The 115,624-nt window shown below is 42.8% G+C and overlaps 2 protein-coding genes across 2 annotated transcripts; one reads left to right on the forward strand and one right to left on the reverse strand.

Annotated features, from left to right (window-relative positions):
* Positions 1-15,061: 15,061 nt before the first annotated feature.
* Positions 15,062-53,491, reverse strand: LOC110497511 (neuromedin-K receptor). The gene is made up of 5 exons (XM_021573648.2): positions 52,750-53,491; positions 47,166-47,354; positions 46,075-46,225; positions 17,289-17,485; positions 15,062-15,844 (listed from the first exon to the last, which is right to left on the reverse strand). Exons 1-5 carry the CDS (start codon positions 53,121-53,123, stop codon positions 15,544-15,546), a joined length of 1,212 nt encoding a protein of 403 aa, XP_021429323.2. The 5' UTR covers positions 53,124-53,491; the 3' UTR covers positions 15,062-15,543.
* A 58,396-nt stretch (positions 53,492-111,887) lies between these two features.
* On the forward strand, positions 111,888-115,063 carry LOC110497510 (secreted frizzled-related protein 2). Its single transcript, XM_021573647.2, has 3 exons — positions 111,888-112,528; positions 113,176-113,256; positions 113,422-115,063. Exons 1-3 carry the CDS (start codon positions 112,033-112,035, stop codon positions 113,724-113,726), a joined length of 882 nt encoding a protein of 293 aa, XP_021429322.2. The 5' UTR covers positions 111,888-112,032; the 3' UTR covers positions 113,727-115,063.
* Positions 115,064-115,624: the final 561 nt, after the last annotated feature.

Here is a 115,624-nt window from a genome sequence, read left to right on the forward strand (position 1 = left end):
ATTTGTGTGTATAAGGTAGTTGGTCTGAAATTGTTAGATTACTTGTTAGATATTACTGCATGGTCGGAACTAGAAGCACAAGCATTTCGTACACACACATTGACATCTGCTTACCATGTATATGTGACCAGTAACATTTGATTTGATTTGATGTGCACACTGGGGAATAGAGAGATGGAATAAGCCAATGCATCTGCTCCACAAAACAAGTCTCCCTTCAACTTATATATTCTGATCAACCTCATTGGTATCATTTATCCAACTAGAAAAGGTACATTTCCTGAAGAAAATATGTGTGCTTGCGTCATCTTTTAGTTGTCTTAGATGTATAGTCTAGCTGGAAGTGTACTTGATATAATTGGTATAGATCGACAATCTAGTTGGTCGACATCTTCTCCATTAAAAGTAGTTACAAGCACTATATCAAACTGGCTGACATGGACTGAGAGATCTTGCATATCTGTTGCATCTAATCCTACCACCACCACCACCATACCCATATCGCTATAACCCTCTACCATGCTCACCCAAGGGCTACTTTCAAAAGATCCTCTACCTACGTCAGGAAGTCTTATTGTGGGAGTGGTGGAGCACAAAGCACAGTGGGGAAGCTGTTATCTGTCCCATAGCAGCACACACACACACACACACACACACACTCAGAAACACACAAATGCAGGAAGTGCAGCTTAAGGACATCTTCTACTAGGGACACTCCTGTAGTCGCTAGGGACATTCATACTCATGTAGGAACATGCTGTGAACACATGGTGAGGTGTGTGAGTGAGGGAATATGAATTTCCCCAAGCATTTGATGCAATAGACCTACAGTTGAAGACGGAAGCATACATACACCTTAGCCAAATACATTTCAACTCAGTTTTACACAATTAGGTCAGTTAGGATCACCACTTTATTTTTAGAATGTGAAATGTCAGAATAATAGTACAGAGAATGATTTATTTCAGATTTTTATTTCTTTCATCACATTCCCAGTGGGTCAGAAGTTTACATAAACTCAATTAGTATTTGGTGGAATTGCCTTCAAATTGTTTAACTTGGGTCAAACATTTTGGGTAGCCTTCCACAAGCTTCCCACAATAAGTTGGGTGAATATTGGCCCATTCCTCCTGACAGAGCTGGTGTAACTGAGTCAGGTTTGTAGGCCTCCTTGCTCACACATGCTTTTTCAGTTCTGCCCACAAATGTTCTATAGGATTGAGGTCAGGGCTTTGTGATGGCCACTCCAATACCTTGACTTTGTTGTCCTTAAGCCATTTTGCCACAACATCGGAAGTATGTTTGGGGTCATTGTCCATTTGGAAGACCCATTTGCGACCAAGCTTTAACTTCCTGACTGATGTCTTGAGATGTTGTTTCAATATATCCGCATAATGTTCCTTCCTCATGAGCCATCTATTTTGTGAAGTGCACCAGTCCCTCCTGCAGCAAAGCACCCCCACAACATGATGCTGCCACCCTGTGCTTCACGGTTGGGATGGTGTTCTTCGGGCTTGCAAGCCTCTCCCTTTTTCCTCCAAACATAATGATGGTCATTATGGCCAAACAGTTCTATTGTTGTTTCATCAGACCAGAGGACATTTCTCAAAAAAGTACGATCTTTGTCCCCTCTGCAGTTGCAAACCGTAATCTGGCTTTTTTTATGGCGGTTTTGGAGCAGTGGCTTCTTCCTTGCTGAGCGGCCTTTCAGGTTATGTCGATAGATACTTTTGTACCCGTTTCATCCAGCATCTTCACAAGGTCCTTTGCTGTTGTTCTGGGATTTATTTGCACTTTTCGCACCAAAGTACTTTAATCTCTAGGAGACAGAACGCATCTCCTTCCTGAGCGGTATGACGGCTGCGTGGTTCCGTGGTGTTTATACTTGCGTACTATTGTTTGTACAGATGAACGTGGTACCTTCAGGCGTTTGGAAATTGCTCCCAAGGATGAAGCAGACTTGTGGAGGTCAACAATTTTTTTTCTGAGGTCTTGGCTGATTTCTTTTGATTTTCCCATGATGTCAAGCAAAGAGGCACTGGGTTTGAAGGTAGGCCTTGAAATACATCCACAGGTACACCTCCAATTGACTCAAATTATGTCAATTAGGCTATCAGAAGCTTCTAAAGCCATGACATTATTTTCTGGAATTTTCCAAGCTGCTTAAAGGCACAGGCAACTTGGTGTATGTAAACTTCTGACCCACTGGAATTGTGATACAGTGAATTATAAGTGAAATAATCTGTCTGTAAACAATTGTTGGAAAAATTACTTGTGTCAGTTTCGGTATTCCATGGTGACCTCACCATGCGGTAAATTGGTTAATAGACCAAAAACAGAGTTCCAAACCTCTCTGCCAAATATCAGCTAGTTTTCAGTTTTCCCCTCCCCACTCAAACCACTCCCAGAGAGTACTAGCTAAATAATTGCTTGAGAAATTGCATTAAAGTAATACTCCCACTAGTGTATCAGCTGTGGTAAACAGACATGGGCTTTAAAAAGACACCAAATATGCGCAAATCTCAACAGTCAGACTCCAAAGAGAGGGGATAGGATTGAGCTACTTTGCCAGAAATCTAATTGATGAAAATTAAGGCATAAATACATATATACAACTTATGTAAATCACTTGGTAACCTTTCGATCAAAAAAGGGGAGAGATGACAGCCTACATAATATACCTTTATCAAAGCCTCATTGCAGTGTAATACCGCCCATCAATACATCCTGTGACAAAGACACACAGTAGTGTATGTTGAAAGATATGCAAATTAGAATAGATATTTGGATAGCAGGCAAGGGAGATGAATGCATATGATGGAAGTGCTGGTATTGTATTGACGATCGAGAGTACATTCGCAACGAGAAACACATCTAAGAAATGGTGTGTGTGTTGCGTGTGTGGGGCGATCTTTCCCATGGACTTGTGAAAGTAAATGGAGGGAATTCTGCGTTATAGACTCATCTATAATTCATAGGAATCATCATCATCATAAAGGCATCAAGCGGTTTCACCATTTCTGTTTATTTGAAAAAGAGAGGTTGTCGCTTTTTTGAGGTCTCGAGTCCCTGCCTTGATAAAAGTCCACAGAATGCATTTTACATAATCAAAATCCGAAGGAAGAGGCCCAGCTCAGAATCAACGTACACAGATATCAGATATGGTGTCTCGAGTGTAAACCTCTCTCTGGGATTATCCACCTTACACTCTGACGTGTATAAAGACTCAGCATATATATTTCACATAATGAACACGCTTTCAGAGAAAGCTTTAAACTTGTAATGTACTATGGAGCGAATATGAAAGCAATCTCTTTTGGAATGCAGGTAGCAATGTCAAGACGCGCTGTATGGAATACTGTATAAGACAAGTTTATGACGTGACTAGTAAGATGAACGATCTGTATGCTTGACTCTGAATTCGTAATACACATGTGAAGGTGTGCAGGGTTGCAAGTGCAGTTGATAAAAGAATACGAGGGGGCCATAACATTTAATACACATCTTAATGATTGTGTGATGTGTCGAATTCTATTCCTCTTTCAAGAAAAAAAGTACACCAAATCTTTATGAAACCACAAATACTGTGTTTATGAACCCATGGCATTTGATTGAAAAATTCCCCTTCAGATTCTTTTAAGAATGAACAATAGGGGAATGGAATTAAGACAACACAGGCTCTTTTTGATCTGGATTAAACATTTTGAAAAACTGACCCCTGAATATAGGATAAATAGGATCCTTGAGAGACTAATGGAACTAACTGTCTTTCAAGACAGGAACGAGTTAATTCCATTGTCTGGGCTTAAGTATTCAGAGCCTTTACTCAGTACTTTGTTGAAGCACCTTTGGCAGCGATTACATCCTCAAGTTTTCTTGGGTATGACGCTACAACCTTGGCACACCTGTATTTGGGGAGTTTCTCCCATTCTTCTCTGCAGATCCTCTCAAGCTCTGTTTCAAGTATCTCCAGAGATGTTCGATAGGTTTCATGTCCGGGCTCTGGCTTTGCCACTCAAGGACTATCAGAGGCTTGTCCCAAAGCCACTCCTCTGTTGTCTTGCATGTGTGCTTCGGGTCCTGTTGGAAGGTGAACCTTCGCCAAGTCTGTAGGTCCTGAGCATTCTGGAGCATGTTTTCATCAACGGAACGGAGCAAAGTACATTTTTACCTCGATTCGGACTAGTCCCTGCTGCTGAAAATCATCCCCACAGCATGATGCTGCCACCACTATGCTTTACCATAGGGACGGTGCCAGGTTTCCTCCAGACATGACGCTTGGCATTCAAGCCAAAGAGTTCAATCTTGGTTTCATTGGAACAGAGAATCTTGTTTCTCATGGTCTGAGAGTCCTTTGGATGCCTTTTGGCAAACTCCAAAGCAAACTCGGTGTCTTTTACTGAGGAGTGGCTTCCGTCTGGGCACTCTACCATAAAGGCCTGGTTGGTGAAGTGCTGCAGAGATGGTTGTCCTTCTGGAAGGTTCTCCCATCTCCCAAAAGGAAGTCTGTCTATTGGTTCTTGGTCACCTCCCTGACCAAGGTCCTTCCCCCCCGATTGCTCAGTTTGGCCGTGCGGCCAGCTCTAGGAAGAGTCTTGGTGGTTCCAAACTTCTTCTATTTAAGAATGATGGAGGCCACTGTGTTCTGGGGGACCTTCAATGCTGCAGACATTTTTTGGTACCCTTCCCCAGAACTGTGCCTTGACACAATCCTGTCTTGGAGCTCTATGGAAAATTCCTTTGACCACATGGCTTGGTTTTTGCTCTGGCATGCAGTGTCAACTGTGGGACCTTATATAGACAGGTGTGTGCCTTTCCAAATCATGTCCAATCAATTGAGTGTACCACAGGTGGACTCCAAAGAAGTTGTAGAAACATCTCAAGGATGATCAATGGAAACAGGATGCACCGGAGCTCAATTTCGAGTCTCATAGCAAAGGGTCTGAATAAAACTTTGTTTTTCATTTTTTATACATTTGCTAAAACCTGTTTTCACTCTGCCATTATGGTGTACTGTGTAAAACATTTAATTTAATCAATTTTAGAATAAATCTGTAACGTAACAAAATGTGGAAAAAGGGAAAGGGTCTGAACACTTTGCGAATGCACCGTACCTTACTACTTAACCTGACAAGAGCACTGACACAGAGCAGCCACAAACTGTCCGCACGCACACGCTGCTCTACCATGTGATACGTAGGTGGTAGGATATATTGCTTGACTGCTACAGCAACAGTTCTCTCAGAAGAGCCTCTGCGTGCCAATTGCCTTATTTAGTGGTGTGATTCCAACCATGACTGGTGTGAGTTTGAAAAAAAAAAACACTTCCATGGAATCACAGTAGCTGCTATCCAAAATGGCATCAGGGCCGTATCCACAAAGCTGCTCAGAGTAGGAGTGATGATCTAGGATCAGTGGCCCTTTTTAAATCAAAATTAATACGATTATATGGACAGATGGGGACCTGATCCTAGATCAGCACTCCCACTCTGAGACACTATATGGATACGAGCCCAGATCACTGAATTACTCAATCAGTGGTGGGAAAAAGTACCCAATTGTCAAAGTTGAGTAAAAGTAAAGATACCTTAATAGAAAATGACTCAAGTAAAAGTCACCCAGTAAAATACTACTTGAGTAAAAGCCAAAGTATTTGGATTTAAATATACTTAAGAATCAAAAGTAAAAGTGTAAATAATTTCAAATTCCTTATATAAAGTAAACCAGATGGAATCATTTTCTTGTTTTGTTAATTTACGGACAGCCAGGGCCATGCTCCAACAATCAGACAAAATGTACAAACTAAGCATGTGTTTAATGAGTCTACCAGATCAGAGGCAGTAGGGATGTTCTCTTGATAAGTGTGTGAATTAGACAATATTCCTGTTCTGCTAAGCACAAAAAATGTAACTAGTACTTTTGGGTGGAGCGAAAAGTACCACATTTTCTTTAGGAATGTAGTGAAGTAGATTTAAAAGTTGTCAACAATATAAATAGTAAAGTACATATACCACAAACACCACTTTAGTACTTTTAATTATTTTTACTTAAGTACTTCACACCACTGCATTCAAATTAGAAGAAAATGTGTTTCTTATTTTGTTTTCTTTTTTCTCTCGCTACCCAAGAAGATATGACCTCTGAAATACACATTTAATTTCGAGGGAAATGTTGTCTTTTTTGGGTCTATCTACATTTTGGAGTAAGTTTAGGGTCAAAAATATACTTTTTAATTAATTCCACGTCGTAAAAAACAAGAAAATGGGGGGAAAAGTCCAAGGGTGGCTAATAATTCCTGTAGACACTAATGTATAGTGCTCAAATGAAACATTAATTTAACCAAGAACATACTCAAGCTAGAGCACACGCTGGGTGGTGAAGTGTGGGAAGATGAGAGCAAATGGAAGAACAGAGAAATAGGTTTATTGTGCTTCATTACTTCTGCAATAACAACAGATTCAACGACAGCAAGACATAAACAAGATGGCCTTAGTACAATACATATCTTCGCTACATTAGTAACCATGTCACTTTAGACTGCACTAATGTAATGAGCAACGCCATCAACCCTGCATCATCCCATGGCTTCATTCTGCCCTCTTCAGGGAATCACCACACAGAGGAATATTAAAATGATGATGTTTGAGGACAATGATACTATCAATGCTAAAGCATCTAGAACTGAAAGGGGAAGAAAACATCCGATTACCTCAAAATGTAATAATGTCAGAGGAAATTGTATATAAGGAGGTAAAGTAAGTAGAAAAATCATAATGATATCTTGTTCCAACCTTTTTCTGTGTCGTTAACTTGCTTTCAAAAAATAATTCAACACAAACGCTTTCACCTCAGCTAATGAACAGTGAACACCTAGCTTATACCAAGTGAGGCATGCCTAAAAATTCAGTCTGTCAATTGACCTACTTCAATGTCCTAAAAGTAAAGGATGCCTGGGTGGTAATAATACACGTTGATACAAATATGTGGGCAATTAGCGTAAAGTCTTGTCAGTCTGTCTTTCGGTCGGGCAATCTTTTCTTGAGGATCTTGTAAATAGCTCTCTAAGTTAAGACAATCGAATAAAGAAGCTTATAGTCTGAGGAAGAGGCTGTGTCTGATGTGGCACCCTATTCCTATATAATGCACTATTTTTGACCAGAGCCCTATGGGCCCTAGTCATAAGTAGGGCACTTAAGTAATAGGGTGCCATTTGAGATACAGACAGGGTTTGAAGCGAGTGGCGTTTATGACGGAGTTAGTTCTGATTTCATTTGGAGTGCAAGCAGGTGAATTATCGGTATTGTCTTGTGAGGGCTGCGAGCCAAGGCAAGTCATGGTCTTGGTTCTGATTCTTGAATATCAATACACATTCACAAGTCTCTGAACTAAGGGGTAGACAGTAACAGCACAACAGTAGCCTAACTCTTTTTTCTCTCAAATAATGTACTTTAACTGACTCTGTTTGGGGTGCCAGCTAGGCGGGATTTGCACTTTTGGAACTATTTAATTGGTTCTACTGTGCCTGGCAAGCTCAAAAGTATTTAGAAGAAAGTAATCTACTACAGTCAAAACGTTTCCTCCACAGCTCGTCCGCTGTCCTTCCATAGAGCTGCATAAAGGGTGCACATGGAAGATGCAGAGATGAGCCCAATTCTACGCCTCCTTGCAAATCCATAGAGGAATGCCTGTCCCAAAAATGTTCACATGGGAGTTGAATTCAAATCAAATTGCATTGGTCACATACACATGGTTAGCAGATGTTAATGTGAGTGTCGCGAAATGCTCGTGCTTCTAGATTCAGACCATGCAGTAATATCTAACAAGTAATCTAACAATTTCACAACAACTACCTTATTCAAGCCTTACACTTGTGAGTATAAGAGAATACAGTAGATGCAGTAGATGGTATAGAGTACAGTATATACATATGAGATGAGTAATGTAGGGTATGCAAACATTATAAAGTGACTAGTGATACATTTATTACATCCAATTTTTTATTAAAGTGGCTAGAGATTTGAGTCAGTATGTTGGCAGCAGCCACTCAATGTTAGTGAAGGCTGTTTAACAGTCTGATGGCCTTGAGATAGAAGCTGTTTTTCAGTCTCTAGGTCCCAGCTTTGATGCACCTGTACTGACCTCGCCTTCTGGATGAACAGGCAGTGGCTCAGGTGGTTGTTGTGCTTGATGATCTTTTTGGCCTTCCTGTGACATCGGGTGTGTAGGTGTCTTGGAGGGCAGGTAGTTTGCCCCCAGTGATGCGTTGTGCAGACCTCACGACCCTCTGGAGAGCCTTGCGGTTGTGGGGGGAGCAGTTGCCGTACCAGGCGGTGATGCAGCCCGACAGGATGCTCTCGATTGTGCATCTGTCAAAGTTTGAGAGTGTTTTTGGTGACAAGGCACATTTCTTCAGCCTCCTGAGGTTGAGGCGCTTTGCTGTTGCACCTTCTTCACCACTCTGTCTGTGTGGGTGGACCATTTCAGTTTGTCCGTGATGTGTACGCCGAGGAACTTAAAAAAACTTTCCACCTTCTCCACTACTGTCCCGTCGATGTGGATAGGGGGGGTGCTCCCTCTGCTGTTTCCTGAAGTCCACGATCATCTGGTTGAGTTGGAGTATTAGTCACGTCTGAGTGAGTTCCGATTGGGTGAGCGATTGACTAATATCCCCTTCCACGACCATATGCACGGTTGATTCCTAGTAGGAAAGCATCAGTTTGACTTTAGTTGAGGATAATTGGTTAGATATCCGCTTTGTTTTGACAGTCCCCCACGCCACTTTAACAATTAGTTTAGATTCAAGGGAAACCACAATGGCTAAATTCTGCAACATCATGATCATGTAAATACTGTACCACAGAATGTTGACAGAGCATCCACAAGGGATGCCAAAACGTGGTGGGGTGAACACGTTGTTGTTTGAATCCCAGACAACCCTTGAAGCACTTTTCTTTGTAGGAAAACTGCAGTAGCTAAATTCCACAACACAATGGCAGTGATGTGAAGTACTAAAGTAAAAAAATACTTTAAAGTACTACTTAAGTAGTTTTTGGGGCTATCGGTTCACTACATTCCTAAAGAAAATAACGTACTTTTTCATCCATACATTATCCCTGACAATGAAAAGTACTTGTTACATTTTCAATTCTAAGCAGGACAAGAAAATGGTCCAATATACACTTATCAAGAAAACATTACGGACACTGATCTGGCGGACACACTATGTAGTAGGATGTCCCTTGGGGGTATCCGCACCTATATATGACATGCGAGGGTTAGGTTAGTAAACATGCTGGAGCTAGAACCTCGTTGTCGCGCATCCTTATTTTAGATAATACTATATGGTGTCAGAAGTGGTTTTAGAATTGACATAAACGTGAGGGACGTACCAAGTAAATCATACATTCAGGCCGTTTCAAAGCAGGGAGGGCACAGTGTTGGAGATAAAACAGCGCATATCATTATTTTGCTAGCTAACGAGCAAGGACTAAGTTACTGCTAAGCAACATGTTGCAAGAGGAAGAAGCTGGCGGGATTTCAGGGTTTGCGACTTCAAGTTCAACGGGCACTGGCGCAAACACGGACAGGCCAGTGGCTAGTGCTGACAGATTTCGCATTAGTCCCCTGCAGAATATGACTTCACACGTGACCAGTAGCCCCTACCATGCACAGAGTAATGGTGAGGCAGAGAGAGCTGTGAAAACAGTCAAGGGACTGCTGAAAAAGAACAAGGATCCATACAGGGCTCTGTTACCTTACAGAGTTACACCACTACATCATGGGCCGTCGCCTGCCGAGCTCCTGATGGGCAGGAGACTGCGTTCCCCATTTCCTGCCTCGCCGGCTCAGCTTAAACCCCGATGGCCTAACAGGAAGGCCTTCGCTGAGAGGGACAAACGGCAGAAAAAAACGCAAACTAGAGACTTCAATCGGAGACACCGTGCTATGGAGAAGCCAGAGCTGACCGAAGGTCAACGCGTGTGGATTACAAACTCAAAGACACTAGCAATAGTGCTGAGGAAAGCGGATGCCCCACGCTCCTATGTGGTGGACACAGGCTCAGAAGAGGTACGAAGGAACAAAACACACCTCAGAGCTCTACCAGCCACACAGACTGAGACCACAGAAAATGCACAAAAAGATGGTGATGGAGAGAGAATGCTCACAGAGCCACAAACGTGCCCAAAAAGGGATGTGAAGCCACCAGAGTGGCTGAAAGACTGTTACGTGAAGAGAAAACATACTGTGGGGGACCATACACAGCAAAAAGAGACTGTAGCTAAGTTAATGTTCATACTGTGTGATTTAATGCTTTCATACTGTTGCAGGATGGGAAGTAGCATGTTAGAGAATAATACTGGTTTCCAAATTTAATTTCAGTTATGCTTCAGTGGTTATGCATGTTGAGTTCTTGTTCATGGGAGAGAGGAAGATGTAGTAGGATGTCCCTTGGGGGTACCCGTACCTATGTATGACATGCGAGGGTTAGGTTAGTAAACATGCTGGAGCTAGAACCTAGTTGTCATTTGTCCTTATTTTAGATAATACTACACTAAACACAAATGCTTCATTTGTAAATAATGGAGTCCTGGAGTATGCCTTAAAAAAAAAAAAAAATGCCATCTGGATTGCCTAATATAAGGAATTTGAAAGGATTTATACTTTTACTTTCGATACTTAAGTATATTTTAGCAATTACATTTACTTTTGATACTTAAGTATATTTAAAACCAAATCCTTTTAGACTTTTAGTCAAGTAGTATTTTAGTGGGTGACTTTCACTTCCACAACTACACAATGGTCATGTAAATACCACAGAATGTCGACACAGCATCCACAAGAATAATTAGTAGGGACACCTAATAAAGAACAACACTATTTTATTTACAGGATCACGTTAAGCCAAACACGTTACATCAACATTGACAAAGTCCACGTTGTGACGAAAGTCAACCAAAACTCCACCAGTAGGTCATAAATAGCTAACGCAAAAGTGTTCACAATGTACAGAATTGAATGGATTGATTTATGATTACAAGTCTTAAATTGGTAAGCCCTGTGTTACTGTTATCACTGTGAAACACTGCAAGTTATACACATGCTACTGGTCACTGTTCATATGGCGCTTGTAAATGTACATGTGCAGAACTCCATAAAACACTTTTCAATCTGAGCAAACAGGATTCTCCACGTGTACGTTTCGTCAATTTGGAATGTATTACAATAAAGTCAGTTCAATTCAATATTTTGGGTTGTGTAGATGTAAGCATTCGTGATAAGAGCATAGACAGAACCTTGACATTAAGCTTAAACAATACGGTTTAGTACAGGCTGGGTTCACATACCCAGACTAAGCCTATTCAAAGGAACATCTGATCCCATGAATAAACTTCATCTGGGTCCATGAAACTGGCCCATTAAAATCAAACTTTAGAAGTTATGCAGAAATACTTTGTACCGCATGCATAAGCATCACATGAAAACTTTATAAGCACGACATGAACATTCATAATATCTTACGCCAATGTTACATCACTACACAGCTTATGTCAACTGGGAGTTTGTTGCATACCGTATGCTGCCTTTAGCACGGAGTGTTTGTGAAGCTGTTGTGACTGATTGCACTGTGGTATATCCTTATCCAGGGCCCTTTGCAATTAAGTCTTGTCACATCAGTTAATCTGGACAACTGCGAAGCAAAAAGACCTACCATTTGATAGAGGCACTATTAGTTATACATTAAACGTAAAACACCGTCTTCAGTAACATGACTGACAATCGCAACAGTTTTTTTTTCTTTCCGTATTTTCTTGATGTATCAAACCATATCTTCACGAATAACACTATCAACAAAAAAAATGGGATTGAATGATAAATACAAGGAGCTAAGACGCATCATGACAACAGGTGATGAAATACATGACGCAAATATAGGATTTCTTTACATTCTTTCATAAAGGCTTAGAACATTCTGTTGGCATACTCCAGCAAACACCACACCAGACATACCTCATTAGAAATATGTCAGAATGTTGACACGTTATAGGACAACATGTCCCTAAATCTTAGACAATACGCCATTATAATGACATAAGAGTAATATGTCATCTTAAGTGATATCCAAGTAACAAATCAGATTAGGTGACACATAACTACAATGGTTGAATACATCATTATAGTGACGTAAGTAATGTCACTAAGTGATATACATCGAAAATTAAATGGTATATAACTACAGTGGTTTTAACGTCACTATCTTTACATATTCTGGTAAGACCATGTTGACTTCACGTCTGGGGTAAGGAAACATTGGAGATATCCTCACAGAATGGCAATATTAAACTGAATCCAGCCTGATTTCACTGTAATATATGCATTTACATCACTATCAAATCAACTGGTCACATTAGCTCATTTCAAAACAAACAAAAGTGCGTGTCATGAAAAAAACATCTAGAAATGTCTTTGATCAAAGTTATAATGCTCTTATCATCTTTTGATTAACCAACTCATTGGCGTTTGGTATCATGCTCAAGGATTAAACTAAAGAACTACATTTTCATCACTTGTGATGCCACCTGTCACAGCGATGCAACCCCATTGATATATGAACGCTATCGAACGTGACTTGTTGTGTATACAGTTTGTTACCTTAACACCGGCAAAAAGCAGGATGATTTTTTTTCTTCTCCCCCCCCCCCTTCACACAGCTGTGATTTTCATGTTATCTTTAAGTCAAGCTGAGGGCCACAGGTGGGTAGTCTGTCATCTGGACAGAGAAAAAAATAATACAACACTTCACCGTCTACAAGGGCCTTGGGGGGGGCCAAGGTGAGACCGGTGCCTCAGGCTTTGAATTATCTTTGCCCCCTGAGGGAGTTTGCAGGAGACCCCCTATCAGACAGTCGTGGAACCTGAGCTATGGCACGTATTGTCATTATACTGCACTTGGCTGTTGGGTATAACACGGCTCGCTCTCATTGGTCAGGGGAAGAAATACCCTAAACCAAACATGGTTGTTCTCTTGGCGTGTCGAGCCAAACAAGACAAAGGCTGAAGAGAAGCCTAGTGCTAGTGCCAGCACTTGATTTAAACCCTGAAGGATCACACGCATACACATACATATATATAGTAGGGGCACGCAAGCACACACACACACTCAGGGAAGAAATACTACCCCTTACTGGAAGTGATGGGATGGCAACCCTCTTTCACTATGGCATCCATCTAATTGTTGGCCCAAAGTTTTACCTAACATCTAGATTCTAAACACTGTGGTCATATAAACCCTGCACTGTGGATGCACACACACACACACTGTGATCATGAAAACTCTGCTCCGTGGGCACACGCACGCACAAGATCATCTAAACACCTCCTTGTGGGTATTTTGTTCAAAGCTACAGTACTATATGTAAGTACAATGCAGGAGGTGACGCACTTCTCAATGGGAATATGAAGGCAAAAGAAAAGTAGTAGTAAAAACTGTCTGCTATTTTAATTCCATTCCGCAACAGTTTTTCCTGCAATTGTTTTCTTATTTGAAAGCGTGCATAACCACAAAGCTACTCAAACATAGAAAAATATGGATACTGCTTTAAAACATTAGCAGCAAAAAAGATTTACGCTGTACTAAGCATTCAGATTCAGATCAATGACCGCCGCTTTAAATAAACAATTAGCTAGTTATTTATGTGCAAATTTGTGTAATCATTAAGTTTGCTTTTTTGCTAATGGTGACCTAACGTTGACCATGTAGGAGGAAAAACACTAACACTTAACACGGAAATCACTAAGTTGCTATAGAGGTTACAATTGGGGCATAATGGAGGTATCAGGTATGAAGGTAAGATCCAGATGCAGACCACTTCGAATAAACAATAGTTTAATATTCCAACAGGGGCAGACAATAGACAGGTCGGCAGGCAGGCAGGGGTCAGTAAATCGGAGGTGGGGCAACGGTACCGAGTGGCAGGCAGAATCAGGGTAAGGCAGAGGTCGGTAATCCAGAGGGGGGCAAAGGTACAGGTCGGCAGGCAGAGTGGTCAGGCAGGCGGGCTCGGAGTCAGGACAGGCAAGGGTCAAAAGCAGGAGGGCGAGAAAAGAGAGACTGGAAAAAGCAGGATCTGAGACACAAAATGCCGGTTGACTTAAACAAACAAGACAAACTGGCAACAGACAGAGAACACAGGTATAAATACACAGGGGATAGTGGGGAAGATATGCGACACCTGGAGGACGGTGGCGACAATCACAAAGACAGGTGAAACAGATCAGGGTGTGACAGGAGGGATAGATGGGATACTTTGGTCATTCTATACATGATGTAACTACATGACATAAGACTTTGTAGAATTTGTAGTGGTTATGAAGACTATATGTATGCCATATGAAGCCTTTATAAATTGTAGTTTGTTTAAACTGGGACCAGTCATTCTATACGTTACGTAAGACTACAGCTAAAAACCACTGCTACAAATGGTAACTATGGACACACTACCTAAAGATATAGGTCGCTCCCCAAAATGTATTCTCTCTGGTATCTAGCAGGCATATATCTAAAAGTGCTGTAATTTCTAAATGGTTCACTCGATAGGGACGAATGTACCCTCACATTAAAGCTGACAGTCTGCACGTCCAAAGTGCTGGTGTACATAGCCAAAAACAACAAAATTGTCACTGTCCCAATACATTTGGAGCTGAGTGTACAAAACATCCAGAACACCTTCCTAACATCCCTGTAAAATGTGTTCGACACCTTGAGACACTAGGTGTCGAACGCATTATACAGGGATGCTGGCCCATGTTGTCTCCAATGCTTCAAGTTGGCTGGATGTCCTTTGGGTGGTGGACCGTTCTTGATACACACAGAAAACGTTGAGCATGAAAAACCCAGCAGCGTTGCAGTTCTTGACACAAACCAGTGCGCCTGATAGCAACAATCATACCCCGTTCAAAGGCACTTAAATCTTTTGTCTTGCCCATTCACCCTCGGAATGGCACACATACACAATCCATGTATCAATTGTCTCAAGGCTTAAACATCCTTCTTTAACCGGTCTCCTCCCCTTCATCTACACTGATTGAAGTGGATTTAATATGGGATCATAGCTTTCAACTGGATTCACCTGGTCAGTCTATATCATGGAAAGAGCAGGTGTTCATGATGTTTTGAACACTCAGTAGCCTTTACATTCAGGATGTTACTTGGCCAAGCATTTTTTGTATATTTTTTCGTATGCATGTTTTTATATACAGTGCACTCAGTATTACAGACCATACAACAATATGTTATCTGATGGTTATATTTGACAATTAATTCCTGCTTCTCATCTAAAATGTGTTTTCTGCCATCTTCTCTGAACTCTGAAAAGTGTGTGTTTGCATGTGTGTGTATTGACAGGGACAGCATGTCTTGTATGCATGTTTGCAATGTCTACCTGTTTTTGCATGTACTGTACACAGCATAAGTTACCACTCTATACATGCCTGCGTGTGTGAACACATGCCAGTGTGTTTGTCTGCTTTCTCGTATGCCCTCCTTTAGGAGAAGTCCTCAGCCTCAGCATTGGGGGCGCTGCCTGCCTTGGCCCCGTTCCTATTGCAACCAAGCCCGTTTTCCACTCTAGGGTTGACGTAGCTCTTCTTCCTGGCCTGGTTCTGGTTGTTTGTTCTGTCTACAGGGTCATACACCACTACCACGGCGGTATCCATGCGAGACAAGGTGTACATGCTGCTCTGGCGGGCCGGGTGGAGGCGCGTGGCCCTCAGCTCCAGCTCGTCATAGCTGGACACCTGGACAAAGGGGCACCAGCGGAAGACCTGCTTGAAGCCGGCCCGGAACCTGGGGGGGGGGGGGAAGAAGGGGTGAATAGAGAGGGGGGCAGGGGTGTGAATGACATGTGATTTTACAAACGGGGTGGTGTTCAAGGGCACGCTGTTGTGAAATGTTTTCCAACGGAAAAGGAAAATCTGTGTTCCTATTGGAAGAGTTAAAGTAGCACAGTACCCATGCCACCACGTTTCCAAAACATTTTCCACCTACTGAACACAATCCAGGTTTTCATATGGCAGGAGTAAACAAATTACATACCAATGTATACAGTGCAGGGAGGTTGAAGAGAGAGTTGTATAATGACATAAATCATCAACCGAAAGCACACAAGCTGCTTCACCTCGACCGAAACAGGCTCCTGCCCTATTGGCCATTTTGGCTCAGACAAGGCTTACTTAATAATAGCCAAGAAAGATTTAAATGTTGTTTTTATATATACACATCATAAAGGGGGCAAAGCAACCACACAGCACATCCTTCATGAATAGCCTGATTGTGTTGATGGTAAGAGTGCTATATATGTGCTTTAGATAATTGCCTGCGTGTACCTAAGTGCACTGGGGAGCTTCATTCACAAGCTAGCATTCATCAACGCTCAGACTCTGCATTCAGAGCACTGAAGCTCCTTCAAGGGAGTTCTTGCTCTGTATTTAATTTGGTTATGAGATTTCTGAGGCCGGGCAAAGGAAAGACTAAGGCACAGAGCTTGTCTCGATGGATATACAATTGCCATGCTCTTTTCATGGCATTAGGATTAATTGACCATGGAAATACAGCTACGTGTGTATAGGTTTGTGTGAGTGAGTGTGTGTGTGTGTGTGTGTGTGTGTGTGTGTGTGAGTGTGTGTGTGTGTGTGTGTGTGTGTGTACACGAGGTGACGCTGAGAGGGTCTTATAGGACTACACCTGACGTCATACCTCCAGGTTCTGTACCTGCATTGTTCCTGTTTGCAGAAAGAATGAGTCACACAGGCACTGAGTGGTTTAAAGAACAATGTTCAAAAAGCATACAAAGGTAACCAATTTCAAACCATGCTTTGATTTCCAGGTCTCGTCAGCATTCCTTAACGATGTCGTCGAAGTTGTTTTTTTGCATTTTCAAGAGTGCATGAAATTCACAAAAGGACATGTTATCAGGATTGCCATGCCCTGGACCTTTGTTGAAGCACATGTCTCTCGTGCAGTGTATTACCGGATGTTCAAAGCTTCGACATTCTAATGCACCTTAGTTGTTTTTCAAGGATTGTTATGAACCTATACAGAGGCAGGCCAAAAGCATACATATCATTTCCATGCCCTTTCCAACCATCGACCATGAAAATATAGCTATATGGGTGTGTGTGTGTGCGCACATGTACCTACGTTTGCACGCACACGTGGGTGTATGTACCTCTGCCCGTGCCTGCTCCCATTTCTGCTTGCCTGCCTGTGTGCACGTGTGTATTCTCCTTACCTGCTGTTGAGGCAGCAGTAGATGATGGGGTTGTACATGGTAGAGCTCATGGCCAGCCACAGCACTGACAGGTAGACCTGCTGGATGGACTTCCACCTCATCAGAGCCTTGTTGAGGCCCGTCGCGATGAAGTAGACGTGGTACGGCAGCCAGCAGAGGGCGAAGGTCACCACCACGATGATCATCATCTTGACCACCTGGAGGTGAGGGAGGGAGATGCGAGGTGTGAGGTAACATTAGTTCAATTCTCGTTCAACCCCGTGAGGCGAGCTGTCTGGACACTGGGTGGCATCTTCTGATAAACAGACACATTCTCCTGCCACTCGATCAGCCAGACAAATTAAGCTAATTAGCCTGTAAAGTGCACTCTGCGGTTATTATTCTGTGGAGAGCAGAGAGAGCGCTGTCTCTCCTTCATTTGGAGAAGGGAAATGAAGCTTTAGTCTGCGGTTTCCTTCTTCCAGTGTGTGTGTGTGTGTGTGTGTGCTTTAATGAGCCAGGTAGGAGCTCTGACTAGCTGGAGTGTATATGAGTAAACTTACAGGCTACAATGATCAAAGATAATAGGCCAGGGTTAGGGAAGAAGTGCATCAGAGTGAAAAAGCCCTGTCTGTGTGTCTGCTCTTTGCACTTTTCAAAACTAAAATGTATGCTACTGTAGATATAGATATATAAATAAAGTGGTGGTTAGATATCTTGCTTAAAAAAAAGAAAACACCCCAGTTCACTGGCCTTTTTAAACCTCAATTTTCTTCAGGGAGAAAATGGTGACAAAAACACAGTTTCTGAAAGACACAACAACACGGTTGAAATGGGAAGAAGTGAACTCCAGCTTTCAGTTTCCTATCACCAGTTGGTGGTATTCTGTAGTCTGCACCACAATCCCAGAAGTATTTCAGAGACTGAAGACGTTTCTCAGGGTCGATACTCTTCACACTAAGGGGTGATCTTTTCTCCAGGTGGGCGTCAGATCCGACAGGCAGGAGATAATAACAGAGCTTCTTTATGCGAGTGTGTGTGCACCGCGCATGCGTTTGTGTCCACTGCGGAAAGACTGCTATGATTGCACATCTCTATTCTCCTCCTCAAAAAGGACCTGTGGCCTCGAAGATTAAAGAAACAGAAGCTGACCATTCAGCCTACCGAGAGACTGGCAGGAAAGATCTTAGCCCCCCTTTGAATCCCCAGGACATGGCTTCTCTTCTGAAGAGAGAGCTTGGATTTGTCCCAAATGGCACCACATTCCCTATATAGTGCGCTACTTTTGACCAGAGCCCTATGGGTTAGGTTAAATAGGTAGCAATTTGGGACAAAGCCCTTAGCTTTGTGTAGGTACACTGCACAATGGTGTGGTTGCTAGATGGTGGTAGGAGTTGTTATCGCAAACGTAAAATATGGTCATGCTCAAGGTTGAATGGACTTGTTCAAAAACTGATGAACATCAAGGAAAATTTACACCTAAAGACTTACTGGATCAGTAAGTGTACGGTACAAAAGAAGCAATGTCACTGTCAAATTAAAAATAATACTGAAAACGGTTGAATATTGAAAGATGGGTAGATTTCCTGAATAAAGCCATCTTCCCATGTCCTGTAGCATTGTGGATACAGGTAGCGTACACAGTGGCAGGTGTGGTCTGTCTGTCTTTGGACGAGCATGGGAAAAGAGTTGGCTGTCTTCAACAGAAGGACTTTTCATAAAAGCTCAGAAAAGCAAAGTTCAGAGTGCGCCACACGACTGAGCCCAGACAGGCAGAGAGCAAAAAAATGAAGGAAAACCACCCGGAGAGAACTAAAATACAATACAAATGTTCCTCATCTCTATTTCTGGCAGCCAATATGGAGTGACAGAAGTTCACGGATGCCTGCACAATAATTGAAACAAGGCAAGATAATCTTATATTTCTCATGTCCATGACGTGAAATAGTACTTGTTTTCTTTCTGTCCTTGATTGAGCTTGTGTGGCTTGATGGAGCCATTGGAACCAATGCAAACGCTACCCAACCTGGCACTCCCGGCAACGCCAAACTAAACTCTCAAAGTATTTCAGTGAAAACAAATACTATTCAAACCCAGGTCTGGCTGGCTCATCAATGGTATTGTACCTAAGGACAGTACATTAAATGTGTTGTTTTCAGTGTTTCTTGGAAGGATAAGGAAGCAATACTAGCATACCTAGTAAAATGCCAGTCACTGCCCGTGGCTACATGTGGTCATGTCTTATAATAACCAATAGAAACAACGGTCATGTAGTCAACATGTCACAGACAAATGTGGTGTCCCAAATGGCACCCTATTTCCTTTAAAGTGCACTACTTCTGACCAGTTGAGGACAGCAAATGAGACAGTTGATAAGTCAGGGTTTTTAAGTGTTAGTAAGATAAGCGGACAACAGCCATTTTCAAATCAATGGAAAATAATCACATCAGATTTTTCCAGGACAATCGTTTTTTGTAATCTGAAAGAAATGTTACTCCTAGCAAATAACAGCAACACACACCTTAAAGAAGTGTTTACACTTTTCCATGTCAGTAAGCGGAGATAAAAATGGAGGATGGTTGTTCTCTGACAAGGAGAAAGGACATTTACTTGCTAGAGGACACTTGTGGCTAAAATGAGCGGACAGCTCAACAAAACAAAAGCCTGTGGCGTGGGAGAAAACTAGAGAGGTCACAGAATGTGTTAGTAACACTACTGCTGGGCTGGTTAGCGGGAGCAATATGGATTCTGTCTATGTTAAGTGGGTTTGGTTCCCTGTTAATAATCTGTACGCTATGAAGATAAAGAGCTAGGGGATGTATCGACCACTGGGTAAAAGAATACAGACACAGTCCCAGCAACAAACACATGCGAGCGCACACTCACAAACACATAAGAATGCATACTAATGTGCACGCACGTGGACACACACACACACACACACACAGCAGCGCAAAACTAAATGTAAAGTACAGTGTAACCCAGAACCAGAAAATGAACTGGCATCTCGTGCAACACTCGAGCACACACATTGAAGAGCAGGGGAGCTAGAGGCTCAAAAACAAGTGAGGATAAATACAACCTAAAAGCCTGCGGAGCTATCAAGAATGGATCAGGTATGCATTCATTCAAAGGGAGAGGAGTGGGACATATTTACTCATAAGTGCCACTCGCCGTAGGGTGGCAGGGAAAGAGTGATGGGTGCCGCAGAAAGAGTAACTGTCTGATTAGGTAGGTGATGAGGTGGGTTGATTATACCTCATTTTTGCACTCCCCATTTACGCAATCTGAAGCAACCGCCTTCTGTCAGCAATCATTAGTCTTGGTGGTGACTCGGTTACCCATGACCCCTTGCAGGCACGCGCACACACATTCACTCCCCCATACAGGGTTTTGACGATCTGGTGGTTTTGTTTTTTTTCTCTGCTAGACCTGGGTTGAAATAGTATTTGTTTACTTTCAAATAGAGCATTTCAAGTGTACTTGTTTGGGCTTGAGCCTTGCTCAAGGGAACCAATGAAGTAGTCCCAACCACCGCCCATCTCATGGCACTCCAACTATGATTCAACCAGTACGTGCCCAGTGGGTTTCTTCCAATGGCCTCTCGCTGCCTCCGGAACTCCGGTGAAAATGTTCGGAAATAAGTGTTTAATGGTCCGTTTTCCATGCAATTCTCTGAAAAAAAAAAGACTTTGGTTTTAGGGTCCACTGATTGCGAGGTAAAACAAACACCAACCTCATCACTGTAAGCTGGGTAAGTTAAAGGGTGTTTTTAAACCTCAAAATGAGTCTCTGTTGAGATGAGCACTTTCCAGGCCATCTGTTATGTAGAGTTTAGAATCCTCTCTTAAGAGTTATGTTCAGTGCAGTCCATTTTCATGTTTTTATTTCCTTTGCATATAAGAACTAAGATAGTGGTTATTAAATGCAATTAAGAAAATAAAATGGCCGATTTTGTCTTTTTGGTTTAAAAGGCTCATTTGTTCAAAAAAATAAAAATAAAAATGCTCTTTCAAACACATATATGCAACTGATGTAAAAGACTGTACAGTACTTTCTGCTCTTTGAGAGACGTTGTGACAGACATTTATGAATGTGGCAAAAAAAAAGCATAGTTTAGAAACACATACTGTATGTCAAACAAATGTACTGTTTTTAATGTGGGATCCATTCATTTCCAAGACAAGTCCTGGTGAGGACATGAAATCCTTCAAAAGCCCAAAACAAATACTGAATATTTAATTCACCCTGGCTCAAACCAAAGAAGCTACAAATCCATGGAATTCAGTCCTACGGAACACCTACTGATTTGAATATACAGTCTACTCAAATAACCAGAGAGTATATGAATACATATTTATACACCCAGAAGCTACACTAAATAAAAGTGTTGATCCTTAAAAAAAATGTAAAGATTCCTGTGTTAGTTTAAATCGACAGATGTTTTTTTTTTTTTTTTTCCGTTTGCTTTTTAAAAAATCTGCTTCCAAGTGGTTATTGTGAAATGTGAGGTCTTGAGGGCATAATATTGACAATAATAGGAATCTTTTCATTTTTTTTAAGGATCAACACTTTTATTTAGAGAAACCTTGTGCTATAAATACTGAATGTTAATGATCATTTACATTTGTATAATGGTCATTGAATTATTCAGTAAGCGAGCTGAATGGTCTTGGTTAGACTAAAGGAAAACCGGAGTATGTAGAGCAACTGACAAGGAGAGAGAAATAGCGAGAGAGAAAGAGAGATGCAGAAAGAGCATTTAAAAGTTTTGTGGTGGAAGCATCATTCGATGGGTATGCTTATCACCGGCAAAGTGAGTTTTAGGATCAAAAGAAAAATGAAAGGAGCAAAGCCCAGGGAAACAGTTAGAGGAAACCCTGCCTCAGACTTCTGAATACCTCATCCTGGAGCAGTTGTATTTTTCAGTGGAACAATTACATACATTTTAATGCCAAAAACACACCAGAATGGCTTTCCAAGAGGTGTTGAGTGTTCCTAAATGATCCAGCCTCAATCCTGACTTAAATCTGCCCAAAAATCTGAGACAAGGCTAGACTATTGCTGTCCATTTTTTATTTATTCAACCTTTATTTAACTAGGCAAGTCAGTTATGATTCCCAACCACATGTACTGAGCAATGTTAACAAAACAATCGATATAAGTAGGGTTGCCCATTTTGGGGAATATTCAGAGGTGGAAGCTTTCCGTGGGAATATATGGGAATTAACACAAATGTGTAAATTAATATTAATACCATTTAAATATAGATGTTTTTTTGCATTGGATATACAGTATTTACCATATATGTAGATAGAAACCTAAACCTTTTACTTTATCATAAGTGGACATCATTGCAAATGATTAAATCCTTCCAATAGAAATGTTTAAAAAAAATAGTTATTGCATCTCCATCCCAAAGCCCTTACTTGAAATAGTACTTTGCGAGACTACCAAGAATCTTGCCCTCATCCAGGCCAAGGTGGCAAGACACGGTAGTGATGACACCATAGGCCTTGTTGATCTCTGCACCAGACAGGATGCTCTTGCCAGTATACTTGGGGTCCAATGTACGCTTGCGGCGTGTATGGGCTTCAGGCAGAAGTCTTCACGCTTTTTGTATTTCAGAACTGCAGTTTCCTCTGCTTGGAGCAACAGTGAAGTGGGCAGTACGGATTTCTTCTCTTCCATCTGCAAGCAGAGTCTGAACATCAGACATGATAGCATTGTCCCCCTCAATTCGTGCAATGGCTACTGCTATAGGATTCAGGCGTTTCAGGCTGCTTACCACTCTCCCAAAATACATCATCCAGAAGGATCCTCTTGATGGGGCTGACCATATCGGCAGGCTGTGATTTGGCCATTTCTGGAGACTCCTGGAGACTCCTTCCCCTCCAGGAGACTGTCAAACACGATGACAACACCACCCCAACTTTGCTTGGTGAGGTAGATTGCTGCTATAACTTGATGACCCTACACAAACCTAACCATTTCCTTGGCTCTCTTGTAGAGTGCATCCATTGTTTTCAGTGCCATGATGTCCTTGAGGAGCAGATTCAATGCATGAGCAGCACAGCAAATGGGTGTGATGTGAGGGTAGGACTCCTCCACTTTAGACCAAGCAGCCTTCATGTTCGCAGCATTGTCTGTCACCAGTGCAAATACCTTCTGTGGTCAAGGTCATTGATGACTGCCTTCAGTTCATCTGCAATGTAGAGACCGGTGTGTCTGTTGTCCCTTGTGTCTGTGCTATTGTAGAATACTGGTTGAGGGGTGGAGATGTTGTTCATTATTCCTTGCCCACGAACATTCGACCACCCATCAGAGATGATTGAACAGCAGTCTGCTTTCTCTTTGATTTGCTTGACCTTCACTTGAACACTGTATCCAGCAAATGAGTAGATCAAGCATGTCTGGTTGAAGGGGTGTATGCTGGGCGAAGAACATTCAGAAATCTTTTACAATACACATTGCCTGTGAGCGTCAGAGGTGAACCAGTTGCATACACAGCCTCGACATTTATCAGCATTTCTCTGACTACGTTCCTCCATTGAGTCATAAACACTTCTGATTCCAGGAGGACCATGAGCTGTTGCTATCGATAAGGTGTCTGATTCATTAATTTCACCTTGAATATTAGTAGAGGGACTTTTGTCAGAGGTTGCTTGTTGTGAGTGCTGAGGGAACTTTATGCACTTGTTCAGATGATTCTGCATCTTTGTTGCATTCTTTACATATGATTTGGTACAGTATTTGCAAATGTACACAGCTTTCCCTTCTACATTAGCTGCAGTGAAATGTCTCCACACATCAGATAGTGTGGACATCATTTTCCTGTAAAGATGAGGAAAAAAGGGGGAAAAAACAAACAATTCCATGTACAGATAAGTAGTTAAGCAGTTAGATTAAACAACTCATTTGAAAGATAAAATCAAACATGTAATGGAAACAGGTGAATTAACACTCCTCAGTTAACAGGCTCAAGCAAGCTAAAACCCACATGGTAGCAAAAACTAACTAGTAGAAATCATTAACAAGTTAGAAATTATTTAAACACACTTTGCTGTAGGCTACTAGAAGGCATGTAGTCCTTGGCTCAGACAGTGTAGTAATGTGGGCTCAATAGCATCTCATTAGTGTGCAAGATCTTGAGAATCAGCTGTACATGTGATGGAAGAGTGCACTGCACATGTGATGGAAGACTGAACTGTGCATGCAGAGGGTTGCAATTCCATTCAATTGGGGATAGTTTAACCAAAATATGCCACAAGACCTAGAGTTGCCATGTGTATCCCACAAAAAATGTTCACTGTTATAAGCTAACTTTTTTGATGAATTTAAGCAAAATTCCCCAAATTCCCAGGCTTAACTTCCCATTGAAATATTCTGGAAAAATTCCAGAAACTTACCGGACGGTTTCCGACTCTTTACAACACTAGATATATGTTGTGCAAAGTCGGTAGAAAGGCAGCAAAATGTAAAGACTGTGCAACGGGTGTTTAGACTTTCGCTTGGCACATTATATAGGGAATAAGGTGCCATTTGGAATGCAGAAACAGTCAAGACTAGGAGGATTACTCCTCATGCTCCTGCCCTCTTATCTGCCCAGTTTAGAAGGAGCCTGTGTACCATGGGGATTAACAAACAGTCTTATTGGATTTTTAAAAAAAGGCAAAAAATCCAGGTCTCCCCAGGTAATCCATCTATCCACCACCCACAAGTCAACAGCAACATGCATCCAACCTCTTTCAAATTCTGCTTCGCTGCCAGACACAATCGATGATGGTTCGAGCGACTCCACTCTATACCCAGATGGGGTAATGGATTCACAGGTGTCATTACGAGGCATTTCTCCAAAGCCTAATGTAATATTTCCTAGACTTTGTGTGTATGCCACCAGACAGGGAACAAATATAACCTGGAGTACCAGGACTGGTCTGCACAGCGGAGGTTCAAGCAACAAAAGGAAATGCGAGCCTCCTCCGACATCATTTCAGTTGAATGGAGATAATAATAATGAATGTCAGGGAATTATGGCTTTTATAGCTATTCAATGCTTCCTGACACACTTCCGACCTGATCATTTTAACCGTGATTGAGTTATACTGCCTATACATTATCAAATAAATGTAGGCTAATTAAGTTTTCAAATGGCATATATTATATTATTTTGCCATTTAAGGTGAAAAGTTTGAATGAAATGTAGGCCTACTTTAAAAATGAAATACTCCAATAAATTGTTACATTCAGCAGCCTTACAGTTTCCGATGAGCCTGATAGGTCGACATTTCATTGGGGGCAGGAGTAGAGAACGTAGATGCAGCTATCTGGTATCATATTCACTTGACACGGTAACAACGAGATATCAACTTTTTTGATGGTTTATTTTTGTGGGTTTTTGGTAGCAAGCAAGTTTGCTTTAACACGCAGGTGCATATAATCTCCCATTAGTAGCATTTTAAGAAACACAGGGCCAGCGGTATTGCTTAGCACAGTGCTGCATACTGCCTGTTGGTTGCAATGCAGCCACTCTGGTTTAGATGTTCTAGTTCAATAAAAAGTTGTGTTGGAGCTTGATTCATAGCTTCAGCACAGCTGAAGTAAATGTGCTGAATATTAAGCTGCAATACTATACATTTACATGGGGTATGTGGATCAGGGTTTCAGATGTTGTGAAGGGGGGGTGCTGTGGGATTATTTAAGATACTCTTTGAAGAGGTAGGGTTTCAGATGTTTTCAGATGATGGACAGGGACTCTGCTGTCCTAGCTTCAGGTGGAAGCTGGTTCCCCCATTGGGGTGCCAGGACAGAAGAGCTTGGACTGGGCTGAGCTGCCCTCCCGTTGGGGTGAGAGGACCAAGCGACCAGAGGTGGCAGAATGGAACTCAGGTTGGGGTGTAGGGTTTGAGCATAGCCTGAAGGTACGGAGGGGCAGTTCCTCTTGCTGCTTCATAGGCAAGTACAATGGTCTTGTAGTGGATGCGAGCTTCGACTGGAAGCCAATGGCGTGTGCTGAGGAGTGGGGTGACATAGGAGAATTTGGGAAGGCGGGCTGCAGTGTTCTGGATAAGTTGCAGGTGTTTGATGGCACAAGTGGGGAGCCCAGACAACAGCAAGTTGCAGTTGTCCAGACTAGAGATGACAAGCACATGGATTAGGACGGGGCGTTGTCAACCGTGATGGAAAAGTCTTGGAGCGGACAGGTCTTCCCCAGGAAGAAGAGCAGATCCTTCTTGTCGAGGTTGAGCTTGAGGTGGTGGGCCGACATCCAAGTGGATACAGTGCATTCGGAACGCTTTCAGACTCCTTGACTTTTTCCACATTTTGTTACGTTACAGCCTTACTCTAAAATGGATTACATTTAAAAAAGTCTTCAATCTACACACAATACCCCATAATGATAAAGCGAAAACAGGTTGATTAAAAATAAACTGATTAAAAATAAAACAGAAATACCGTATTCAGACCCTTGGCTATGAGACTCGAAATTGAGCTCAGGTGCATTCTGCTTCCAATGATCATCCTTGAGATGTTTCTACAACTTGCTTGATTGGAGTCCACCTGTGGTACATTACATTGATTGGACATAATTTGGAAAGGTTCACACCTGTCTATATAAGGTCCCAGAGCTCACAGTGCATGTCAGAGCAAAAACCAAGCTACGAGGTAAAGGAATTGTCCGTAGAGCGCTGAGATAGGATTGTGTCGAGGCACAGATCTGGGGGAAGGTTACCAAAAAATGGCTGCAATATTGAAGGTCCCCAAGAACACTGTGACCTCCATCATTCCTAAAATGAAAGAAATTTGGAACCACCAGGAGGACTATTCCTAGAGCTGGCAGCCTGGCAAAAAGGAGCAATCGGGGGAGAAGGGCCTTGATCAATGAGGTGACCAAGAACCTGATGGTCAATCTGACAGAGCTCCAGGGTTCCTCTGTGGAGATGGGAGAACCTTCCAGAAGCACAACCATCTCTGCAGCACTCCACCACCTTTATGGTAGAGTGGCCAGACGGAAGCCACTCCTCAGTTGAAGGCACATGACAGCCCGCTTGGAGTTTGCCAAAATGCACCTAAAGGACTCTCAGACCATGAGAAACAAGAATCTATGGTCTGATGAAACCAAGCTTGTAGCGTCATACCCAAGAAGACTCAAGGCTGTAATCGCTGCCAAAGGTGCTTCAACAAAGTACTGATTAAAAGGGTCTGAATACTAACGTAAATGTGATATTTTAGTTTTCAGATTTGATAAATGTCCTAAAAATCAGCCACCTGGGTGCCAGAAGGGGGAAGGAGAAAAGTAGTGGAGTGGCTTCTGCATACCAATGATAGGAGAGACCGTGTGAGGATATGACGGACGCAAGTGACTTGGAGTTGAAAGAGAAAAGGAGAGAGCCTAGACCCGGGCTCTGGGGGACACCAGTAGTGAGAGTACATGATGCAGAAACATATTTTCTCCACGTCACCAGGTAGGATGCAATTCAAGAGTGTGCAGAGCCTGAGACACCCAGCCCTCAGAGTGCGGAGAGGAGGATCTGATGGTTTATGGTGTTGAAGGCAGGGGATAGATCTAGGAGGATGAGAACATTCGAGAGAGAGTCAGCTTTAGCAGTGTGGAAAGCCTCCGTGACACAGAGAAGAGCAGTCTCAGTTGAGTGACCCATCTTGAAGCCTGACTGGTGTAGTCAAGAAGAGCGTTGGTCAGAGACAGCATGCTCAATTGTTTTGCAAAGAAAAAAGGTCTATAGTTGTTGACATCAAAGGAATGGAGTGTGTTTCTTTAGGAGGGGAGTGAATCGGGCCATTTGAAAGTACAGGGGGACGCAGCCAGTGGTCAAAGATGAGCTGATAGGGAAATGAGGAATGGGAGAAGGTCTCCAACAATGATCTAGAGAAGAGAGGAGGATATGGGGAGGATTTCATGTGGAAAGAGAGGGGAGAAAGACGTCAAGGCTTCGGGTAGTACTGTGTGAGTGGGACCAGTGGACTAAATAGGCTGGGTGAATGAAGAACTGATGTCGTCAACCTTCTTTTCAAAGTGGTTGACAAAGTTGTCCGCAGAAAGGGAGGAGAAGGGGGTGGGGGATTAAGGAGAAGGTGGTAAATAGTTTCCTAGGGTTAGAGGCAGAAGCTTGACATGTAGAGTGATAGAAAATAGCGTTAGCAGTGGATACAGGAGGAGGAGAAGGTAGAGAGGAGGGAGTGAAAAGTTGATAGGTCCTCCGGAAGTTTTGTTTTCCTCCATTTTCGCTCAGCTGCCCACAGCCCTGTTCTGTAAACTCGCAATGAGTCACTTAGCCACAGAGCAGGAGGGGAGGGCTGAACAGCCTCTAGTAAAGATGAAGTCAACCGTATTATGTGCCTTGTGAATGGGAAGGGACTGGGAAAGGATGAGGTCAGAAGAGACAAGGAAGAGAAAGAGAAAGAAATTAATCGAAGGCAAATGTCAGGAGGTTGAAGTCGCCAAGTACAAAGAGCTGTGAGCCATTGCCAGGAAATTAGTTCATCAAGGTGTCAAGCTCATTGATGAAGGTATGTAAGGACACTTGGTGGGCGATAGATGATCACAATGTTAATCTTGAGTGCACAAGTGACAGTGACAGCATGGCATTCAAATGAGGAGATAGTCAGGTGAGCGAGGGAGAAAAGAGAAAACCTTCACTTAGGAGAAATTATTAGCCTTGTGCCACCACCGCACTGAACAGACGCTTTCAGACTATGAGAAAACGTAGATGAAGAAAGAGCATTTGGAGCAGTGTTCTCTGTGGGGATCCATGTCTCCGTCATGGCCAAAATGTCAAGGGACTGAAGGGCAGCATAGGCTGAGAAACTGCATTTTTGACTGCAGATCGGCAGATACCAGGAATTCCACATGGGTTGTGCACACAGGGTACACTAAATTAGAAGGTTTGCAGCCAAGGTGTGGGGAGCATCTGTAAAGCTTACAGTGAGAGGAGCGAATAGGTATTTAAAAAAAAACACAGTTGCCAAAAGTTACAAAAGAGAAAAATGAGATCTGAAAGGAACTAGGTAAGATAAGGGAGTGGTGTGGAGCCTTCCTCTCTTTCCTACCTCGAATAACTCTGCAGAACCGTCTTTGTGTTGCGACGAAATCGCCGGTTTTAGCCGTCGCTGCGAAAACTTAAGTACTAATACTGATTGCTAATTGCCTTGCCAAGAGGAAGAGCACACCTGGTCGGTACTAATTGCCTAGGAGAGGAGAAATCACACCCCCCTCCAATACAGCCATTGATTACCAAAACAACAACAGTCACAAGTTCGAGAGTGATACTGTGGACCACAAGGAGCAGAAGGTATATTTCTGGAGAGATAGCCGGAGACAGCCAATTTGTCCCAACATCACAGGCCAATGACTTTGATACAGTTTCAAAAGTTTTTCTGCAGTTTGAGATTGACTGAGTTTTTTGGTAATGGGGTTCCAATGCACATGCCAATGTTAATCTATTGAACGATATTAGTAACCAGACAGGAAATAGTGCTAATGTTTTTCACATTGATAACCTGAATGACAATTAACCTGACTCTCGCCCTGAGGACATGACTCCCCAAAGGGCCCTACTAATCAATTAAAGTCTCTGATCCTTGGTAAATTGTCTACATTTTTGAATGAAGGGGAAATTACAATTACAGAATATGAGTTTATGAAAGTTGACTGCCCAACCACACCTGTCTTATACGCTCTATCCAAAATTCACAAGAGCATGACACCACCTATACCAGGCAGGCCCGTTGTGAGTAATAACAGATCTCTGACAGAGAATATCTCTCTCTACCTTTGTAGACCATTTTGTGAAACCCTGGGCGATCTCTCTCTCCCCTCATATACTAGAGACTCTATTGATTTTATAAAAATTATATTCTGTGTACTTTTGTTACCAGTCTATATACTAACATCCCCCATCAGAACAGCCTAGAGGCCCTCAAGTTCTACCTCAATGAATGTCCCCCTAATGCTCTTCCCAGCACTAATTGTATTGTGGACTTGGTACTGGTACTAACCTCCAACTATTTTCTCTTCAGAGGACACTTTTTCCTCCAGACCAAAGGGACAGCGATGGGGAGCACTATGGCTCCTAATTATGCTAACCTATATCTAGGAATGTTTGGAAAAACAGGTGGTGCTGAATCCAGACCCTAACCTGTTTCTCTCCAATATTCTCCTAATTCTGAGATATTTGGATTACATTTTCGTGATCTATACAGGGACCCAGTAAGAACTTTTGTAATTCCATGCGTATCTAAACTTCATGAATGAACACATTCACATCACCATTAACTATGACCCATCACAAAATCAGTTCTTGATGTGATGGTTATTAAGGACAAAACCTCCCTCTCTACAGATCTCTATAGGAACCTATGGACAGGAATACCCTCAGAGGTGACAGCTTTATTCCACGTCCACTCATTTAAAAAAAAGTATCAGGATATCAGGATGTACTGGTACATTATTGATACTGACCCACAATTGAAAGCCATTTTAAATATCCCCATGTATGGTCTTTAAACAGACCCCCAAACGTGAGAGATATTGTGGTTAAATCTGGGAAAAGGGAAACTTACTTGGACAAGGTTCCGGAGGGTAATTACATATATGGCCAATGTACTCAACACAGCTCATTTACTCACCCCGCATAGGACAAAGATTTAAGTTCAAGGGCCTGATTACCTTCATGTCCACAATGTTATTTACATGTTGAAATGTCCTTGTGGTCTGTCTTACATAGGGAAAACCCACAGAAGCCTTAAGACACGGATCAGTGAGCACCACAGCAATATACGGACAGGTGAAGAAAAAACATATATATATATATATATATATATATATATATATATATATATATATATTTTTTTTTTTAAATTGGTTTACTGATCATTTTGTACAAGCTGGACATCCTATTAGTTCTCTGAGATACATTGGAATAGAAATGGTCAAGATGTCACACAGGGGAGGGGACATTGAGAGGAAACTTCTTCAAAGGGAATCTTTCTGGATCCACAGGCTAACACACTGTCTCCTCTTGGCCTTATCGAAGAGTTTATCGAACGCTGCACACTGCTGCTCATGTGTATACACAGTATATCACAGGTAGCCACTGGAGTCCTCTTCCACTCCTACATGACGACATCACAGAGCTGGTGGATGTTAGAGACCTTGCACTCCTCCACCTTCTGTTTGAGGATGCCCTACAGATGCTCAATAGGGTTTAGGTCTGGAGACATGCTTGGCCAGTCCATCACCTTTACCCTCAGTCTCCGAGGGGAGGGGAGGGGAGGGGATCATGCTCTGCTTCAGTATGTCACAGTGCATTTTGACATTCATGGTTCCCTCAATGAACTGTAGCTCTCCAGTGCCGGCAGCACTCATGCAGCCCCAGATGACACTCCCACCACCATGCTTGATTGTAGGCAAGACACACTTGTCTTTGTACTCCTCACCTGGTTGCCACCACACACGCTTGACACCATCTGAACCAAATAAGTTTCTTGGTCTCATCAGACCACGGGACATGGTTCCAGTAATCCATGTCCTTAGTCTGCTTGTCTTCAGCAAACTGTTTGCGGGCTTTCTTGTGCATCATCTTAAGAAGAAGCTTCCTTCTGGGACGACAGCCATGCAGACCAATTTGATGCAGTGTACGGCTTATGGTCTGAGCACTGACAGGCTGACCCCCCATCCCTTCAACTTCTGCAGCAATGCTGGCAGCACTCATACGTCTATTTCCCAAAGACAACCTCTGGATATGACGCTGAGCACGTGCACTCAACTTCTTTGGTCGACCATGGCGAGGCCTGTTCTGAGTGGAACCTGTCCAGTTAAACTGCTGTATGGTCTTGGCCACTGTGCTGCAGCTCAGTTTCAGGGTCTTGGCAATCTTCTTATAGCCCAGGACATCTTTATGTAGAGCAACAATTATTTTTTTCAGATCCTCAAGAGAGTTCTTTGCCATGATGAACTTCCAGTGACCAGTCAGTATGAGGGAGAGTGAGAGCGATGACACCAAATTTAACACACTTGCTCCCCATTCACACCTGCGACCTTGTAACACTAACGAGTCACATGACACCGGGGAGGGAAAATGGCTAATTGGGCCCAATTTGGACATTTTCACTTAGGGGTGTACTCACTTTTGTTGCCAGCGGTTTAGACATTAATGGCTGTGTGTTGAGTTATTTTGAGGGGACAGCAAATTTACACTGTTATACAAGCTGTACACTGTAGCAAAGTGTCATTTCTTCAGTGTTGTCACATGAAAAGATATACTCCAATATTTACAAAAATGTGAGGGGTGTACTCACTTTTGTGATATACTGTATATATACACATGAGCAGCAGTGTGCAGCGTTTTCCTTTCTGTTTTCCATGAGTTTGCCTGCAACTCCAGCACCTGTAGAAAGTGCCTGGATGTTCTTCAGCTTTTGTACAGTCAGTAGTTCACTCACCAAGTAGGCTGATGGGAAGACAGGCAGCACTTAAAGTAGATGGCCCTATCTAGCAAAAAGACAGTACCAGACAACAATATATAAAGACAAAAATTATACTTATCAATCCTGAAGATACCAGGAGTCCCCTAGCTAGAGAATTACACAGAATAGAGGAATAGAGGGAGACTTTCAGAGGGCGCCAGTTCAATTCAAGAAATGTTTTAATCCAAAGAACATCCACAGTCCCTATTGATCACCACCATGGGTACACCCACAATTTTTCATTTCTCAGGCATTTGCCTTACAGTACCTTAAGCTTGTAAAGATAATAGTCTGTACGCATCAAAATAATTCAGATTATGACAATACAATGCTCTCAACTCCTCAAGCAAATGTTATTTTATTTTGGAAAACAGGATAATAAGAAACTTAGAGGAAAACAGTGATGTCGCTAAGCTAGGCTCAGTGTGGGCTGACAGAGCAGAACAGTGCCTGAGGCCACCAACTCCATACTCAGACTGTCTGAGCACCTAACCTTATCTGAACCCCATTCACCTGGGCCTGTATTTATAAAGCGCCTCAGAGTAGAAGTGCTGATCTTATACTTTTTTAAAAAACGCTCAAACCGGTGTGATTATAATGCTTATTTACAACGTCCAGTTTCGATTGACGCAACAATCAGCGTTAAAGCTGGCCACACTATTTTCCAAACATTTTACACAAACACAGTCCTTACAAAGTTATGTCCTGAATGTGACCAGTTTATTTTTGGATGCAATGTTCAGGAGTAGTAATCGAAAGTAATCCAACAGTGGGTAGTTTGTGTGAGCCGACCAGATAAGAGGAGACAAGATGAGCTTGGTGAAACAAATGGCGCCGAAGGAGATGGCTGCCGTTTTATGGGCTCTTAACCTATTGTGCGATTGTATGTTTTTTCACGTTCTGTGTTATGACGTGCCCTGGGGGGAGGATCATGGCCCTCTCTCTACAGTTTTATGACTTAACGACAAGTTGTAAATTCCTGGAAGGGACCCTCTCTCCCACTTTGTTCTCTCTCAATACTGCATGTCCAAAAGGACTTCACTTGGCCAAACTCCTAAATCCCCAAAACGGGGGAGAATTAAACAATATTTATACTTTTGAGAATGTTGGAATGGTCTGTGGACACTTTAAGGGACAGTTATGACAAGTGTGTTTAATTTGATGATCTCACGAAGGACAGGAAACACACATAGCAGTATCTCTTAACTTCTTATGGCTGCAATCCCGTTAACAGGATAATTGTCATCAACAACCGCTGAATTGCATGGCGCAACATTCAAATAATATTACTAAAAATATTTATATTCATGAAATCACAAGTGCTATATAGCAAAACACAGCTTAGCCATAAACTAGTTAATCCACCTGTCGTGTCAGATTTTGAAAACATGCTTTACAGCGAAAGCAATCCAAGCGTTTGTGTAAGTTTATCAATCGCTCAACAAAACATTATGAACACCTAGCATCAAAGTAGCTTGGTCACGAAAACCAGAAAAGCAATCAAATTAATCGTTTACCTTTGATGATCTTCGGATGTTTTCACTCACGAGACTCCCAGTTACAAAATAAATGTTCCTTTTGTTCCATAAAGATTATTTTTATATCCAAAATAACGCGCCAAACAAACGGAGGTATGTTCAGAAATCCACAGGAAAGAGCGGTCACGACAACGCAGACAAATTCCAAATAGTATCCGTAATGTCCACAGAAACATGTCAAACGTTTTTTATAATCAATCCTCAGGTTGTTTTTAAAATATATAATCGATAAAATATCAACCGCAACTGTCTTTTTCAGTAGGAGAGGGAAAGGCAATGGCTGCCCAAACTCTGTTGCGCATACAAAACGCTGCTGGCACCCGGCCATACAATGACGCGATGTTATCTTTCTTGCTCATTTTTCAAAATAAAAGCCTGAAACTATGTCTAAAGCCTGTTGACACCTTGAGGAAGCGATAAGAAAGGGGATCTGGTTGATATCCCTTTAAATGGAGCAATGGGAGGCTATGGAACATGGAGTTTTCAAAATAGAAGCCACTTCCTGGTTTGATTTTTCTCAGGGTTTCGCCTGCAATATCAGTTCTGTTATACTCACAGACAATATTTTGACAGCTTTGGAAACTTTAGAGTGTTTTCTATCATAATCTGTCAATTATATGCATATTCTAGCATCTGTTCCTGAGAAATAGGCCGTTTACTTTGGGAACGTTACTTTTCCAAACATAAAAATAGTGCCCCCTAGCTTCAAGAGGTTAACGACCGTTCCACAGGTGCATGTTCATTAATTGTTCATGGTTCATTGAACAAGCTTCAGAAACAGTGTTAAAACCCATTACAATGAAGATCTGTGAAGTTATTTGCATTTTTACGAATTATCTTTGAATGACAGGGTCCTGAAAAAGGGACGTTTCTTTTTTTGCTGAGTTGATTTGTGAAAAGATGTGATGTTAACCTTCTAAATAAAGTTAACCAAGTATTTTATGAAGTTTGGAATGGCACTAATAAGGTGAAGACTAATTGATCAGATATTAAAATATCTGAAGAGTTATATTTGGAAAATTATAACTTTGCAATCAACATTTTCCGTAGTGCCCCGACTTCCTAGTTAAAGGTTACATGGTTAGTTTAATCACATAATTATTATTATGATTATTATTATTACACATAGAATTGATTTGATAAATAACAATCTTCACATTTAATAATAGTCCAGACTATCTATTTGACGCCTTGTGCAATGAATCTAAAATAGAATGAGGTTTTCATGATTGAATTAAGTATATACAGGGTGGCAGGTAACCTACTGGTTAGAGCGTTGGACTAGTAACTGAAAGGTCGCAAGATCGAATCCCCGAGCTGACAAGGTAAAAAAATCAGTCTTCTGCCCCTGGACAAGGCGGTTAACTCATTGTTCCTAGGCCGTCATTGAAAATAAGAACTTGTTCTTAACTGACTTGCCTAGTTAAATAAAGTTAAAATAATAAAATATATATATATATTAGTTGTGCAAACAGATTACTGTACAAACAGACTGCGTTAGATACGAATAGAGCCGTGTGGTGTGTGTGTTGCCCATAAGAAGTTGTCTCGGTTTCGCGTATCTGGTGACGTCAGTGTCTTGAGTTAACACTGTCAAACAAGCTCAGAATGAACACCCACAAGCTTACTATCATAGTCTTCGTTCAGCTTACTTTGTCCTACTCACTGAAACAAGAATGGAAGAGCTGTTACCATTCAAACAAATGTTTCTGTTGAACGTGTCCCACCTTCATTACCTACTTGGGCACTACAGTCCACGTTGGCTTGCCTATCTTACAACTCTGAGAGCTTGCAAGCACAGCTTTTGAGGCATCAAAAGCTTGCAATGCTAAGAGCCTTGACCACTCGGTTTTGAAGTTTGACCAGGAGCACTCACTCCAGTTAGAGGGTGCATTATCAGGTATTGAAGCATTGTGAGCTGACGCACAACAAAGGTTTCTACCACAAAACCAAGATTCTAATGACCTCCACGGTCTAAATAACTGTAAAGTACGTGGCCATCGAAACGACTTCCGCTACAATAGACCTGTTCTCTACGTTCCTGCACACAACCCACACAAAGTGTCAGAGCACAAGGGTAACAAAGGGTTAAAGGACAATCAAAATGTAGACCAATGATCCCTAGAAGTTCCACTATGTGAAGAACTAAAGCAAACAAAATTGAGAGAAGGGTCAGATATAAGTCACAAGGACTAGACGGGGAATTGCCGGACACCAGGTTCGCAGGAATTAACACCCCTAGCAAGGAAGTTAAAAATCGAATTTCTCCCACTCTCACTTGAGACCCTATCCAGGGCCCACTTGATCAAGAAACAAGCCCACAGGCTTTGTCTATCGACTCTGATACGAAGGTTGCGAAGAAAAAAGGTCAAAAGCTAAGCTAAATCAAAGCCCACTCAAAATCAGTAAAGTTTTTTTTCACCATGAACAGAAATGGCACATCACGTCGATGCGAACAACTACTCCACTTTGTGGGGAATTTGTCCACTAAACGTGAATCTAAACAGACATAACTGGAAGCAGTCCTGGAGGACTACACTTTGAGGTTTCACTCCGACTACCTCGCCTCTCACATTGAGAGTCATGCTGGAACTACACTTCCAGGACGTATCGCTCGTTCCCCCTGTGCATGTTACCAGCCTCGAATCTGAACCCCTGCTACTCGGAGCAGACTTGATGGATCGGTTACTCCCACTGATGGATTAGAAAACCAACCATGTAAGGTCACAGGCCACAGTGCCTTCTCCACTGACCACACTGTCTTCCCCTAACGCTAGCTGAAATGCAGTCATCCACAAGGGGAATATGTCGAAAGCACCCCTTGGGAAAATGACGTTTCGAAACCGATCCAAGGAGATATTATGATATCGACACATCCCATCAGCAAACCTTATTGACCATTGTTTTCATGATTTCGAGCCAGCAGTCTCTGTGAATGAGCAACTTCCCTCCTCCTTGAAGTCGTGCAATACTGTAGTTGAGATGAACTTCTCTTGCCCGTCGGGCACTGGGGCCATCTCAGGAATTAAAGCATTGATGCGCAGAGTGTACTCTGCTTCCGATGATACATCTTACACTTTGTGAGGGAGTGTCACCCCTTACAATGACACTAATGGCGTCAGTCCAGCAACTGACCAGATGACTCCCACTCGTGAAACCCTTTGCGATATCACAGACCGATATCCTCGTCTCAGTTCGCAGGTGCTGAAGAGATTGCCACATGCAGACGCGGTGTTGTCTGACAGGCCTCGACAGCCACTGAGCGTTTTGAAGCACAAACACCAGGAGATTTGGTTGAAAGGTCACAGACATTCTCATAACAATGCAGCCGCTGACACCTCGCACATAGGGTCCAACCTTTTCGTTTGTGCCTCGGATACCAACACCAACCGCTGGGGGGGGGGGCATCCCGAGCCACAAAGGGGGGGAATAGTAGCCCAGACCCATGATGAGGCCGGTGGGGGTCGAGACTACGTGCAACACCGTACTGGGCCGCCAGAGCAGAAAACAAATCCAGTTGTAAACGCCCCTATGAGAACAGTGAGGAGCAGACATTATCCCCGTCTAGGGGCCTCTTAGAACACATCTAAGATATTATTGGCGTGTACCACACTGGTCGTAAAAGAAGTCCAGTGGACTTCCACCTCCAAAACAAATGTCAAAAATAGTCATGCCTTGACATGTGTAGGTTCAACTACAATACAACTAGTAAAATGCTCTTAATCATGTGTTCGAGTAGGATAACATTTCATAATAAATAAATACATATCATAAATATGCAAATTGCAATTTCTTTTCGAATGAGCGGTCGTTCATGTAAAGTATTAATTTCTATGAGCGTAGTTATCAGCTATGAGTTTCCCGCTCTTGAGCAGTCCACAACCCCTTCCCTGTCTACCAAGCCGTCATACCGGCTTAGCCCACTAGGGACTTTCCTATCATTGTTAACAAACAAACAGTAGATATTGGTTACTATGTATTTCTGTGATTATTTAGTTAGTAAATAAATAATTAAGCCAATTTGTGTATTGCTGATTCATTATGGAAACTAGGGTTCGTGCAGATAACCAATCATTTTTACAACGTCTGGAATGAGACTAATGAAGTAACAATTAATAATTCATTAAATAGAAGACGATTTCATCAGATATTAAAATATCTGAATAGTTATATTTGGAAAATTCTAACTTTGCAATCAACATTTTCCGTGGTGCTCCGACTTCCTAGTTAATAGTCCAGACACAAAATTTGTAACTTATTTTGCACATAATGTTTCTGCCACCAACTCTTATGACCGAAAAGAGATTCTGGATATCAGGACAGTGGTTACGCACCTCTTATTGGACAGAGATTTTCTCTTTAAAGAGTCGGACACAAATTATTTACTTCAGACACCTAACAAGGCCGTCACTCGCAGGAAAAAGAGACCTCATCCAGAGGTAGCGCTCCTAGTTGCCAGGGACTTTAATGCAGTGAAACTACCTCATTCCTACCAGCATGTTAAACGTGCAACCAGAGGATACAAAATACAAATAAAAACTCTAGACCACCATTACTTCACACACAAAGCTCTCTCTCACCCTCCATTTGGCCAATCTGACCATAATTATATCCTACTGATTCCTGCTTACAAGCAAAAACTAAAGCAGGAAGCACCAGTGAATCAGTCAATAAAGAAGTGGTCAGATGACGCAGATGCTAAGCAACAGGACTGTATTGCTAGCACAGACCAGAAGAATCCCAAAACATATTCCAATGGCATTGAGGACCACACCATTGATGACGTCGTCCCAACAGTGACCGTACGTACATACCCCAACCAGAAGCCATGGATTATAGGCAAAATCCGCACTGAGCTAAAGGGTAAAGCTGCCGCTTTCAAGGAGCAGGAAGCTTATAATAAATCCCTCTATGCCCTCCGACGAACCATCAAACAGGTAAAGCGTCAATACAGGACTAAGATTGAATCGTACTACACCGGCTCCGACGCTCGTCGGATGTGGCAGTGCTTGCAAACTATTGTCCAGTGGCACAAGCTTACCAGACAAGCTAAATTACTTCTATGCTCACTTCGAGGCAAGAAACACTGAAGCATGCATGAGAGCGTCAGCTGTTCCAGATGACTGTGTGGTCATGCTCTCCTTAGCAAATGTGAGTAAGACCTTTTAACAGGTCAACATTCACAAGGCCGCGGGGCCATACGGGTTACCAGGATGTGTACTCCAAGCATGCGCTTACCAACTGGCAAGTGTCTTCACTGACATTTTTAACCTCTTCCTGACTGAGTCTGTAATACCAACATGTTTCAAGCAGACCACCATAGTCTCTCTACTAGGGGTTGACCGATTATGATTTTTCAACTATTTATTATTTAAATGAAACCGATTATTGGAGGACCAAAAAAAAGCTGATACCGATTAATTGGCCATTTTTAAAAAAATGTATTTGTAATAATGACAATTACAACAATACTGAATGAATACTTATTTTCACTTAATATAATACATCAATAAAAATCAATTTAGCCTCAAATAAATAATGAAACATGTTCAATTTGGTTTAAATAATGCAAAAACAAAGTGTTGGAGAAGTAAAAGTACCATGTAAAAAAGCAAACGTTTGAGTTCCATGCTCAGAACCGGGTATTCCTTTTAACATGAGACTTCAATATTCAAAGGTAAGAGGTTTTAGGTTGTAGTTAATATAGTATTTATAGGACAATTTTTATTTAATTTTTTACCTTTATTTAACTAGGCAAGTCAGTTAAGAACAAATTCTTATTTTCAATGACGGCCTAGGAACAGTGGGTTAACTGCCTGTTCAGGGGCAGAACAACAGATTTGTACCTTGTCAGCTCGGGGGTTTGAACTTGCAAACTTCCGGTTACTAGTCCAACGCTCTAACCACTAGGCTACCCTGCCGCTCTATACCATTTGTATTTCATATACCTTTGACTATTGGCACTATAGTATTGCCAGTGTAACAGTATAGCTTCCGTCCCTCTCCTCGCCCCTACCTGGGCTCGAACCAGGAACACATCGACAACAGCTACACTCGAAGCAGCGTTACTCATCGCTCCACAAAATACGTGGCCCTTCAAGGGGAATTACTACTCCAAGTCTCAGAGTGAGTGACGTTTGAAACACTTTTAGCGCGCAGACGTGTCCCCCTGCTTAAGCCAGTACATGTCCAGGCCTGTCTGAAGTTTGCTAGAGAGCATTTGGATGATCCAGAAGAAGATTGTGAGAATGTCATATGGTCAGATGAAACCAAAATATAACTTTTTGGTAAAAACTCAACTCGTCGTGCTTGGAGGACAAAGAATGCTGAGTTGCATCCAAAGAACACCATACCTACTGTGAAGCATGGGGGTGGAAACATCATGCTTTGGGGCTGTTTTTCTGCAAAGGGACCAGGACGACTGATCCGTGTAAAGGAAAGAATGAATGGGGCCATGCATTGTGAGATTTTGAGTGAAAACCTCCTTCCATCAGCAAGGGCATTGAAGATGAAACGTGGCTGGGTCTTTCAGCATGACAATGATCCCAAACACACCGCCCGGGCAACAAAGGAGTGGCTTCGTAAGAAGTATTTCAAGGTCCTGGAGTGGCCTAGCCAGTCTCCAGATCTCAACCCCATAAAAAATCTTTGGAGGGATTTGAAAGTCCGTGTTGCCCAGCAACAGCCCCAAAACATCACAATGTGATTTTCTGGATTTTTTTCTCTCATTTTGTCTGTCATAGTTGAAGTGTACCTATGATGAAAATTACAGGCCTTACTCATCTTTTTAAGTGGGAGAACTTGCACAATTGGTGGCTGACTAAATACTTTTTTGCCCCACTGTATATAAAAAAAAAAATATATATATAAAAAAAATAATAATAATAATTAAAAATAATAATAAAAATAATTTAAAAAACGATTTCTGATTGTTATGAAAACTTGAAATCGGCCCTAATTAATCGGCCATTCCGATTAATCGGTCGACCTCTAATCTGTACCCAAGAACACTAAATGTAACCTGCCAAAATGACTACCAACCCGTAGCACTCATACAGTGCTTTGAAAGGCTGGTCATGGCTCACGTCAACACCATTATCCCAGAAACCCTAGACCCACTCCAATTTGCATACTGCCCCAACAGATCCACAGATGATGGAATCTCTATTGCACTGCCCTTTCCCACCTGGAAAAAAGGAACACCTACATGAGAATGCTATTCAGTGACTACAGCTCAGAGTTCAACACCATAGTGCCATCAAAGCTCATCAGTAAGCTAAGGACCCTGGGACTAAACATTTCCCTCTGCAACTGGATCCTGGACTTCTAGATGGGCTGCCCCCAGATGGTAAGTGTAGGCAACAACACATCTGCCACACTGATCCTCAACACGGGGGCCCCTCAGGGGTGCGTGCACAGTCCCCTCCTGTACTCCCTGTTCACCCATGACTGCATGGCCAGGCACGACTCCAACACCATTACTACGTTTCAGATGACACAATGAACAGCTAATCAAATGGCTACCCAGACTATTTGAATTGTCGTCGTCCCCGCACCCCCACACACCCCCTCTTTTACACTGCTGCTACTCTCTGGTTATTATCTATGTATAGTCACTTTAACTCTACCTACATGTACATATTACCTCAATGTACAGGTACCCCCTGTATATAGCCTCGCTACTGTTATTTTACTGCTGCTCTTTAACTATTTATTTGCATGTTTTACTTAACACGTATTTTTCTTGAAACTGCATTGTTGGTTAAGTAAGCATTTCACTGTAAGGTCTACTACATCTGTTTTATTCGGCACATATGACAAATACAATTTGATGCTCCCAGTATGCATGTTGAAGGGGGTGTGTCATCTACGATCATTCACTTCCCTTCAATTAAATTCCTGATGTTTACTCGAAAGATGAGAGAACCATTCCTTCACCTCAAATGTCTCCATACTTGATCTGCGGAAACACTAAGGAAGTGCTTGGGCTCCCATCGAAGAGAGAAGTTTGTCTGGCTCAGTAAAACCTAACAAATTGTTCGCAACACTTAAATGGGCAGAACACACCTCAATTCACACTACTGTTAGAAAATAAAACATGTTAGAAAATAATTTGAAATTGGCAAGTAACAAGTGACACACTGTTCTGTTGCATAACAATCACATTTTGGAACAGTAAGTGCATTCTGACAGTAAGTGGAGAAAACAACTCACGCTGGGGCGACCATTAGAGATGTTTGAAACTCACATGTGAAAAGGTTAAAGTTAACTTTTTGTCTTCAACATTCTAAAGGCCCCATTGTGACATCACTTCCAATATTCTATTTTATTGACTGTAAAATTGACCTCTTTGTCAACCACTTAGGCAAAAAGTTAGAGCATATGCAATCTTACTCCAATTCTCTACTATTGAAATCGGAACAAAAATATCTGTTGACAATCAAAAGTTACAGCAGTTTGTCGGAGTATAAAGTGATGAAAAGTAGCTAGCTAACGTCAGCGAACAGCTCTGTCTCTTCACTGAGCTCCCAAACAGAGCCATTGCTATGGATCCTCTCACACACAGAGGAGCACATGGGTCAGTGAAGGCAAAAAGTATTAGGAGAGTGAAGAGGGTGATTGAATTTAGAACGTACTGACGATGAAGAATTGTGAACACCAAGAAAGAAGCTACTTCCTTCTCAGGATCATACATCATGCTCTAAATAACTTAACTGGCTAGTTTTCCTGTCTGTCAAGAGACGGGTGGGTTGTACATTGGTCCAGCTACCCTGATTGGATAGGGCGAAGCCGTCTCCGTTCACTCGCTTCATATTTCACCTAATCACTTCTGATCGCATGTTTCCGTCTAATCATTTAGATTACTGCGGCCTCCTGTCAGCCTGCTACTATGATAAATCATCAGGCGAGGAACGTTTGCTAGCAGCTATCAATGTGAATTATATCCAACATATATTATGTTTTGAGTACAAGTCACACACACACCTCTGCACACTGCTCCTAATCTGCAGCTTTTTTGTTCTATAAATCTGCAGATAGATGTTGGCAAAATACCTATTTAGGCATTATAAAACACTTTTTTTCCCCCCATTCACGAATATCAACTGTCAGTTTATGGATACGATTACGAATAAGAGTATAGCCAGGTTGTCACACCCCTAACAACAACACACTAGAATCTGATACGTAGGGTAAAGGGAAACTTTCTAGTTTTTAAATTGCGTGTGAAAACATCTTTGTTTTTACACGCATCAACATAGAGATTTTATTATGAAGGAGAGTTGTGTAGCCTATTCAGTTCAGTCAGTCAGCATCAGTGATTTTTTTTTTTTTTTTCTGAAACGGCACAGGACTGTCACGGTCTGTGTGCAGTGTGCGTGTAGGTCTACACTTTGTGTAGCCGTTAGCGATGATGCTAATGATAAACTACTTCTGGTGGAGATGGAGAGGCTTTCCCAATAACCTTCTCAATTAAATGCTAACTACGAAGTGGCCCATGCATACCTGGTAGAATGATATGATTATTTAAATCGATCTAAATGGCCATTTGTTTTGCAAACTCATGCAAAACACACCCAAAACCTACATTTCTATTTTTCCCCAGACCTCAAAAGGGGCCCCTGATGTAGGTTTAAGCATTGTTGTGGATTTTATAGGGCCCTATGTATGCTATGCTCAGTTAACTTGTGTGTGTGTGTGTGTGTGTCCCTTGGGTTTAAAGGTGCTCAGAGGGAAGGGGTTCTCCTTTTCCCGCCAGTGGGTCCCTCTTCTCACTGATCTCCCTCCAGCCCAGACAGGACATTTTTGTTTATTTACATAAAAACTTAAACAATGCCTCATTGTCTTCTGTGCTCTATTATTACAGTTTAGATATACTGTCGTATTCTAGAAGCAGAGTGTATACAAGTGTAGTAGTCAGAGTGTAGTTATTTCTGATTAAATGTGTGATCTAACTGCCTCACAGTCAAAATTAATGTTTAATAAAAAAAAATATTTCACTAGGCAAGTCAGTTAAGAACAAATTATTATTTACAATGACAGCCTACAGAGGCCAAACACGGACGACGCTGGGCCAATTGTGCACCGCCCTATGGGACCCCCAATCACGGCCGATTGTGATACAGCCTAATAAAGGTTGATATAGTAGTACATCAAAGTAAATCAGACCAATAATTTTTCTACATTTACCTTTGACTATATGTACAGTAACTCCTTTGTTTTACATAGTCAAGTACCACAAAAATACTTTCAAAGAGCTAAAGCAAGTCCCACAACTTTACTTCATGTAAAGTTACCATCTAGTTCAATGTGATCTTAAAGGCAAAACTGATCCTAGATCAGTACTCCTACTCTGAGATGCTTCATGAATATGTGTCAGAGGGGGGGTGGAGGTGACCTTCTTACTATTGAAACTCTATGGTTTATGCAGAGGTATTGTTCTGATACATAGAAAGGTCTCTTCACATACAATAGCCTAGCCTGGTGCTCCAGTCCGTTCGTGTTTTAGCCAACTTCACACTCCATCTCTCTTGTCTCTGTGGTCTTTAGAGTGTGGACACTCTAGTGCCTCCAGTCCAATCCTTATCACTCATTAATTCCCAGTGGAGGTGCATCTCTCATATTTCCTGTCGGCTTAAGGTCATTTACCCAGCAGTGCTCCCACTTTAAAGGGGCAATCTGGAATTAGTACATACATGTTTTAACTCAATTGGATGGCCAGTTCTTAGCTGTTTAGCAAAAAAGTGTCAGGGAGTCAGCTTTGTTGTTGTTTGAATCTCAGATTGCCCCTTTAGGGAGCCTCTTAGGCTTAGTGCCAGAATGGACAGGGCCTGACCCACCCACTGTGGTCGATACTGAATCGTATTGGCACAGCTTCTTAGGGACAAAATGGGTCACAATCCAAAGCAAAATGTAATCTGTTATATGGAGTGTGTACCGAAATGTTGGACCAGTTTTCAATTAACTCTGCCTATTTCCTGTTTCCGTTTAACACAACTATTTTCTTAGGAAGCACGTTTTATTCTCAAAACCAGAAAAACACACTGACAAGTCACCTGTTCTGACAGTCTGAGTATGCCTGTGACTCACAAAGTAGACAGTCCGGAGAGTATATCCAAGTGTTGACTTTTGACATCGGGACGAGATGGAGGGCCAAGCTCACAGTGCCTCGGGACACCATTAGCATTCAGAGCTAGCGCTGCATGTCAAAAAGCCACTATGTCAAAGAAACAGGGTCGATGGAGGAACGGTGACCACAAGTCAGAAAAAACGAACGTCTCAAATTCATTTTTCATAGACTTAAAGGTCTGTGCTGTGTTGATAGGTTTTTGTCTGTGGAGATTGACCAATGTGCTGGATTAGGTGACCCAGACTGTAACGTAATAGTTACTGTGAAAGTCGAAACACAAAGACACAGTAAATCCTCCATTATCTTGCTATAAACGCACTCCGAGTTTGTACCCATAGTACAGTATGTGTGTAGTATGTGTGTTTTGATTAATTATATGTCCCCGTAGTACACTAACCCTCAACCACCTCAATTTAGTGATTTTTTGGCACTTTGAAGATAGTCAAAAAGCCAGTACACAATAATCAATCTATCTGTGAAAATCCTAGTGGATGGCTTATATGGCATTGCTACTGCCTTAAAGTTCCTGAGACCTGAAGCACTGTCACCCCAGAAACAAAGATACCTTTTCTTGGTCAGTGGTACTGACAGAGCATCGTAAGTACGTTGTGTTGTTGTGTTGTGGGTTATAATCCCGGGTCAGCTCTGGATTTACCTTCCTCTTGGCCCGGAGCTGGCCGTGGTAGTTGTCAGATGAATCCCCTGGGATCTCTCCCCCCCACAGAGTCACCCCGACGATGGTGTAGGTGATTCCCATTACCATTAGGGGCAGCAGGTAGACCAGTACCATCACAATGATATGAAACCTGGGCATGACAGGGAGAAAAACAGAATGTAAACAAAGATGAAACAACAATGAGCAAAATGGCACTGGCCCATTTTTTAAGTGGATATGCAGGCAGAGAAGTAACAGATGAGAGGAAGGAGGAAAATAAGAGTGAGGTAAACTAGACAGGCATGATAAAAAGAGCCGTTCAAATCTCAGAGAGAGAGGAGAGGACCAGTGTGCACTTCCAGAAAGGAGAAAAGCAGAAGGGAAGAGAGAAGAGTGCTAGTCAGCTGACGTGTTTATACTGTAACACAACAAAAAGGGGTGAGGTGAGATAACACATTGAGTTGTAGAGAGAAGAGTGAAAAGGGCTATGCTAAGCTAGCCCAGAGCAGGCAAGCTAATCATCTCTCTCTCAACTGGTACAGTCACATGTTTCCATTGTCGCAGCCAATGTGCGATGAGCGCTCTGGCACAATATGGCTGCCATAATGCATCATAATGCTGCCATAATACAACCCTAAAGAAGGCCATGAGCTGAAATATCAATAAATTCACTTTTCTATCAACTTCCACTGTCCTCCAAGAGTTGCTGAATATGCGCCTCAATTCATGCACCTTGGTTGGAGAGCGAGTTAGCGGCAGTGTTCCCATAATACATAAGCTGCCATAAAGTGTAACCATGTAAAACGGAGTGAAATTAAGAGGCTTATGATGATAAAAGAGGCTTAGGGTGATAAACATGTCTCATATGAAGTAGTCGTATAGAAGTCTAGAATGAGGTGGCCTGGTGCGATGTACCGCTGCCCGCATAGGTTCAGATCTGGCCTACTGCTCTTTCAGCACTCTCCTACCTTTCACCTCTATCCAAATAAAAAAATTAAATACTTCAAAGATATATAATGTATACTTTTTTAAAGGCGTGAATGAGGCTAGTCTACAAAAGAGGCTACAGGGCTAAAGGTGTTGTGACTCACATGAAGGGGTCGTCCTCCTTGCGGGGCCAGGCCACGTAGCAGATGGTTCGGCGGGGCAGGATGCGGATGGTGGAGTAGAAGCAGAGTGGGAAGGCCAGCACCACGGCCAGCGCCCAGATACACATGATCACCACCTTGGTGGCTGTAGCCGACAACCGGGGCTTCAGAGGGTGGATGATGGCCATGTACCTGCAGGGGTCAAGACGTTGAAATCAAATCAAATGTATTTATATAGCCCTTTGTACATCAGCTGATATCTCAAAGTGCTGTACAGAAACCCAGCCTAAAACCCCAAACAGCAAGCTATGCAGGTGTAGAAGCACGGTGGCTAGGAAAAACCTCTTAGAAAGGCCTAAACCTAGAAAGAAACCTAGAGAGGAACCAGGCTTTGATGGATGGCCAGTCTTCTTCTGGCTGTGCCGGGTGGAGATTGTAACAGAACATGCCCAAGATGTTCAAATGTTCAGAAATGACCAGCATGGTCAAATAATAATAATCACAGTAGTTGTCGAGGGTGCAACAAGTCAGCACCTCAGGAGTAAATGTCAGTTGGCTTTTAATAGCCAATCATTAAGAGTATCTCTACCGCTTCTGCTATATCTAGAGAGTTGAAAACAGCAGGTCTGGGACAGGTAGCACGTCCGGTGAACAGGTCAGGGTTCCATAGCCGCAGGCAGAACAGTTGAAACTGGAGCAGCAGCACGGCAGGTGGACTGGGGACAGCAAGGAGTCATCATGCCAGGTAGTCCTGAGGCATGGTCCTAGTGGGGTCAAAGGTCAAACATAAGGTAAGGGACAGGGGGATAGGTAGTCAGTTGTACAACGGAATGCATACAACTGAAATGTGTCTTCCGCATTTAATCCAACCCCTCTGAATCAGAGGAAGTCCTCTCTTTCAGGGTTTGTGGAGTCTTGGAAGTCCCATACATTAATTTTGTTTTTGTAGTGGCAAATTACATAAATGAATGTGTGAATGTTATTTTACATTTTTGACATGCAATTTGAATTATTTAATTCAATTCCTGTACTGAATTGAGAAGGAATTGACTGCATCCTTGCTCCCGTCTTTGTCTCTAGTGTTTCCAAAACACAAAGACATTCAGAAATCCACTTGTGGTCTGGCAGTTTCTATTGTAACGTCGATTCATTAAAATCAAACAAAAGGCTTTGGGGCAAAGCCACGGACAAAGCTGAAACAATGGATCGTCCAAATTAGTAGGAGAATACTCTGAACACACTGTAAGCCTGGGGACACATTTTATTATGCTGCTGCGTCCTCTTGTTTGCCTCACTTTATGACGGTCCATTACTGAGAGCCACGGCATGTTGATGCTAATTAGCATCTCCTTTCCTTGAATGAAGCACCTCGGACTCTGTTTCTGATAACTTTCAGAGCCCTGGCTGCCATCTCAATCACGGTTGGAAAACTTCCAAAGGGCCAGAGAGCAGTCCCTCAACTCGTCTGTAATCAATTGGTATTTAGTCTGAGTGCACTTGGGCCCTGGTATTGAGATGAGAGGAATTCAGAATTAATCAATTACACTACAGTAGCAGTGTCTGTGCAGTGCAGTGCCACGCAGGGGGCTGCTCTTTCAGGGCTTCAATGTATTTCATCACAGAAATCTCATTATGGTGTTTTCCTGAGGTCTTAGGTTTGCATCACAAAATTAGCAATTAAAGAATTTGAGCGTTTCATTCATTAAAAGCCCAGTGCAGTCAAAAACGTGTGTGTGTTATAGATATATATATATCCACACTATGAGGTTGGAATAATACTGTGAAAATTATAATGACTTTTAAGTGAAAGAGCTGTTTGAAAAGACCGCCTGAAATCAGCCTGTTTGGCGGGATGGAGTTTTGGCCTGCCTGGTGACACCACCTCTCTGCCAATAACAGCTAACTTGCTCTTTATTAAGAAGCTATTCTTGTTTCTTTTTTACAATTTTAGTTGAAAATATTCACAATAAAATGTACTTAATTGTTACCCAGAAATTATTTGATACTGAGATAAATACATCTGCATTGGATCTTTAATGATTTTCAGAGTTGTAACTTGCATAGTCTCAGCCATTAACATCAGTTAGAGGCTACTGCGCCTAACATGACCATCTAAGAATAACGAAGAACACTGAAGTCGGAGACTTGCTTGAAGAGTGTCAACTACCAACAATGGTAAATCAGTCCCATCTCAAAAAATACACTCGCTGACAGACTGGCACCTCGTCACACTCTTCCCTCCAAACGAGTGTGTGAGGATGTCTTGACGTTTTTAATCAAAGGTGTGTATAGGAGTCTTATCCGAGGTACTGTTCACACAGCAAATGCATTTCACTTCCACAGGAAATAGGGATGGAGGGGTGGCACATGTACGGATGGCCACCACATTGCAACCCGGTGCCATTTCCAAGGCGACACACTGTCTGGATAGCGCTGCGCATCAGTTCAGCCATGAAACAAGTAGGACTGGAGGTTGTGTGTTTCAATCTGGGTCAAATCTATGTTCTCTTTATCGCTGGCATTGGGTGATGAAATCGAAGGGACACTTAAAAAGATGGAATTTGTCTGCCTCGGCTGCAGGAAGGTCATTGGGAGCAGAGCCTAAAGGGTGCGCCTTTTGTGTTGTCGCCAGAGCTGCAGGAGATACCAGTGCCTCACACTCACTACTTCTCCTCCATTATCACACCATAGCTCTAGAGTATGATGTAACATGGGGATATTCATCAATATCGAATCAGCCAGAGTCCCATTTGATATGATAATCTCATTAAGTGACACCACAGAAGAGGAAGAGTCATTGAGGGATGTATGTGTTTTGTGTGTGCCAAGCCACTTGTGTTTGATGCAAGGGTATGTGGATGCCTTTGATGGAAGTGTGTGCGTATATGTGTGTGTATTCAGTGCAAGCATGTGTGTGTGTTTTTTATTTTTACAAGCCCCGTCTGGCATCTGGCTGTGGCTAGGGTATAAACAACCCTTTAGGCTTGTGGAGTTAGGAAACAATTCCTGTCTTGTCTGTCTCATCTCTTTAGCAGACCATCGGAGAATGGTGTCAACAGAAGGACAGCAACTCATAGTGTTTGACTGACACCCCATTGAGTGAATACTATTCAGTTAAAATGCCAATTCCAATCAATCTGCTGTAAAATGAGTGAATCATTTAAATTCACGGCAACCAATCAACCACAGAGATGATTCTGTGTATACCATGCATACGCTGTATATCAATGCACTTCATACACCAGATCCATTTGTGCTACAGCCAGCTCCTATGATCATAATCAAGCCATGTTTGACATGACAAGGTGTAACCGGTGTGAAATGGCTAGCTAGTTAGCGGGGTGCGTGCAAATAGCGTTTCAAATTGGCGACGTCACTTGCTCTGAGACCTTGAAGTGGTTGTTTCCCTTGCCCTGCAAGGGACGGCTTTTGTGGAGCGATGGGTAACGATGCTTCATGGGAGGCAGTTGTTGATGTGTGCAGAGGGTGCCTGGTTTGAGCCCAGGTAGGGGCGAGGAGAGGGACGGAAGCAAAACTGTTACATTGGTGCTGTGACCCGAATCACTGGTTGCTGCGGAAAAGGAGGGTGAGTGTAACCGGTGTGAAATGGCTAGCTAGTTAGCGGGGTGGGCGCTAATAGCATTTCAATCAGTAACGTCACTCGCTCTGAGACTTCGAAGCACCATTACCCATCACTCCACAAAAGCAGTCCCTTGCAGAGCAAAGGAAACAACCAGTTCAATGTCTCAGAGCGAGTGGCGTCACGGATTGAAACGCTGTTAGCGCGCACCCTGCTAACTAGCTAGCCATTTCACACTGGTTACAAAGACATAACAATGGCCATAGGAATTGACAAGACAGCACAGATCCAAGCATACTATAAATATTTAACTACACACAATTATCTAAGAGGTAGTGTTTCTCTGCATGGTCAACTGATGTGAAGTGGAGGCACAATAACACAACCCTCTGAGGCACCTCCATTACTGGAATGGATGTGTGTAGGCTTCCCCAGTAACACCCCCTGAAGATGCCATTAATAAGTTATTTGCGTCTGAAAATGAGCAATAATAGTGCGGGCTTGCGCCTATTTGTCAAACGACTGATTAGTTATTTCCAAGCTGTCTTGGCGGGGCATTTTCCAAATGTAGGTTTTGGTTTCCTTGAGTATAAGTAAAGTAAAATGGATACTGGTGTTTGTGTTGATAAATGTATTTTTCCCTTTTGGTCGTATGAGTGTATACCTACACACACGCGCAAGCGTGTACACACACACACACACACACACACACACACTGCCACCCCCTACACAGATGCAAGCATTTGCTCGCACGTGCACAAAATACTCTGCCACCCCACATGCAAGCTTGCCATCAGTGTCGTGTCAATGTGACGTTCTACTTGCTACACAGAGCGTGTTGTTTTCAGAGTGGAGGAGCAGAAGGGAAAAGCGTCCGTATTCTATTTTTCCCCAGTGTACCATATTCATTGATTATGCGTAAATGCAATAGCTTTAGTCCAGTTTTTCGCAAGTACTCATTAACTTGTTGCTAGTGGTTGTACTAAATGATCCTCTAATTGCACAAGATTCTTTTGTATACAATGTGAAAATAATCTATGTAGCTAGATAGCTAGAGTTTCTTCTCACTACTATTTCCTTGGCTTCATAAATCTTAGTATGTGGATGCGAGCACAACATGGACAATATAGCAGCTTTCATTGATTTCAAAGGAATCATTCGCTCAGTGGCTGACGGCAACGCCAGATACCCGATGGCTATAGTGTAGCAGGGCCATAATGATGACAAACCAACAATTACTGATATGCCAGAACATGCTACAGAAGCCTGACACCAGCGTTGTCTAGATTTACAGTTTGAATCACAAGGATGTTTCCAACACACAACCTGTAATATAGCTGTGCTCTGGATTGATGTCAGCAGTCTGGATATTCCATGTCTATTGATATGACTGCCAAGGTAAGTTCAGATGGAATATCATATTTTTTACCTCCCCTGACTTCCGTGAATAAGATGAAAAGGATTACTAAGTTCACAGTTACTAATAGTTTTAATCTTTTCATTATCTTCTGTGGTCGGTGCTGCTTTGAACCTCTCGACTGCCTCACACACACAAAAAAGGTATAAATGTGCGCACATGCGTGTACGCAGGCTTCCACATACACAAATTCATGATTACACATGCAATATACTGCCTTCCCCAGCAGACACACAATATCCCAGCAGACACACAATATATAACCCCCCCCCCCCCCCCACACACACACACACACACACACTACTGCCTGGATAGAATAAACAATGAAATGCACATTTCCTTAAACAGGAAAAAATGTAACCATGGTGTGTGATCTCAATTCAATAACAATTTAAGGGAGATGGAGGGATACCAATTCCCTACAACCTCATCAGCATCACCATGTAGAGTGAATCCTGATTTATTTTACTGGTAGAAAATGCTTGTAAAGAATCATGAGACGTGTTGAATAATAACGTTTATAGATCATCATAATTAATAAATACCGTTAGTGATTTAAAAAGTAGGCATGATCAGCATCAGTTGCCTACCTATCCACGGCAATTGCAGTCATCGAATAGATGCTTGCGAACACGGAGGTGACGGGGAAAAAGTTTTGAAACCTGCAATAAGCCTCTCCGAAGTACCAGTCTCCGTGGGCAGCGTATATGAAATTAATTAAAGTGTTGAAGGCGGCCATAGATGCGTCCGAAAATGCTAAGTTCAAAAGGAAATAGTTGGTGACTGTCCGCATTCGTTTGTGGGCGAGAATTATCCATATGACAATGAGGTTTCCGAACACAGCCACCGCCAAAACGGAGCTATAGGCGACCGACCACAGGGCAATGCGCCAAGGCGGCTGAACAAACTGATTCGTAAAGTTCCCCGTAGTTATGTTCGATCCATTGAGTGCCACAGCTGCCATTCTGACTTCTATGTTCACTTCCTACTGTGGAACAAGTCTTTTTTTCTGTCTGTGTCCTTGAAATGTTTGGAGAAACAGAGTAGATAGCCGCACCACTGCGCGCAACTCACCTCTCCGCAAAACGCCAGTATAAATATTCTCAACTTTGAATAAAACGACCGGTCAACTTCGACTACACCGCAGTCGACTGACCACATCCCATTTAGATTTTTTCTTTTGAATGCACGCCACTATTTCGGTAAAGATGGCAAGATGCGAAGTATAGTTCCCATTCGCATCCTGTTGAATGTGAGCGCGATGGCACGGCGGAGCCCCCAAGCCTCTGCAGTATAAACTGTGCGCGCACATAATGACGTACCCCAGTTTCAGCTGGCACAAATAGGCTAGAAAGCTCGATTGATTCTGGCACTGCTGGTTTTAAACTCGGTGAAGGACAAATAGGTCAGATCAGGCGTCTGCCTACGCTCAGTGAACCTAAAAAAACACAATCCCGAGTGACAACATGTTTGGGAATCACTCCACAATCATTAAAATATCAGACAGCAAATCCATATTGTTTTATCTTCTTACTACATTTGATTAATTCTGTCAAACAACTAGGTCTTCGATTTGTTACTGATATTTTTGCAAATATTTACTTTGGAGAGATATATGGATGTTTAACCGTTCTAATCTAAGTGCAAACAGTAGCCTGTTATATACCATAAATGTTTCCACCATGGCATGCATCTCCTGTTAGGTTGATGCAGCTTCAGGCCCAGAGTATATATTACAAAAAAATAAACTTCAACAAAATCACTTGACACCTAAATGCATATTAAGGTCCAAACATTTAAGTCACCCTCGCCATTGTTGGGGGCCGGTCCAAATGATAAACCAAGCGGTCGGTTTTGCGAGTGTACCATTATGTTTACCTGAGTACCTGAAACTCCCCATAATTCAATTCGCGACGATTGTACATCCGCAAAGAAAAGTCCGCGAAAACTTCAAAACAACATCAATGGAGAAGTCAACACACAAGTGTAAGTAAAAACGAATGCAAATCATTCCGAAATTGTGCTACTAATGCACAAACACCTCTCGTAAAAGTAAATATGTTTTTGTTTGGTTATCTTTTTGAAATTGTAGAAATAAAACATTTTCTTTCTTCAGAAGTTCCAGCTAGGCAGCCTAACTTTAGTTAGCTAATTCATTTGCTAGTTATCATACAGTAGGCGTATATTAATAATTATATATTTAATATAAGTAGACATGCACTCACAATTGACTCTGGCGCATATAAAGCCACCGCTGGCAGAAAACACAATCATCGCAGGATGAAGGAGTGATGAGTTTCCGGCCAAGGGTGGTACATTTAAAAAACAATTACTTCTTCCCTCTTCTTTTATTTTTATTTTTAATTAACAACAAATCAATACAGAAAGTACATGAGGGAACACAAGTATATATAGATTATATACAATGGACAATCGAGCTAGGGGGTACAATATCACATTACAATTACACAAGGACCTTAGGGGACATACATACACTTATAATTCTAACAGCTTTTTTGTGAGTAGAGTATTTAATTGTCTTAAAATACAGTTCAAATTATGTTTGTTAGGTAAGAAAATGTGTTTTTTTGTTTGTAAATTTACATTTGTGTATATGAAATTTGGCCAAAAGAATAATGAAATTAATTACATAAAAATGTTTCAGCTTATTTATATCCTATGTAAAGAATCCAAGCAGTACATCTCTCCACAATAGTGCAAAATCTTTATAAATGTGTTCAATTAGAAATCTACTGATGTCTTGCCACAGTTTTCTTACATGAATACAATGTCAAAAAAGATGCAACACTGTTTCTGGGTGGTCATTACAAAAGGAGCAATTTGAGTTGATGTTTTCCTTAAACTTCTTCATATAGTGGTTGGCAGGATAATATTTATGAATAATTTTAAAGGAAACTTCCTTAATTTTGATAACAAGTAGGAATGTTTGTGGCAACATCCAAACTTTTTTCCAACAGATATTATCAATAAATCCATTCCCATAAGGCATGACTTACAACATCCTGCTGAAACAAGGTTCGTATCGCTCTGTTGTTGAATGGACAAAAAGAGAAACACATCTTTCCTACTGATGAGTCAACAGGGTCAATAGAAGGTAGGCTCTGAGGGTCAGGTATTGACATGTTCCTGAATAACAGCCAACACAATGGTTTGAAAAAGGTATGAATAGAATTATTAAAATAATGGAAATAATCGGGGAGATTATATTATATTTATTTATATGATAATCAAGGCAATGATTAGGGCTGCGATTTTAAGTTTTGAAATGTGTTACTCAGGCCTGAATTCCGGGTAGTTTTGAATATTATGGACTCACAAAGTCTCATGTAGAGTATCTGGTAAAGTGCTACCAATAATTTTTTACCATTGGAACAGAGGATTTTTGGTTGTCAGCATTCGTAACCTCACTCCCCAGCTTGAAATGACTCCACCTGTGCTATGGAATTGTTCATTTTTTGGTGGCGCAGCTGGCTAGTGGTTAAGACGTTGTGAAGTGGGCAGTCACATGTGTTTGCAAGACAGAGGATGCGAAATCAAGGACAAGTGCAGGCATCCCCAAACTATAACCAGCATGTTGGTATCTGTTTTTTTTTTCTTTGTATTTTTTACCCCTTTTTCGGCGGGGTTGTGTTTCGGAGGACGCATGGCTCTCAACCTTCACCTCTCCCGAGTCCGTACGGGAGTGGCAGCGATGGGACAAGACCATAACTACCAATTGGGGATGAGTAGTTATGGTCTTGTCCCATCGCTGCCACTCCCGTACGGACTCTGGAGAGGTGAAGGTTGAGAGCCATGCGTCCTCCGAAACACAACCCCGCCGAGCCACACTGCTTCTTGACACACTGCTCGCTTAACCCTGAAGCTAGCCGCACCAATGTGTCAGAGGAAACACGGTACAGCTGGCAAGCGAAAGACAGCGTGCATGCGCCCAGCCGCCACATAGAGTTGCTAGAGCACGATGGGACGTCCTTGTCCCAGCCGGCCAAACCCTCACCTAATACGGACGAAGCTGGACCAATTGTGCGCCACCTCATGGGTCTCCTGGTCGCAGTCAGCTGTGACACAGGCCAGGATTGAACCCGGATCTGTAGTAACGCCTCTTGCACTGCGATGGTGTACCTTAGACCGCTGCGCCACTCGGGAGGCCTTGTCCAGGTCATGAGGTAGTAAAGCATCCCCAAACCATCACACTACCACCACCATGCTTGACTGTTGTTACTGTGGAATGCAGTGTTTGGTTTTCGCCAGGCATAATGGGACCCATGATGTCCCAAAAGTTATACTTTTTACTCATCTGTCCATAGAACATTTTTTTTTGTAAAACTTGAGTCAACTTTTTGGACAAAATTGGTCCCATTATGCCTGGCTAAAACCAAACAGTGATTTCCACAGTAAGAACCTCATACCAACAGTCAAGCATGGTGGTGGTAGTGTGATGGTTTGGGGATGCTTTACTACCTCATGATCTGGACAACTTTCCTTAATAGAAAGAACCAGGAAATCTACTCCGTATCAGAGAATCCAACAGGAGAATTTCAGGCCACCTGTCTGTGAGCTGAAGCGCAGCTGGGTCATGCAGCAAGACAATGACTCAAAACAATCAATCAAGTCTTCATGAAAATGGTTAAAAACCAACTATTTGAACCAGTTATTAAGTATAAGCGGGCAAATACCTGGCCAAGAGAGTCAACGTGTAGTCCATAAAGGACCAGGTGGCATGGAAGAAGCCATGCTGTACTTGCATATAGCAGGGACAATACAATAATCTGATAAGAATCTGTTATTTTTTCTACAGTCTGAACAGCCAAAAAGCACATGGAATCAGATATTTCAAGCCACATTTCAAACCACCTTAGTAGGTGGTTTTAAATCAGATACAAATCTAATTCCTGGCCATGTGACTTGTCTGAACAGTCAAATCTGAATTATTTGCTCTCAAGTGGTTTTTGGCATATCTTGTTTCCTATTTACTCTGTTGACAGTTTTGACAAGAACATATGGTAGCTAAACTAGCTTGTTAATTGTTTACAAACAAATAAGTGAATGTGCTAGAAAGCGAAACAGCTATCTAGATAGCTAGGTGACTGCTGTGGCTAGTCAAAAATGACTTTTTAGCAAAAGTTGGATCATCTTAGCCTTTGAGGCTTTATTAAAAGTGTTTTTACACTAGGATTTTGAACATACAAAGCTACTGGGAAACGTCCATGGCAGGCATTGTTGTCACCTAACTTCTGTATGATAGGAAGCATGAGTACCACCACCAATCAGCCTACAGCACTGCACACACCCGTTGTTACTATGACAACTAGTCTAGCCATGTCAACAAATGGCTGCTGTCTGAACACACAAGTCCGATTTGGTCACTTGTAATTTGCTGTTTGGACAGTCAGTATTCCAAAATGGTTTTGAAAAACAAAACTGATTTGAGCATTAAGGTCTGCAGTGTGAACAAGGCCTGGTCTTGAGATGCCATCAAAACTACAGGTCTTGCACCCCACTACAAAGATCAGATTTTCAGTTCACTTCCCAAATGCTACGGTCATGTTATATTCATTCAATACATTTAAGACCGATGCCAATCCCAAGGCCATATTGTGCAGCGGTGTGTTAACTATGGTTTTCTCACAGATATTCCTCAATGGATATTGGATACATGGTGTTAAATACTGTATTAGCTCAAAGATAATTGCCAATAGTGTGGTACTTCTCTAGACCCAACACCCTCTCAAAACCAAATCATATCCATACTGTAGGAGAACGCAATTTGGTCTCCTTTGGGAAATCACCTTGTATATACCATTTTATCCTATCCACACTCTAGAGAAGCCATGATTCACTCACCATGGTTTAAATCGATTCTGGTCTACAGGGGCATTTCTCTATTAACAACACAAAGGCTACTGTTCCTTTCCACAAGCAATGTGTGAATGAAACATTGTTAGCTAACTAACCAACACACAAAATGATTTAAAGGGTTTGGGTCCTTTGCATCAAGGCAGGATTATATGGATGAAAAAAAAAAGTTGTTTAGTGTGATGAGAATAAAGGGCCGAAAAATAGGCTAGAACAGAGCCAACTAATGACCTCTTTCTATATTGTGTGTACTGTATGTGGGCATGTATACTGTATAGCCCAGTTGTAGGACTACATACAGTATCTATGATAGCCTTGGCCTTATTAAAGAGGTAGTCAAGCATAAGGGTTGTGTTCATCAGGCATCAAACAGAAGAAAGCGGACTGAAATAGGGAGGGACTACCTGGACTAAGAAATTGTTTTTGTTCTTAAAAGGTTTTACTACGGTATGCATTACTGAACACTACCCTTTTTCCAGTGGAGGCATATGGGTCTTCCAGGAACCACATACACTCAATCTAAGGGTGGCCTCCAAATGAACTCTTTTTCAAGGGATCATATGAATGTTAATGTTGAGCCTGAAAGGGAAAAAGACAAAGGTCTGCATAATGCATGCGTCAACTTTACAGAGATCAGAGCAGGTCAGGTCTTAATGCAGCATTGAGCTTAAAAATAATGAAGTATAACGACACAGGCATCCAATCCATGCAGATAAGGTTGAAGCGTTGTTTAAATGTCTTTTCTTGTTAACAAAAATATAATTTGGACACAAAAGAAAAGACAGATGAAGTATTAGCCTGGTCTGAGATAACAACTCTTCCTTCAAAATACAGTTAATACAAATGACAAGCTACTGTAATCCACATGGGTATGGCACCTCAGAGAACTATATGAACCGCACTTGGCCCCAACTGAAACCTGCCACTGATCGTAAGACTCCCTTCTAGGCTGCTTGTCATTTTGTGCTGCTGTGGTTATTACTGTGTCTCAAATGACCCCAAAACGATACATTTGTGGAATGAAATGAGTGTCCCTGTGTGGGCTCCTTCGCCTGTCTGTTTCATTATCTCACCTTTAGCCTAGACTAGCCTACTTCTCATTATGTGACATTGTGGTTAGTTATTAGGCTTATTGTGGCTCAGTTAGGAAGCTAAAATGCTACATTGGTGAGTGGAAATTGTGTATGCTCCCTTTAGAGTCCGTCTCCTGTCTGTATCATTACAGGGTATGAGATATTTCTTGGCAAGAGCTAATATCTGTTTGGCGCTGCTATCACCAGTCTGATTGATGAAGAGGGACTCTGTTGGTGGAGTCTCACTTGGAGCTGCCGAGAAATCAGGGATGACTGTCCAAATAGGCTGTTAAATGGAATAGGCGTTCTTTCTCTCATAGTCGATGCTCAGCTGCACTCACGTAGGCTAACGTTATCTATACTGAACAAAATTATGAATGCAACATGCAACAATTTCATAGATTTTACTGAGTTACAGTTCATCAAATCAGTCAATTTAAATACATTAATTAGGCCCTAATCTATGGATTTCACAGATACCTTAAAAAAAATGTAGGTCATCAGGAAACCAGTCAGTATCTGGTGTGACCACTATTTCCCTCATGCATCTCGTTCACATAGAGTTGATCAGCCTGTTGATTGTGGCCTGCGGAATGTTGTCCCACTCATCTTCAATGGCTATGTGAAGATGCTGGATATTGGCAGGAACTGGAACATGCTGTTGTACACTTCGATCCAGAGCATCCCAAATATGAGTGACATGTCCGATGAGTATGCAGACCATGGAAGAACTGGGCCATTTTTAGCTTCCAGGAATTGTGTACAGATCCTTGCAACATGCATTATCATGCTGAAACATGAGATGATGGCGGTGGATGAATGGCATGACTTAGGCCTCAGGATCTCGTCACGGTTACTTTGTGCATTCAAATGACCATAGATAAAATGCAATTGTGTTTGTTGTCCGCAGCTTATGCCTGCTCATACCATAACAACACCGCCACCATGGGGCACAACGTTGACATCACGTACTGCCAAATTCTCTAAAACGACATTGGAGGCAGCTTATGGTAGGGAAATTAACATTCAATTCTCTGGCAACAGCTCTGGTGGACATTCCCACAGTCAGCATGCACGCTTTCTCAAAGCTTGAAACTCTGGCGTTATGTTTTGTGACAAAACTTCACATTTTAGAGTGACCTTTTATTGTCCCCAGGACAAGGTGCACCTGTGTAATGATCATGCTGTTTAAAATTATTCAGCTTCTTGATATGCCACACCTGTCAGGTGGATGGGTTATCTTGGCAAAGGAGAAATCTCACTAAAATGTAAACAAATCAGTGCACAACATTTTTCAGAAATAAACTTTTTGTGTGTATGGATCAATTTTGGTATCTTTTATTTCAGCTCATGAAACATGGGACCAACACCTTACATGTTGAGTTTATATTTTTGTTTAGTGTAGATCTGAAAGTAAGAACCTGGCTATCAGTTTTGTCGCCATTAGTTTTATGGTCCCATGGCGTGGACCCCCTGGGTCGACCCCCTGGCAGTGCAGCAGAGTTGCGATACCATCACTGATGAATTGCGTTTTATTTCAGTGGTGGTGGGAGAGGTAATCACTCTTTCTTGTTGTTTTCTTTCATAGTCTTTGTCCTAAAGTTGCCTGTAACACACTCAGTGTTGAAAATTTAATCTAATGACAAAAGCAATGTACACACCTGCCCACATCTGCACAGACAACATACACACACACCGAAATAAAACACACACACACACATTTGGCCTACCGCCAGGCTAGAATAAACAATCAAATGTTTCCTTAAACAGGAAAGAATGCAGCCAGGGTGTCACCATGTAAAGCAATGTACTTGTACATGTTTTTTGCTGGGGAATTTTTTTTTGTGTAAACATTCATGTGAAGTGCAAAATAATAAACATATACAGACACGTGCATACACCAGTCTTTTGACTTTCTTCATTACTATGTGCACTTTAATAAGACAATTAATTGAACCAAAGGGCTTTCTCTGGTTTCTATGAATAATGACAAGGCAATTGAGGTAGAATATAGGTTAATTAATGAGATTCATATTTTGTCTTCCCATGAGATGCGAGACATCACCTAATGCCCTGTGTCACGTCTGTCGTCATGGGTAATTGTTTTTAGTATTCCTCCTCTCTTCTCTCCCACCTATCAGTTCTTGCCTCTAAACACATTAAAGTTATTGGCCAAATACAGCATGACAGTAGAAGGGAGGGGAGCTGAACACAGTTACACTAAACATGGAAGCATTACCAGGAAGCAGTATCATAAGGTAGAGGTCATTATACTATGTGATTTAAAGTAACGCTCTGTTATATCTTGGCTAGAAAAATTGGAGGCTATTTGAGCAGCATATACAGTGCCTTCTGTATTCAGACCCCTTGGCTTTTTCCACATTTGGTTACATTACAGCCTTATTCTAAAATGGATTAAATAAAATCCTCAGCAATATACACAAAATACCCAATTTTTGAAATGTTACCAAATGTATTTAAAAAATAAACAGAAATTCCTTATTTACATAAGAATTCAGACCCTTTGCTATGAGCCTCGAAATTGAACTCATGGGCATTCTGTTTCCATTGATCATCCTTGAGATGTTTCTACAACTTGATTGAATTCCACCTGTGGTGAATTAAATTGATTGGACTATCAGAACTCAGGATAAGACCCAGATGCAGACAGCTAGAATCACAGATGTTTATTGACCCAAACAGGGGGCAGGCAAAAGACAGGTCAAGGGCAGAGTCAGAAAGGTACAGAACGGCAGGTAGGCTCGGGGTCAGGGCAGGCAGAATAATCAGAACTGTGGAAACTAGGAAACAGAAACTTGAGAACTGGAAGATGGGAAAGAACGCTGATAAGACCTGACAAGACAAGACAAACTGGCAACAGACAAACAGAGAACACAGGTATAAATGCAGATGGGATACTGGGGAAGATGGATAACACCTGGAGGGGGGTGGAGACAAGCACAAAGACACGTGAAACCGATCAGAGTGTGACATGGACATGATTTGGAAAGGCACACACCTGTCTATATTAGGTCCCACAGTTGACAGTGCATGGCAAAGCAAAAACCATGCCATGAGGTCGAAGGAATTGTCCATAGAGCTCCGAGACAGGATTGTGTTGAGGCACAGATCTGGGGAAGGGTACAAAACATTTCTGCAGCATTGAAGGTCTCCAAGAACACAGTGGCCTCCATCATTCTTAAATGGAAGAAGTTTGGTACCACCAAGGCTCTTCCTAGAGCTGTTTGCCCAGCCAAACTGAGCAATTGGGGGAGAAGGGCCTTGGTCAGGAAGGTGACCAAGAACCCGATGGTCACTCTGACAGAGTTCTAGAGTTCCTCTGTGGAGATGGGAGAAACTTCCAGAACGGTAACCATCTCTGCAACACTCCACCAACCAGGCCTTTATGGTAGAGTGGCCAGATGGAAGCAACTCCTCAGTAAAAGCCACATGACAGCCCATGACAGTTTACCAAGAGGCACCTAAAGACTCTCAGACCATGAGACACAAGATTCTCTGGTCTGATGAAACCAACTCTTTGGCCTAAATGCCAAGTGTCACGTCTGGAGGAAACCTGGCACCATCCCTACGGTGAAGCATGGTGGTGGTAGCATTATGCTGTTTGGATGTTTTTCAGTGGCAGGGACTAGGAGACTAGTCAGGATCGAGGCAAAGATGACCGGAGCAAAGTACAGTTAGATCTTTGATGAAAACTTGCTCCAGAGCACTCAGGACCTCAGACTGGGGCGAAGGTTCACCTTCCAACAGGACAACGACCCTAAGCACACAGCCAAGACAACGCAGGAGTTGCTTCAGGACAAGTCTCTGAATGTCCTTGAGTGGCCCAGCCAAAGCCTGAACTTGAACCCGATCAAACATCTCTGGAGAGACCTGAAAATAGCTGCGTAGCAACGCGCCCCATCCAACCTGACAGAGCTTGAGAGGATCTGCAGAGAAGAATGGGAGAAACTCCCCAAATACAGGTGTGCCAAGCTTGTAGCGTCACACCCAAGAAGACTTCATGCTGCCAAAGGCACTTCAATAAAGTACTGAGTAAAGGGTCTGAATGCTTATGTAAATGTGATATCTGTTTTTTATTTGTAATAAATAAGCCAAACATTTTATGGGGTATTTTGTGTAGATTGATGAGGTGGAAAAAAATATTTAATCAATTTTAGAATAAGGCTGTCACGTAACAAAATGTGGATAAAGTCAAGGGGTCTGAATACTTTCCGAAGGCACTGTATATTAAATGCAATAACATCAGCCCAGTTCTCAATTATAAGAGGAAACCATTGGGAGGGGTTGAGATTAAAATCAGATTGAAAATAGCATTTTTGTGTAATTCCACACTGATAGAAAGAGGAAAGCGTTGTGAGACACTGATACAATTAGTGTACATGGTTGAAATTGGAGCAGTTTAGAGTGGATATTCAGGCTGCATTCTGAAATATTGAACATAATAGGCTACTGATGTAAGCTCCTGTCTTTAACTAACATACTACCAACATATTTTACAAACATGGAATACCAAGAAGAAAATACTGGAAAAGCAACAATAATAGCAAAATTATCAACTTAATTCTTATCAAAACATCATTAGACATGTAAATAATGTCATCTAAAATAAACATTTATCAAGTGTTATTTTAGCAAAATTCTGTCAAACAAAACTTCACCATGCTCAAAGGGATATTCAATGTGGGTTTTTCTTTATTTTTTTAACCCACCTACCAATAGGTGACCTTCATTGAGAGGCACTGGAAAAGCTCCCTGGTCTTTGTGGTTGAATCTGTGTTTGAAATTCACTGCTAGACTGCTGGATCTTACAATTATCTGTATGTGTGGGGTACAGAGATGAGGTAGTCATTCAAAAATCATGTTAAACACTATTTCACACTGAGTGAGTCCATACAACTTATGTCACTTGTTAAGCACATTTTTGCTCCTGAACTTTAGGCTTGCCATAAGATCTTGAATACTTATTTATTCAAGACATTTCAGCTTTACATTTTTTATCAATTTGCTAAAATGTAGCAACAAAAAAAATCTAATTTGACATTATGGGATATTGTGTGTAGGCAGGGCTGACAAATGTAAATGTAATCCATTTTAAATTCGGGTTGTAACACAACAAAAAGTGGAAATATTCAAGGGGTGTGAATACTTTCTGAAGGCAGTGTAAATGAGGCTATCAACTGAGCCAGAAATGTATAGGGGTCCCCACAGGCTCATTGGTGACCATGAAGTTTGCCAAAGGCTTAAAAGGACAGTTCATCACAAAATCAAAGTTAAGATGTAGGTTAGTTCAGATCCTTGTCTTAAGGTTAGTGTTTTTAGAGCTCAAAGTCAGTCTTATGTTGCCCTCATTCCAGGCCATTGTGTAGATCCAGCTATACCCATCAATCCAAAATAATGAAGATGAGCACCATATCTTTATCTATGTCTGTATGACGTGTTGTTCTCGCTTCATGTAGTGTTCTTGTCTCTCTCTGTCACTCACTCCCTGATGAGGAACAGGGCCACTTTGAGATAGACAGTCAGAGCGGAGACATACAAAGCTATTCACCCAGAACGCCAAGAAATAATACACCCTGAGAGTGGTTGCCACCGACAATGGAGCTGTCCCCCTAGAGGAGACAGCCGCCATTCACCTCTAGGTAACCTGACGTCTTTTGCATAATGGGATTGATATTGGCCCAGTTCTCACTGAGTACTACTATGACATGCCCATACATGTTTGTCATTTACCTTTACCAGTTGCTCTTATCCAGGGTATCATGCAATTAAGATACATAATCTCATGATGTGTAATAGAGACAACTGATGATTACTGTAGATGGTTTGGAATTCTAGTGTAATTACAATAATTAGTAGTATTTCTAACATGATTTGCACTACTTAAGTCTGCATTGGCAATTAGAAATGTAATGGTTTGAATTGAAGTTGAATTCAACCCATGTTCAGGCTGTAGAGAAACAGCACGGTGGCACCCACCCCCAAAGTGTCCGAGCCTTCTCCGTGAGGGAGGACACCAAACCCGGCACTGTCTCGGCTCCGTCCACCTCTCCCCATCCCTAACAACCAATGGCAGGCTGCGTTACTCCATCGCCGAGGACAACGGGGTCCTTCAATTTGGCCTGGACAGCTCGTCCGGCGACCTGTACCTCAACCAGCCGCTGGACTATGAGTCTACCTCATGCTTTTTTCTGGTTGTACATGGTGAGGACGCCACGGGACCCGGGACAAACGTAACGACCACGTACCCTGGTACCCCTGCAAGGTGGTCACGTTGGGGTTTCTGGAGGACGTAGAAGTTGGAACGTGTGTGTCCACCTTCATCGCCAAAGACGGCGACGGGAGCCTGGCCAACAGCGGCCTGCGTTACTCATTGACCTTTGACCCTGAGCTGGGCAGGTCAGGAGGGTCATCGTTGTTGTCCTCAACATCATTTGCTTTCCGTATCCACCCGCTCCCCACCTGCTTCCTTATCCACCCGGCACCTTCACCACGACCGCTCCCCTGGACCGCGAGAGGACTGTGAGCAAGGGCGGCTGACCACAATTTTGCGACTGTGGCTGCTCAGGTGTTCCTGCTGGACGTGAATGACAACTGTCCGGCCTTTGTCTCCCAGGACACGGCCCTCATAATGGATGACACGGAGATGGGGAGCCTGGTGCATCGTGTGGTGGGCGTGGATGATGACATGGGTGAAAGCCGCCAGGTCACCTGTTGGCTTTTCTCTGGGAACAAGGAAGGGTTCTTTACTTTGGAGGAGAAAACAGGCATGCTCTTGGTAGTATTTTAATGAATGACGAAAATATGATTCTGGAAAATATATGAGGAATCATTTACCTCAATACAGTCTTTCCATAGTTTAATTCCAAGCAAAATACAAAGGCCACCAAAGCATAGCATCCAGGTAGCCTGATGAATCACACTAAATTCCTCCGCTGCTCTGTCGTTCGCTACGTACTTTAGTCTGAGACTGCCATCAATTAAGTTGTTTGTGGTGACAAGGGGTGTTGTACAAAAAGTCCTCAGCGATTGGATTGTCTCTAACCGATTTAAAGTATCAAAGCCAATGATGAGTTTTCTTTGCTTTACCCACATGTGTTCTGGCCCAACCAACCCAAATGGTGTCTGGACCAATCAGATGGCCCTGTAAGTGTTTGCATTCGGTGAAGGGTCTTGGAGGTACTCCGATAAATAAAACTAAAGTCTTTGGGCGTGGCAGAGTGTTTGGCCGGAGCAAGGAGTCTGGGTAGCTAGTAGAGGTCGACCGATTAATCAGAATGGCCGATTAATTAGGGCCGATTTCAAGTTTTCATAACAATCGGAAATCTGTATTTTTCGGTAATCGTTGCACTTCACACTTCACTTTCGTGCATTTTGCCAGCAGCTCTTCGCAAGCACAGTGCTGTTTATGACTTCAAGCCAATCAGCCTAATGGCTGGTGTAACCGATGTGAAATAACTAGCTAGTTAGCGGGGTGCGCGCTAATAGCGTTTCAAACATCACTCACTCTGAGACTTGGAGTAGTTATTCCCCTTGCTCTGCAAGGGCCGCGGCTTTTGTGGAGCGATGGGTAACGCTGCTTCGAGTGTGGCTGTTGTCGATGTGTTCCTGGTTCGAGCCCAGGTAGGGGCGAGGAGGGGGACGGAAGCTATACTCTTACACTGGTAATACTATAGTGCCTATAAGAACATCCAATAGTCAAAGGTATATGAAATACAAATGGTATAGAGAGAAATAGTCCTATAATTCCTATAATAACTACAACCTAAAACTTCTTACCTGGGAATATTGAAGTCTCTTGTTAAAAGGAACCACCAACTTTCATATGTTTTCATGTTCTGAGCAACATGGCACAACTGCAACATGGCACATATTGCACTTTTACTTCTCCAACACTTTGTTTTTGCATTATTTAAACCAAATTGAACACGTTTCATTATTTATTTGAGGCTAAATTTATTTTTATTGATGTATTATATTAAGTTAAGACCATCCAGGTCTCAGACCAGGGGTCCCCTCTTTCTTCTACCCAGACCCTGAGGCTGTAGGTGGGGGACGTGAACGACCAGCCTCCCTTGTTCCAGCAGGATGTCTACACAGCCAGCGTTGCCGAGAACAGAGAGCCTGGGGAGAGCGTGGCCACTGTGTCCTCCACAGACAAGGACTCCGGTACGTACCACTCTGGACACGGTTCTTTTTTCAAATTGTTTTATTGTTCAGTTCGGGTGCAGAAAAACATAAAGTCGTAGTTTTCTCTCCATTTGCAGTGCTTCAACTATTTGTTGAAGATATTGTTCTGCGCCGCAGCGCTAGCTTGCACCTCATCTCGAAGTAAGCCTTGTCCGAGCCAAAATGGTCCATAGGGAAAGAGCCTCTCCTGTTTCTGTAGCATAAGGCAGTTTGTAAAAGTACACTCCCTGAAGATCACAGGGTCTTACCCCCTTATCCCCAAGCCATCTCCTTACCCACAATACATCTCCTTAATGCGGAGTGCCAAGCAGAGATGCATCAGGTCTCATTTAGAGTTTTTATGAATCGACCGGTGATCAAACCCCTAACCGCAGGGCGATCAGGACAAAGAGAACCATGGGCAGAATACTAGATAACCTAGAGCCCACATCACTCATTGTAGACAAACCCATCCACAGTTTAGATGTACACAGTGGTCACAATACAGTAGATCAGTCTGTTCTCTAGGTGGCAGCATCAGCATATGAATTATTATTTTGAGGTAGCCTATCTGTCCCGTGATATAGTGGTCAGCAAACACTGTTCGTTATCTCTTCTAACCCAATATCCTGACCATAAAATTGCATTTAGTAAAATAACCAAGTTGGCTATGGTTTGGATTGTGGTTTGGGACACTTTTTTTATACTTACATTTGATCCGTATGTTGCTCTCTCAAACTGTTCACTGTCCAATGGTAGAATATTAAGGGAAATCATTTTTTATAAGAAATATCTATAGTTTATGGAAACATTTTGGGATTCCTGTGTCTTTTCTGCTATCGCAAAAAGTATTTTGAAAGTGCAACTATTGGGTAACCTTGTGTCCTGAAAAGCCACACACACAGGTCTATCATTCCCCCCATTTTTCCTTTTGCCCCCCCCCCCCCCCCTTCCTATCCATATGTGGTTCATGTCAATCACCAGTATTTCACACTGATGGGGTGCACCATTAACCGACAATCCAGCTCAATCTGTGAGTTTTCAGTAGAGCCCTAGAGACCTGACAGGTCAAGAATTTCGACTTCTCCATTTGTCCCATATGGCACTCTATTCTCTACATAGTGCACTACTTTTGACCAGAGCCCTATGGGCCCATGGGACCCTATTCCCTACATATAGATCCATTGGGCTCTGGTCAAAAGTAGTGCAGTATATAGGGAACATGGTGCTATTTGGTACGCAGCCTTTGGGTTTGATTGAAAGGGAGGCAGCTCCGCTGATCTTCTCTTATACTGTTTGTTTTCTCTACGCAGGCTAGTTCAAGCACACATTACACTCACGCCCCAAATGAATCGTGTTCGCACAATCACACGTTGGCCCTGTTTATTGTAACACTTTGCCCCACCGTAGCCCACCGGCACCCAAATCAAGTTTCTTAATTTCTCACCCAAATATTGAAAGTTGAGGAAGAAGGTGGCGCGAGGGAGGGGGTGGTGTTTTAAACACCAAGGAGGTGTGTGTGTGAGTGTATGTCTGTCTCAGCGTGTGGCTCCATGCGCGTGAGACATGCGTGTGCGCGTGAGACATGCGTGTGCGCGTGAGACATTCTTGGGGGTGAGAACAGTGTCCAAGAACAACAAGCAGAGCGAAACCCCTCGCTCCTCCAGGAGATGTGAAAGGTTCCACTGATGAGTCCATAATCCCAACCATCTGTGCTAATAGGCGTCATGTTTTCATCCTCTAATCACCTGTCTCTGGAGTGGCCAGAATCTGTGGCGTGCCTTGATGGCCACTCTCTCTCCATCTCTCCCACAATCATTTATTTGATTATCATTAGCAAATTATTATTTGACTGACACCGGGTGGAAAGTTGAAGAAGGTTGTTTGTTTTTTTCGCTGGTGGTTGATTTTTGTCTCCCGCTTCGGTGTGGAGAGATCTTGAGGAGAGACTGGTTGCTCAGTACTTTGCTCCAAACCTTGCTTTAGGGATGTGTCCAGCTTACATTTTCTTTGGTAATAAAAATAAACAAAAAATGTATTTATGAAAAATACTAAATAATGCATGTTTACATACACTACCGGTCAAACGTTTTAGAACACCTACTCATTCAAGGGTTTTTATTTTGACTATTTTCTACATTGTAGAATAATAGTGAAGACATCAAAACTATGAAATAACACATGGAATCATGTAGTAACCAGAAAGTGTTCAACAGAAAATATATATTTTATATTTGAGATTCTTCAAATAGCCACCCTTTGCCTTGATGACAGCTTTGAATCAAATCAAATCAAATTTATTTATATAGCCCTTTGTACATCAGCTGATATCTCAAAGTGCTGTACAGAAACCCAGCCTAAAACCCCAAACAGCAAGCAATGCAGGTGTAGAAGCACGGTGGCTAGGAAAAACTTCCTAGAAAGGCCAAAACCTAGGAAGAAACCTAGAGAGGAACCAGGCTATGAGGGGTGGCCAGTCCTCTTCTGGCTGTGCCGGGTGGAGATTATAACAGAACATGGCCAAGATGTTCAAATGTTCATAAATGACCAGCATGGTCAAATAATAATAATCACAGACAGAACAGTTGAAACTGGAGCAGCAGCACGCCAGGTGGACTGGGGACAGCAAGGAGTCATCATGCCAGGTAGTCCTGAGGCATGGTCCTAGGGCTCAGGTCCTCCAAGAGAGAGAAAGAAAGAGAGAAAGAGAGAATTAGAGAGAGCATACTTAAATTCACACAGGACACCGGACAAGACAGGAGAAGTACTCCAGATATAAGAAGGATATAACCCCACCCACTTTGCCAAAGCACAGCCCCCACACCACTAGAGGGATAGCTTCAACCACCAACTTACCATCCTGAGACAAGGCCGAGTATAGCCCACAAAGATCTCCGCCACGGCACAACCCAAGGGGGGGCGCCAACCCAGACAGGAAGATCAGGAAGAACACTCCTGGCATTCTCTCAACCGGCTTCACCTGGAATGCTTTTCCAACAGTCTTGAAGGAGTTCCCAAATATGCTGAGGACTTGTTGGCTGCTTTTCCCTCACTCTGCGGTTCAACTCATCTCATCTCAATTTGTTTGAGGTCCGGGGATTGTGGAGGTCAGGTCATCTGATGCAGCACTCCATCAGTCTCCGTCTTAGTTAAATAGCCCTTACACAGCCTGGAATTGTGTTGGGTCATTGTCCTATTGAAAAACAAATGATGGTCCCACAAAGCCCAGACCAGATGGGATGGCGAAGACACGGCGGTTGGAACCAAAAATCTCCAATATGGACTCCAGACCAAAGGACAAATTTCCACCAGTCTAATGTCCATCGCTCGTGTTTCTTAGCCCAAGCAAGTCTCTTCTTCTTATTGCTGTGCTTTAGTAGTGGTTTCTTTGCAGCAATTCGACCATGAAGGCCTGATTCACGCAGTCTCCTCTGAACAGTTGAAGTTGAGATGTCTGTTACTTGAACTCCGTGAAGCATTTATTTGCGTGCAATTTCTGAGGCTAGTAACTCTAATGAACTAATCCTCTGCAGCAGAGGTAACTCTGGGTCTTCCATTCCTGTGGCGTTCCTCATGAGATCCAGTTTCATCATAGTACTTGATGGGTTTTGCGACTGCACTTGAAGAAATGTTCAAAGTTCTTGACATTTTCCGGATTGACTGACCTTCATGTCTTAAAGTAATGATGGACTGTCGTTTCTCTTTGCTTATTTGAGCTGTTCTTGCCATAATATGGACTTTGTCTTTTACAAAATAGGGCTATCTTCTGTATACCCCTACCTTGTCACAACACAACTGATTGGCTCAAACGCATTAAGAAGTAAAGAAATTCCACAAATGAACTTTTTTAAGAAGGCACACCTCTTAATTTAAATGCATTCCAGGTGACTACCTCATGAAGCTGGTTGCGAGAATGCCTAGTGTGTGCAAATCTGTCATGAAGGCAAAGAGTGGCTATTTGAAGAATCTCAAATATTAAACATTTTTTGATTTGTTTAACACTTTTTTGGCTACTACATGATTCCATATGTGTTATTTCATAGTTTTGATGTCTTCACTATTATTCTACAATGTAGAAAATAATAAAAATAAAGAAAAACCCTTGAATGAGTCGGTGTTCTAAAACTTTTGACCAGTAGTGTACTTCACATTTCCTTTTTTCTTCCCTCTCCCTATATATATATATATATATATATATACCCTTCACTTTATAGATTTTTTTGTTTTTGAATATGATGTTTTTGAATATGTGTTCCCACAAGGAAAAATATTATTTTATACAAGAAATAAAAGGTATTAGTCATAGTAGAGCTTTAATTCATGGTGGGTTATTGACATGTTTGTGAATTGTTCTGTCCAGCTCGTGTTTTTGACAAGTCCCATGCCAACCATGTCCAACATACATTCATCATTCATACCCTTTTTCCAATACTGAGCCAAACTGTCTGGAGCTGGCCTGGTTATGTATTCACCATAGTTGCTGAAACTATGAGAAAATAAAATAGCGGAGGCAGCACACTACTGTTCAAATTGGCCCTATAGTGTGCATCAGACATTTGTGTTTAGAGTTGCTTATGTACACTGCCGTACATGGTAGTTCCAGTCATATCATTAATAAAAAAACGAATGTTTGGAGTTGGACCCTTAGGGATTTTTGTTCTACGACCCAACATGCACAGCTTCTGACTGTCCCATTGCTGTGCAATTATTGCCATGGTGATTGCTTATCTCACTTGACTGCTGACCTTGGATGTCACCAACATATCCCCCTCTCGAAGTTACCCTGAACCACTGGTCCAGGGTCAGATTTTTTATTTATTGTCCTAATGGTTCAATGCCTGTATTTACAAAGATTATCAGAGTACGAGTGCTGATATAGGATTAACTAGGCCTTTTAGATCATAATGAATCAAATTATATGGAGGTTCTGCTAAATGAGCAAAATGAAAATAAATAAATAAAACAGTACAACACCGTCCACTATAGTCACCATAGCAACTAGACAGGGAAGAGAATATACCCCACCTTCACCCCTGACAATTAGTGGTGGAGTTACATTTCTCCCGTGAAAGTGTGTGGTAATGTGAACCACATGCGGAGATCTGCGCTGGCTGGTGCCTGATGAGGGCTGCTCTACCAGTTGACCTGCCTGTCGGGTAGGGGGGGGTGTGCTATGACTAGGTCAGGGACATCAATTTGTGTGTCTCTAGTACTCGTGGCTCTTTCCCTACTGTCGCCTCTCCCTGTTCTTCCTCCAAACCACCAACCTGGGTAGTGTTTCGTTAGGGCACACCGTAGCAAAAATTCCTATTGGACATGTTCAGATAGCTATCCGTTTCGGAGCATTTTCATCTGTTTTGTGACTGAGACGAGCATTGGACTAGGCGGGGGTGGCTGGGTTTCAAGGTGTGTGTGTGTGTGTGTGTGTGTGTGTGTGTGTGTGTGTGTGTGTGTGTGTGTGTGTGTGTGTGTGTGAGCATGCGTACATGAGTGATCCACCAGCATTGAATCAGACTGCAGCACTTGGTGGGGCTCATGTAGAGGTTAGCCAAATATTTTCTATTTTCTTTCTTTCCTTTATTTAAGTGACAGATCATATCTTGAGGTGATTTACCCCCTTAGCACAGGTTTCAATCTGGGAATCAGAAAAGGCCCCTGTCCCAAACGACTCTTTCTCTCCAGACAGGCCCCTAAAAATGATCTGTGTCTCAAATGACACCTTATTCCCTGTCATTTGGGACATGTAGGTGGGCTGACCTAACAACATGCTAAACGGCGACGTCGGAGCGGAATTGTTATTAATGTGCCCCTAAACTTCAAGCGTGTGTCCCCCAAATGGCACCCTATTCCCTAAGTGCCCTTCATTTGACCTGAAATGGCACCCTGTTCCCGATTTTTGTATAATGCACTTATTTTGGTCTGGTCAAAAGTAGTGTACTATAAAGAGAATAGGATGCCATTTTGGACACAGCCCAATATGTCTAAAAGGAGCCTTGTGGAATTTGCTGGGTTATCAATCATATTGCGAGAAGAAAAAAGCAGTGCGTTGGTTTTAATGGAAAGCGTGAGTGAGTTTTGGTGGGAAATGCTGGAGCCGTAGACAAGGGTTGTTAATATTGAAATGGTTTGTTTTCATGTGCATGCATGCCTGCCATTTATTGAACAATGTCCTATTTAGTACATGGTCCTTGTTTTGAATGCCTCATGAGCTGGACTGATGGTGCCATGGCTACGTGCCCACAACCTTGATACTGTTTTCCTGTATCTGTGTTGGAGTTCAAATAATATTGTTTTCTAAAATACTTCATTCTCCATGATTTAGCTTGTGTGGCACAATGGAACCAAAATAGATTTCCAAAGCCTGTCTATCTGGCAGGCTAAAGTATTTGAACGAACTGTCTGTTATTTTGTGTACCGTGCATCTGATATCGGCCGGATGTGAACAGTAACCTGGAACTAACTGTCCCTCTATCTCTCTACCACGAGAGAATGCTGTGGTACGGTACAGCCTTTTGCCCGGCCCGGGCTACGATTTTTTTCTCCATCGACCTCCACTCTGGAGAGATCTGCACCATCTCCCAGCTGGACGGGGGGCTGTACTAACACTTCACCCTCAGAGGTTATACACATTACACACAGCAACTCATTACCGTTAAAGGTGCAGTCATTTCAGGGTGCTGTGATGTCCTCTGTACTTGTTTGTAAATGGAGGTGTTTGTATATGGAGGTGTCGAGGCAATCTTTTTTTATATGTGTGTTGGTTCTTTGAGTCTCTGGGAAAGTTCAAGTTGCACTGCACCTTTCAACAACCGTTGAATTACCATGAAAGAACCACAGAAATATTGTAACTAACAGTCATGGTGTATTTTGTAAGTCAACCAATGCTCACCTCAATTACACGCACACACACACGCACACACACACACACACACACACACACACACACACACACAGTGTACAGTCGTGGCCAAAAGTTTTGAGAATGACACAAATATTAATTCCCACAAAGTTTGCTGCTTCAGTGTCTTTTATTCATATTTTTGTCAGATGTTACTATGGAATACTGAAGTATAATTACAAGCATTTCATAAGTGTCAAAGGCTTTTATTGACAATTACATGAAGTTGATGCAAAGAGTCAATATTTGCAATGTTGACCCTTCTTTTTCAAGACCTCTGCAATCTGCCCTGGCATGCTGTCAATTAACTTCTGGGCCACATACTGACTGATGGCAGCCCATTCTTGCATAATCAATGCTTGGAGTTTGTCAGAATTTGTGGGTTTTTGTTTGTCCACCCGCCTCTTGAGGATTGACCACAAGTTCTCAATGGGGTTAAGGTCTGGGGAGTTTCCTGGCCATGGACCCAAAATAGCGATGTTTTGTTCCCCGAGCCACTTAGTTATCACTTTTGCCTTATGGCAAGGTGCTCCATCATGCTGGAAAAGGCATTGTTCGTCTCCAAACTGTTCCTGGATGATTGTGAGAAGTTGCTTTCGGAGGATGTGTTGGTACCATTCTTTATTCAAAGTCCCATCATGTGATACGTAGAGACCGTTATCCTGTACGGCAGTCCTCTCTCATTTAGGTAATTTAGGCCTCTTGGCTTGTCACATCTGTTTCCACCATCGGGCTTAATAAAATATCTTGAATATTTTCAACACTCTTTCTCTTACTCCTTCTCTCTCCCTCTCTTTGTTGGGTTCTCTAACTTTCTCTATCGATCCCTCTCTCTCATTCTCCCTCTTTCTTGTGCTCACTCCTTCGTCGCTCCCTCTATCTACCTCTCTCCCTCTCGTGTCCCTCTTCCTCACTCTCTTCTCCGCTCTCTCTCACCACCACTCTCTCTCCCTCTTTCAATCCCTCTCTTTCTTGTTGTATGGTTCACAGCCAGAGTCATAAAGAACTCGGTCTACCCACTATATGAGAGCAACATTATTCACCAGATTTGTCTGGACGTCCAAAATGGCACCTGATTCCCTACATAGTGCACTGCTTATAGGGAATAGGGTGTCATTTCCGACTCTCAGCTTTGTGGGTAGACGCATGTTCCACAGACCCGTTTTGCTTTCTTGGCCTAGGGCCTTTCTCGCGTGCTTTCTCCCCCGCCTCATGCGAACACAATTACATCCAAAATATGCAATAATATTTTGTGATACAACTGCTTTCAGATGTGCACATTGACGATATTTCAATCAATCAAATGTATTTATAAAGCCCTTTTCACATCAGCAGATGTCAGTCGGGACTGAGTTTGAACAATTTAAATCTACTAAGGAAATGTAATCACAGGAAAGCCCCAATGTCTTGAAGCTGTGCCAGAATGGACCCGGTGATTGTGAAATACCAAGAGACGTAGGGCCAATTTTCCACTGGTACGGTCAGATGAAAACAAAGGGGGAAATGAACCCAGAAAAAAATCTGTTTCCTATCATATTTGGGGGATGGGGGCAGTATAAGATGTTGGTACAATGTAGAGAAGCTGTGAAAGAAGTACGTCTTCAGTTATGACTTTCAAAGGACAGTCTATTTCGTTAAGTTTAACCGGAGTGTAACCGGAGTCCCTCCAGGCGAGGACTATGGCGGGCGTTTCACCATCCATGCCACCATGGGCGCCGTCAGCACCACGCGGGCCCTCCACCAAGAGGAGCGGCCTAGCTACACCCTCTGCATCCAGGCCAATGATGGCAGGCCAACCCTCCCCCGTCAACTCCTCCACCCAGCTGCTGGTGCTCCTGCTGGACCCGAATGACAACAGTCCCTCGTTTCACCGCAAGAGTTACCGCGCTTCCTTGGCTTAAGGAAGGTCCTCGTGGAGGCCCGGGACCTGGACCAGGGCCCCAACTGCGAAGTGACATTCTCTCTGGCCGAGAACACCCTGGGGGGCCTTCTCGGTAGAGCCCGCCACGGGCGTGATTTGGACGACCCAGCCAAATCACAGAGAGAGCCGCACTCAGTATACTTTCAGGGCCGTGGCTACCGACGGCTGCGCCAGAGGTCCACGGAGGTCCGCCACCGTGGTTACCGTGCATGTGGAGGACACCGACACGCCTGTCTGCGCGGAGAAACACGTTGTCGGCTGGGTCACCGTGGAGATGATCCCAAACAAGATTGTTGTCATGGTGACTGCAGAGAACGGCGACAGTGGTGAGAACGGGACTGTGTGGTTTAGCTTGGTGGAAAACAACCCATCCATTCATCAGAGTCTCTTGGGTGCTAAGCTGCAGGTGTTGGCTGCAGACCTGGGGAAGCCAGCTCTCACCTCTACCTGCCTGGTCCTTATTCACTTGAAGGGAGAGGACGAGCCACTGCACTTCACTGAGATGCTCTACAAAGCAGTCGTGATAGAAAACAGCAAAACTGGTACGTAAGAACTGCTATAACATCAGTACAACTATTCAAGACAAGTGCACTGATATGTACCAGACCTGGTTTCAACTAGTATTTGTTTTCTATCAAAAACATCCTTGATTGAACTTGGCTGCTTCAATGGAACCAATAGAATAATCCTAAAAGTTTCAACCCAGCCCATCTGGCGCTCCAGTCAGGCTCAATCAAACACTTAAGTCTGCTGTGTATGTTCAATACCTTATCCAAACTCTTTACTGGCGTCACTCTATTACGAGGGTCTCAAACCCTTTCAGTTCAGGTGAGTGCTAAAAACCATTGAGACTTATCTTCCAATTTTCCATCTCTTCTCCTTTCCCTTCCAGGCTTGTGGATGGGAAAAGTGGTGGCCCATGACCGATGGACGGCGAATCGAATACAGCATTTTCAACGGCAACGAGAACAGCACCTTCACCATTAACCGACACACAGGTATGAACTGAACCTTTCCAATACTAAAAAACAATATTTATTGTGTGGTCCAGTGGCTAGTGCCACCATCCCCGGCACACATGTATACCAGAGTCAGCATGTGTTTAAATCCAGCTCAGTACCTTTTTGATTCACAATCTCTCCCACCTTTTCTGTCTCCTCTTCACTGTCCTAATCTTCAATAAGTACATTAAAACCCCAAAAGAACTTGTTCTCCTCTCCAAAATACTTCCCTGAAGCTGGAATCAAATACATTGCTTGGGCTCCAGTGTGCTGGTTGGCATAAGCCAGCTAGGATTCTTTCATTAGTTGCCTGCAGCAAGAACTTCCAACAGTCTTGTCTTTTCTTCCATGGTCGTTTTTCGAGGCCAGGGACACACCAAAGCCAGAACTTCCACCCATCATGGTTACTACATGATTCCATATGTGTTATTTCATAGTTTTGATGTCTTCACTATTATTCTACAATGTAGAAAATAATACAAATAAAGAAAAACGTTGGAATGAGTAGTTGTCCAAACTCTTGACTGGTACTGTGTGTCTGTCTGTGTATAAATGCAGTGGTGTAAAAAATACTTTAAAGTACTTCTGAAGTAATTTTTGGGGGTATCTGTACTTTACTATTTATATTTTTGACAACTTTTACTTTTTAATCCATACATTTTCCCTGACTCCCAAAAGTACTCGTTACATTTGGAATTTTATTTTATTTAACTAGGCAAGTCAGTTAAGAACAATTCTTATTTTCAATGACGGCCTAGGAACAGTGGGTTAACTGCCTGTTCAGGGGCAGAACGACAGATTTGTACCTTGTCAGCTCGGGGATATGAACTTGCAACCTTTCGGTTACTAGGCCAACGCTCTAACCACTAGGCTACCCTGCCGCCCCAAATGCTTAACAGGACAGGAAAATAGTTTAATTCACTGAGAACATCCCTGGTCATTCCTACTGCCTCTGACAGGAAAATGGTTCAATTCACAGAGGACATCCCTGGTCATCCCTACTGCCTCTGATGTGGCGGACTCACCAAACACACGCTTTATTTGTAAATTGGAAAATTGTGCTGCTTGGATTGCCTAATAGAAGTAATTTAAAATTATTTATACTTTTTACTTTTGATACTTTAGTATATTTTTGCATTTACATTTTCTTTTCATACTTAAGTATACTTAAAACCAAATACTTTTTGACTTTTACTCAAGTAGTATTTTACTGGGTGACTCACTTTTTCTTGAGTCATTTTCTATTAAGATATCATGGCAGTATGACAATTGGGCGTGTGTGTGCGTGCGCGTGTGTGTGCGTGTGTGTGCGTGCGTGCGCATATAAAGCATTTTCACAGTAGGCCAAGATTTGGTAGCTGGTGAAAGGATGAAGTCCCTCTGTAACAGTCCCGCGGGCTGTTGTGCCTGAGGCAAAGCTCTGTCCTTATGCCACCGTTCTGAAGGAGTGAAGATCACTTCCTGAGACAAATCAAGCCCACCCAGTGAGTAAAATGTGTTGAAATTGGTATTTCCAACCAAAAATACATCTTTTCAATGTCTTTCCAATGTATTTTGCTCATAGGGCAGTTCCCAGCTCAGCACCAACTCACTGATTCAGCTAACCAAGGTTTGTATGATTAGTTGAATCAGGTGTTACAGCAGAAGTCTGGGACGAAAGCCATTTTCATTGATTGAGGGGGATATCCAAAATAATTGTTAACTTTAGAGAATGTTTAGGTTTAATTTGTAGTACTAAATACCTGTAGAGATTAAATAGGACCCGCACACACAACTGGTCTTCGGCTCAGGCCAGTACCCCCTATCAAGTGGTGTGCATTTGACTATATAGACTATTTGGTACTAAATACCGCTTACACTGTTATCTTGTTGGTCACTAGACCTCCCAGCGGGCTACATGGTGAGCACCAGCGACGTAGACCTCAGCGCCACTGTGACCTACAGTTTTTCAGCCAATACCACTGGGAGCTTCGCCATCAACCACTACACGGGCGTGGTGACCCTGACGCAGGTGCTGGAATGTGAGGAGCAGGCGGCGCACAGGCTGGTGGTGTGGGCCTCGGACTCCCTCCACCTGACCACCTGGTAGGAGTCCTGGGAGAAGACGGGCACACTATCGTTGACATCCAGCACTTGAACCAGGACCTCGGCCTCTGACTCCCTCCACCTGACCACAGCCGAGGTCTAGGTTCAAGTGCTGGATGTCAAAGATAACATGCCCGTCTTCTCCCAGGACCCCTACCAGGTAGCTAGAGCTACAATCTGTCTTTTAATGATCAAGATAGTTATAGTTATGGAACACAAATCCCTCACCATACACACACACACATTTACCGGAGCCTTTCCACGTTAGCAAAAAAAATATTGTATAGATGGCAGAAATGAAGTCCTTTTAAAATGTAAACATGACTGTCTCACTGAGAGAATGAGGGGATTTGTATGTCAAGTTGGACAATGTCTGATCTATCCATGTGACACCATTGTACTCCCTCAGTCTTCAGTGATGTCTTGTGACTCAAAGTCCTCCTTGAGATGTTTATAAATGTATGACATTTATGTTTGTTTGCACCCCCAGGTGAAGTTTCCAAAACTATCTCCTGCCAACGTGTTGAGCCTAACTGTGGCTGCAATGGACCGAGACTCTGGGCTTAACAGCAAACTCGGCTACAAACTCCTCTCTTCTCCTCTATACGGCTTCTACATACACCCAGACAACGGTAAGCACGATTAGATTTACCAATTAGATTAAAGTTAAATGCCGTAAAATGCTACATGAATAGCTTTCATCAGAATTAGGCTGATCAGATAGTCAACTCACCTGTTCTAATTATAAAATATTCATACTTTAGTATTTAGTGTTCTTTTAATTGAAGAGATTGGAGGGATAGAGAATGTGTCACTGTGAAAAATGTGTAGGCCGCATACCACCCTTTGCCGAAGTGCACATATGTGCACCAGAGGCTATGGCCCTAACTGCTGTCCCATCCAGTCCATTCTAAATCAATTTTAGTCAAATAGAAGGGTAACAATGGAACTTATTTAGGCACGAATTCTGTAAAGTGTGAACTCTTAGCAGAGCCCACGTGAAAATGTTTTTAATGGACCGGGACCATTCTCCCAATCATACCCAGAGTCCAAAGGACGAGTCAGTCAGAAATTCCAAGGTTGAATCTATATAGCTGCCGCTAGGCCTTGAAGAAATAGGCCTAATCCTCCCGCGATGCCACAAAATGTGCTTCTCTTAATTCCTACGATTCAGCCTGTCAAAATGTAGCTGTAAAAGAAAAGTTACCGCCACATGCTTTCCAAGGTCCACGTCTTAAGGCTGTCTGGCAGCCCGGTTTTCATATTCATCTTTTATATTCCCTTTGTTTAAAATCTAATTTTTCCTAGCACGGCGAGCGTATTTTCACTCAGTGCCAAGAAATGGGGGTTTGTGCCAACAGTAAGTATATGCCCAGTTCTCCACATCAAGGGTTATCCAGAGTATTCACACTGTCAGTAGCCTCCGTTTCTCCATCCTTTCTCTTTTTACGGGCTTGGATGTGTGAACGAGTGCAGTGGAGGGGAGAGAGAGGGAAAAAGAAAGGGTGAGTGGGAGAGATTGCTGATGAGAGGTCAGTAATATACAGGTCTGCTTAAGAGCCGGGTCTGTTATCTCCCGTGTCGAGAAGCCCAGTTAAGTCATCGCCCTCCTCAACCCAACGAGTGAAGACTAATTGAAGCCGACAAGAGGCTAACGCCACTGTGATCTAACCAGGACCTCGGCCTCTGACTCCCTCCACCTGACCACAGCCGAGGTCCAGGTTCAAGTGCTGCATGTCAACGATAACGTGCCCGTCTTCTCCCAGGACTCCTACCAGGTAGCTAGAGCTACAATCTGTCTTTTAATGATGGATTACAAGATAGTTATAGTTATGGAACACAAATCCCTCACCATACATACACACATCTACCTTGTGGTGAGCCTTTCCACGTTAGCAAAAAAAATATTGTATAGATGGCAGAAATGAAGCTAGAAAAAGTTTTTTCTTTCTTGAAAAAATTATTTGTAGCCGCCTCCTTATTAAAGTCGCTGGCCCTCGAAAGTAACATCTGAGAAATGTGTTCTCCATGTTTTGTGGTGCGAGTAACTTATGGGAAGTGAAATTTGGATGGGCCTCAATATTAGAATTGAGCCTCTTGGAATCGTGTCTTAATCCTAACTCGAACCAGAAACAGATACTGGCTTGTTCTTTTGTGTTTCCTCATTTCCAGCACTGAAATATGTTTAAACTTATGTGAATGTGTTTCAAGATGAGTTGAAATATTATAGGAGGCTGGGTAATATCCCAAATTGATTTGGCTATACAATAATAGTCAATTCCATGTATTGAAAAGGACCAATCTTGCTTGGGTTTTCAGTCTCCATTTTCTGTGCTCACATCAGTAGACTCATTCGATAGTTCAACATTCTCAAAAGAAACTTCAGCCAAAAGCCCACAGATTGCACTTCTACAGAGAGCATTAAAGCCACAAATCCTGAATTTGGGTTTCAGTCAAAAGGCAGCCCCACCACTCGGTTTGCTATAAAGCTAAGGAATGGGGCTGGAGAAATGTAATCACACTCAGATTCATAGACTGAGCTATGGATGAAACCATTGAGGTAGTGAGTGATCTTATTCTACAGGTTTTGCGGTTGCCAAAACCTGTAGGGACTTTCCAGGTTAAAGGGGCATTCCACCAACATTGCTCTTTGATAGGCTGTTCTTTACCATAATAACAGCTAGAGAGCTGTGAGTTGTGTTGACAGTCAGCATGGTAAAGCCTCCCTCAGCAGCTGTAGACTGAGTGGACACCTGAAACATGCCCCTACATTAGGCAATGCTAAAATAGATCATTTTGAGTGTTGTCTAATAATGACGATAACATTTGTATTTTTAAGCGCTTTTAAATGATGTATATGAATAAAGCAATATCTAAAAGACTTGCAGCACTTTCAGTTGATTAAAAACACTAGTAAGATGTTTTTCACTGTTTTCAAATCGGAGACGATGGCTAACTCCAAACCCATTTGTAGGGTTGGTGTTCACCAACAAGCTCCTGAAGTACGTCACCAATGGTAACGTGATCCAGCTCCTGGTTGAGGCCAGAGACTGGGGTGACCCAGTCCACTCTACGGTCACCTCCGTGGACATTATGGTCCTGGACGCCAATGACCGCACCCCGCTCTTCCAGCATGATACCTACATGGTCAGCCCCCCTGAGGATACCCCCGTCGGCACCACCCTGCTGACCCTCTGGGGAGGGCACCACCCTGCTGACCCTCTGGGCGTACGAAAACACCCAACGGGACTATGTCATTGCTAGTGGCAACAAGGACAGGAGGTTCTGTATCGAGGTACTGTAGGTGCAGTCCAAATGGAGAGCCAGCAGAGAACCGCTGGGAGTCTGGTTCTGTGCCAACCGCTGGACCGCGAAGCCACTGAGGGCTACATCTTGACAGTGACAGTTTGACCACGGCTCACCTCCGCTCAACAGCTCGGCGGTCGTGGCGGTGACCCCGGTGGACGACAACGCGCCAGCTTTTGTCAGCGCAGAGTATCACGCTCAGGCCAGCGAGAGCAGCCCAGCGGGCACCAAGTTGGTTCAGGTGACTGCCCAGGACACTGACCGCGGAACCAATGGTCTGGTCCGGTATGACATCTCCGGCAACAGCAAGGGTCACCTCAGGCTAGACCATCACACCGGCGCCCTTGAGGTCAACCACAGTCTCAACTACGAGGAAGACTCCAAGTACACACTGAGCATCCAGGCTTCCGATGGGGGATGAACCTGGAAACCGTAAAGTAGCTTTCACAGTGGTCTTTGTCATGGTGTTGGACGAGAATGACAACTCGCCCTACTTCATCTTCCCCGCAGTCAACTGCTCAGTGCAGGAGAACCTTCCACCTATTCAGTCCATGCCGTCAACTAAGACGCCGGGCCATATGTCCAGCCCACCTACTCCATCCTGTCCTCCTGCCTCATGGACTCCGGCAGTGGCAGCCCTGACAGGAAGGAGGTCTTTGCCATCGACAGCCTTGCCGGGGACATCCTTTGACTTCGAGTGGGAGAGCGACTACTGCTTCATGGTGGAGGCCAGGGACAATAGCCATCGTGCGGGTCCAGGTGGCCATCGAAGGGGCGGACGAATTCAGTCCCGTCTTCACCCAGAGCCAGTACCATTTCATCCTCCCGGAGAACGCCAAGGGGGGGCAGACGGTCGGCCATGGATCATGACAGAGGCCTGGATGGCGTGTTGGAGTACTCCATTCTAAACCCCTCAGTTGTTCTCCATCAACAAAACAACAGGCGCAGTGTTCATCTCGGGCCCAGTGTACCGCAAGAGAGGAGATTTCTCCAACAAAGACATGGTGGAGCTCTTGGTGACGGCCGGCATTCCCAGAATGGACTCCAGGTCCACCACCAGCCTGGTAACAGTCAATATCTCCAGGTTGGGGTGGCCCTCGGTGTCCAGACAGTCACTCTGGGCGTGTCGCTGGCCATCTTCCTTCTTCTACTCATCAACTTCGTGTCACTTGTCCTGAGATACAAGACCAATGAGGCCGCCATCAAGAAGGCCCTCGTCGCCAACTTCAACACTGGCACGTTCGGCAGGACTGGCGGTGGCCAATAGCATCGGCATCGGCTTGCGAGAGCTGAGGGCGCCCATCACCATCCGAGTGAAGAGGGAGATATTCCTCCCTATATGGAACTCTGACTCAAGCGGCCTCGGGTTGCAAGATGATCAACGAGTATCAGTGCCGCAAGAGGGCCGACTCTGCTCAGAGCGAGAGAGTCCCCTGTGCCCAGGGACTCGGACCAGCTTCCTGCCGTTCAGAGGATGGAAACACAGGGATGGTCGTAACCACGGTCTCCAACACATGTCTGGCCACAGGGATGCAGAGCTCTGAGAGCCTCCACACTTTCAAAGAGGAGGGGGGGATGCTGCCGCGGGTCAAGGTGAGAGATTGAGGAGAGCAAGAGGGGCTACGTCCCTCTATGGACGGCTCCTTCAGCTCGCTGTTGTCTGGAGGAGCAGCTCCAGGGCAGCTACGGTTGGGACTACCTGCTGGACTGGGAGCCGACATCAGCCTGCTGCCCGACAAGGACCTCCAAGGGGGCCACGGGGGCCTGGCGTCTGAAGCCTGCTGCCTCATGCATCCGCCACCCCTCATCACAGGCGTGGCTCAGCAAGGCCTCAGGGCTGTGCCCCCCGGATGCCCCAAACACACCCTGACCAGGAGGCCCTCCTACCCAAAATATGCTTACGCGCCCCTGGCCAGGAACATGGTGCTCACCCCGTCTGCCATGATGCCCAGTTTCTCTCCCTCGCCCTCGGTTCTCACACTGCGGACCCCCAACGCCTGCCCGATGGTCTAAGAGACTGGGCTGGGGGTCTTCAGGCTAGACGCCGGCAGCTTCCTGGAGGGAGAAATACAGGTGTAAACTTGCGGACCTTTTTATATTGACTTTGAAATATATTGTTTTGTATGATAGATGCCAAATACTAGTATTAAATCATCCGGTTCTCAAGCTTATTTTAAATCTGATTTTAACATCACATAACTATTCAATTAGTTTCTCAACTTAAAGGATCTACAAATCAACATTCGCTCATGTTGAACAATATCCTGTCATCTGGCACATCTATTGGTAAGGACATTATACAATGCAGATGCATGGGTGAAATCAGACATTTATTAAATGCATTTGTACAATGAATGATTTGCATTGTGGTGCATTTAATATTTTCCTAACTTGCTTTTTGGAATAAAATAAAAAAGTAATATATGCAAAAGTCTGAACAAAGAGCCAGGGCAGGTGGTGTCCTTTGATATTGCTGTGTGCACTGATTTGTATACTATAGATACTAAAACCACTTTATTGTACAGTGTGTAACATAATGTATTTTATGTTATTGCTCAATCATAATATGCATATAAACAATGTCCTGCTATCTTTTAGCTCTGATATGGGGGGGGGGGGGGCACTTCTAACTGACTTGAACAACAATTAGTGTACGATTCAATTCCACAATGGTTTGTGACTTTGTCTCTCCATTCCTTTTCATCGTTGAACTGACTGTTAATGTGGTTCATAAATTAAACAATTCCAATGGAAAATGTGTGTTGCTTACGGAGCAATAATGTTTCCAGACTCCCTCTGCCATTAAGAAATTCTAAATTAGACTGAACTATCAAATTTCAGAAACATATTGATACCACATAGAGAACAAAAAACCCATAACCCTTTTGTTGTTCTTCCTATTGTGGAACATGCTTGTTTAGAAACTGAACGTCCCACTCTTAAGAAATGTGTCTTGGAATCACGATCAAATAGCATTTTGTTAACCCAGTGTTGAAGGAGGCCTGACGCGAAACAATTGTTTGAATCCGTTTCTAATGGAATCTAGACGGAATTAAAGAGTGTAACCATTCCCTGACTAATAGAATAGTTGCGTTTTAAAGGGTGGAATAAAAATGACTTTCGCTTGTGGCTCTCTAAGGGCCAAGGTGAGAATCCCAAGCTTCAGAGGCTGGTATTGTTGCTCTGAGGTTATACAGTAGAACATGTTTGCCATGACACTTCATCTCATTCCTCGCACTGTCTTTGAGGTCTTTGTACATTTTCCACCTCACAGCTATGAGGAAAGTGCTGAAAGAAAGATGACGATACAGTATGCTTCTTTCTTTCCAAGGGTTTAGGCCATGGCAGCGTAAACAGTGTCTGAGCTCGGGGGACGTAACACTCCTCTGCTTGGCTTGGCTTGAGAGCAGCCTTAATATTGATGACCTGTTTCCTTACGTTCGGGTCACCGCGACAGAGATGATACATCGATTGTTCTTGGTTGGAGAGCAAGAATCTATTTTATAATCTATTCATACCTTTGGTCTGGTATGAAAGCTAGTGTGGCAATGAGGAGTCACAATTCTCCTACTACGCCAGAGGTCCTTGAAGCATCCAAACACTTCATTGGAGCCTCTGTCTCAAGATTAACAGATGGACATACCATCCATACATTTGGCCACCGTGATGCGAAAATATGGAATGGCCTTTGGCTGTGAAACCCATTTTGGATTAGCCTCGTCAATGTGTCTTTTTACTCATTTTCAACTCAAATGAGTCTGCACGTCGAGACTATAAAATGGCCTCCAAAACTGCTGGTGAAAGACTCATGGAGAAGTAATAGGCCCTGACAATAATAAGCTCTGACTTTCAGCCATTTTTTTTCCTTGCACCCACCCAAGCGTCCCTTACTGTCCATAATGGGCCATCTGAACGCCCACGTATTCCTTTGCTCCAAAAGCAATAAAATGCAGGCCGATTTGACACGGCTCCACTTGGTCTGGTGCTAATCCAAAAAATGCTATCTTTAGGAACATGTGCCAGGAGAGGTCTAAGACTCGGAGCCCTTATCAGGTATCTTAATTAAGGATAATAAACATTTGAGTGGCTAGTCAGTTAACCGTGCAGGCTTCATGCGTTCTATGTATAGGGCCTGATAGGCATCTTATTTATTGACTCAGTTCTGGGTCACTCCTTCCTGACGGGTTGGTTTGGACTACAGCTCTGCTCTGTCTTTGGCCTTGGGAAGCACAGGCGATGGAGAGATCTTTCCTGTGTCATGTGATCTGGTAAAACAAGCATCTGCATGTCTCGGCACATAGCTGGGAGAGTCAGGGGACCCAGGCAGGGATATGCAGCTCCTCTGAGATGTTCCATCAACGCTTCTTCAACGCCTGTCAGTCAGCTGACAATGTGCTCTGTTCAGAGCAGTAAAACAATCTCCTTGCCTCAGACGAGCACTTCATGCTCATGATTACGCGGGTCCGATGTTCAGTTGGACAGGGATGCGTGGTGGTCATTTCAAGACAGCTGCACTCTAACCTGGCTTGGATTTCATACTACACCCATCACTTGATATTGAAATATGCATTGGCTTCTAAACAAGTCCTCCATTGTTGTCTGTTTTCTCAGTGGCTGAGCTCTGAAACACCTCAAGGTTCGGGGGGCTGAGTCATCCGCTGCAAAATCGAGATTGCGTTGGGACTTGGCAGAGCAACACTCACTGACGGGGGGGTGTACAGTCTGGGTGACAAGTTGTTTTATAATGATTATGCTTCTGGAGCGCGATCAGAAGGCAGTGCTAAAAGATTTAATCCAACGCTAAATCTGATAGAATATTCAAACAGCTCTACATTTGAGCAGGCCGAGCAGACTTGCCTGTTTTCAATGTTTTTAAAGTAACGGTTGACTGCTCTCAACTTAAAGAAATGTGTATTCTATTTGTGGAAGCCAACCGGCTTTAATGTGTGACTTTAAGAGCAGAGAAATGTTCCAACATGTGAAACACAAAAATAAAATGTTCTGTGGGGCCACATCCAAAAGGTGAAATATGTACTGTAGATGCATGTGGGAATTGTATCATTTTTATTTTGTGCCATCCACACTTTGTACCAGACCTGGGTTGAGATACTATTTAAAATCACTGAAATACTTTATCTGTGCTCATGATTTTGCCTGGCACAATGGAACCAACAGAATAGTCCCATGTGTAAACCACACCCATCTGGCACTATAGACAGGCTCAGGCAAAATGCATTGGCAGCTTTTGAAAGATTACAAATACTACTTGAACCCCCCCTCGCCCACCCCAAAATACTACTTGAATCCAAATTTGCTCCATAATGCACATCACCTTGCATGCCTCCAAAGCACACATTCCAGACTGCCAGTTCAACAGGGTCTGGCTCTGTTTATTTTGCAGCCATCTAAGCATCTGGCTAGCTTCATAAAGAGATCAATTGGAGACTAGGGCTACATTTCTTATGTCACGATTTTCTAAACTAAATATCCCCAGACTCTAACTTTACTGGTTATTCTAAAATAAACACAATACACTGAGGGCTCTTAATGTCTTTGTTTTCAAACACGGGCAACTAGAGGGAATTTTTGGGGATAGACGTATAGAAAATGTAACTCAAAATGGCCACCTCAAGCTCTTGCATTTAATCACTCGAAAAACAAGCTTTTTTTCCCTAGTTATTAAAATGCACAACTTTAGTCATATGTATTAAATCATAATTCTATAAATGTAATAATTCCAATACCTGTGGGAAAACGTTGACATGACATTTAATTCAACATGGTCGCCTATACTGTAGAAATACTTCCCTGTGCAATTTGATAAGCTTTTTTGTTATATACTTAAGAAAATACAACCTGAGTAAACCGTTGAAAGTGTACACATCTGCAGTGGATTGAATATAGAATGACAAAACACATTAAACACAGATAAATGACAGTCTAGATTTACACCGAACCCTGTAATCTGTTTACTGTCTTTCAGCACTACTGTAGCGAGGAAAATGTCTGCTCGGCCATAAATCACCGCTAGGCCCTTTTAACTCCAGACACTCAGCATATGGGCAAAGAGTCAACATCGTTGCTTTAAATCTGTAAGTTGGCCTTCCCTCAGACCTTTTGCCCTTTGAAGACGTATATAAATAAACTGATATTCGGGGCTAGCTTTGTGCTTTATTTGCGAGCTGGCCACAGTCAAGGTTGAATGTTTTCTTTCATTTGTCATTTTCTCTCCCCTCCTCCCCCAACTACCAAATAAAGGCAACATGGTTGACAAACAGCTAGAGAAGAAAATGTTTATTCTGAGCGTGGAGTAAAAGTAAGATGTAGTGCTCTCATACCATCTTGGAATGACACCTCATTGTTGTGCATGATTTAAATGCAGTTTCTAATTTCACCTACAAGTACTGACCCCAAAAGTGCTCTCATTCCCAGCTTTTAGAACCACACAGTATACGTTATCAGTAAAACAGGTTACATGAAACCTGTGCAGGAAGGGCTCCAGGAAGGGCTCCATGGAGAACAGTAGAGAGTGCGTCACTCGGTGACCATAGCTCACCTTCAGTGCTTAACCAAACCATGTGGAACATCTCCTCTATGGCTTTCAGATGTTTGACAAGTGTGTGGGGAGATGGATGCCAGAGTGCGTGGCAGTGCCCGTACCTGGAAGTCTTGAGGAAAATGAACACAGACAGGATACGAGTTGGAGTTCAGTGTGTTTCACGGGGCAGTCATGGCTTTTTAAAAAAAATGTATCTACTGACCAAAGCAAGATGGATATTCCAACATGAATAAGTGTGGGGGCCCAGATAGTTTGTTACTATACGCCTCACGTGTACTGCTCGCATGGGGTGCAGTTTCCTTTAACCACTGATCTGAGGTCAGTTTTGCTGGTTTACCATGATGCTAATAATTTATTAGGTTGTATGGGGCACTGAAAAAAACATGCTTAGAAGCAACTTGTTCAATGAGGCCAGCAAATACGGCTGTGACCGAATGGAAGATGTTGCTAAAGGGACTCTCGTTTGTGTGTGTGTGTGTGTGTGTGTGTGTGTGTGTGAGAGTGAGAGAGAGAAGCAGCCCGAAGCATCACATTTGAGTCTAATCACCCTAGTGATGTTTTTGTTGGACACAGTATGTAAAACAGATCAACAAATAAACTCAGCAAAAAAGGAAACGTCCTCTCACTGTCAACTGCGTTTATTTTCAGCAAACTTAACTTGTGTAAATATTTGTATGAACATAAGATTCAACAACTGAGACATAAACTGAACAAGTTCCACAGACATGAGACTAACAGAAATTGAATAATGTGTCCCTGAACAAAGGGGGGTCAAAATCAAAAGTAAGTTAGTCTCTGGTGTGGCCACCAGCTGCATTAAGTACTGCAGTGCATCTCCTCCTCGTGGACTGCACCAGATTTGCCAGTTCTTGCTGTGAGATGTTACCACACTCTTCCACCAAGGCACCTGCAAGTTCCAGGACATTTCTGGGGGGAATGGACCTAGCCCTCATTAGCCGATCCAACAGGTCCCAGATGTGCTCAATGGGATTGAGATACAGGCTCTTCACTGGCCATGGCAGATCACTGACATTCCTCTCTTGCAGGAAATCACACACAGAACAAGCAGTATGGCTGGTGGCATTGTCATGCTGGAGGGTCATGTCAGGATGAGCCTGCAGGAAGGGTACCACATGAGGGAGGAGGATGTCTTCCCAGTAACGCACAGTGTTGAGATTGCCTGCAATGACAACAAGCTCAGTCCAATGATGCTGTGACACACTGCCCCAGACCATGTCGGACCCTCCACCTCCAAATCGATCCCGCTCCAGGGTACAGGCCTTGGTGTAACGCTCATTCCTTCGATTATAAACGCGAATCCGACCATAATCCCTGGTGAGACACAAAACTGCGACTCGTCAGTGAAGAGCACTTTTTGCCAGTCCTGTTTGGTCCAGCAACAGTGGGTTTGTGCCCATAGGCGACGTTGTTTGGTGAGGACCTGCCTTACAACAGGCCTACAAGCCCTCAGTCCAGCCTCTCTCAGCCTATTGCGGACAGTCTGAGCACTGATGGAGGGATTGTGCGTTCTTGGTTTAACTCGGGCAGTTGTTGTTGCCATCCAGTACCTGTCCCACAGGTGTGATGTTTGGATGCACCGATCCTGGGCAGATGTTGTTACACGTGGTCTGCCACTGTGAGAACAATCAGCTGTCCGCCCTGTCTCCCTGTACCGCTGTCTTACGCGTCTCACAGTACTGACATTGTAATTTATTGCCCTGGCCACATTTGCAGTCCTCATGCCTCCTTGCAGCATGCCTAAGGCACGTTCACGCAGATGACAGGGACTCTGGGCATCCTTCTTTTGGTGTTTTTCAGAGTCAGTAGAAAGGCCTCTTTAGTGTCCTAAGTTTTCATAACTGTGACCTTAATTGCCTACCGTCTGTAAGCTGTTAGTGTCTTAACGATCGTTCCACGTGTGCATGTTCATTAATTGTTTAAGTTCATTGAACAAGCATGGGAAACAGTGTTTAAACCCTTTACAATGAAGATCTGTGATGCTATTTGGATTTTTACGAATTACAGTTGAAGTCGGAAGTTTACATACACCTCAGCCAAATACATTTAAACTCAGTTTTTCACAATTCCTGACATTTAATCCTAGTAAACATTCCATGTCTTCGGTCAGTTAAGATCACCACTTTTTTTTAAGAATGTGAAATGTCAGAATAATAGTAGAGAGAATTATTTATTTCAGCTTGTATTTCTTTCATCACATTCCCAGTGGGTCAGAAGTTTACATACACTCAATTAGTATTTGGTAGCATTGCCTTTAAATTGTTTAACTTGGGTCAAATGTTTCGGGTAGCCTTCCACAAGCTTCCCACAATAAGTTGGGGGAATTTTGGCCCATTCCTCCTAACGGAGTTGGTGTAACGGAGTCAGGTTTGTAGGCCTCCTTGCACATTGTCCATTTGGAAGAACCATTTGCCACCAAGCTTTAACTTCCTGACTGATGTCTTGAGAATATATCCACATAATTTTCCAACCTCATGATGCCATCTATTTTGTGAAGTGCACCAGCAAAGCACCCCCACAACATGATGCTGCCACCCCCGTGCTTCACGGTTGAGATGGTGTTCTTCGGCTTGCAAGCCTCCCCCTTTTTCCTCCAAACATAATGATGGTCATTATGGCCAAACAGTTCTATTTTTGTTTCATCAGACCAGAGGACATTTCTACAAATAGTACGATCTTTGTCCCCATGTGCAGTTGCAAACCGTAGTTTGGCTTTTTTATGGCTATTTTGGAGCAGTGGCTTCTTCCTTGCTGAGCGGCCTTTCAGATTATATCGATATAGGGTTTTGTTTTACTGTGGATATAGATACTTTTGTACCCGTTTCCTCCAACATCTTCACAAGGTCCTTTGCTGTTGTTCTGGGATTGATTTGCACTTTTCGCACTAAAGTACGTTCATCTCTAGGAGACGGAACATGTCTCCTTCCTGAGCGGTGTGACGGCTGTGTGGTCCCATGGTGTTTATACTTGCGTACTATTGTTTGTACAGATTAATGTGGTACCTTCAGGTGTTTGGAAATTGGCTGATTTTTTTTGATTTGACCATGATGTCAAGCAAAGAGGCACTGTGTTTGAAGGTAGGCCTTGAAATACATCCACAGGTACACCCCTCCAATTGACTCACATTATGTCAATTAAGCGTATCAGAAGCTTCTAAAGCCATGACATCATTTTCTGGAATTTTCCAAGCTGTTTAAAGGCATAGTCAACTTATTGTTTGTAAACTTCTGACCCACTGGAATTGTGATAGTGAATTTGAATTGAAAATCTGTCTGTAAACAGTTTTGGAAAAATGACTTGTGTTATGCACGAAGTAGATGTCCTAAACGACTTGCCAAAACTATAGTTTGTTAACAAGAAATGTGTGGAGTTTTAATGACTCCAACCTAAGTGTATGTCAACTTTCGCCTTCAACTGTATCTTTGAAAGACAGGGTCCTGAAAAGGGGACATTTCTTTTTTTGCTGAGTTTAGAAGGAGGGGGTACTGTTCTTCAGTACGTAGTCTCTTTTTAGAGCACAAAGTAGTTAGATGTATTGAACACCCTGGTCTCTTTCAACTGATTCAGATAATATATTGCTTTTCTGTATCTGAATATTCAGTAGGGTGGTTTACTTTTTTCTCACTGTGGAATACAGGTCATCTTTTTCAATAATTTACGCTCTTCTCAGTCCCAAGTCTTTGATGATATTGGATCGTTTCAAGATCAAAATAGGTGAAATCTGAAGATTCCTATTGATCTCTTTTGCCTTGGGTCTGCAGCATGTGTGGCTTTGCGGTAACATTATACCACAACCTCGGTCCGTCTCGTAACGCCGGCCTAATGGATTAACCACACAGCACCAAGTGAATGTGTCTTAACAACGTGACGTTGGACATGCCAAGTTTGCCTGACTTTGCCTCCCAACCTCTTGAATTGCCTGACTCCCAGTCTTTACTAGAGGGGGCTGAGGCCAGGAGCGGGGGCTAGCTGAGAGGTGAGGTCCCCAGAGGCAGGTATTCTATCATGGGTGTCTTCTTACAGCAGCCCCCAGTGACGGATAGATCTGGTGATGAGCGATAACTGAGGATGGATCAACAACATTTTAGTTATTCCACAATACTAACATAAATGACAGAATGAAAAGGAAGCGTGTACAACAACAAAAAATGTTTGGGGCAAATTCAACACAACGCATCGCTGAGTACCACTCTTCATATTTTCAAGCATGGTGGTGGCTGCATCATGTTATGGGTATGCTTGTCATCAGCAAGGACTAGGGAGTTGTGTAGGATAAAAATAAATGGAATAGAGCTAAGCACAGGCAAAATCTTAGAGGAAACTTGGTTCAGTCTGCTTTCCAACAGACACTGGGAGACAAATTCACCAAATTCACGTAAAATACAAAGACAAAAATACACTGGAGTTGCATACCAAGAAGATGTTGAATGTTCCTGAGTGGCCTAGTTACAGTTTGACTTAAATCTATGGCAATACTTGAAAATGGCTATCTAGCAATGATCAAAAACTTGACAGCTTGAATAATTTTATGAATAATGGGCAAATATTGTACAATTCAGATGTGCACAGCTCTTAGAGACTTACCCAGAAAGACTCACAGCTGTAATCGCTGCCAAAGGTTAATATTTTTCCCCCCAAAATTCTCCCCAATTTTTGTGATATCCAGTTGGTAGTTACAGTCTTGTACCATCGCTGAAAACTCCCCTACGGACTCGGGTGAGGCGACGGTCGAACACAACCCGGCCAAACCCTCCCCTAACCCAGACGATGCTGGGCCAATTGTGCGCCGCCTCATGGGTTTCGCGGTCGTGGCCGTCTGCGACACAGCCCAGAATCAAATCAGCGTCTGTAGTGACGCCTCAAGCACTGTGATGTAGTGCCTTAGACTGCTGCACCACTCGGGAGGCCAGCCAAAGGTCATTCTAACATTTATTGACTCATTGGGTTGAATACTTATCTAATCAAGGCACATTAGTGTTTTATTTACCATTAATTAAATAAAAATACTAGAAATTTTCTTCCACTTTGACATTATATAGTATTTTGTGTAGATCGTTAACAAAAAACGTAAAGTGACCTATCAATAAACTTTCATATCACCCCCCCCCCCTCCCCCCCCCCACACACACACACACACACACACACACACACACACACACACACACACACACACACGAGCATAGGACCCTTGCGGAGTTGTATGGTGAGTGGCCATTCCCAGAACCGTTCTCATACATTCGACAGCTTGCCTTGCCTTTCCTGAACCACCCCTACTTGACACACACCACACCCCCGTGCCAGCAATGGGAGAGAAAAAAACATGTGGCGGGCGGCACGAGTTCAGAACCACTGACCAATGAAATTTCCCATTGGTTAACCAGACTCTGAGGCCTCTGCAGCCTTTGAAGTGCTTTGGCTGCACTGGCAGTTTGGAGTGAGAGCGGTATCAAACAATTAGGGCCGCCAACCCAGATGTGGGTCAAGAGGGAGAGGACATTTGGGCTTCACAGGCCTGAAGATTGGCCTATAATGCGGCTGAGAGTGTAGCTAGCTCTAGCTTCCTGGTGGCACTCATTTTACTCTTTCGCTGTTTCTTTCTCTCTCTCTTTCTTAGATATCTGCAGGCATCAAATGCACAAGACCTGGGTGCATTACCAATGCAAATGTGGCATATCCTTTCTTTGAGGCACCAGTTTGGTCCTCAGATAAGGCTGTTAAAGAGCGGAAAAGTGTGTGCTACTGAATGTGCTATTATTACCAAGAGCTAGCTACAATGTTTGTGGGCGCTAATCGTGATTTGATAGAACCAGTTGCGAGCTGTTTGGGATGCCTCTTGTGACAATGACTCTGTAACAAACAGAGAATGTATGTAATTAGCATTTGATTTACAACCGAGATGTCTATTTACAAATATTTCAGTGTTAGCTACAGAGGGATTGTAGCTGCTAATAAATTGACTGTAAACAAAAGGTTTTCAAAGGACCAGAGGAAAGTATTCTCTCGTCTACTTCCCCTGACGTGAACTTACTCCTATAAAGTATTGATTTGTACAGTACTGACATTGGAGAGTTCACAAATAAGGCTGTTTACTCACCTTTTTCACATGTTCACAATACTGTATCACTTCCACTAAATTGACAATGAGTGGTTGAGATGACAATGAGATTAGGAGAGAGTCTGGAATCAGTAAATGGCCATAACTGCTCTCAAGATTCCTGCCTCGCTAGCAGCGAGATCGGGTTTCTGCTGAACTATGTCCACTCGTTCTTCAAAACAGCGATACTTTCCATTGGAGTGCGACTGAGGCGTGCTTTGCGCAACAGATCCTAATTCTCCCTTTGAGAATAAGGTGAATGGAAGAAAGCCCCATCGTCTTGAGACTGAGTAAGTTTGTCACTTGTTATTTTCAATTTTGAGCAGCGCTAAATTTCAGACAGTCGTGAACATGGAATGGATTAAGATAACAACATGCGGCAGAGAATTTTGTAAAAATGGTTATGTAATCTTGAGAGGGCAAATAAGGTCTACTGAAGGGTAGTGTCAGGGAAAGTGTTTGGTTGGGGCAATCGTAATCTAAACATTATTATGATGTCATTCATTGTATAGTAATTACTTGGATTTGAATGCAAGTTCAATGTTCTGATCATAGTCATAAGGTATGTTTGAAGACCAGTTGGAGAAAAGTGGGTCTACCACAGCTTAGCGAACACCGATCACATTGGTGCTCCTTACCTTGACTAGCAGTTACCAATCCTGGTGCAGGCTTTTTTGTGGGCCTAACACTAACCTTGATCTTAACACTAACCTTGATTTGCTCTGTGCTATTTTAGGTGTGCTCATGCTTGGTTGGAACAAAAGCCTGCACACCCTGCAAGACCTACAGAATCAGGGTTGATGACCAACTGACCAGACTACGTGATTAGACAAAATCTACAAACAAAATCAACTGAATTGGATTTCATTTATTGTCGAAAAGAAAGTGGTAAATGCAAGCAGACTGTACTTAATTGCCATTTAGAGAAACCTAGCTACCATCCTAACGCTCCTTTAAAACGAGGCCCAAAATGTCAAATAATTAGCACGTAGGGACTTTGAAGGAGGTCGTCTCATCAAGGTTTTGGAAATGCCTTGAGCGTTTACAGGACGCCATCATTTAGTAGACGTGCAGGAGGTTTTTAAGTGTGTGTGCAGCGGCGTGTCTCCCAAATAGGTTAAGGCTAATGCCTGGTCTCTTTCTGCTGCTCCCAGCAGGACTCTCCAGGTATCATGTGCAGTGCCTTGGGCTTGTTCCATCCAAGCACACTTCCAAGTTAGCGAACCCTCTTGGCACGGTGCATGAAGGTAAAGCGAAAATGTTTTGTACTGTAAGTCAACGCAAATAAACTGTGCAATGTATTTAAGAAAGGGTAGGAATTTGGGCTATTCACCAAAAGGTCTATGCTATCTTTACACTAGAAGGCAAGTGGAATTAACTTTTGTGGTTTATCTGGAGACGATGTTCCCCACTTACTTTGAGAGGTACAAAACTGTCTTCATGTAGTCAATTATATACTACAACTCTATATCAAACGTTGTTATTGTACTGTGGACCAGGAGGAAGGTAATCTCCTTTGGAACAATATCAATGTTTCAAATGTCAATGTATCCCATGCCGGGGAAAGACCTTCTTTATCCTTTAATGTAGTGCTAAATTATTGAAAGTATGTCTTGCAGACATGAAGACACGGGGTCTTTTAAATCTATTTCTATTTGGATAAAGGTACATCATTTTGCCTGGCTCTATTAAAAAGTGTCAACTTGGATGGTAAAGTGTATTATAAAATGAAGGTGAGCCGCACACTATAGGAGCTCAGATGCAAAAATATTTATGTCCAACGTTTGGAGAGACAAGCTGTCTTCATCAGGGTATAATGACAGGGTTTGTCAGTGTATTATTTTAAAAACAGTCAAAATGTCAGGGGGAAACTGTCTGCTATGGTTAAAAAGCCTGCGCAAGCTGCGCTATGGAAAGCTCTTTTCAATATAAACACAACTCCCTTTCAATATAGACTGTATTCTGACATTAGGAACACCTATGCGACAGACCTTTACAGCAACAATGCCTCTTGCTAAAAAATAAAAAATAAATGATATTTTGGCATACACAGTTGTCATATTCATTAATACAGTACATGCGATCCCATCAAAATGCATCCTTCCAAAATGTTTAGCTAATTCATTCTTGTGGTCACAATTGTCTGGCTCGGTCAGGGAAGAGGGAAGGACATTCCTCAAATGAGAGAATCCAACTCGCCAAGGGAATTATCGCATTGGCTTCTACATGCAGTAGGACTTATTTGAAGTGGCTGCACACGGTCATCCATCAAGCCTTGTCAAAATAATTAGACTTCTTGGCGAAAAACGTCAACATGCCAGAGCATGGCGGTTCTGGTGATGAAAGCACACTGACTGCACAGTGGGGTTCAGTTAGCAAATGGGCAACAACAAGTGGATATTACTGTCATAATTCAATTCCCCTAAATAGAGTTGCATTAGAGTAAGGTTAGAAGCTGACATTTGTACAATTAAAGGATCTTTCAACATTATGGACATTTCGACATATGGACATTCTGGTGCAACCTTTGTCATGTCAACACCCAATTGTCCCATTTGAAACATGGATTCTAAATGGAAATCGACCCCTCCCCTTTTTCTAACCCCCCACCCGAGCCCTGTTTTTTTCGAGAGACCTTGAACTCTTGTTGTGACTATTTGAACACGTAGTGATAGTATTCGTGGTTACACTAACACACACACACACACACACACACTAACACAGGTTCACGTCCCCCCCCCCCCCCCCCCCCCCATTGCTGCAGGTTGTTTGGAGCACTGGTCCATCCTTCAGCTGTGTGAGAGGGGAAACCTTTGATTACATGATGATGTAACTGTGCCATGCTTGGCTGAGAAAGAGATGCCTTGCACGACACTAACCATAATCAGTCTTTTTATATAATACTTTTACACCGCAACATATGCCAAGTCCTCTGCCTCTAAGCAATGTTTCATTGTATCTTTACTGTAGCTTGTCCTCTTCCTACAGTGCAACGGCTTCTCAACTTTTTACCTTTTTGATATGCTTGCAGCTTTTGTAAGCTCATCTTGCAAAAGCGATTGGTGTGTTTTTTTTAAAAACAATACCCTCGTCCTGTATGTAACTAAATCCATGTTAGATGTCAATATACAGAAATGACTCATTTGATTTGCTGCGACCACATTTTTGCTTGTTTCTCAGATTATTATCGAGTGGTTTGCTTTCATACTATTTCCACATTTCCAAGAAATCTTGTTACACTGTACGCTCTGTTTACATACCACATACCTCAACACAATCTGCTTCATATCAATCAATGGCACTTCAAAGGAATTACCTTAAGATTATTCCAGTTGTAAGCAGTTATCACATTGACTAATGCAACAAAATCTGGAAAATACAAAACCATTTCAAACAGGCAGAAATGGAAACAAGACCATTAAAAATTGAAATAATTACCTAGCGAAAAGAAATGTCAGTTTGTAGGCCTACTGTAGTGTGCCTTTTGGATAATTATATTTTGATAGTGACTTCAGAAACGGACCACAGGTTACATTTCACGTTTCACATTTACAGGCTGGCGGGGGTTTGTTTGTGATACGATGAAGGAGAGGTTCCGCGATGGTTGGGTTCACGTCTGTTTCTGCTCAAGTGAAACCTAATGGGTCTCGGCTGATCCCTGTGAACGAATTCCGGCCTTGTCGCAGTGGCTGCGACTTTGAGTGGGAATGCCGGAGCTTTATTTATACATGAGTCTGGTCTGGTATTCCCGGGGTCACTCCGGGTCACTTAGTACACCCACAGTCATGTTGGCTAAAATTAAGAGGAGGAGGATGAGGGTTTGTGGAGACTGTATTTCACAACACACGCTGTCAAATGATCCATGACTGGTGCAAGAGCAGTCATTTGTTCATGTCACTGAGACTACCGGTGCTTGTCTTGAAGCAGGGGGGGGGGGCATTTTGGATTTAGTCCCAGTCCCTAGAATGCCCAGATAGAGTGACGCTTAGTAGTTGATAGAGCCTGGATCATTGATATCAATAAAATGTAGCAGAAAAACAGCACTGGACACTCTAAAACAAGTCTATCTAAGTAACAGAGTGATATCGCGTCTAACAGCTTCAGACCAAAAAGGGGACACTGTACACGTAAGACCGTGCCTGAGGTCTAAAAGGCTCAAGTTGAAGTTTGATAAATGTGGCGCTCCTTGCCGACCTGTGCACGATTCAAACTTTTGGGTCAGTTAATTAGAAACGAAATACAATCGGTTTATGAACCTGTTAAGCCACCTTTCTTTTTGTTCCAGTATTTTACAGATGGAGCTAAACCTAGACCCTCTCCCTTATTGGTTATGGAGCTCTTATACAGACTCCATGGTTTCATCAAGACTGTCCAAAATACAGTACACACACTATAAATATAGCAACTGATAGGCCTCTAACTTATATAGCTAGTCTCGTACCCATTTTTCTCAAAACTATGGTAACTATGTACATCAACTGAAAGTTTCCGAGGGCATAAACGTGAGCGAAATGTCAGGAAATGACCCCACCTTTTACATTTGGCCATAATGGATATCCGGCAGCTGCTCCATTTTGTTTAATTGGTTAACGTCTCATCTGTATGTTTTCCAAGCCTTGCTAATAACGATTTAGAGTGGTTGGTAGGTCGGTAGCCCCCTCTCTTTTTCCACAAGGACTGATTTAGGTAAACACCGAGGTTCCTATTGGGAAGGAATGCGTCTCAGTCAGGGAAGGGGGTGGGGGTGGCGAGAATGGGATGGTGGTGCCCTTCCGTATGAGATGGAGATCAGGTCTGGGTCATCCATAGACAGTGCAGTAACCCCAGGGCTGCTCGTTGCTTTGGTGTGCGTCGTAAAAAGTCCCTCTAAGTCCCTCAGTGTGAGACTTCCATCTCCAGTGTCGGTCAGAGGTCAAAGGGCAAGGCCATTCCGAAGCATCCGCTTGTCGTGTGTCGCGGACATCCTGTATAGCGTAAAACTGCTCGGCCCAATGTTTTACGTGCTGCACTTTATGTTCTGACGCTTTTCTGACCTTTTCAAACGGCAAGCTGTTGACTTTTTTATTTAAAAAAGGTACCCCTCCCTTTCGGTCGAACATTAAAGCGTGCCAAGGTCGTTCCCAGAAATATAATCATCGCATGAGCGTAAGGCTAGTCAGCAAAAGCAACGTGGTTTGAATTTCGAAACCACAAAATGTGTTCGTTAAATTTACCAACGCAGAGCATTTATGACCATTTCAATTGTAGTCATAATGGTTGACTTTCATACGTGTGGCCCAACGTGCCTCGCTGGCGAGTTACTCATCTGCCAAAAATGTGTAGTGCCCAACACCACCTAAGTTTTTATTTGATCCCAACCCAAAAAAAACACTTTTCCAGCTTGTCTGAAAGGGGAAGACCTCATGTTAACTAACAGTCTAACTAATCATATAGACATTGTGTCTGTTCAGTTCATGTCCCTGTAGTAGTTGAACCCTTTATGGTTCTAGGTAAAACCTTTTCACCCACAAAGAAGCATTTTGGAAGCATTTTCTCTGTAAGGAAAATGGAATCCTTTTCATCTGGGAGGGGTTCTCCAAAACAGTCTCCATGAGGAAAAAACACCTTTAACAGGGTTCTTTCTGGGAAAAAATGGTTCTACCTAGAATCATAATGGGTTGTTCTACAGAGACGAGCCTGAAGAAGCATTTTTTGTACCATGCTGTTGACTTTGACTCACACGGTGCCCAGTATACAAAACATTAACATAATGTTTAAACATTAAAACATTTCCATGACAGGTGAATCCAGGGTAAAGCTATGATCCCTTATTGATGTCACTTGTTACATCCACTTCAAATCAGTGTAGATGGAGGGGAGGAAACAAGTTAAAGAAGGATTTTTACGCCTTGAGACAATTCAGACATGGATTGTGCGTGTGCCATTCAGAGGGTGAAGGGGCAAGACACAAAATGTAAGTGCCTTTGAACGAGGTGTGGTAGTAGGTGCCATGCTCACCAGTTTGTGTCAAGAACTGCAACGCTGCTGGGTTTTTCACGCTCAACAGTTTCCCGTGTGTATCAAGAATGGTCCACCACCCAAAGGACATCCAGCGAACTTGAACATGGGCCAGCATCCCTGTGGAACTCAATATTAGGAAGGTGTTCCTAATGGTTGGTGTACTCAGTGTATATATGTAGATATAGTTGAAATAGAATTTGAGCATTGTACAGATGTGTAGATCTAGTTGACGTAGAAGCTGGACAGGGCCACAGCTCTTGGCTAGTGTGCATCTCATTATTATCCCCCTTAGCATGAGAGTTGATTGTGTCACAGCTGCCTGAACCTCCATACTGAAACAATTTTACCTCCGTAATGGGGGGCATTTCATAAATTACACCATTATCTATATGACTGTCTGGAACTTTAATGAGATTTAAAGATTTTAATACATTTTAGATAGGATGAATTCCTTCCCCTCTTATGTCAATGTATGCAAAGGGATTACGGCTAACAAGGTCATTAGTACATGTGGTCCATGTGGACTTCAGTACATATCCTGGACTATACGTTGATTCTCTGTTGATTCCCTACGTGATAAGTACAGAGTAGAAGTGGAACAGCCTTGTTGATCTCACGAAGCATCGGTCTGTCACTCAGACCATAAATCATATATAATAGATTCATACACTGCAGATCTAAGATCTATGATAGATTGGCACTTGCAGACCACTATGGCTGCACTCACACAATCTTTTTCACAGCCGATCTGATTGGTCAAAAGACCAATTAGTGAAAAAAAATGATCAGAATTGGGCTCCCTGTCTAAACGCAGCCTGAGAAGCTTAGAAAGTGCTTAAAGGGTTGATATTTTATTTAGCTTTTTAAATATATGATATGTACCCATTGATTTTAAGAAATGCCTCATGAGCTTAGTTCAACAGTCTTACTTACTCCATCAATATAAGATTGTTTGTAAACACTGTATAACCTCAAAACATTAGTTGAAACTCTAATTTAGATTTCATAAAAGCCCTTCTCGAAAGCCAACAACAATTCTTCTGGTACCGTGATTGGAACAGAATGTCGTATCATAGTGATGAAAGACTTGGCTTACATTGTTTCACAGACACTAATCCCAGCTACTGTAATTAGAAATATGTCGCTAACAACCAAATTACAGTAAACATATTCAGAGACCTGACTAGCGAACTCCTTCCCAAATAGCAAGCGTTAAAAAAAAATGTTGTAAAGTGCAGATGGGAAAAAAATAGCTTTCTGATCAAGGAATAGCGACTTTGATGTGAAAACATGAAAGAGAACTCTAGTTTTACATTCGAGCGGGCCCGATGGTCCAAACCCCCTTCACACCGCAAGGGACTTTATTGACGCTCGATGAATTGATTCCTCAAAGGCTTCCAGTGGGGTTTGGGTTTCTCCTGAACCTGAGGAAACATTCCTTCACTAATGGCTTGTGACAATAGTCCAGCCTGCGATTCTCAATCAAAAATGTAAAAAGAGAGGGTGGGAGGGATGGAGGGGGGGAGGGGAGGAAGGAAGGATTACCAGCCTACAGATGAGCGGGTCGCTCCAACAAAGCTGCGTCTCATTTGACACAGTTGTAATGAGAACCTCCTGGTAGTCTTTCTGGGGAGACGTGGTCCCTTTAAGCACAGGTCTAGGATCAGCTTCCCGATTCCTGACTTCCTGACTTTCTAACCTCTACCCATAAAGTTGTCAAACTCCAGATTGACCTGAGATCTGTGCTTTGTTAGGGAGCATCTCCCTTGGCTATGGAGGACAAATATGGGCCAACACAGATTGAGCTGTTTGGGGTTCTTGGTTGCAGGGTACACTGCTTTACATCACCCTTGTGGTACGAATAGCAATTATGTGGTTTTGTGGAACATTGCAGTGTTGGTGACACACTGTACTTGGCACAGGGGAGCCCGACAGTTGTGATTAGAGGTGTGGGGATCACACTGTAAGAATATTTTAAAAAGCTTTCTTGAAAAGAATCTCTCTTTTACTAGAGGCTTTTTACATTTGAGTAATTTAGCAGACACTCTTATCCAGAGCAACTTACAGGGGCAGTTAGGGTTAAGTGCCTTGCTCAAGGGGACAGCCACAGTTTTATTTACCTAGTCGGCTCGGGGATTCGAACCAGTGACATTCCGGTTACTGAACCAACACTCTTAACCGCTAGGCTAAATTATTAAAACCCAACCACAATGTGCTTTTCCTTTCGCCTGGTTTGTCTCTGAAAGAGGTTTAGGAAGAGGTTTAGGATGATGTACAGACAGTGTGCAGTGTTCTGTTCACAGTGGAGTGTATTCATGGGTGCCAAGGGAAGCCAGGCTTCCCCAAAACAATTACTAAGAAAAATACTTATGCAATAATGTATCTTTCGTGTCTCTGTGTTTCATAATTTTCCTTCAATTCTAAGAGAATTCTCTCACCGGAGAAAGCATCCGAGCGAGCGAAACAGCACACCTCTGTCTCTGTATGTCTAGCCCATCTACAGTTGAAGTCAGAAGTTTACATACACTTAGGTTGAAGTCATTAAAACTCGTTTTTCAACCACTCCACAAATTTCTTGTTGACAAACTATAGTTTTGGCAAGTCTGTTCGGACATCTACTTCGTGCATGACACAAGTAATTTTTCCAACAATTGTTGATTATTACAGATTATTTCACTTATAATTCACTGTATCACAATTCCAGTGGGTCAGAAGTTTACATACACTAAGCTGACTGTGCCTTTAAACAGCTTGGAAAATTCCAGAAAATTATGTCATGGCTTCTGATAGGCTAATTGACATAATTTGAGTCAATTGGAGGTGTACCTGTGGGTGTATTTCAAGGCCTACCTTCAAACTCAGTGCCTCTTTGCTTGACATCATGGGAAAGCCGAGACATCAGAAAAAAAATTGTAGACCTCCACAAGTCTGGTTCATCCTTAGGAGCAATTTCCAAACTCCTGAAGGTACCACGTTCATCTGTACAAACAACAGTACGCAAGTATAAACACCATGGGACCACACAGCCGTCATACTGCTCAGGAAGGAGACGTCTTCTGTCTCCTAGAGATAAAACTACTTGGGTGCAAAAAGTGAAAATCAATCCCAGAACAACAGCAAAGGACCTTGTGAAGATGCTGGCCGGAAACAGGTACAAAAGTATCCACAGTAAAATGAGTCCTATATTGACATAACCTGAAAGGCCGCTCAGCAAGACAAAGAGCATACTTTTTGGAGAAATGTCCTCTGGTCTGATGAAAAATAGAACTGTTTGGCCATAATGACCATCGTTATGTTTGGAGGAAAAAGGGGGAGGCTTGCAAGCCGAAGAACACCATCGCAACCGTGAAGCACGTGGGTGGCAGCATCATGTTGTGGGGGTGCTTTGCTGCAGGAGGGGCTAGGGAACAACACAAAATAGATGGCATCATGAGGTTGGAAAATGATGTGGATATATTGAAGCAACATCTCAAGACATCAGTCAAGATGTTAAAGCTTGGTGGCAAATGGGTCTTCCAAATGGACAATGACCCCAAACATACTTCCAAAGTTGTAGCAAAATGGCTTAAGGACAACAAAGTCAAGGTATTGGAGTGGTCATCACAAAGCCCTGACCTCAATATAAAAAGTTTTTGTGGGCAAAACTGAAAAAGCGTGTGCGAGCAAGGAGGCCTTCAAACCTGATTCAGTTACACCAGCTCTGTCAGGAGGAATGGGCCAAAATTCACCCAACTTATTGTGGAAGCTTGTGGAAGGCTACCCAAAATGTTTGACCCAAGTTAAACAATTTAAAGGCAATGCTACCAAAGACTAATTGAGTGTATGTAAACTTCTGACCCACTCGGAATGTGATGAAATAAATCAAATCTGAAATAAATCATTCTCTCTACTACATTTCACATTCTTAAAATAAAGTGGTGATCCTAACTGACCGAAGACAGGGAATTTTTACAAGAATTTTTTGCAGTAAATAATTAGCATAAAGACCCGTACAGGGCTAGTTTTGTTGTCAATGTCATCGACCAGACCTGTTCACCATGATGTTGCTAATGTTCGTGGCACTTCAGGAATTGTGAAAAACTGAGTTTAAATGTGGCTAAGGTGTATGTAAACTTCCGACTTCAACTATATCTGATGCTGCCTGGTCAAAGAGAGTATGACCTTGTTGCTGCCTGTAGCATTGAATGCAAGGGAAGCCAGTGAGCATTTGGCCTCCCTTTATATTAATTTAAAAATAATAATAATATCCAATTAGCGTTGAGCTAAACTGAACGACCTTAACTGTGAATAGAAGTGTCACGGGAAGACAGTTTGGATTTGGCTTCACACCAATCACATCAAAAGCAAATAGTCATTGACAGAAAAAATGTGAATTATTGCATCTCATTGTGTTGTTGTCCTCCGGTGGCTAGCTAGTTAGATAAAATTGTCCCTTTCCTAAATTAGCCATGGATGGAGATAGCAATTTGTTTTAAATTAATTATCCGTACTGGTTAGTGATTATATAACTGTGATTCTGATCCAACCAACCATAAATTCATACATTGTGCCCCTGGCCTGAAAGGATGAAAGTTCAATATGTAGCTAGATGTAGTAGGCTAATGTTAGCTGCCATCTGTAGCAGATGGCAGCTCCTGTTTTCTTAGCGACTTGCGGGAACTCTCCGTGGTTCGAAATCAATAGCATGAAAATGATGGAAACATGAACTTGCTTGACCATGCTGTAGGTCATGTAACTGTTTGTTAAATGAAATACGCTTTGTGGACTTCACTGGACAGATGCTGCTCTCCAGTTTTGTGATGAAACAAAGGTGTGTTTGAATTTATTCTGCCACTGTTATCTTCTTATTGTCACGGCCTTAGGCCTATATATCACAGTGGCAAGGCATATGACCTGATAGGTTATAGAGAAAACAACACAATTATCACAACACATACAGGTTGTGATGTGGTTTCTTTTCTGGCTTGGCTTCCCCAGTGATTTTACCCATGCCCCGTGAACCTGTGAAACCTCAACACATTCTACGCCCCTTAACTTTCCCATTGAATGGGTCCACAACCATTGTCTGGGCCCGTATGCACAAAGCTTTTTAGAGTAGGAGTACACCGATCTAGAATCATTTTTCCCTTTAAGATCATAATGGACAGGGGGGGGGACCTAATCCTAGGGCAGCGCCCCTACTCTGAGACGCTTTGTGAATACAGGCCCTGGTGTAGCGAGACGTTAAGACTCCCCAGTATAAGCCGTGCTCCCGTTTGTAACCTTTATGTCACCTCGGTAGCCCAACAGAAGGGATTGTCACTTGAACTATCAAACCTTGGGTTTAAATAGCCGGGCTCGCTGCGTGGCTTAGCCTCTGGACCCTGAGGGTCAAAGGGAGCCGAGTAGCGGGTTAATAGGGGCTTTAGTGAGTAAATACGACCTCAAGGTTGTGTTCGCAGAAGTGTTTGTGGAATTTGCACACTACGAAGAGGAGCAAGCATGAAGGGAGAAGCGTTGCCCCATAAAAGCAGGGTAAACCTTTGACTCCAAGGTACTGGGGGCACCACAAACGTACCACTGGACTCAGTTGATCCTTAGACCACTGGGAGCATTTTCCCTATGTAAATTTAAAAGCAGTTGTAGATAAGTTACACTCCGGTACGTGCACACTTGACACTGAGCGAGCAGCAGTCTAAATGTTATTGGAGGATGGTTAAAATGTCCTGTAGTCAGTTTCACATTGTCCCAACACACATGGGCCTTGCTTTGACAGCAAATACATATGTTTATACATTCTAAATGCGCTCTAGGTGATCTGCCTTCCTGAAATGTGGGCGTAATAGGTACTATTATTCGTAACAAATCCATACAAGCCTCTATAAAGAGATGAAATGTGTGACTCAGTAGAAGGTATGCCATCTACTCATGATTCTATGATGACTCATTCCAGGAGAATTTTAGAAGTATTTTATCATGGTTAGCGAACAATAAAACACCTAATTTAAGGGAATGGGTAAATAGTCAGCTATTCATTTGGACTGAAAGACAGTTTACTCATGCAAAACACTCCTAGTTGTTTATATTATGGAAGTTCTGTCTTGTTTTACCACAGAATAAAAGTCCCAAACTTTAAGCATTTTCCCAACATATCCATCCTCTTTATCCCTCCCAACTGAAAAATGTACGGACTTAAAGCTATAAACTTTAATGATAGGTTTAATTCAGACACTGTAAATGACTCTCTTGTTTTCAATTGACTTCCATTCTCCTCCCTCTTTTGCCATTTACTTATAACGACTTCTAGGGCGAACAAAGTGACTGCTATGCAGACCTGATTTTCCTTCAAATACTATAAACATTTGCTTGAGCCTGCCTGGAGTGCCACTGTGCCAGGTGGGTGGGATTTGCTCTTTTGGGACTATTCCATTGGTTCAATTTCGACAGGCAGGGCAATTAATCACAGCTAAAGCATTTGAAAGACAACTAATGTTATTTGAACAGATCTGCTTGTTGTGTGGTGCTGGAAGGGGATCTCGAGAAGTGAAGAAGAGATGGCGAGACCACATATACATATTGGGAAGTTACAAATCCAATTTGTGCAATATGTTACAATTTCTTGTGCTTAAGATCCCTGAGTGCACCTTTAACATACACCCGAATTGCAAAATTGGTATGATATCATACGAATTGTAAAATCCATAAGGTATCACAGGAAATGGATGTCGCAGAACACAATTGGATGACGTGGTACACAAAAAACGGGGAACCGTTTTTGCTCGTGAGCATCATTTTCGAAACTACCGGCTGAAATTATTCGAGAGTGCATCTTTAACGAGCAAGAACACATTTGTGTTGCTTTTATAAAATTTTAAATGCACTAGAACAATGCAATGTACATGCTTCCTTATGTTATTGTGTGTGGCTGAAAATCAACATTCTTCTCAGAGTACTGACTTTCTAGTAAGGAAATGGAGGCCATGACTTAGGTTGCTGACCATGTCAACTCCAGCTCTCCCTTTTACACATTGATCTAGTTATACTTGTCGGAGAAAAGACTCCTGCGAGCATGAACAACATCAACCTTTAAAATAAAGCTTTCACCATTCATTCTTTCTCTTTTTTTCCCCAAGAAGAAAATAGGGCAGGATGTCAAGGCTGAGAAGAACCATTTGGCTGTCTGTAGACGAGACTCCAGCCCAGGGGGTGTTGAGTGGGATGGGAGCCAGGATGGGGCTGCAGCCGATGGGGGAGGATAGAGTTTCACCCCTGGGTCCAATGCGCCAAGCTCTGGTTCTCACACTGGACTATATTTCACCATATGGTGTATAAACCTGAGGAGTGGGCCAGGAGATTTAACCTCTGGCGATGATGATAATTTATCCATGCGTTAATTTGAGTCGAGTGCCACTTTCAACATAGCTTTCCTAACTCCATACTTCCTAAAGAAGTGTAGCTTATGGGTTTTAATTAGTTAATGTATTACTATTGTTTTGGGCAGCTGACTCAAAAAGCATAGGAGACTGAAAAGCCTAAATTAAGTGATATAGCTCTAGCTAGTAAAAAAAAGTGCAAGACTGATAGTTTTGTAGCATGTGTGAGGTATTTCTCCCATTCTGCTGGCTCCAATTGCAAAGAGGTATGCTTGGTAGTGAAATAGGGAATAGGTTTTGTCGTGCCCTCTTCACGACTGTCTTGGTGTGCTTGGACCATATTAGTTTGTTGGTGATGTGGACACCAAGGAACTTGAAGCCGTCAATCTGCTCCACTGCAGCCCCGTCGATGTGAATGGGGGCGTGCTCGGTCCTCTTTTTCCTGTAGTCCACAATCATCTCCTTTGTCAAGATCATGTTGAGGGAGAGGCTGTTGTCCTGGCACCACACGGCCAGGTCTCTGACCTCCTCCCTATAGGCTGTCTCGTCGTTGTCGGTGATCAGGCTTACCACTTGTGTTATCTGCAAACTTAATGATGGTGTTGGAGTCATGCCTGGCCGTGCAGTCATGACTGAACAGGGAGTACATGAGAGGGCTGAGCACGCACCCCTGAGGGAGCCCTGTGTTGAGGATCAGCGTGGCGGATATGTTGTTACCTACCCTTACCATCTATTCCACATCAAGTAACTGACGCGCAATCAGTAAAATTAGATTTTAAAAAACACCTTTTGGAACAACGGGGCCTGTGAAGCAACACACACACACACACACACACACACACACACACACACACACACACACACACACACACACTATACATACACACTATACATACACATGGATTTAGTACTGTAGATATATGGTAGTGGTGGAGTAGGGGCCCGAGGGCACACAGTGTGTTGTGAAATCTGTGAATGTATTGTAATGTTTTAAAATTGTATTAACTGCCATAATTTTGCTGGACCCCGGGAAGAGTGGGAATGGGGATCCATAATAAATACAAATACCTGGGGGCGGCCCGTCAGGAAGTCCAGGATCAAATTGCAGAGGGAGGTGTTAGGTCCCAGAATCCTTAGCTTATTGATGAGCTTTGAGGGAACTATGGTGTTGAACGCTGAGCTGTAGTCAATGAACAGCATTCTCACATAAGGTGTTCCTTTTGTCCAGGTGGGAAAGGGCAGTGTGGAGTGCAATAGAGATTGCATCATCTGTGGATCTGTTGGGGCGGTATGCAAATTGAAGTGGGTCTAGGGTTTCTGGGATAATGGTATTGATGTGAGCCATGACCAGCCTTTCAAAGCCCTTCATGGCTACAGACGTAAGTACTACGGATCAGTAGTCAGCTAGGCAGGTTACCTTAGTGTTCTTGGGCACAAGAACATGCTTAAAACATGTTGGTATTACAGACTTGGACAGGGAGAAGTTGAAGTGAAGACACTTGTCAGTTGGTCAGCGCATGCTCGCAGTAAGCGTCCTGGTAATCAGTCTGGCCCTGCGGCCTTGTGAATGTTGACCTGTTTAAAGGTCTTACTCACATCCGCTGCGGAGAGTGTGATCACACAGTTTTCTGGAACAGCTGGTGCTCTCATGCATGTTTCAGTGCCATTTGCCTCAAAGCGAGCATAGAAGTAGTTTAGCTCGTCCAGTAGGTTCGTGTCACTGGGCAGCTCTTGGCTGTGCTTCCCTTTGTAGTCTAATGGTTTACAAGCCCTGCCACATCCGACGAGCATCAGAGCCGGTGTAGTACGATTCGATCTTAGTCCTGTATTGAAGCTTTGCCTATTTGATGGTTCGTCGGAGGGCATAGCGGGATTTCTTATAAACTCTGGGTTAGAGTCCCATTCCTTGAAAGTGGCATCTCTAGCCTTTTAGCTAGATTAGCGGATGTTGCCTGTATCCATAGCTTCTGGTTGGGGTATGTACGTACATTCACTGTGGGGACGATGTCATTGATGGACTTATTGATGAAGCCAATGACTGATGTGGTGTACTCCTCAATGCCATCAGAGGAATCCCGGAACATATTCCAGTCTGTGCTAGAAAAACAGTCCTGTAGCTTAGCATCTGCTTGATTTTACCACTTTTTTTATTGATCTCATCACTGGTGCTTCCTGCTTTTATTTTCGCTTGTAAGCAGGAATCAGGAGGATAAGAGTTATGGTCAAATTTGCCAAATGGAGGGTGAGGGAGAGCTTTGTATGCTGATAGAAATTTGGTAAAACGAATTTAAGTTTCCCTGCATTAAGGTCCCCGGCTACTAGGAGCGCCGCCTCTGAGTGAGCGTTTTCTTGTTTGCTTATGGCGGAATATAGCTCATTCAATGCTGTCTTAGTGCCAGCCTCTGACAGTGGTGGTATGTAAACAGCTACGAAAAATACAGATGAAAACTCTCTAGGTAGGTAGTGTGGTCTACAGCTTAAAATGAGATACATCAGGCGAGCAAAAGCTTGAGACTTCCTTACATATTGTACACCAGCTGTTATTTACAAAAATGCATAGCCCGCCACCCCTTGTCTTACCAGACACCGCTGTTGTTCTATCCTGCCGCCACGACTCCGTGAAGCATAAAATATTAGATTTGAATGTCCCGTTGGTAGTTTAATCTTGCCCGTAGGTCATCTATTTTATTCTCCTAAGATTGCACATTTGCTAGCAGAATGGAAGGAAGTGGGGTTTTATTCAATTGCCTCGAATTCTCCGCCTCTTCACACAAATCATGGCGATATGGGCCTGTTTCCGAGAAAGCAGTATATTGTTTGTGTCGGGCTTGTTTCTGCCAGTCCGTGGTGAGTAATAGCAGTCCTGATGTTCAGAAGTTATTATCTGTCATAAGAGACGGTAGTGGCAACATTATGCACAAAATATAAGTTATAAAAAAACGCAAATAAAGAACAAAAAAAAACAATCAGTTGGGGACATGGTCTGCCTTCTTCTCCAGCGCCATTTTTCAAATAAACCTTGGTTTGTATATACATATGTTTTTGCTACAATAGGAAATGAAGAATATTGTACACTAGAAATGTACACTAGAAATGAGAAATGAAGAACATTGTACACTAGAACATATCCCAGTGCACACTTTCACGCATCTTTCTCTGGTGAGCTCTATTGTTTAATTGCTTGTATTCAATAGTAGTAATTTACTTTAATTCCACCCAGAGTCAAAATAATTGAGAATGTAACTCTGCCAGTCGAATGTTCACCTGAAACCGAGGAGTGAAACTGGACCAATAGATGAGATCACTTCACGACACTGACTCCTCCCAAACATGCCCACAAGAAAACACCATGTTAGGCTACTACATATACAGAACATTGTCAGTGGTCCTCTACTCATGTAGGCTACTGATGCTGAAGAACACCTGGATGAAGGAATTGCAGCTCAACTTTTCGATATATTTTTTTTTTATCTTAGATCATTTGTATTTTATTTAGGCAACAACTATGAATTACTACATTCTGTCCTTAATATGGGCGATAACATTACCTGCGTGCATGGCCATCCAGGGATTATACAATTTCGGTCAGCCCGAGTTATTCTTCAAAAAGAATAACTGCAAGCCCATCCCGGCCAATCTTCTCTTGTGCCATGACATCGAATACACCGAGATGCGCCTCCCGAATCTTCTCGGGCACGAGACCATGAACGAGGTTTTGCAGCAAGCCTCTTCGTGGATTCCACTGGTCCAGAAGCAGTGTCACCCCGACACGAGGAAGTTTCTTTGCTCTCTCTTTGCACCGGTGTGTCTGCACGATTTGGACGAGCCTATCCAGCCGTGCAGGTCGTTGTGCGTGAGCGTCAAACACGGTTGCGCACCGGTGATGTCCGCGTTCGGGTTCCCGTGGCCAGATATGCTTGACTGCGAGCGCTTCCCCCAAGACAATGACCTGTGTATCCCTCCAGCGGGCATCGATTATTCCATGCCAGTCACCAGAGAAGGTAAGGTATTGGCATAATTCGGCTAGACTACACTTCAGTTATTCAAAAGATAAACCTCAAATCGATTATATATTTCTGTAAACCTGTTTAACCAGTTCTGAAAATACAGGGCTTTATTATGGTAACATAACAAAAAGTTTAACATTTTGAGTAAGATTTTCAGATACAGAATACTGATAAAATAAATAAAGTCAAGGCAAAAGATGTCTTAGCCTACAATAACATGACTACAGCAAACAGCCGATGGTATATTTTATGCAGTAGCCTATTGAGATCTAATGGGGTAATGAAATTGAGTAATTAAATAAAACGTAATAGCCTAAAAAAAACATGTTCCTGGAGCTCCTGGATCCCCTCGTGGATTTTCATAAGGGTGAACATCAGGTTAATTAGTGGGGAGTCTTGTGGAATCCCATCCTTTGGGCAGGGCCTGTGTTTACTGGGTTGTTCCCTTAATTAGGGGATGTTTAAACAGCACGATCTCCATGGGTTACTCCTGAGGATCACTCAACAGTGGAATGTGAGAAAGAATGCATTGAATAGCTTTACTCTTTACACTTTCATATGCTGTATTGTGTTATAGTTGATATAACACCTGTTGCATTTACAGTGGGAGTATAAAACATCTGCTCTCGTTTCTCCTGTAGTGCCCAGAGTGTGTGACGCCTGCAAGGAAAAGGAGGAAAATGACAATGAAATAGTTGACAACCTGTGCAAAAACGACTTCGGTAAGTCCTACTCCTGAAATCTAAGTAGATACAGTCTTGTCTTTGCTTTTATAGATATACAAATGTCGGCTACCTACTGCAGGCCTGTTGGCACCCAGTTTCAAGTCCAACAAATCGAAACCTTAACCTCAACCTCTTCCTTTCAACCCTGCCTGCTTTGCGCAGCCCTGAAGATCAAGGTAAAGGAGATCTCCTACATGAACGGCGACACCAAGATCGTGCCCGAGACCAAGAGCAAGACCATCTACAAGCTGAGCGGTGTGACGGAACGAGACCTGCGCAAGACGGTGCTCTGGCTCAAGGATGGCCTGCAGTGTGTGTGCGACGAGATGAACGACATCAACGCCTCCTACCTGGTCATGGGCCAGAAGATGGATGGCCACCTGGTCATCACCTCGCTCAAGCGCTGGCAGCGGGGCCAGCGTGAGTTCAAGAGGATCTCACGCAGCATCCGCAAGCTGCAGTGCTGAGCGAAGCCAGACTCAAGACCCGATGAGTCTTATCTAAACTCTAAGAGCCGGATCTGGTCCGATCCGAATGCAACTAGTTCTCAGTCAGTATTGTTAAACGTCCTGTCCTTAGTACCGTGTGTTTAGCGCTGCCATAGGCTACTTTTCAACACGTTTATTGTTTATTAGGATTTCATTTGATCCATCAATAGTCCTTATAAGATAACACAAATCACATACACATTACATTAAAATCAAAGACAAACAGGTGAATATTGCAGGTCTACTACATACTGCCTGTAATGTTGTATGCATATTTCAGTGTTTCTGAAAATATTAAAAATCATTATTTTCATTTTTTCATTATGCAATGCAGTCTGTTAGGCTACACTTATCCAGACTTGATGATGAGGCTGGATACATTTAGTGCATTGGCCTATCATTAGGTGAGAGGGAGAGTGTGTGGTTTCTGTGTGCATGGTGTGATATAGTTTCAGATGTATTCTTTAAGATTATGGTATGTAAAGAAATACAATGTAATGTGCTTTTTTACTTATTATTTTTCTCAAGCAATGAGAGATAGCTGGCTATATTCTCTGCCTTTTAGATAGTACTTCCAATAATGTACCCCTGGCATTGCAAGTTCAGCAGCCCAAAGCAAGGCCCATATCATTGCAGTGACGACAATCAATTATTTGACCCTCTGCAGTCAATGGACTATGTCACCTTTTTGTACATGAGCCTCAATACTGCACTGTTTATTTTTCTACCACAATTATTGATTATGAAATCTTTTTCAGTTTCAAGCTTTTTCAAGTAAATTCCTTTGACATTGGTGATCAAATTGTGGAGTGCCCGTCTACCATGTCATTTCTGTTTCTCTCAACTTTTTTTAATGACATTTCTTCTCACTATGGCAGCGTGTCTTAGGTATGTTAACTAAGTATATCAGGATTGTATATTAATGGTCGATTGTGTTTTCATTTTTAGGGGTGAATGCAAACGTGTGTGTGTGTGTGTGTGTGTGTGTGTGTGTGTGTGTGTGTGTGTGTGTGTGTGTGTGTGTGTGTGTGTGTGTGTGTGTGTGTGTGTGTGTGTGTGTGTGTGTGTGTGTGTGTGTGTAAGTAAAATATTGATTTATATAGTACTCTGTAAATATCAGAAACCTTGTATTCTTGTACATAGTTTCGGGAGACCGCAGGAGTTGACACGTGTGTTTTCAGATGGTGATATATATTTTTTTTGTAAATTACAACACTAAACATATGTTTGTATAATGTTAATCTGAGAAGTGTAATTCTTATAAATGATATGCATCTTTTGGTCCCTCTTAATTAAAGGAAACAATTCAAGGAACCTTAAAATACAAGTCTTTGATTAATCAATGGCATGTTTATTAATATGTTGGGAACAGATATGAACTGAAGACCTGAAAACCAGACCCAACCTCTTCAGAACCATTCCAGATCTAACTTCTTGACAACCAGAGCTAAATTTAGCAGATTGAGACTATGACAAGATCTGTTGAAATGTGGAAAAACAAGATACAGACCAACCCTCTTAAATTATCCATCTCCCTAAACATTATCATGCCAATACAACATCCACATTTAAAGCAAGGTGCCAGGGCAAGAGATGGTACTCCGTAGCCTCGTTTATACCTGGTGATAACACGCGTCCTTTGTCCTGATTTTGTCAACATACTGATTGTGCCCACATTTGTAGATAGGTGTAGATGATCAAAAAACACATTGTGATCTGATCTTCCTGACCACCTGCAGAGGTAGCAGAGCACTCATTGTGTCTGGATATCTCACAAGTGTAGACAGATCTGGACTGTAAAAACATCTAAATCATCATTATCTAGCCCTGTAAAGTTAACAGGTGGCACCATTGTCTTAAAATGAATACATTCATAT

Source organism: Oncorhynchus mykiss, chromosome 19 (genome assembly GCF_013265735.2).
Source record: "Oncorhynchus mykiss isolate Arlee chromosome 19, USDA_OmykA_1.1, whole genome shotgun sequence".
Lineage (NCBI taxonomy): Eukaryota > Metazoa > Chordata > Actinopteri > Salmoniformes > Salmonidae > Oncorhynchus > Oncorhynchus mykiss.

Bases quoted from the DNA above. Each gene is read 5' to 3' on its own strand.
- LOC110497511 (XM_021573648.2), bottom strand. From the start codon at position 53,123: ATGGCAGCTGTGGCACTCAATGGATCGAACATAACTACGGGGAACTTT. The intron at 46,226-47,165 runs GTGAGTCACAAC...TGTCATGCCCAG, and splicing joins AAGGAGGACGACCCCTTCAT to GTTTCATATCATTGTGATGG. The intron at 17,486-46,074 runs GTAAATCCAGAG...CCTCACCTCCAG, and splicing joins AGCTCCGGGCCAAGAGGAAG to GTGGTCAAGATGATGATCAT.
- LOC110497510 (XM_021573647.2), top strand. From the start codon at position 112,033: ATGAATTACTACATTCTGTCCTTAATATGGGCGATAACATTACCTGCG. The intron at 112,529-113,175 runs GTAAGGTATTGG...TTTCTCCTGTAG, and splicing joins CATGCCAGTCACCAGAGAAG to TGCCCAGAGTGTGTGACGCC. The intron at 113,257-113,421 runs GTAAGTCCTACT...TGCTTTGCGCAG, and splicing joins CCTGTGCAAAAACGACTTCG to CCCTGAAGATCAAGGTAAAG.